Below are 144,179 nucleotides of genomic sequence, written 5' to 3'. Positions count from 1 at the left end.
ATTATTAGCAGCTATAAATCAACAGGTCAAAACACTGAATATGATACATTTCATAATAGCCAAATGTATGTCACTTATTAACATACTCTGGTACATCATGTATGCAAATAACTTTCAAAATTACATCACATTTAGATTGGTAATGATTATATCATGGTGATAATACAGTAAATGATAAATTGAATAAAAAATAAGTAAAATAAGTACTATAATTTATTCAAATGTTGTCTTTTTCAAGGTACAAGGAACTCAGCTGGGTTCTTGAATGGTCCAAGTTGTATACACTATGTGTCGATTACATGAATACGAAGGACATAAGAAGAGAGAAGAATACTGATCTCAAATTTCTTAAGATGGACTACCCTTTGTACAGGTGTCTTCGAGAAGACAAAAAAATAGTTGCAGTCAAAAGAAAGAAAAGTGATGAACAGTGTACTGACTCAGATAATGAAAGCGTGAAATATAGGTGTGATCAAGAAAGAAAGAAGATGAATATCAGCACGTACTGTTTCTATAAAACAAGAATAGATGTTATAGATGACATTCTTTCCAGCAACAATATAACACCATTTTCTTCAGAAGTGTGTGACATGTTTGACGTAGAAGATACAGCTACTGGCTTTGCAAGGCTGTGCAAAATTCGCAGAGCAATGGTAAACCTATATGAAAAAAATCCAGAAGACATATTCTCTTATTTTAAAACAAAAATAAAATATTTGAGAGAAAAATATGAAATCGATGTCCAGGATTTTGTAGCGTGATAATGTTATCTTGTCTTTGTTACACTTTTACAGAATGATAAGAATGTGCTTGTGTTTTGTGCCAAGTAAGATTTAAGATTGTCATGTCATATCATCTGTAAAGTTTCATTTACATTTTTATACTTTCTGGCAAATCAGTAATGATATTTTTGACATATATAACACAGTTGTATGTCAGCAGTATTACTAATAACTCAAGAATCCAGGCTAGTCCTCTCATGTTTCTTTAATTTCTGCTGTAGAGGTTTAGAGTGATAACTTTGCTAAACACTCAACAAAGGTTTGAGATTACGTCCAGGTGTCATTTACTTCCAAGCACCTGCATTTTACCTTCAGATGAGTTGACTCATCTGCTCAGAAGTAGATGATGGCTTCCGACAATTCTGAAACTTGATGAATTTTTGGCATTGCACTATTTAATATAAGTAGAAAACTTAAAAGATCTATAATTGTGCCAAAGTAGTCATATCTATATTTTGCATATTATCTTGCAGTTCATTATAATGTAGAATTTGTAATACAATATTTATTTACTTTTACAATTATATTTCACTCATAATATTGTTACAATTCCATCCTGGATTTTCCATTGTTTGATTCACTTTACTTACAATTGTTTTACACATATATGTCCTGAAAGTATGGTATAATTGTTTGTTGTTACATGAGTAAGTGTTAATGAAAAAGCAATGGAAATAAGGAGTAGATAATATGGGATGAAGGATTGAGAGGGACAGACTAGGGGCAAGAAAGACATTGTTCAAACATCGAAAATGGTGCTGAGTGAGATTCAGAAATGGGTGAATGTATTGACGTAGTTGGTGAAAGGTGATCATAAATGCATACGGAGAGCAGAAGTGACAGAAAAAGATAAGAGAGAATAGTTAAATACGCTTCTTCATTTTAATCTTAAGTATTTGCTCTGCTCCTTTACAGAATCACATCCAGCATATCTGGAAACTAGTTTCTGTTTTCTTTGACTCTTACTACCTTATAACTATTGCACATTGCATCTGTGTGAGTTAGAATGAAATTGTATGTCTCTTGTTAGTTGTTTCTTCATTCACATATCATTTTACAATGATAGTAGACGTGTCATCATAGTGCAACAATAAATCATAAATAAAAATCAGCATAGTCATACATGCAAACACACAGTTTCTGACAGGTCTAGTTTTTGCAAGTATTTATACATTATGTTCAATTCCCTTTTATACATATTCAAAGCTGTTTTAAAGATCAGGTGACAGCAGCCACTGCTTGGAATGCCAAGTTGAGAGGAGCACAGATGCACCACAGTTGCAAGATTTCTATACAGAAGCATCAGTAGTGTCTGCTTGGGGTGCCAAGCTGCGAGGGGCATCCAGGTTTAAGAGCTGTATACTGTGCCTGCCACAGTTAGCAGCAAAAATTGTCTGTGATGGAAAAGGAGTGGGGTAGGTGGCAAATGATAAGTTGCTTATGTGGAAAAAGGTGGTTGAATCAGTCTTGTATATACTTTATCATCACTAGCTACTTCACACCTAATGCTGGATAAAGGTTTCCTCTAGATTCTTGTATGCTTTACAGTCTTGAGATATGCACATCCAAGGTACTCATATATGCCTTCTTACGTTATCTACCCTCCTTCCTTTTCATTCTGATGTTATCTACCCTCCTTCCTTTTTATTGTCTTCTCAGTTTATTCCTATATCTTGGAATGTAGCAAAGAACTGAAGATATGATTATGTATGCAGTACTTATATAGAGTCATATTTCCCAAAATACAGTGTCCAGTCACAGTAATGTGACCCGTGTGAAAAGCCTGAATAATCACCTTTTGCAATGTGGACCACTGTGAGATGTGCAGGAAGAGAGTCAGTGAGATTTTGGAAGGCACCAACAGGGTTGTCGAGCCATGCCCATACCAGTGTCATGGCCAGCTGTGTTAAGTTTCTTAGTTGAGGATCCACTGCATAAACAGCCTGATCGAGATAGTCCCACAGATTTGAATGGGTTTAAATCCAGGGAGTCTGGTGGCCATGGAAGCATGAGAAACTCATCCTGGTGCTCTTAAAACCACACACATACACTGCCGGTTGTGTGACATGTTGCATTGTCCTGCTGGTAGATGCCACTGTGTCAAGCAAAAAACAAACTGCATGTAGGGGTGGACATCATCCCCAAGGATAGATCCATACTTGTGTTGATTCATTGTGCCTTCCAGAATGAAGAGACGACCTGGGAATGCCACGAAAACATTCCCCAGCCCCTAACACATGCATTCATCTGAAAAGGTCATCTATCACTGTTCAGTTGACATCCAGTTTCAGTATTGGCATGCAAATTCCAGCCTTTATCGCCAATGAATTGCAGTCAGCAAGGCATACAAATGAGGTGCCTACTGCAGAGGCCTCCTGCGACAACATTTGCTGAACAGTCTTTGAGGAGACATTTTGGTAACTCCTCAGTTCATCTGGGTGATCAGTTGCTCAACAGTTGTATGTCTGTTTGCCTTTACACATCTCTGTAGCCATCATTCATCCCTATCATTAATGGCTCATGGTGCACCACAGTTGAATCTGCTCTGTGTGGATAGTGCCATTTTGTCATGCACAATACACTTTAACCATGCAGCACACAAACAGTTTACAAACTTAGCCATTTTGCGGTTGGTTCCAGCCTTGGCCTTGAAAGCCAATGATCGTACCATTTTGGCCATTGGATAAATAGTCCCTGTTTCTGCATTATGATGATAGCTGTACTGTTTTCTGCATCTCCTCGACATACTTTATATTCTCTCCACTGCTACTGCTTCCATTTCCTGTCTGTAAGTGATTGTCCCACATTGACATCAAACATATGCTGTGGGCACATCAATGTGACTGGACCTTGTATATGCACATCCATGGTGCCGCTGTATGCCTTCTGATGTTGTCTACTCTCCTTCCATTTGGTTGTCTTCTGCTGAAATGTGACGAAGAACTCAAGATCTGCCAACATATGCAGTTCTTATATAGACTCAAATTTCCCAAAAGTTTCTGTTGTGTCATATGCTCATCATTTTTCATTGAAGTGCAGATGCAGAGTTTAAATTTAATCACTAAAACACAACTTGAGGTACAGTTCTGGATAATATATTCACTGTAGCTATTGATATTGGACTTCTTTGGTGCAGATACGTTGAAAATGATGTAGCTTTTCCACCTGCTGCAACTTGGCTTCTGTGGCCCTTAGATTTGTTAACCTTAAAACAGTGATTTTACACAGAGTTTTTTTAGAGCAGTTATCTTTATGGTTGGTAGAATAGATGCATCTCCATATTTTGAAATCATTTTTATTTGACTTCAACCATCTGAGTTGGGGTACTTAGTGAAGATGTGATCCTGTGTCTGCTGCCATGGTCTTAAAGCAGCCTGCCCCTCCACTGTACCCTTTTCCACCGCCCTTCTCAATTACCTCTCCAATATACGAGTATAGATTTTGTAGAGTACTGATGATAGACAGTCCTGTGGTTATCGCCATCATTACTGTTCCCCTTCACATGCAGTTGTATGTTCTTCTCCCATCCCTATGTTACACTATTCTCCTCCGACACCCTCTGGAACAGCTTGGTATGTTCCCTTTACCACCTCTGCTCCACCATATTTTATTACTTCTGGAACTATCATGCCCCACAGCATTCCCTATGCTAATGTGATCAACTGTCATTTTTACATCCAGTTCTTTTATCTCTCCTTCAGTTTCTCGATCGGTCTTGCTTGATTTCATATTGTCTGACAACAATTCCTTCTTCATGATTTTTTTTTTTTTTTTTCCCCCCACATCTTTAGTTGTCTTTGTTTCCTTCCCATATTTCCCCCTCAGTGCTTTTATGGTTTTCCAGAAGCTCCTTGTGTTGTTTTCTCTTGCCCTGTCCCCAAACATGTTCCCAAATTCCTACCAAGATTTCCTTGTAGTTTCCTTCAGTATTCATTTCACTTCATTTCTTTGTTCCCTATACTCCAGCTTATAACAAGTATTTGAAATGAACTTGCAGAGAGGAGCTGAATAAGAAAGACCCCACATCACATGGGAGGACGGGGTCGATAAATTGAGACAAAGGCATGGAAAAACAGTCACGGGAATAAAGAGACTGTGCGGGGGGGAAAAAAAAAGAAAATAAAGAAAAAATGGTACAGCAAGGCTACTCCAACACATAAGGGAATTGAAGAAGAAGAAGAAGAGCTGAGGCACTTTGAAATGTACTGCATGCTGAATTATTCTGTGGTGCGTTTGGTATTAGATGGAAAGAATGTCAGTGCAAGAGTGGTTACTCATTGAAATCCTCTGGGGCATGTAAGTCCAGGAAACTGTCCATTTACTGGGTGGTTAAACTATCCAGTTCCAAATTCAGCCTTGTAATATGATTTGGCATCACTTAGATCATAATTTCTGATGGAAGATGACTGAATAGTGTGAGTCTGAAATACAATTTGAAATGTTGCGCTACCACGCCAACTTGCTTGCTGGATGTGTAGCTGTAGAACTCTCCTGTTCCACTGAGTTACCGAGTGAGGTGGCGCAGTGCTTAGACACTGGACTCGCATTCGGGAGGACGACAGTTCAATCCCGCGTCCGGCCATCCTGATTAGGTTTTCCGTGATTTCCCTAAATCACTCCAGGCCAATGCCGGGATGGTTCCTCTGAAAGGGCACGGCCGACTTCCTTCCCCATCCTTCCCTAATCCAATGAGACCGACGACCACGCTGTCTGGTCTCCTTCCCCAAACCAACCAACCAACCACTGTGTTACATTCGATAGAATTTGAAGTGATGCCTACTCGTGAAATAAAAATGTTTTTCACTCTTGAAATTTCACACTTTTGTAAAATAGCTCCTCTCCTCCTCCGACCTGCACATTTGGGTCCACGGGTGAGCACACCAACAATATGAAATGGCACTGCTCTTCAGAATCTGCTAAAATCACTCTGCCACGTAAATTTAGTCCCACCAAACATTTTTGTGCGCATATGGAGAAAAGGTGAACTACCTCCTTCTTTGTCTTTTTCCTGTTCCTTCTGCTGGGTCAGCATTGCTGTAAGGGTTGAGGCAGCGTCAGTGACAGTTGGTGGCCAGTTGCCCTTCAGTGCTCTCCGCACTCAAGCGAACACAAACGAATGCACATTTGCAAGCAATACATAGTGCGGTTGCCTGTGCACACCAATATTGACTTGTACCCGCGAATAGGCAATTAGCACTGGTGTGGATGGAAGAGGTGGTTTGTGTTTTGTTTCTTGGTGCTACAACATTGTCGTGGTAAAGTTTCTTAGCTTATGTTCCATACTGCGTGATGGAGAATGGAAACATACAATTTGATGTATTTTGTAAGGCAAGCATTATGTTGGTCATTTAAAGCATAATGACATATACATGGAAAAATGTAGATGTCTGAATTTTCGTGCAGGTGTGAAAGAAGTGGTGGTTTGTCTCTTATTATTTGCAGCTGCAGCTACCATTTTCTTTTTTTCTGGAACTTCACCTGCATGTCAATAGATAATTTTCACCTTACTCTATCTGCAGCTAAACTGAATAATTTAGAGCAAAGCACAAATTATTGGTGAGCCATGTCAGCAGAAGACAGGCTAGCACTAACACTGCAGTTTTTAGCACAGGCAACAGTTACTCAAGTTGCAAATATCTATTTTGTCTTTCAACTGCATCTGTTTCCAAAATAATTCCTGAAGTATGTGGCATTATGTGTGAAACACCTGTTGATTTTGCCAAGCTAAATGAGATGGATATGCTGCCAATCATAATGTGTAATGCAATGTTAAAATACGTTAAAGACCAACCTTTTAAGGCAATTTCATGACTTGTGTTTTACTTTACTTTACTATTAGACGGAAAACAATAAGCTCTTATTCTGTTTCTGTATTTAAATTTAGCAAAATGGTAGCAAAACTGTGACAATGACACAGATGTCTTGAATGTAAGCCATGAGAATGATCAGGTCTTTCATATAATTTTAATTCACATTTCATTTACATTACCTGTTTATTTTAGTGACATTTATTTTTTTAATAGCAAGTACACTAAGCAAATCAAGAGTAAAAGGAGAAAGGGGTAAAGAACAAAACAAAAGGAAACCAGAAAGATTGTGCATCAAATTATCTATGAGTTATGCAGTACCTTTAGATGTAATAGAGGAAGAGGGCTATATTATGTTCCTAGACAGGACTTCTTCAGAAGGGGGTTGAAATTTCCCAGGTCTGCCAGGAACACGATTTTTGTCAATTTATGTTGCACTATATTCTCGCTGTGGTTGCTACAGTTTTTCATTTTTGATGCAACATACTCGCCAAAGTTGTCAAATGCTGACTTTGTTTCTTGTTTCCTGCTCTGTGTGATTTTGCCATTTTCTTGTTTTCTGCTATCTGTTATGTTGCCAGTAATATGTCTGATGATCTGTTTAGCATCATAAAATTTACTTTCCATTTGTTATAATTTTTTCCCTTTGTAATGCCTTATATTCTTCTGCTAGCCCCTTTCTGTGTGTCTCTTCCGATGTAGTTTTAGGCACAAATATAACATCACTTAATCCTCCATCTTCCACCATTCTGGAACTGATGCAGCTTCCATCACTTCTTCATCTGTGTGAATGGATTCCTGAAAGACAATAATATGTCTTAATTTAATACATTTTCAGGGACAGTTGATGAAGAAATTGAAGACGGATGTCAGGTTCCAGGCAGCTGGCAGCAAGGAAAAGAAAGTGACAGGTCTTTCTTGCTAATTTGATATGTCCCACACAAATCTTTTCTCTCTTTGTTACGCAAATCTTTTCTCTCTGAATAAGTGCTCTTCCTCACTTTGTAGTTTGAAGAAGGAATGACAGTGATTTGAAGGCAAACCATTTGGAATTATACTTTTCCACTGCACCTATTCCTGAGGATGAATGTTCTGAACACCTTTCTTGCCTAAAAGAAAATAGTAAGGAGTTGATTTTTCTTCTCACTTCCTATGTTGGCATTAAGCATTTTTTTAAGTATTTTATGCTGTGGGTCTCTAGGATCCTACAAACACACTAATACTAGTGTCAAAGAGGATACGACGTGAACTTCGTTTGATGGTTTGCTCTAAAAACTGACACCCAGCGGATCACAAGTGAACACCTGTGTGTGCGACCACACATGGCAGTTTATGACGTGCCTAGCATTTTATGCCAGGGAGAATTCTCATTCACCTGCGGTTGCTTCAGTGAAAAGGGGATTTTACTGACATCACCACTTTTCCCAGAATGAAATCCTACTATTGTGACTAGCTGATGCAGCATGGAGAGAGAGAAAGAGAGAGAGAGAGAGAGAGAGAGAGAGAGAGTAGTCTTACGGGAGTTGATGGCAGATGTTGGAAGGAAGTAGAAGATTACAGTTTAACATCCCAACGATATCAAGGTCATGAGAAACTCAGCACAAGCCCCGAACATTTCAAGGATGGGGAAGGAAACAGATTTCCTTCCGGAGGAGTCATCCAGCCATTTGCCTGGAGTGTTAAAGGGAAATCACAGGAAAACTAAATCTAGATGGCCGAACTTGGATTTGAGCCATCAGCCTACCAAATGTGAATCTAGTGTGCTAAACACTGTGCCATCTCAGTCAGTGGCAGATGATGGCCAGGTAGATTACTGTCAGCTTTATGTTGCACAGATGAGTGGGAAGTTTGTTCTGGGAATTTACAACGAGCACCATAATGTTAGACTGATAATTTTCTGCTGTTCAGTAAGAACAGTGTGAAGAAGTAATACAGGAAAGATATGGGGGCTACTATTTTGGCACTGTTGTGTAAAGTTCTCTTCAGCCTGTGACCGCTCACTGTCATTCAATACGATCACGACGACACCCCTCGATGGACGTTAGCACTCGTGGTGTCACCCGCCTTCATACATTGCAGTGGACGTTTGAAAATTCGTGACACTAGCTCAGTGGCCGTCAATTGATTTAAATGTTATTCCCGGCTGACTCTTAATTCAATTACTGCCACGGGGGTGAGGAGAAAGAACTCGTCCTGGTGATACCAGCATTATGCGTATTTAGATGTTCGATTAATCTGAATGGTTTGCAATGTTCCAGCGATTCTATTCGAACTCTATGCTGATGTACCGACAAGGACCATTTTCGCAGATAAACATGCAAGTACGTAATGGATGTTCAGTTTCTCAGTATAGTTCGTCGCACTCACACGTTATACATCCGCTGTAAGAACAATTTCATGCATTTACATTTTTGATGTCCCACAATATTGGTTGGCTAAATATTATGATGATACGTTGTATACAACATCCACAGATATTGTTTATCATGTAGTCAAGACTACGTAATCAAGCCAAAATCGTGGATAAAATTGAAATGTAGTTTGTCTATTAACATTTTTCTTTTCACTAACTCTTCGCTCTCGAAATATTCGATGTGATGGTCTTTCACATGCAGGGTTCAATTTAATGGTGTAGGCACTGTTTTTAGTATTTTAGGTCCCCGTTAATTAATATCTCGTAGTTAATAAGTGAACTATTTTTATGTTGGTGTGTTGTTTGTATCAGTTACCCCCGCAACCGTCCAAGGATAAGATTCTCTTAATGTTCCGTGCACACGTGTTTCACAACTTTATAAAATGCAGACTTGCGTAAACTATAGCTTTCCGTTGCATACAACTTTGCGGTTTCCACAACCATAATAGTTTCCCAAGAGTATTTTTCCCAGCTAACACAAAGTTCGAATTATGTTGTCAGAATCATTTTCACTTCACCCGACAATAAACATCTCTGATCACTTCGTCACACATAATGTATTTTAAACATGCTTGAAGAGTCTTCAAATAATCTCCTTAACAATTTTCGCAATCACGTACCACTTTTTCATCGACTAGCCCGATCACAATAACTGAAGGTAGAGAGCTCAATAATGTGTTACATGTTCTTTTATATGTATTAAAAAACAAACGTGCCCTTATGTCTTTCTGTCCCGCTTGGTCTTTGCTTTTTTATTACTTATCATTATATTGCTTCTTAATAATACTGTGCAGTTATTAAAGTTTTGTATTACTTTCCCCTTTTTAATTCTTCCAAAATAAAGTCTATTTATTCCCTATTGTAATTAATATGATGCTAATTGACACACCTGGCTGGAAAGTACTGTTATACCGCCCCCCTAGAATGTTGGCAGATTTCTTGTGTAGACAATGTGGCAACATTCTACCTTACTATTGACTTAGTCCGCCCCAGTAGCTGAGTGGTCAGCGTGACGGATTGCCGTCCTCTGGGCCCGGGTTCGATTCCCGGCTGGGTCGGAGATTTTCTCCGCTCAGGGACTGGGTGTTGTGTTGTGTTCATCATCATTTCATCCCCATCCGGCGTGCAGGTCGCCCAATGTGGCGCCGAATGTAATAAGACCTGCGCTCTGGCGGCCGGACCTGCCCCGCGAGGGGCCTCCCGGCCAATGACGCCAAACGCTCATTTCCACTATTGACTTGTTCTTGCTTTAGGGCTGTTAAGTTGGTATAACATTGTTCTTTGGTGATGTGACTTGGATCTTTCTTTTCCTTTTATTTTTGGGTTTGGGCTTGCCTTCTTAGACATAGATTTTTCATTGGGGAATGAGGCAGGGACAACATCATACTTGGTGCTTAGTTTTCCTTTTCTTTGGGCGAGAGGTTTCTTTTTTCATTGGGGTTTGTTGTGACCTGCGAGGCGGGAGCAGCCTCTTATATTTTGCTTGGTTGGCACCGAAGTGCTGACCAACGATGTTGGTTGAATGTGATTGATGGAATGATACATCGGGTTATACATCGAATAATACATGTCTCAATATCATTTCAGTTCTCAACACAGTACTTCTTCGGTTCAAATTAGATTAGTAATTAAATATTTCATTTTTAGTCTACTTTGCAGAATAAGTCCACTTATCATAGTAAGATGTCAATTTTACGAACCACCGAGATAATCAGTCCCAAACGTATCCAGAGAATGTTATTCGAACATGACGATAAGATCTCTGGCAACTTCTGCTCTCTCCGAAATGTCCGCCTGGTGGGCGCGGTTCACCATACTGCCAGATGTTGATTTCCGACCACTGGATTGGTAGGCTCCAGGCGTCAAAGATGTCTGTGCTGCTATAAGTGATGCCGCTCGCCCCATCGGGTAGGTTATGCCGCAACAGCATGATCCAGCATCACGTGGCAAGTGGCGGTTCATACCACTCAGCAACACAGCACATGAAACAAAAATTAGAGCATCGGTTTCTGCAAGACATGTACATTGTTTCGCCACTCCTCTTCTGAAATATTGGTCACCTCCCACCTGCTACGAAACTTGTACAGTACTCTGTTCATCATCCGTCCCGTATTGGTTGCAAAAATGTATCAATAATCCCTTCCTCCACTTTCCTTACACTATATACATCATTAAAATATTCATTTATTATCGGTAGCATTGTCATCATACTAGTTCAAAACATTTTTCGCGTAACTGTTCTCCTCTTTTTTTTTTTTTTTTTTTTTTTTTTTTTTTTTTTTTTTTTTTTTTTTTTTTTTTTTTGCCCCATCGGGGGATATAAAAAAGGGGGGAACATCATGGAAGGCAATAGACAAAAAAAGGGGCGACTGTAAAATGGAGATAAAAAAACTGTTTAAAAGTAGCGCACACAAAAAGCCACACACTGCGACAATTAAAAGAACACAAGGCACAGTATGACTGGAGCATAAAAAGTATCGACAGATGGCGTAGCACATAACAAACACTGACGTCGAACCTCAAGGCAGTACACAATTAAAATCACACCTCTTGACGCACAGGAGAAACAGCACTAAACACAACACTGACGATGGTCAAAACGGAGGATCTGCCAGGTGCAAGGAGATGAGGGAGACCGGAAGAAAGGAGGGAGGGAGGGAGGGAGTGTGTTTTTTTTTTTTTTTTTTTTTTTTTTTTTTTTTTTTTTTTTTCCAAAACACCTTATACAAGGCGGGCTGTCAGCAGCACAATACACCGCTCTTCAGCCTTGAGTTTGACAACAAGTAACAAGTAGTACATAAAGGTGGCACAGAGTAGACTGTAAAGAGTGTTCTCAGTCTGTTATAGTCTTTAATATGACACCCATTACGCATGTCCATGGGAGCATAACCTTTTGTAACCATACTTTCCCCACAAGAAACGTACCATATAGTATATAATTAACAACACATATAGGAAACTCTACTCTATGTCCTTAACTAGCTCCATATTACACACGTTATAAATTTGTTATCAGTCACACGTAACCTCAGTCTCAGATTCTGTCCGTATTCAGTTCCTCGACCACAATGCACTCTCTGATTTGCCGTTCCAACTACTAGCAACAAGTCTATACGTCAGTTACCCTTTATCTTTGACCACCATCATGAACATCTCTGCTTTTCATGCAACATCGGTATTATTCGTGCCGTGTTACAGCATATGTCAACCTTTACACATCACATGTTTGGTATTTCACTCACTGTACTGCACACATGTAATCATAGCATTTTATACGTTTTTTGATTACGGAAGGATAGGAAGAAACTAACTTTTTGTAGTTGCATCAACCTCGTGACATTAAATCCCAGACACATGCTTCCTGATAATCATTGTACTTTTACGTAAAACATGCACTCATCGGTACATGAAAACATACATATTTATTCATACATATACATATATACAGCCTCATATTGACTTTTACAAAGAGGCATAAACTTTATTAACTATTTTTTTCAAAAACCTAATACTATGATGAAATCTTCTGTTGCTCATAACGATGACTATCAGGAACACATCATATACTACTCTAACACAATAACAAAGAAGCATTATACATACCTTGAACTTTTTCATTTTGTTCATTGGCGTTATACGTAGAAATTAGAAATCCTTATATACTACATTGTATTGTACTAATACTAAATAACGTCATTCACTTTTCTCAATTCCACAATTAGGCTCACTCATAAAATCTCTTAAAGTCTTTATGCGGATACAATCCACCCGTTTTATAGTCTCCACTTACATCTCGTAACACATAACTCCCGGCATGTGGAATGTCGATTATTTGGAATGGACCCGCGTACAAATGTTGCCACTTTTGTTAATCTTCATTACAGATACAACTTAATATGCTTCTTCAATGGGACCTTATCGTAAATTTTATAAACACATACTCTAGATAACTTCTTATCATATTTTCGTTTTCTTAACTCTGCTTTTTTATTTAAAGCCCCTTGGACATGTTCAGTGACATCTGCATAGTCCATCTTATTATCTAAGACACGTAGTAAACCTTTAATCCAGTTACAACTAGGTTCTCGATGAAACATAACTTAAAATGGAGAGAAACCAGGCGAGGAATGAGGTATTTCATTATGTATCATTTCAAAAACTTTCACATAATTAATCCAATTACAATGGTTCTTTTCTTCGAGATTTTCTGGTTTGGTTCGTACTGGCTTAATGATTTTATTAATCTCTCGTGCATCGAGCACCAATCTCAAACTACCGTCAGCCTTACCCACAACAACTAACGGACTACTATAGGGTGAAGTCGAGGGTTCAATTATGCCCCAATTTAACATTTTACTTATTTCCGTGGCCATCCTCTCCTTCTGGGCCCATGCTATGGAATAAGCTGCCTTACAGTAAGTTTGGTGGGGGTATACTTCCATGTGATATACATAATCCTTGATAACACCGGGCTTAACATCAAACACTTGCACAAATTCATTTAGTTCAGATTCTAATTCCCTTTTCTGTTCTTCCAGCAAATACTCAGACTCGTTAGTCTTGGTTGAAATTAATTCTCGCATCTCGAACACAGCATTACAATCTAAAGAGTACAAACAGCTATTTTGACAAATACAAAACTTTTGCTTTCGATTTAATAAAACTTACTTTGCTATTAAGGTTCAGCTGATATTCTACCTTCCAGATTAACAGTATGGTAATTGTCTTTCCACGTCGCACTCACACATTATACATCCGCTGTAAGAACAATTTCATGCATTTACATTTTTGGTGTCCCACAATATTAGTTGTCTACATATTATGACGATACATTGCATACAACTTCCACAGATATTGTTTATCATGTAGTCAAGACTACGTAATGAAGCCAAAATTGTGGATAAAAATGAAATGTAGTTTGTTTATTAACACTTTTCTTTTCACTAACTAAATATGAACCGGAATTGGAGGTGATTATACTATCCTTCTTTTCAGTATTACAATGGTCGATATCGTGCTCTGAATATCCCGAGGACATGCAGCTTTACTGTATGATTAAATGATGATGGCGTCCTCTTGGGTAAAATATTCCGGAGGTAAAATAGTCCCCCATTCGGATCTCCGGGCGGGGACTACTCAAGGGGACGTTGTTATCAGGAGAAAGAAAACTGGTGTTCTACGGATCAGAGCATGGAATGTCAGATCCCTTAATCGGGCAGGTAGTTTAGAAAATTTAAAAAGGAAAATGGATAAGTTAAAGTTAGATATAGTGGGAATTAGTGAAGTTCGGTGGCAGGAGGAACAAGACTTCTGGTCAGGTGACTACAGGGTTATAAACACAAAATCAAATAGGGGTAATGCAGGAGCAGGTTTAATAATGAATAGGAAAATAGGAATGCGGGTAAGCTACTACAAATAGCATAGTGAACGCATTATTGTGGCCAAGATAGACACGATGCCCATGCCTACTACAGTAGTACAAGTTTATATGCCAACTAGCTCTGCAGATGACGAAGAAATTGATGAAATGTATGACGAGATAAAAGAAATTATTCAGGTAGTGAAGGGAGACGAAAATTTCATAGTCATGGGTGACTGGAATTCGTCAGTAGGAAAAGGGAGAGAAGGAAACATTGTAGGTGAATATGGATTGGGGGGAAGAAATGAAAGAGGAAGCCGCCTTGTAGAATTTTGCACAGAGCATAACTTAATCATAGCTAACACTTGTTTCAAGAATCATAAAAGAAGGTTGTGTACCTGGAAGAATCCTGGAGATACTAAAAGGTATCAGATAGATTATATAATGGTAAGACAGAGATTTAGGAACCAGGTTTTAAATTGTAAGACATTTCCAGGGGCAGATGTGGATTCTGACCACAATCTATTGGCTATGAACTGCAGATTGAAACTGAAGAAACTGCAAAAAGGTGGGAATTTAAGGAGATGGGACCTGGATAAACTGAAAGAACCAGATGTTGTAGAGAGTTTCAGGGAGAGCATAAGGGAACAATTGACAGGAATGGGGGAAAGAAATACAGTAGAAGAAGAAAGCTCTGAGGGATGAAGTAGTGAAGGCAGCAGAGGATCAAGTAGGTAAAAAGACGAGGGCTAATAGAAATCCTTGGGTAACAGAAGAAATATTGAATTTAATTGATGAAAGGTGAAAATATAAAAATGCAGTGAATGAAGCAGGCAAAAAGGAATACAAACGTCTCAAAAATGAGATCAACAGGAAGTGCAAAATGGCTAAGCAGGGATGGCTAGAGGACCAATGTAAGGATGTAGAGGCTTGTCTCACTAGGGGTAAGATAGAAACTGCCTACAGGAAAATTAAAGAGACCTTTGGAGAGAAGAGAACCACTTGTATGAATATCAAGAGCTCAGATGGCAACCCAATTCTAAGCAAAGAAGGGAAGGCAGAAAGGTGGAAGGAGTATATAGAGGGTTTATACAAGGGCGATGTACTTGAGGACAATATTATGGAAATGGAAGAGGATGTAGACGAAGACGAAATGGGAGATAAGATACTGCGTGAAGAGTTTGACATAGCACTGAAAGACCTGAGTCGAAACAAGGCCCCGGGAGTAGACAACATTCCATCAGAACTACTGATGGCCTTGGCAGAGCCAGTCATGAGAAAACTCTACCATCTGGTGAGCAAGATGTATGAGACAGGCGAAATACCCTCAGACTTCAAGAAGAATGGACAGTGTCTTGAAAGGAGGATATAAGATGAACATCAGCAAAAGCAAAACGAGGATAATGGAATGTAGTCAAATTAAATCGGGTGATGCTGAGGGAATTAGATTAGGAAATGAGACAAAGTAGTAAAGGAGTTTTGCTATTTAGGGAGTAAAATAACTGATGATGGTCGAAGTAGAGAGGATATAAAATGTAGACTGGCAATGGCAAGGAAATCGTTTCTGAAGAAAAGAAATTTGTTAACATCGAGTATAGATTTAAGTGTCAGGAAGTCCTTTCTGAAAGTATTTGTACGGAGTGTAGCCATGTATGGAAGTGGAACATGGACGATAACTAGTTTGGACAAGAAGAGAATAGAAGCTTTCGAAATGTGGTGCTACAGAAGAATGTTGAAGATAAGGTGGGTAGATCACGTAACTAATGAGGAGGTATTGAATAGGATTGGGGAGAAGAGAAGTTTGTGGCACAACTTGACTAGAAGAAGGGATCGGTTGATAGGGCATGTTTTGAGGCATCAAGGGATCACAAATTTAGCATTGGAGGGCAGCGTGGAGGGTAAGAATCATAGAGGGAGACCAAGAGATGAATGCACTAAGCAGATTCAGAAGGATGTAGGTTGCAGTAGGTACTGGGAGATGAAGAAGCTAACACCTGGTTCAAGAATCATAAAAGAATGTTGTATACATGGAAGAAGCCTGGAGATACTGACAGGTTTCAGATAGATTATATAATGGTAAGACAGAGATTTAGGAACCAGGTCTTAAATTGTGAGACATTTCCAGGGGCAGATGTGGACTCTGATCACAATCTATTGGTTATGAACTGTAGATTAGAACTGAAGAAACTACAAAAAGGTGGTAATTTAAGCAGATGGTACCTGGATAAACTGACTAAACCAGAGGTTGTACAGTGTTTCAGGGGGACCATAAGGGAACAATTGACAAGAATGGGGGAAATAAGTACAGTAGAAGAAGAATGGATAGCTTTGAGGGATGAAGTAGTGAAGGCAGCAAAGGATCAAGTAGGTAAAAAGACGAGGGCTAGTAGAAATCCTTGGGTAACAGAAGAAATATTGAACTTGATGAAAGGAGAAAATATAAAAATGCAGTAAGTGAAGCAGCCAAAAAGGAATACAGACGTCTCAAAAATGAGATCGACAAGAAGTGCAAAATGGAGAAAAGAGAACCACTTGTATGAATATCAAGAGCTCAGATGGAAACCCTGTTCTAAGCAAAGAAGAGAAAGCAGAAAGGTGGAAGGAGTACATAGAGGATCTATACAAGGGCGATGTACTTGAGGACAATATTATGGAAATGGAAGAGGATGTAGGTGAGTATGAAATGGGATATATGATACTGCGTGAAGAGTCTGACAGAGCACTGAAAGACCTGAGTTGAGACAAGGCCCTGGGAGTAGACAACATTCCATTAGAACTACTGAAAGCCTTGGGAGAGCCAGTCCTGACAAAACTCTACCATCTGGTGAGCAAGATGTATGAGGCAGGCGAAATACCCTCAGACTTCAAGAAGAATATAATAATTCCAATCCCAAAGAAAGCAGGTGTTGACAGATGTGAAAATTACCGAACTATCAGTTTAATAAGTCACAGCTGTAAAATACTAATGCGAATTCTTTACAGACGAATGGAAAAACTAGTAGAAGCCAACCTCGGGGAAGATAAGTTTGAATTCCTTAGAAATATCAGAATACGTGAGGCAATACTGACCCTACGACTTATCTTAGAAGCTAGATTAAGGAAAGACAAACCTACGTTTCTAGCATTTGTACTTAGAGAAAGCTTTTGACAATGTTAACTGGAATACTCTCTTTCAAATTCTGAAGGTGGCAGGGGTAAAATACAGAGACCGAAAAGCTATTTACAATTTGTACAGAAACCAGATGGCAGTTATAAGAGTCGAGGGACATCAAAGGGAAGCAGTGGTTGGGAAGGGAGTGAGACAGGGTTGTAGCCTCTCCCCAATGTTATTCAATCTCTATATTGAGCAAGCAGTGGAGGAAACAAAAGAAAAATTCAGAGTAGGTATTAAAATCCATGGAGAAGAGATAAAAACTCTGAGGCTCGCTGATGACATTATAATTCTGTCAGAGACAGCTAAGGACTTGCAAGAGCAGTTGAACGGAATGGACAGTGTCTTGAAATGAGGATGTAAGATGAACATCAACAAAAGCAAAACGAGGATAATGGAATGTAGTCGAATAACATCGGGTGAGGCTGAGGGAATTAGATTAGGAAATGAGACACTTAAAGTAGTAAAGGAGTTTTGCTATTTGAGGAGCAAAATACCTGATGATGGTCGAAGTAGAGAGGATATAAAATGTAGACTGGCAATGGCAAGGAAAGCATTTCTGAAGAGGGAAATTTGTTAACATCGAGTATAGATTTAAGTGTCAGGAAGTCATTTCTGAAAGTATTTGTATGGAGTGTAGTCATGTATGGAAGTGAAACATGGACGATAAATAGTTTGGTCAAGAAGAGAATAGAAGCTTTCGAAATGTGGTGCTACAGAAGAATGTTGAAGATTAGATGGGTAGATCACATAACTAATGAGGAAGTATTGAACAGGATTGGGGAGAAGAGAAGTTTGTGGCACAACTTGACTAGAAGAAGGGATCGGTTGGTAGGACATGTTCTGAGGCATCAAGGGATCACCAGTTTAGTAGTGGAGGGTAAAAATCGTTGAGGGAGACCAAGAGATGACTACACTAAGCATATTCAGAAGGATGTAGGTTGCAGTAGGTACTGAGAGATGAAGAAGCTTGCACAGGATAGAGTAGCATGGAGAGCTGCATCAAACCAGTCTCAGGACTGAAGACCACAACAACAATAACATAACACCTATCAAAATACACGCTGCTGAAGGAGTTGTACTGCAGCTACTTCTGATGCATATGTTGCAGGCTGTGGCCGGTTCTGGTAGTAGAATTACGTACACAGGGAGCTGTGTGCAGACTCTTCAGTACGGTGGTGAGTGCGGAGTCAAGAATGCTTACTCAGCAGGAACATTCTCTATTATTCAATGCCTTTGGTGCAATATTTTGATGTCAGCAGGCCAGCAGCCAATCATCGCCAGTGGGCAGCTCATGACATCCACAACAATACGCTGAGAGAGCAGCAGATGGGCAGCGACATTGCTGATGGTAATCATGTTGTCAGCTTGGTACCTTAAGGCCAAGCCAGCTGGTACCTCTGGCAGTAAGTGCACAGGTCCCATGTCAAACGTGAGGCCCTCTGAGACTGGATGGTGTCAGGTGATGGCACCCACTGGGCAACTTTGCTTTAGAAGATACATTTCAAAGCCTGGAAGCGTCAGAGTTAGCTGACAGCTCATAGTCAGTCATTGTTTATGTTGCTCGATGGTATTAGATGTATATTTGATGGATGACTCATGTAGAAACTTCACCAGTCGAAAGCAAGACACTGAAGGAATGCTACAACCAGCTGAGCTGGCAGCATTTATGCTTCCTCTGGCCAGGTAGGTTCTCAACATGTAGTCAGCTGTGGAAACACTGCAATATGCTATGCCATGTGGCAGTTCAGTCAACTACTGATGGCAGAATGCTGCACTGGAAGTGGATGCATCAACACCCAGCTGCAGAATTACATAAAGCAGGTGTTCTGCATATCCCTGGACTGGTAGTTTAGGCCTGCCTGAAGCTTATGCCACAATAAAACAGAAAATTAAAAACAAAGTGCAAATGCCAAGCTCTTCACCAATGGCAACAGGGTAAAAAAGAAATGGTGGGGTGGGAGCAAGGGCTGCCCCTGCCAGGCAATAGAGTGACTGAACATTTAAGAAAGAAAGTTATAAATGAAGATAATGTATGCTTAAAACTAGGAACTTCATCACTTACACCAACACAAACAACTGGAACATAGCATAGTGAAATAAAACACAGTGTTGGCTGCTGAGTAGTGTTGTCAGCAACCAGACACACTACCATGGCCTCCAAGTATTCAAACATATACTAATTTAGAACTGTGGAGCCCAAATGTAAAATAAAGAAAGAGATACAGAGGCAGTAATAATCATGCAGTCTAAAATCCCTAAAGACAAAAGGGATACAATACAATGTAGTGCTGTATTAACTTTTTAATCAATATTAATTTTTATAAAAGGGTCAATCTTTATACAAAAGTGAACTTTTATAGTAGAAAAACAATTTCCACCATTCCTTGTTTTTTGTGATATTATTAACTTTGCCAATTACAGAATGAAGCAAAACCTTATAATAACAACCAAAAGTGTCAACAGTGTAGTGCAAATCTTATTAGACTGCCAAAATTTCTATAACATGAGCTATACATTGAAAAATATGCATACTACATTGTAACCTGGCTGAGGTAGTTACACTTGAAGGCATCACTTCCTATGTAATGGCCTGAGAGAGGTATGGGTACCATATTCCAAAATTATGAAGCTGTAAGCAGTGAGTGGAATACACTGAAGAAAGGTGGATGTTATTTGGTATAAGTAATACTGGTAAACGAGTGTTTCCAAAAGTAGGGCCTGTGGCAAGAGAAACATAAATACTATTGCATAATTGTGAAATAGCTAAGTGCTTTATCTTTCTGGACTATAAAATGGCTTTTGAGCAATTGGTATTACTCATTGCATCACCATATGACATAGGTAATGAACTTATATTCAGATTGATATTTTAATTCTCATTCACATCAATTAAAACATGCAGTACACAAAAAATAATTTAACTTGAAGTATAATTGATGTTTGGTCTTGAAAATTAAATCTAACTGACATAACGTTAGGACTATTTTTGAACAACACAAGGAGATAAAGAAGATGGAGTATTGTAACTTTCCATCTGTTGCTTATGTTTTATACTATCTGAAAATTTGTAAATGGTTTAGCAACAACATTTACAGAAGCCACTTATTTTTGGAAGTCTACAGAAATGTCTTATCCTACAGTGGAAGCATGATAATAAATTGAGCAAAAAGGTCCAGGCCACCTATATTAAAAATTCCTCTTTTTTCTCTATTTTTAAAAAAGCCACTGCAGGTTAGTCTAAAACTCTATAATACTCATGTAGACATCTTTTTTCCTAAAGTATTAGAAGGAGAATTTTGAATTACTTGTCAAGGTTTTCATGCAGAAGATTTAGAAAATTTACAAAAAAATTAGCATACAAGATGAATGAAGAATCGATGTCGGTGTCTTCAGTACTGACAAATCATTGTGAGAAACATGCAATCAAAAGATAAGGCTAACAACTATGACAAGGTTCAGAAGACATTTTTTCATGATGCAGGCATATAGAGTTAGGTAATAAACTTCGTATTATGAATTTCTGTTTTGTTTATGTATTTTTTTATGCTAGCCATGAAGTCAGCTAATGTAGGTTCCTGGTGCCATGTGCTTGATTGTGTCCCACCATTTCATAACAGCACTGTGAGAGTGGTGATGGAGAAGGGGAAGGGGGGATAAAGTGGTGTAGGTACTCTGAAAATAGGTATATAAAAGTGACAGTGCAAGGGATAGTTTGAAAGTGCCTGTGTACTATTTACATTAATGAAGTTGGATACTGTTTTCATTAACAAAGGTGGCAGCTATGTGCCATGAAATTCAAGTAGAGAATATGGAAATGCTGTGTGGGCAAAAACAGTGCATAATGCGCTATGCCATTGGCATCAGTCTGTGTTCCTATGTACCATGAAGTATAAGTAAGCTGTATACCTACTCCCTCTGTCAGTATAAATTTCACTGTTGAACAGTGCATACAGAGATTCATAAAGACACAGTAGCAAATTTAACTTACTAATTAAAACTAAAGTGGGGTGTCCCATGATTGCTACAGTAATTGTGAAGACTAAGCCTTGAAAAGTGCCAGTAAACCAGGACTCTGGTGAAGTTATGATAGACATGGCAAATCCAGGGGATAAATAAATGAAATTTTTGAAAATTTCATCAGTACTTTATATGTTAGAAAGAGAGAGGCACAATTACACAGGGTACTGCATAAGTTCCACTTAATCAATCTGGTCTTTAGAAAGACGACGCAGAAATTAATGTAGTTTGCAATCTGAAAGATTCAATGTATGAACTTTGAGAGGAGAAGTGGAAGGACATGACATTGTAGAGAGAGAAAAAGTGGATGTATTGCAGATGGCAGAAACAAGGTGGAGAGAAGAAGGATGATGTGAATTGAGAAACAGGTTTAGGCTGTATTGGAACTGCAGTGAGGACATCAAAAATGGAGTGAGAATAGTTTAGACAAATGGACTGAAAGAGTAAGTAACTGGAATAAATGAGGGAGAATATCATCAAAAGGAAAAACAGTAATGATATCATAAGTGTACGCCCCTCAGACAAGATGTGCTTGAAGAGTTTGAAAAATAATTACAAAAGCTGATGACAGGATAGTGTGTGTCTTCAGTGTGTGCAGTGATATTGTAGAAAGCTCCAAAGAATAAGTCATACATTTTATTTTACAATATAATTGTGTAGATAAAAAATTTACTCGCCAAGTGACAGCAGGAGAAAACTCGTAGAAAATTCATGGAGACGTGCAAGTTTTTGGAGCCAGAGGTTCCTCCTTACAGAAAGAAAACGTTAAGGATGAAGGAAAAGAACTAGCAAGGTGTTGGAAATGGGGAGCGTTACGGAAAAGTTGCCCAGAACTCTGGGTCAGGGGAAACTTACCGTACAGAACGAGAAGGAAAAACTTTCTCATCCACATTTCTTATGACCACTTAGTGAGCAAATCTTTTATCCATCCAATTATATTTTCAAAAACTGAATGATGCAGCACAACTGTTATGAGTCTGACATCACATTTGGAAGAATGGAGTTTCCTTTCTCTGGTCATCTCGATTTAGTTGTTCCATGGTTTTCCTAAATAATTCCAGGCAAATGTTGGGATAGAACCTTCAACAAGGCCATGGCAGACCACCTGGCATATCCTGGTAAAAACTTCCTTATATATTCTGTGTCTATATACTTGCGAGCTCTTCATTGTGTTTTGATGACAAATGTTACATCACTGTGTGATGAATCCAGAATGAATATATAAATAATACATAATTGTAATGGGAGACATGAAGATATATGTTAGTGTGCAGAGACATGGGTATGAAAATGTACTTGTAGCAAATCGCTGGGAAAGCAGAAACAGTAGAGGTGAAAAATTATTATAAGATTTTTATGAAAGGAATGTACATATTGAGATTCGTGGTTTGATAAGGGAGAAAACCATAGGGTAATGTAGTACAGCAGTGATTGTATAAAAAGCAGTAATTGATTATGTATTAGTAGACGAAATGGCAAGAAACGTAGCAGAATAAAGGCAGAGCTATCGGAGGCCGTGATAGTGATCATAATCTCTTAGCAATGAACATCAGAGAAAAGAATCAGAAAACCAAGAAAGGCAATAAAAAAGAGTATGAAAGCTGAAAGAAGCAAAGTTGAAGCAACAAAAGCAAAGAAAAATTAAAAATAAAATCCCACTGTGTGAGATTCAGAGTGGAGAAGAGTAATGGGGAAGTTTTAAGAGCACACTGGTAGAAGCAGAAGGGGAGGTGTGTAATAACCAGCAACAGAACCTGATGCAAAGAGACACTTCAATGGAAATATAAAGTTAGGAAGCAGTTTAACAGAAGAGTAAGGTGTTTTAGATACATCTTCTGTGTTGATGGGCACTGCAGTTCCATCTATTCAATTTGATGATTGTAAATGTGCACTTACTGTTGCACCGGATCTTCCTTCTGCCATGGATTCCCCTACATTATTTTGTAGTTTATGACAAGGGTGTTTCCTGCCACTGACCCCATACTATACGCTCTCTAACCATGTGACATACATTATTGGAATTAATAAATAATTACATAATAGCAACAGAGACTGGGAGTTTTTACTCGTTTACATCAGGAATCTGAAAGTATGTAAAAAATATGGAGGCACTACCCTTACATGCCAACATTCAAACATTTCTGAGAGGGTTTTGAATAAATGAATCATAGAACAGCAGAAAAACAGCTGAAAGGAACAATGTGGCTTCAGGCCAGGAAGGTTCATAGCAGATATTTTCAGCAAGAAAGCTGCAGGAACATCACTGTGGATATGGGAAAGATGTACTGATAGTTTTCCTGGGCTTGGAGAAAGCATACAACCCAATCCAGAAGTATGGTATGGGAGTCACAGAGAAGGAAAGGGGTAGAAAAACTGTCTGTGCTGAGGATAAAAAGTGGGTAGGTGTCACAATGGGAAGAGAAATAAAATGATGGCTGACACACAGAATAGTCTGAAAAAAAGAAGTCATTTGTTACTTTTTATAGTGGTGATGGGTGACATGACACAAGTGGCAAGAGTGACAGAATGAGAAAGATACCGTTTGCCAGTGATTGTGTGGACGAACTATAACAAGGGATTAGTGAAGTAATTAAATATTTACAAAGAAGTTTTGCAAGAGTATGGCCTAAAATTTATTGCAAAGAAGTGTAAGCTAGTGGTTACAAAAGCTTTAGTCAACACGTCACTGAGTGGGGAGCATATAGCGTCCCCACTGCCAAATTTTTATCATGTAGCCGTAAAATAATAATTTCTCTGTGTAGGTTTAGATTGCAAAGAAATAATTTATGACAGAATGATCTAAAGAGACGACAAGTTACACTCTTTTGTTAATTTTTTAGTCGACTTCACTTCTTCTTTTGTCTTGAATGTGTCTAGAGGGAATCTTGCGTGTGCTGAGAAATGTAAGCATATTTGTATGAGTTAAGCATATAATATACCGATTTAATATTATTGTGTACTTTTAATTTTTAAGAGGTGATCCCGATTTCATGTCCGCCTTCCTTGAATTAATCTGCATTCAAGTAAATTACAGCTCAACAATCGCAGCGGCCGATGCAGCCAACGACGCCATTACGTGGCGAATTTAACTTATGAAAAATTAGCGGAAGCGGAGAACTCGCCCGCTATTAGCATAATATTAATTTTTCTCCACAGCCGCACGAAGTTGCAGAAATACTTAGCTTTAAGATTCTTATTTTCAGTACCATAGCTGAGAGCCAGAGCCAGGACTCCGACTACAATACAATGGTCAACGGAGGTAAGAAAAATACTCTCGCGCGTGTGTGGGCCGCAATTTTAATTAATAACTAAAGATTTCTTGCTTTAAAGTGAACTGACTAGCCGAGTTTATTACATTGTTCAACTTAAATATCATTTTTATTAAGGCCCACCACGTAAGTCGGCAACAATCAAATAATAATAATAATAACATATATATTAAATTACGACGGCCGACGGATGCGAGAAGCAGCTGAGAATGGTGGCAAGTTTCAAGCACTGGGTGAGCACAATATAGGAGAAATGATGAAGAGATTAGTGATTGTGCAATGTTAGGTGACAGCTTTGTGAGAGGACTGATGTAGAAGAAAGAAGTTCCCCAGAAAAGTAAGATGGCATATACCAAATGTATTAGGTATCAATTCTTTTGTGCACAGTATAAACCTTGGTCATAAAGAAAAGAAAAAAAAGTGAGGTTCATGCATTTGAAATGAAATTTTATAAAAGTCAATTAAGTATAACAAGAATGTAGAAGATGAGAAATGAATGTCTTGAGGAGACAACACGTGAGGAACTTGCTAGAAGAAAAGATTCAAGAAAAAATTAAAATGGTATGGGCATATGAAGAGAATGAAGGGGGAGTAGGATGCCAAGGAAAGTGTGTGTGATAAAGATTGGGGGAGGGGCAAAAGAGCAAGGCCAAGAGAGAAGTGGCTAAAAGGAGTAGAAGAAAGTATTCAGAATATTGGACCAGAGAAGTGGTGAGAAGATGGACAGCTTTTTGATCACACAGATTCTGCCAGTGGCAGGAAACTGTACAAGATGATGGTTATTTAGATATTGTCTGTACCTAGTCCATACTGCTCAGAAAAATATAAGAGTTTTTGAAACCACCACACCTAGTTTCGGATTTAAAATAAATCTAGATATGATAATATGCATAGAAGAGTATAGGTATCTTCTACTTTTCGTTAGGCAAGTATCCATGATTTGACAGGGTGGATGATGTGCCAGCATATAATCAGGGCTTAATCATTCAAAGATATACAAAAATTTCTCTAAGACCAGTGGGTAATAGGTGCAATTTCACCTAGTGGAAGGTTACCCACTACACATGACACTGAACATAAATGTATATCAGGTTTCTTGTTAAATCACTACATGTGATAAATTAAGGCAACCCACCGTATTTTTCTGCCTGTATGTGAAGGCTAATGTCAGGAACTACAATACGGATTTTGATATAGTTTCCGCTAATAGACAAATTCATTCCAAAGGAAGGTTTGTTTATATAATTTACTACATCAGAGGAGTCATCTGGCCATAGGTAACTAGTGCTAGTTATGTGAAGCCAGAGGGGTCACTAGTAAAATATAAAAAGTACTGCTACTAGTATTCACTGTTCTTTGCAGATTTTTCAGTGGTATGAGGATGTGGAAAATAGTGAGAATCACTTTAAGGACACAAAAAGTTTACTCATAGGATACACAGTCTTCTAAAATTTTTTCATGGTGCACAATTCCCGTCCAAAATTAAAGTAAACTAGTTCCACTGTTCAGATCTGTGGGTGCCAACTGCCTGGGAGGATATTGTCAGGAATAAGATGGATAAAGTCAACATTCTGAGTATTGAAGTACTGGAATATTCAAAGAATGAATGAATATTTTAGGGAAATTGGAGAATCTGAAAATAGTGTGAGCAGGTTAGACTTAGACATGATGGAAGTAGTGGACTGAAATGGAAAGGGACAGGGATTTCTCAACAGACAATTAACAATGGCATTAGAGAATAGTGTGAGAGGTTTCGGTATAATTATAAATAGGAATATACACTCCTGGAAATTGAAATAAGAACACCGTGAATTCATTGTCCCAGGAAGGGGAAACTTTATTGACACATTCCTGGGGTCAGATACATCACATGATCACACTGACAGAACCACAGGCACATAGACACAGGCAACAGAGCATGCACAATGTTGGCACTAGTATAGCGTATATCCACCTTTCACAGCAATGCAGGCTGCTATTGTCCCATGGAGACGATCGTAGAGATGCTGGATGTAGTCCTGTGGAACGGCTTGCCATGCCATTTCCACCTGGCGCCTCAGTTGGACCAGCGTTCGTGCTGGACGTGCAGACCGCGTGAGACGACGCTTCATCCAGTCCCAAACATGCTCAATGGGGGACAGATCCGGAGATCTTGCTGGCCAGGGTAGTTGACTTACACCTTCTAGAGCACGTTGGGTGGCACGGGATACATGCGGACGTGCATTGTCCTGTTGGAACAGCAAGTTCCCTTGCCGGTCTAGGAATGGTAGAACGATGGGTTCGATGACGGTTTGGATGTACCGTGCACTATTCAGTGTCCCCTCGACGATCACCAGTGGTGTACGGCCAGTGTAGGAGATCGCTCCCCACACCATGATGCCGGGTGTTGGCCCTGTGTGCCTCGGTCATATGCAGTCCTGATTGTGGCGCTCACCTGCACGGCGCCAAACACGCATACGACCATCATTGGCACCAAGGCAGAAGCGACTCTCATCGCTGAAGACGACACGTCTCCATTCGTCCCTCCATTCACGCCTGTCGCAACACCACTGGAGGTCGGGCTGCACGATGTTGGGGCGTGAGCGGAAGACGGCCTAACGGTGTGCGGGACCGTAGCCCAGCTTCATGGAGACGGTTGCGAATGGTCCTCGCCGATACCCCAGGAGCAACAGTGTCCCTAATTTGCTGGGAAGTGGCGGTGCGGTCCCCTACGGCACTGCGTAGGATCCTATGGTCTTGGCGTGCATCCGTGCGTCGCTGCGGTCCGGTCCCAGGTCGATGGGCACGTGCACCTTCCGCCGACCACTGGCGACAACATCGATGTACTGTAGAGACCTCACGCCCCACGTGTTGAGCAATTCGGCGGTACGTCCACCCGGCCTCCCGCATGCCCACTATACGCCCTCGCTCAAAGTCCGTCAACTGCACATACGGTTCACGTCCACGCTGTCGCGGCATGCTACCAGTGTTAAAGACTGCGATGGAGCTCCGTATGCCACGGCAAACTGGCTGACACTGACGGCGGCGGTGCACAAATGCTGCGCAGCTAGCGCCATTCGACGGCCAACACCGCGGTTCCTGGTGTGTCCGCTGTGCTGTGCGTGTGATCATTGCTTGTACAGCCCTCTCGCAGTGTCCGGAGCAAGTATGGTGGGTCTGACACACCGGTGTCAATGTGTTCTTTTTTCCATTTCCAGGAGTGTAGATAACTGCAGAATATTTATGAGTATCATAGTGACTGAATTACTATTCGCCGAGCATCATGTACCAAAAAAGAAAATGTTTAAGGCAGAGCAGGACATCATACTTACAGCAGCAACAGGGTTACAAGAGCCACAGATAACTGAAGAAGTCCTCCAACTTATCAACAAAAAAAGAAAATACAAGAATGCTAAGAGCAATATAAGAAATTAGCTATACAACAGCATTAAACTAGCTACACAGGTTGCATAGAAGTGAAACTAACAGAAAATGCCAGCAGGCTAAGCCAGTATAGATGAGAAAGAAAGAGATAGTCATACAATAAATCAAAGTGATGCACAGGATGATTAAATGTAACTCCATAGAATTGTAAGAGAGCGTGCAGCTGAAAATCTTCTGTTAAGGCTAGATGATTGTGAATACTGCATCAAAGGCCTGTTATGATACAGAGCAACTATCCCAAAGAATGACAGAAGAGGGGGAGGAATTTAATTTGGTAGAAAAAAGTGATCAAAGTTTTCGACAGCTGTGCATATCTGAGTCCAAACAAGTCAACAGGAGTCAAATATATGTATTTGAAGCCAATGGAATCTATGCTATGCATAGCAAATAGAAGGTAATTTTCACTGCTGTGCACACTAACTTCAGAGCCACTAAATACTGCCATAAGTATATGAAATAGAAGGTAATTTAAACTGCTATAAAAATGTAAGAAATATGTGGCTTACACTCAGATTTCTGTAAGAGAGTTTCCATCACAAAACTTAACATAGTGTGGGAACTCCACAACTACAAAGAACATCACTGGTAATCACTGGGGACCACACATGCAGTCTTTGACAGTTGTATGCTTTCTGAATGAACAGATGTATCACTATTGGAACAATGTAGTATTAAATGAAAGTGCGTGTGCTCAGTTATGGGCTGTGTTACTACACATCCTACATCACACCTGTAGTGGAGCACTACATTGATGACCTATGAGAACAGTGTTCACATTTTATTCAAGAAATTTGTGGTTATCGCGCAACTACAATGCTGCTGAAGTATCCCCATTGTGCTGCACAATTGATGTTTCCAGGCAGCAGTTTTCATGCTATGGTGCCCGGGATAATGGACAATATCCTCCATGCACCTCACGTTATCAAAAGTGATAGTGAAACTCTACATGACAATGCTCAGACAGTGAATAGTGGTACTGAACAATGGACTGCATTGGACAGCTTACTCTGCGATTTCTCAGTGGACTCCACTTCGCTCCCAAACTGTGCTACTTTCCAGGCACATTGATCCAGTTGATTGGATACATGTTTGCATGCTTTGACTGAAGTGTCATCCATGCAAACTCATTTTCTGTGGGCTTCATGCAACCAGCTGCATTATCTTCTGACTTTCCTAATGAGCACCAAATCGTGCCATGCACAGAGCCAAATAACACAGCAGTTCTTTCTGTACAGATGCCACTATGACAACCTACTGGACTGGGGCTTATCTTAAGTTGTCATCTTTTTGGCCATATCAATGCAGCATGTGCTCTGTCATTATGGACAACATTTTTGCTTTGAGCAATATTATGAGTGACAGCACAAAATTTGTCACACTGATTAGTTACTTGAATGAACACACGGATACAGTCAATGATATCATCCTTGCCCCACCCTCAGGCAATAAATACAAATTAACTAAAACAACACTCCTTAGCTGCTTCTCCTGCTACCCAATTATTACACCACATCATCTATGACGAAGATTTAAAGGTCAGGACTCCATCGTGACTATGGCGTTGGTTACACACTCAAATCAGATTACGCTTCATGCTTGATCATTTTGTATGGACACACTAATGCAACTGGCCATGTTTGCCCACAAGCAAGAGCCATTACATGTGCAACCTAAACTTGTGGACAGGATATTTTACATAATGCAACACTGACAATTTATTAACAATGCCGTCAACAATAGTGTCAAACATGACTTGCAAGTACAGTAGGAGCTGAGCCATCCCCCCACCTACCAAGAGCAGAGCCAAACTCGCTCAGTCCCTGTCAACCCTGATGTCACTGTGCCCAGCTGGAGCAAAGACCTTTGTGCCACTACAACAAACCCACTACAATCACCTGCCATGTTGTGTGTGCACAGAACATCCCCGTTCATGTCATGTCCATGTCTACACAGAACTGCATCTGCTGGTACCACACACAATTTGGTAAATCTGCACACAAGTGCAGTCTCTGTGTGACTTCTCAGATGCAGTGCACAGTTTGTGGGAGGCACATCAGACCGTGCAGGATAACTAAGTCACCTAGACACTCTGAATGGCAATGCCAGCTCTCTACCATCTCCCTCTCATCACTAACAACAGACTCTTCATTCATGAACGCATCAGTGGTCAACAATTCCTAGTAGACTCAAGCTTGGAAGTGAGTGCTTTGGCAGTGCCAGCAGCCAACACTTCCTAGTAGACTCCAGCTTGGAAGTAAGTACTTCGCCACCCTCTTCTTCATTCCTGATGCCTGCATCCTCAGCCATCCAACCACATGCAGCAAACGACTCAACAGCCCAAGTTTGTGGATCTCAACCCTGCATTCTGGACCTTAGTTTTGATGACTTTTTGCCTGGAAATTCATTGTCTCCAATGTTGGCGAGCCAGCGCTCGGCACAGACTTCCTTCAAGACTTTCATTTGCTTCTTGATCTGCATGACAGCATTTTGGCTCACACTGCTAGCAGCCAACCTGTCACAGGTATCATTAACCATGCCCCCTCAGCAGCTCGATACAATGGAGCCACCCACTTTATACGTCATCTTCCACCACCCATGGCAATGCTTGATGGTCATCAGTACTTTCAGGACTGCTTTCACCGTGGACCGTATCAGCAAGTACAACAGCTCTCCTTCAACACATGTGATGAATATCCACCTGCAGCATGACATCACACTATTCAGTGCAGAATTCATGACACTGAGCAATAACTCCACATGGTATCTTGAGCAGCTATGTTTACTGCCTCTGTTCAATTCTGGTGACACATTGGCCTTGATGCACCATCATAACCTCCAAGGTTCTTTCGTCAGTTGCAGCAACAGCCACAACACTGATCTACTGACCCCCCCCCCCCCCCCCCTCAGCATGTCTCCATGCCCTTCCCTGCAAGACTAGCCTGTGCAGTGAACCATTAAAAATGGAACAGTTTACAAGATTATCACAACACCACCAACCATATAGACTGCTGACAGATTTACTCCAGATTGCCAAAGCAGCAGTAGATGAACTCCTACAAGTGGGCATTACACGATCTCCAACAGTTCCTGGGTTTCACCCATGAAATCAGTTTCCAAAAAAGATGGATCTATGGTTGTGTGGTGACTGAAGAGTTCCCAACACTCGGACTATACTGGACAACTACCCAGTTCTGAATATCCAGGATTTCACTCATTATTTGGTAAACACCTCTGCATTTAATGTCATTGACTGCAAAACAGCATACCTGGAAATCCCTGTGTGCCCAGATAATAATCACAAAATTGCTATTATTTATTATGTCTTTTAGCTTGTTTGAGTTTATGTCATATGGACTTAACAAAAGTGCTCTCAAATATGGAAGCACTCTATTGATGACATACTATCAAGTTTCTGTTCTGTTCTGTTATGCCTGTCTGGAGGATATCCTAATTTTCACTCCAGATGATGGCTCCCATAACTTGCATCTCACACAATTTCTCAACATGCTTCCTGTCGGCAGAGTTGTGATCAAAAAGGATAAATGCCAACTCTGACAAAAGGAAGTCATTTTCCTTGGTCAGGCAGTAAGCGCTCCTGGACTTCACTGTACACCACAGCACATAGACCGTACAACAACTACCATTGCCACAGGACTACAAGAACTATGCCAGTGTTTAGGCTTGGTAAATTTTTGTCAGAGGCAACACTCACTCAATCCCTCACCAGCAAGAACACTTCTGGGAAATGCAAACTCACATGGATGACAGAGATGCAGTATGTTTTCAAGCACATTAAAGACTGTTTTGTCCCAGCCATTACCATACATTGGTGCACACCCTCCCTGACTCTCAGCTCATCACAACTGCTGACACAAGTGGTTCTGTTATTGGCACTGTCCTGCAACAAGAAGTTGAGATTTTCTTGTGCAAGTTCTCATCTTTGCTGTGCAAGTGGTAAGCGTACAGTTGAGAGCTACTAGCAGTCTACGAAACAGTACGTCACTTCTGGCAAGACATCAAAGAATGTCCTCTGATTTTTTATACAGACCACCATCTGCTTGCTGACTTCCTGAAACATGCCAAAGGACCCTTACACCTGACACTTTCGGCACTTGGATTACATTGTACAGTTCACCACCGACATACGTCAACTAAAAGGTGTGGAAAATGTTGTGGCAGATTACTTCTTGAGCATCAATGCCAAGTCATTCCAGTTTGACTACAAACAGTTTGCCAAAATGCAGCAGCAAGATCAGCAATTACAAGCTCTTCTCCATGACCCCTCCACTAACCTACGATCAAACGATTTATCCCAGGTGACACCTGTTCAGTCCTCTGCGACATTTTGCAAAAATGGTCACAACTTCTTATTTCCCATCTGTTCTGCCACATCATCTTTGACTAGTTAAATAGTGTGGCATACCCTGGTGTATGTCCAAATACATGCCTAATAGCAGACCATCTCATATGGCCTAGTGCGGAGGAGGACTGCAAGATTTGATCTCATGTCTGCGTCCCATGCCAAAAGACCAAAGCGTCACGTGAAGCACAACAAGCTCACTGATGCTTTGAAACCCCAAAAGGAAGTTTTCAACATGTGCATGTTGACTTTTTGGCATCCCTACCCATCTTCAATGACCATCACTATATTCTATTCGTATTGACTACATCACGCAGCGATGAGAAGCAGTAGGACTTAAGGATACAACAGCTGAGTCCACCACCAAAGCCTTTATTGACGTGTGGATTTCACACTTTGATTGTCCCATGTCTATCGCAACTGAGCAGAGTCAGTAGTTTGAATCCACCCTCTTCCTTAAACTGTGCAACATGGTAAGCCCCCAGCAATTTAGAATGACTGTATATCACCCACAGAGCAATGGACTCACTAAGAGGTGGGAACACACATTAAAGGCTGCTCTCATGTGCCACTGTGGACTATGGACACAGGCATTACCTTGCACACTTTTGGGAGCCCATATGGCGCACAAACACATTTGGGAGCCTCGCTTGCTGAAATTCTATGCTGTGAAGCCCTACCCCTGCATGCAGAATTGTGCCCAAAGAATCTGTCTGAACTAGTCTCACGAGCTAAGCAAGACACCGCTCACCTTCGAATACCTCCCCCTGTTCTGCACTTAACGTATGAAGTTTTCATTCATAAAGGTCCCAAAGATTGTGATGTTATGTGACAACACATTATGAGCAGCATTGCACCTCACAATGTAATTCAAAGGGACAATTGTACCTTTGAGATACTGCTATACAGGAAACCCATGATAGCGTCCATTAACCATCTTACGCTGGTGTGGACACTGCAAAAAGTTTTATCAATTGAGGATTCCTGCCAAGCTCGCCCCACTACTTCATCCAACAACCCTCCCACTGCTGCCGATGTACCTCCAACCTGATTTGATGTCCACGGCTTTCTCCCTGAAGACCTCAACATCAAGTTGATTGGCAATGACCTTTCCATTGATGAACAACATTCAGACCTCGGACGGCTTTACCACCTGTCATTTCCACAAAGCAGTTATGTTACCACAAGGCACTGAAAGCATTTCTCTCTCCTCCTGCTTTTCTCCTGATGGTATTATCACCACTAAGGCCCCACATCTACACCCTCTAGACATGTATCATCAGTGGCACCACCCGCCTCTGGCGATGACCCAGTACAACCTCTGATGCCACCATACATTTACACTTCAGTTGCCCCTTCCACATGCTGGCAGATCTTCATGAGTATCAGCTGCATGCCATCTCCTCTCAGTGTCAACAACACATCCACTGTCTTCACACAGAGGTACATGGACAACCATTCCGTCTCCATGTTACCTCCACCAATAATCCACGCACCTTCCCACGTCGCTGCCGATTGACCTAGACTACTTGCACAATCTTTCACCTTTGGATTGTCAAATGGGTTTTGAATCCAAAGATGTACTCCTATTGTAATGGCTTTGTATTAAATAACAGTGTGCTTTCTTTGTTATGAGTATGAGAATCTTTAGTGTAATCCTGTGTTAGAAATGAATAACGACAGAAGCTTTATACAATGTTTGTTTGTTTTCCACTTTTTAGTGTAACTGAAATCTCATGCAATGTACCTATAAATTACATAATTTTTAACATTTTTATGCAGCGACAGCAACTGATATTATTTATATAAGAAAATACAGCCTACAGTTGCAGGTTAACTTTATCGTTTACCAGGTTTTAACGTTAGTAATAACGTCTTCTTCAGAACCTGCAAAAAGTTAATATTATAATGTGCTAGTAAATTATATTAGATATGGTCATCCTACAGGATGCAAAGTGTAGACCTTACATAAAATATTATTTAAATGTTTGCCACGTCCTAAGTTAACTTTATAAAACTTGATGCATAACCATAAGGTTTTGTCACTTCTATTAAACAAGCTGTAGCAAATTCACTTTAAGCCCGTTGTATGGGCCTCTTCGTGTGACTAGAGACTGCGGACCGCGAGGGTTTCGTGGTCTGCCTCACAGAGGGCGGTGCGCATGCGCGAGACATATAGAATCAAACTCTTATTACGCACGTGTCAGATAACATTTTTGCTATGAATTAATTTTACACTTTACTATTGTAAGTTAATTACAGTATCCAGCATGACTATGTTTTACATTCTACTACAGAGCCTTATAAACTGACCAACAAATCTCGTATGAACATCTGCAGGAAAGGTTCTATTATTACAGAAACTGCAATGGTCACATGCATTATGAATCATTGTAAACCTAATATAGGCTGGAAGCCTTCGAAGTATGCCCTATCTTTTAGATACAGTTGATCGTTCAGTAAATTGTCTCTATCTGTAATTAATTGTGCATAAATTTGTAGTTCCTCAAGCTTTTCAAGCCCATAACTTCATGATGAAGTAGCTCTATGTCACGTAAAGGTTTAGGTGAATGAGCCATTTGCACCAGATGTTCCGCAAAGGCTGACCCCCGTGTTCCTACGCCCTTTATTGGAAGATGTTCCTTAAATGTTACTGCTATAGCTCTGCCCGTTTGACCTATGTAATAACATGGGAAATCATCACAACTATAGACCTTAATAATTTTATAACTGTACTACATAGTATGAGAGGTGTTCAATAATTAATAAAGCACATTTTTTTCTGAAAGCAGGTTCGTTTTGTTGAGGATTCCGATACACCATACTATTTCCCACCCTTTTGGCTAAAAAACGTATTTTTTCAACATAATCTCCATTCAATGGAAGGGTCTTTCACCACCTTACTGGGACGGCCTGTATGCCCACACGGTACCACTCTACTGTTGGACGTCGGAGCCAATGTGTTGGTACATCAATAACTTCCTCATCATCTGCATACGGCTTCCCGGGAAGCGTGCCCTTCATTGGGACAAACGGATGGAAATCAGATGGTGCAAGATCTGGCCTGGAAGGTGGATGAGGAAGTACAGCCCAGTGAAGTTTCGTGAGCTCCTCTTGAGTGTGCAGACTTGCTTAAGGCCTTGCATTGTCATTGTGAAGGAGAAGTTTGTTTGCATTTTTGTAGTGACGAACACACTGAAGTCGTTTCTTTATTTCCTCAGGGTAGCACAATACACTTCAGTCGATCATTGTACCAGGAGGAAGAAGAGTCCCAGAAGACCGTCATCGTGCCCTTTATCAGCAGAGGGTATGGCTTTGAACATTTTCTTCAGAGGAGGGGTGGTGTGGCGTTACTCCATGGATTAACATTTTGTTTCCAGTTCAAAGTGATGAACCCGTGTTTCATAGTTTGTGATGATGATCGACAAAAAAATGTGAAGATCAGTCTCAAAATGCACATGCAACTCCACACAGATAGTCCTTCCTTATTCTTTATGGTCTTCTGTTAGGCAGCAAGGAACCCAGTGGGCAAACACCTTTGAGTATCCCACCTGGTGGAGGAGTGTGTCAGCATTACCAACACACACTTCCATTTGAGCTGTGAGGTGTTTGTGATCCATTGATCACCTCGAATGAGAGTGTTCACATGTTCCAACATTGCAGGAGTCACAACTGTGCAAATGGGAGATTGTACAGTTTTTGTGCGGCCTTGTTGCGATGGTGACAGACGCCTCATCCAATGACTCACCGTCCTTCTGTTTGCTATCAGGTCTCCACAGACATTCAGCAAATGCCTATGAATATACGGAGCAAGGTGGCGCAGTGGTTAGCACACTGGACTCGCATTCGGGAGGACGACGGTTCAATCCCGTCTCCAGCCATCCTGATTTAGGTTTTCCGTGATTTCCCTAAATCGTTTCAGGCAAATGCCGGGATGGTTCCTTTGAAAGGGCACGGCCGATTTCCTTCCCCATCCTTCCCTAACCCGAGCTTGCGCTCCGTCTCTAATGACCTCGTTGTCGACGGGACGTTAAACAACACTAACCTAATCTAACCTATGAATATCTACAAGGCCCTGGTTTTCTGCCAAAAGAAACTCAATGATTGCTCTCTGCTTTGAACGCTATGCCATTACAGATGCCATTTTGAAGGCCACATATAGGGCTGCCACCTATTGCTACTTCATGGAACCGTAGGGGCTCAAGTGGGAATATTCTAGGATGTCCCACAACGAATTTCACAATTGGTTCAACCAAAATTAACTGAGAAAAAAAGGTGTTGTATTTCTTATTGGTGGCCATGGTTTCAGGTGCTTCAGTCCGGAACCGCGCGACTCCTACGGTCGCAGGTTCGAATCCTGTCTCGGGCATGGATGTGTGTGATGTCCTTAGGTTAGTTAGGTTTAAGTAGTTCTAAGTTCTAGTGGACTGATGACCTCAGATGTTAAGACCAATAGTGCTCAGAGCCATATGAACCATTTCTTATTGAATATCCCTCATGATGTGAATTCTATACGCCAGTAAAGTTTGGCAGTTTATTTATGTACTTCTACCCATTTATATAATTTGACACATATGAACAACAAATTAGAGTAATGGTTAACACCATATCGTTTCATTTACATTTTTTTGGGATGCTTCGCTCGTCGATTGCAATTTACTGAAAGCACCAGGCTTTCGATTTGTATTTTAAAAAAGTAAAAATTTTATTACAAATGTTTTACTGAATTTGGAGTCTTCCCAGTATTCGATAATTTTTGTTCATAATTTTAAGTTCTTCGCCCGTTTTTTGTCACTGCAGTACGGTACCACTTAGGTTGTATAGTTGTAATGTGCCCATTATACACTAACAGTGCGTAAAAAAATTTTATTGGTGAAAAAAGGCTGACTAAAAACATAGTTTGGTCGACTAAGAACCCTAGTGATGCCCCAAGAATCTTTACCATGTCTTCATTAGTCATTTAAAACTACATTTACGCCTACATATTTTATGTGTGTAAGGACAGTAGCTTTGAACCTCTGGATCACAGTAACGGATTACGATATTGCAAAAAGTTTGGAGGTTTGCGGAGAACATCATCTCAAGACCATATGGTAAAAATTTCGACGATTTGCCATGAGTAGAAATGACAGAAGGGGCCATGTGCACAGAAGGTACTTTTCATAACCAAAAATCAAGAGTTTTCCGAGCAACCACCCATGAACAAAATATTATTTTATATGCCATCTAAAGCCCATCCTGGACCGCACCAAATCTAAAAGAACCAAACGATTTGCTCAATTTTCCTGGCCTACTGTAAGATAGCTACGCTATGCCCCCATAAGTATACAAAGGGCTATCCATACACTTGACCCTTTATCTTTCTGAGTATCAATAGAACCAGAGATATGACCGCCTGAAAAATCGTGCCTTCGTGCACGGCATATTGGAACATATTGTTACCATGCACGATACTGGTACCATCATGTTTCGTTGTGCACGGTACCTGCATGTGCCAAAAAGCTGCCGCGCAAAAATGTGATTTTTCATGGGTTCCTATCTTGGATTCTATTGGAGGCCTAGACCAAACAACAGGTAGAAAATGGAGATGCTGGATGAAGAAAATCTGACTTGACCTTGTTAATAGAAAAAAAATCAGGATAGCTTTATAGTACTGGTTTGTGGATCTTTTTGTAGATCTACAACAAAAGAAAATTTTGTAAGGGAATTAAAAGTGCATAGAAATAGACACGAATGATAAGTGTAGCGGACGTCATTGCCTTATAGACGTAATTTAAGACGAGGTCAGATGGACAGTTACATACTTTAGACAAAACACATGCTGAAATCAATCGAAGGTAATCCTGAGCAGTAGAACATTAAAGCTGACAATGACAAAGAAGAAGTTAAAGAATCCTGAAATCTAAAAAGTAAAACACGTGATGATCAAAGACAGGAAGAGCTGAGGGAAACAAGGAAGCCATGTTGTATCAAATATTTATATAGAATTGAGAAACCAGTTTCTGAAAGAGTGCATTTAGAGCACGACACTGTGTGGAAATTAAACCTGTATTGTGGAAACACAGGTAAGAAAAAATTACAATACCTTAACTTTATTTATTTCTCTTTATTCAGCCAAGGATTATCTCACAATTTTATGGGGATTGGCAAGGTAACACAACGCTGATCAATAGCTCAAAATATAAAACACACAAAATAAATTCAAGTGAAACACTTTCTGAGGATGGGGCAGGTGGTCTATGAGAACAGGATAGTGGTCTATGAGAATACGACAGGTGATCGACCGTGGCCTTCATGAAAGAACCATCCTGTCATTTGCCTAAGTGAGTCACGAAAATCTGAATCAGGATTGCTGGACGGAACAACGTCGTCCCGAATATGAGGTCGGTATCGTAACAGCTGCTCTGTCTCATATGGTTGGTCGCCGTTCTACAATGTTATTTGGTTTACACGCAATTTGTTCAGGTAACTTGTAGTATAAAAATTAGTTTAAAGTCAATGTTATCACAAGTTAAAGAACTACTGGTCAAGTGACGGATGCGATGAGTAGTACTAAAAACAATAGGTGAGAAAGAAGTCTAGGGAAAATCGTTGCAAGAAGGCTAGGATAAAAGGAAACATAGTTTATTATAGCTGTAAATTTATCATATATTTGGTGTGCTATTGGCCAGTTTCGACTTGGGCGCCATTAAAACCTCATTTGCAGTAACTTATGCACCCTGTTGCATGTGCTGTTACGTGCAGACCAATTTGTCTCCACACCATGTGGAGACGCAAATCAGTATTAGCATGCTCTGTGTCGAATATTATCGAAAAGATAGCAAAATATGTGGAAGATCCATGTATAGTATAACTTTTGAGCGAAGTGACATCCCTTCCCGGCAGATCCACATAATATGTGCGAAGTGCAAATAATACGTTGGTTATATCAACATACAGATTTTAGTGGGACTTGACATTCGAGAATAGTTAACTTCACGCTGGCTGTAACGATAACATTCTAAACAACATTGCACATATTCAACTATATTAAATAAATCGACCTTAACGGTCACTGTAGCTTTGATATATGTTGTGTCATATCTTTGAAACTTCTTTAAATCTCTCTGACAGATAGCTACTACTTACAGCCGTGATCTCTGACTTACAGGCATACAGGTGTAGAATCTATGAGATTGTTGACAGTGAGTACTTGAGTAGTGTTGTTGGGGTTATTTGTGTATTGTAGGTCACGGAGAAAAACATGGAAACCAAACCACAGAAAATGCCCAAAGTGGCAAAAGTGAGTGTTTTCGATCTGTTTTTGACTTACTTGAAAATAAATTTGAGAAACTGCACATTTACCGTCTGGTATTTAAGTTGTTTAACCAATGTTTACATACTTGTTTTATGTACAGCATGCGTTTTGTTGTTTCAGGTAAAAAATAAAGCACCAGCAGAAATCCAGATTACAGCAGAACAACTTCTGCGTGAAGCGAAGGAAAGGGATCTTGAGATACTACCGCCGGTACGTCGACAGCGAAATTTGAATTATGACAAATGGTATTCTCTACTGTGTGCGTATTAATAACAAACCATTAATTTCTTTCCTTAGCCTCCAAAACAAAAAATCTCTGATCCGGAAGAATTAGCTGATTACCAGCATAGGAAACGAAGAGGTTTTGAAGACAGCCTAAGAAAGAACAGGACAGTTATCAGCAACTGGATAAAATACGCACAATGGGAAGAAAGTCAGAAGGAAATCCAAAGGTACCAATGTCGTGAGTTATCTTCAGGAAACAACCTGTTTGTTGCATGTGTTAGGGAAATGTGACACAGGACATTCTTTACAGAGAACAGTGTAAAAAAAATACCTTCTGTTTCCTGCCCTCAACAGCTTCTTTCCAACGTGTATGTTTTGTGCCTTTAATTTAGGTGCTAATTTACAGCATTCAAGTGAATTACATCATTGTTGCAAGAAATAGTTTTCATTAGTAGGTATCAATTTTGAATACCTATGAACATGTCTGTAGAAATATGTATTGTAATGTGAGTTTTATATTAGCCTACTTTACACTTCTCCGAAGTAGTTATTCTAAGACTTTGAATATACTTGTTCTCTCATATCCTGATAGACACATGTTTCACATAAATGTTTGTTTTCAGAGCACGCTCCATTTACGAACGTGCATTGGATGTAGATCATCGCAACATTACCCTTTGGTTGAAGTATACCGAAATGGAAATGCGGAACAGACAAGTAAACCATGCGCGCAATCTCTGGGACAGAGCAGTCACTATACTACCTCGTGCCAATCAGTTTTGGTACAAATACACATATATGGAAGAAATGCTGGGGAACATTGCGGGTACGTGTGTGTGCATGTTTTAGAGATCTATGAGAACGGCTTTTTTTTCTAGTCATGAAAACATGGCAGTATACTACTGTCTTCATAGAATTTTGTGTTTGTTAGTTAAGAGTTCATAAAGCAATTGTTGTAGTAGCTGCAATATATGCGAAGTTGTGATGGAGTGTACTTTTCACATCAGCATGCCTCCAGTGTTGTAAAGTACCATAAATGCCTGTTCATAAGAGAAGAATGGCAACGTCATAGTCTCATTCCTGGACAGCATTGCTGCTTTCAATTTTTGCTGCAAGTAGAGAGAAATAACATGGAAAATTCCAAATAAAAGCTCGATATCCAAGCAGCTCACAATTTGTATAGCACATGTCAACAGTAAATGGAAAAGTCAGTTTGCTTGAATCAATTTTGCACTAAAGAACGATGACTGAAATAAAGTCTGTCTTAATCACTTTCGCTGCCGACTGAGGTCTCGCTGCTGCTATTGCAGTCATCTACTCATCTACATGGATCAGCTATGTTTCTATTGCTGTGTCAAGATGGTGGGCTCTTTCTAGATAATTGTTTTTGTGTTTGTGTACGTGACTCGCAGAGTTCCTTCAGGCACTTTGGGAAACACATTCCAAAGCAAAGTGACACAACTGTAAAGTACCATTTATTTTAAAATTCTTGTTCTCCTTTGCTACTTTGTTTTTGACAGATGCCGATATAAGTTCAATGGCGTTCAGTTCGCAGTGCCCTACAGGCAACCACAGAAGTTTAATTTCCTTGTCCACTGATCACAATATGCTTTCCAAAAGGTATTCCTGCACCCTGAAGTGCAGTTGCGTATGTTCCAGTTGGTCAGCTTTAGTAAATTCCTCATATGATATGGCATTAGATGGAAGCTCTATATTACTGCTTTCCAGCAATTCAATAATAGATCCTTCCTCCATTTTGTAGATGGATTTTGTGATGTAGAATTTATCATTGTGTGATATGGAGCCTGATATAAAACAATCACAGATCTGTTCGGTAATTTTTCGACAGCACTCCTAAACCACTCTTTGTTGTTGTGGCATTCATTTCAGTGTGATACTGTGCACCTCCTTTTGACGAGTAAAATATAAGCCAGCATTTTGCTTGAACCGATCTTCATTCCCAATGTGGGCCCATTATAATCCTTTTTCCAGAACCAAGCGGTGTTTGAATTTTTCCTTCCCGGCCATTCCACTTTTGAACAGTTGGTCTGTGAAAATCATATCCATTTTCTGATGCATAAGGCATTTTTTATTCCTGCCAACCAAACATTCTGGAATGATTCATACCACACCACCTCTCATCAGTGTAATAAATAGGCCATTCAGTGTTGTGGACATGTCTTATTTTCCACAAAAATTCTTCTCTTTTTCTTACTACCTGATTATTTTTCATCAGTACAGGTTTTTCATTGAAAATTTTGTATCTGCAACCCAATTTTCAAATAGCATGCCAAATGGTTGTTTCACTCATATTGGGAAAATCATCCACTTCAACCTTCAACTTTTCCTTCACAGCTGTCACTATTGGAAACTGCTTTTCCACATAAAAGTCATGAATTTTTCTTCTTGTGACTCCCTGTATAAACTCGTCCAAACTTCTGTCGCCTGCCAGAACTCTCTCTCTGTCTCTCTCCTTTTTTTCTTTAATTAATAAGACATGAAGTTTTTCTATATTCTCTTGAAATTTGCTTCACTGTAATTTTGCTTCACTCTACTTTGTACTTCACTAATATAGAGTTCAGAAGTTCTTTTTACTGGCTGTGATACGGAACTAATTGCACATTGTTCTTTTTTGGCCTCGAAGTAAGCATGCACACTGATCACAGTAGAGTTTTCCCAACTCTGTAAATGATGCATGGTTTCATACAAGTACAAGTACAAGATGACAAATCATGTTACACAAAAACGAGCATGGTTGTTTCCTGTCTGACAGGAAGCCGCGATGTAAACACTGCAGCAATGAGCAGTAAAGTGGAAGTACTGTACAGAGGTCTGGCAACATAAAACACACGAGCATACAGCGCAGAGAAATGGCAAAGCAAATAAATTAAAGATGTAGATTTAAGTGCACAAAAACATCATAGCTGTGAAAGGCAGCAATAGAGCTTGCATTCATGCTTTTTGTCTTGTAAAAAAGTTTCACCATTAGGCAGATTGCAGCAATCTTCGCTTCCTGAATCCCTACTTGTTATTGTACGCCAACATCGCTCATGCCCATGGCCTTGACACTATCGAATGACACCTCTCCCAACATTCGTCAGACCCCAAACCCACTACCTCATTCCTTATACATTTTACCAACTATATCCTGACCCACTGCCAAACAGTGTATGGCGTATTTAGGGGAAACCTTCTTAGACTCCCAAAACTACCAATGCCAGCTCTGGTTCAGGTTCATTGATAATATCTTTGTGATCTGGACTCAGAACCAAGATACTGTATTCCTTCACAACCTCAACACCTCATCTTCCATCATCTTCACCTGGTCCTCTGCTACCTAATGTGCCACCTTCCTTAACACTAATTTCAATCTCTCTGATGGTTCTATCCACACCTCTGACCACATTAAACCAAGTAACTACCAGCAGTACTTGCATTTCGACAGCTGCCATCCCTTCCACACCAAAAAATGCTTACCATACAGCCTAGCCACCCATGGAAGATGTATTTGCAGTGACGAGAACTCCCTTGCCCAGTACGCTGAAGGCCTCAGGGGCCTTCACCAACAGGCAATAACTTCCGAACCTAGTCCACAAATTGATTTCCTGTGCCATATCCTCACATACCCCCAGTCCTCACACTACCCCAAGAATCAGCTACAAAGGAACACCCTCACGTCACCCAGTAACACCCTGGACTGGAACAACTGAATTATATCCTTTGCTGTGGATTTGATTCTCTCTCTCCTGCCTCGAAATGAGGGTCATCCTATCTGAGATCCTTCCCACCTGTCTGTGTTGTTCTGTCGCCCACCCGGCCTCCACAATATCGTAGTCCATCTGTATGTCACTCTCACTCCCACACCATCACTACAGGGATCCCTGTGACAGATAAAGGTGCAAGACCTGCCCACTCCATTCATCTAGCACTCTGTACTCTAATTTTGTCACAGGTCTGTGAAAGCAACCATGTCATATACCAACCATATTCCAAACACTGCAATCAGCTGTCCACCTGCGGATGAGGAGCCACCACCAAACTGTTGTTAAGAACAAAGCTGACCACCCAGTGAATCAACATGAAGCTGTACACAATTTGCTTCACATTCAGAACCTTTTATCCCACACTAGCTTCTCCGAAGGATGCAGATTGGAGTTATCCTTTCAACACATCCTCCGCTCCCATTATCTTCTCCCCCTGGGGGTTAGAATAGGCCCTAGCTATCCCTCCCTGTCATAAAAGGCAACTAAAAGGAGTCTCACAATTTTCGGCCCTATAAGTTCAGATCCCATTTTATGGTTTGACCTGCCACTTTCCAAATTCTACAGAAGTGCTGGCCATATGGGAAAGGATGCCTTACATGGTGCATGAGTTATTCATAGTACCCTTAAAATTGATTTGTTGAACCTCTTGTCCACCTGCAATTCATCTATTTGGGCGAGGACACTTTTTCGGGGTATATCATCTTGTTCCATTGTCTCCCGTCCTCTTTTGCCCCCATGATAGTATTGGATTTCTCTGTGGCCAATATCCAGCATGGTAGCCAGCCCATTGTGGTGGGGCCATCATGTACCCATTTGGTGGTAGCCCCCTGACAACACAGGGATCACACTGCTGATGCCTGAGATGTAAACTCCCCATGTATGGCAAGGAGTAGATGCCTGTCTTCCTGGGGTGTCAGGACTCCCGGCAACAGCCATCATGCCAGGTGGCCTGTGCTGTGGCTGGGAGGCGCCCATGGGGAGAGCCCCTAGGGGTGGTTGGCATCAGGGCAGATGACCCGCAATGAAGGGGACTAAGTCATCTCTTTTTGGTGACCGTACGGTGCCAGCAGTCTCTAAGAAGGTCAAGATTGAGTATAGTGCTGACAGGTACGACCCTAAATCGTTTCCCTCCCTCGCTACACCATGGGAGGAACACAGGACTACAGAAAGAAGAGAGCCATATTCGCCTCGGTATTTAGTCTGTAGCAGAATGGACGGGGACTCCTTTCTACCTGTGAAGCCTCAATTTTTTGTTGAACATCTTGAGGATAAGGTCGGAGAAGTGACAGCGCTGTCCAAGATGAGAAGTGGTGCAGTCTTGATTCAGACAGCATCTCCAGCCCAATCCCGGGTGCTATTCCTGTTTCCGTACTCCCCATAAAAGCCTCAGCATGGTCCAGGGGATTATTTTTCATCATGCCCTCCTCTTGCAGTCTGACGACGAGCTCCACACCAATCTAAAACTGTGGGGGTGTTCATTTCATCCGTCGCGTTTACAAGGGACCCAAAGACAACAGGGTTGCTAACGGTGCCTTCATCATGGCCTTTAAGGGTGATTCATTGCCTGAAAAAGTCAAGGTGGTGGTTTACCGCTGTGACGTTAAACCATATGTCCCTCCCTCTATGTGGCATTTTAAGTGCTGTCCAATCGGGCACGTCTTCCCGCTGCACTTCCAACGCCACATGTCGAGACTGCGGACATCCACTGCATCTAGATACTCCCTGTGCGCCTCCTCCCAATTATATCAACTGTGGAGAGCAGCAGTCCCCCTGCTTGCCAGACTGCACAGTACTCCAAAAGGAGTGGAAAATCGTGGAGTGCAAGACTCTGGACCGTTTGACTTACCTAGAGGCTATCGTAAATTTGAATGATTAGACGCCCCGTTTGGTTGATGTCCACATACGCTACAGCTACATTACCACTGCCATCACAAGTACCAGTCGTACCACACACTGTGCCGTGAACAGTGGCCCCTCCGGGCTTACAGAATACATCTGCCCCCTTGGTGGTAGAGCGAAAATCTCCTTCCGTTGCCCTCAAAGTACCTACTTTGGGAACAAGCCCCCCCCCCCCCCCCCCCCCCCAGAAAAAAAATAATGCAGGGGACATTGGTCCCCTCCCTCTAGCTGGAGAAGCAACAGGCTCCTCTCATGTGGAAAGGGTCCCTTTGGACCCTCTCTCCCAAGGTCTCCACTAATGCCGCAGCAGACTCTCGCCAGTGGCTAAAGGAGCCAAAAGTTGCTGGACGAAGAGCTTCCCGGTCCTCTCTGGTGGTGCCAACACCACTATTCCCTACCAATTCAGCACCTGCAGGTGAGGTGGAGATCTCAGCGTCCCCGGAGGACATGGATCTCACTAAAGCCTCATCCACAATGGGATGCAGTGAACCTTTGCCCCTTCAAACCCCTCTTGAAGCTGTGGCTGTCAGGATAAGGGCGATGCAGGAAATAACTGTCTGCAACATATATCTTCCTGCAAATGGTGCAGTACCCCTGAACGCATTGCCTGCACTGAATCAACTTCCTAAACCTTTCCTACTTTTGGGAGATTTTAACACCCATAACCCCTTGTGGGGTGGTACTGCGCTTACTGACCGAGGTAGAAATGCTGAAACATTCCTGTCTCAACTCGACCTCTGCCTCTTAAATACTGGGGCCCCCATACATTTCAGTGTGGCTCATGGCACTTACTCGGCCATTGATTTATCACTCTGCAGCCCAGGACTGGAGAGCCACTGTCCACTGGAGAGCCCACAATGACTTGTGTGGTAGTGACCACTTTCCCATCTTCCTGTCACTCCCCCAGTGCCATTCCCCCAGACGTCTACCAAGATGGGCTTTAAACAAGGCAGACTGGGAAGCTTTCACCTCTGCTGTCACCGTTGAATCTTCCACTCATGGTAACATCTATGTGCTAGTTGAGAAGGTCCCTAGAATGATTGTTTCTGCGGCAGGAAACACCTTGTAGTTTAGGGTGCCCCCGGTGAAAGTCAGTACCTTGGTGGTTGCTGAAATTGCTGAGGTCATTAAAGAGCATTGGCGAGCTCTACAGTGACATAAGCGGCACCCTTCCCTAGAGCAGCTAATAGCTTTTAAACTGCTCCATGCCCACATTCGAGTGCTTATAAAAGGACGGAAACAGGCATGTTGCCATACGTCACTTTCCCAAGCATGGACGAACATCAGACATGTTTGTGGGTACCAGACCCCGACAGGTGTTACTGGCATTAACATCAGTGGTGTGTTATCTGCTGACACAAATGGAATTGCCAAGCACTTTGCTGAGCCTCCATGTCAGAGAATTATCCCCCAGCATTTCACACCCTCAAATGGCAGGTGGAAAGGAAAGCTCTTTTGTTCACTGAATGTCACAGTGAACCCTATAATGCTCCATTTACAGAGTGGTAGCTCCTCAGTGTCTTTCATTGCTCCGACACAGCACCTGGGCGAGATTGGATCCACAGTCAGACAATCAAACATTTCTCACCCAACTACAAGTGACATCTCCTCATCATCTTCAACCAGATTTGGTGCAATGGTGCCTTTCCATTGCAGTGGCGAGAGAGACCCTTCATTCCAGTGCTCAAACCCAGTAGAAACCTGCTTGATGTGGATAGCTATCGACCCATCAGCCTCACCAACATTCTTTGTAAGCTATTAGAATGTATGGTAACTCGGCGATTGTGTTGGGTCCTGGAGTCACGTGGCCTACTGGCTCCATGCCAGGGCGGCTTCTGCCAGGGTCGCTCTACCATTTATAATCTAGCTTCCCTCGAGTCTGCCATTCAAACATGCTTTTCCAGACGCCAACACCTGGTTGCCATCTTTTTTGATTTACGAAAAGCTTACGACACGACCTGGCGACAGTGTATCCTTGCCACATTATATTATTGGGGTCTCCAGGGCCCGCTCCCAATTTTTATCCAAAATTTCCTCTCACTCTGTACTTTCCATGTCCAAGTTGGTGCCTCCCATAGTTCATCCCATCTCCAGGAGAACGGGGTCCCGCAGGGCTCTGTATTGAGTGTATCTCTATTTTTAGTGGCTATTAACGGTCTAGCAGCAGCTGTCGGACCTTCGGTCTCACCTTCTCTGTATGCAGATGACTTCTGCAGTTCCTACTGCTCCTCCAGTACTGGTGTAGCCAAATGGCACCTACAGGGAGCCATCCCCAAGGTGCAGTCGTGGGCTCTAGCCCATGGTCTCCAGTTTTCAACTGCGAAGTCGTGAGTCATGCACTTATCTTGGTGTCGTACCAATCATCTGGAACCAGGACTTTACCTTAATGACAATCCACTCACTGTAGTGGAGACATCTCGATTCTCCCCCCTGCGGGTCCGGGGATTAGAATAGGCCCGAGGTATTCCTGCCTGTCGTAAGAGGCGACTAAAAGGAGTCCATCCCCCTCACGGGGGTAGTTAGCGCCTGCGTCCGGAGACGGACGGTTTCACGACCTATAATCGTGGTCTTTTTGGTTTTTCACTTCTCGTTTCTTCCTTCCTTTTGTTTGTTCCTTTCTTTGCTCTTCTCCACTTCACTGTCTTCCATACTCTTTCCCTTGACTTCTCCTTGCCTTCTCATTGCCTCCTTCTCCTTGCTTTCTCATTGCCTTCTTCCCCTTGCCTTCTCTGGTCTCCGCCTCGGCGTTTGAGACAGTCTGTCCTCTTTCTCCCTCTCTCTTCTTTTTCCTCTTCTTCCTTCCTCCCTGTGCGTGTCTGAAGGCCGACCCACGCGTTCGCACGCGTAGCCGGTGACGGGGTAACGCGTAAGTCCCCGCCCTGGGTAGACATGTAAGGCACGCGCGTACCCCCTGGTAAAGGCCAGGCCCGGGGAGGGGTGATTGCCTGAGCTGATACCTTCTGACCATGCCGATTGGTCCCTCCGTCTGTTTCTCGGGAGGTGTGACCTGAGGTGTAAACATTCACCTAAGGCGGGAGTGCCCTCTGAGAGGGTCCCCACAAGGAAGGAGCGCGCCATCGGAGACGCTGGCAATCATGGGGGATTCCTCCGCAATGGATTCTACTCCATCGCTTTCGACTTCGACCCACAAACGGAAACGTGACCAGCCAACAGTGACAAAAGTACTACCGCCTGCCCCACAGTTCCTCGTCGTTTCTCGATCTGAGGACGGAAAGGATTTTTCCTCTGTCAACCCTTTCGTTATTCAGAAGGGCGTAGATGCCATAGCCGGATCTGTCAAATCTTGTACCAGGTTGCGTAACAGTACCTTATTACTAGAAACTGAGAGTGCCTTTCAGGCACAAAAACTGCTTCGGGCCACACTCTTGTACACGTTCCCTGTCCGGGTGGAGGCCCACCGCACTTTGAATTCGTCTCGTGGTGTAGTCTATAGTAGCTCTCTCGACGGATTGACTGACGAGGAGCTTCAATCTTTCCTCGCTGAGCAGGGCGTGACAGCTGTCCATCGGGTCATGAAAAAGGTCAATAATGACCTTGTACCGACCCGGACACTTTTCTTAACCTTCGATAGTGTTAAGCTGCCATCGCGCATCAAGGCGGGCTACGAGGTTATTTCTGTTCGCCCCTATGTCCCGACACCTACGCGCTGCTACCAGTGTCAGCGTTTCAATCACACTCGACAGTCTTGCTCCAATGCGGCTAAATGTGTCACTTGTGGCAGGGATGCCCATGAGGGTGACTGTCCACCTCCGTCTCCTCGTTGTGTGAACTGTCAGGGTGACCATGCCGCATCCTCCCGCGACTGTCCTGTCTATAAGGAAGAACGCTGTATCCAGGAAATTCGAGTCAAAGAGAAAGTGTCCACCTCGGCTGCTTGCAAGCTATTGGCTAGTAGGAAGCCCACGCTGCTCCCAGCGGGGAAATACAGCACTGTCCTCGCCTCTCCTCGGACTACCCGGGAGGTAGCAACCCAGACATGCGATCTGACCTTCAGCACCACGGTCGTCCGTTCGGCCAGTGCTAAGATCGCACGGTCGACGTCTCCTCTTCCTCCCATCACCCCACAGACACCAGCCACTTCCTCAGCTTCTGCTCAGTCGAAGACCCCGAAGTCAGATGCACGGGCCTTCAAGAAGGAACCATCCCGTGCAGACTTCCTCCGTCCCTCGACCTCCCAGCCTTCGACCGGTACTTCCACCAAACGTCCTTCTAAAAAGGCGCATAGGAAGCACAGTTCTCCTTCTCCGCCGCGGCGCCTTTCTTCTCCTGCGCCACCCAGCGGTTGCCGCCCCAGGCCGTCATCCGTTTCGCCTGGCCGCACCGCTGGTAGCCGAACATCTGGCCGTTCACCGGCGGAGGAAGCTCCCCCTCCCGGCCATCCTCCCGAGATGGCCGATGACCCTATAGACCCCATGGACGATGACTGTCCGCCTCCTGCTAGCGGCGGCAGTGCTCGCTCGAAGCCAGGCCCTAAGCGGCCTTCGAGGTGACCCCTTCTCTCATCTTCCTTTTCTTACGATGGCACTTATTAACTGGAATATTCGCAGCATTCGCTCCAACCGAGAGGACTTGAAGTTGCTGCTCCGCTTGCATCGTCCGCTCGTCGTAGCCCTCCAGGAAATGAAGCTACGCCCATGCGATCAAATTGCCTTGGCACACTACACCTCTGTGCGTTTTGACCTACCCCCTGTGGTAGGTATCCCCGCTCATGGAGGGGTTATGTTGCTGGTCCGGGATGATATTTACTACGATCCCATCACGTTGCACACCGGCCTGCAGGCAGTTGTCATCCGCATTACTCTCCCCACTTTTACGTTTTCCTTTTGTACCGTTTACGCTCCATCGTCATCTGCCGTTACCAGGGCAGACATGACGCAACTTATTGCTCAGCTACCTGCACCATTTTTGTTAACTGGAGACTTCAATGCCCACCATCCTCTTTGGGGCTCTCCAGCATCCTGCCCGAGGGGCTCCTTGTTAGCAGACCTTTTCAACCAGCTCAATCTTGTCTGCCTCAATACTGGCGCCCCTACTTTTCTTTCGGACACATCTCATACCTATTCCCATTTAGACCTCTCTATATGTACTCCCCAACTTGCACGCCGGTTTGAGTGGTATGCACTTGCTGATACATATTCGAGCGACCACTTCCCGTGTGTTATCCATCTCCTGCAGCATACTCCCTCTCCGTGCTCCTCTCGTTGGACCATCTCCAAGGCAGACTGGGGGCTCTTCTCTTCCAGGGCGACCTTTCAGGATCAAACCTTCACAAGCTGCGATCGTCAGGTCGCACACCTCACGGAAGTCATTCTCGCTGCTGCTGAATATTCCATCCCTCACCCTACTTCTTCTCCACGTCGCGTACCGGTCCCCTGGTGGACCGCAGCATGTAGAGACGCTTTACGTGCTCGTCGACGTGCTTTACGCACCTTTAAACGCCACCCTACAGTGGCGAATTGTATTAATTATAAACGATTACGTGCTCAGTGTCGTCGTATTATTAAAGAAAGCAAGAAAGCCAGCTGGGCTGCTTTCACAAGCACCTTCAACAGTTCTACTCCTTCTTCTGTTGTCTGGGGTAGCCTGCGCCGGCTATCTGGCACTAAGGTCCACTCCCCAGTTTCTGGCTTGAAGGTCGCGAATGAAGTCCTTGTGGCCCCTGAGGCTGTCTCCAATGCCTTCGGCCGCTTTTTCGCCGAGGTTTCGAGCTCCGCTCATTACCACCCTGCCTTCCTCCCCCGCAAACAGGCAGAGGAGGCTAGGCCACCTGACTTCCGCTCCTCGAATTGTGAAAGTTATAATGCCCCATTCACCATGCGGGAACTCGAAACCGCACTTGGCCGATCACGGTCCTCCGCTCCAGGGCCTGATTCTATTCATATTCAGATGCTGAAGAACCTTTCTCCTGCGGGTAAAGGTTTTCTTCTTCGTACATACAATCGCATCTGGATTGAGGGACATGCTCCCGCATGCTGGCGCGAGTCTATTGTTGTCCCGATTCCTAAGCCGGGGAAGGACAAGCACTTGCCTTCCAGTTATCGACCCATCTCGCTTACCAGCTGTGTCTGTAAAGTGATGGAGCGAATGGTTAACTCTAGATTGGTTTGGCTGCTCGAGTCTCGACGCCTACTTACCAATGTACAATGTGGATTTCGTAGGCGCCGCTCTGCTGTTGACCATCTGGTTACCTTGTCGACCTTCATTATGAATAACTTCTTGCGGAAGCGCCCGACCGCGGCTGTGTTCTTTGATTTGGAGAAGGCTTACGACACCTGTTGGAGGGCGGGCATTCTCCGCACCATGCATACATGGGGCTTTCGCGGTCGCCTCCCTCTTTTTATTCGTTCCTTTTTAATGGATCGACAGTTCAGGGTACGTGTGGGTTCTGTCCTGTCCGACACCTTTCGCCAGGAGAATGGGGTGCCACAGGGCTCAGTTTTGAGCGTCGCTCTCTTCGCCATCGCGATCAATCCAATAATGGATTGCCTCCCAGCTGATGTATCAGGCTCCCTTTTCGTGGACGATTTTACCATCTATTGCAGCGCGCAGTGTACACGTGTCCTGGAGCGCTGTCTTCAGCGTTCTCTTGACCGTCTTTACTCCTGGAGTGTCGCCAATGGCTTCCGTTTTTCTGCCGAGAAGACGGTCTGTATTAACTTCTGGCGCTACAAAGAGTTTCTTCCACCGTCCTTACGACTCGGTCTCGTTGCTCTCCCAATCGTGGAGACAACAAAATTTTTAGGCCTTACATTTGACAGGAAACTTAGCTGGTCTCCACATGTGTCATATTTGGCCGCCCGTTGTACCCGTTCTTTAAATGTCCTCCGTGTTCTCAGTGGTATGTCGTGGGGAGCGGATCGAACCGTCCTACTTCGTCTATATCGGTCGATCGTCCGCTCCAAGCTGGATTATGGGAGCTTCGTATACTCCTCTGCACGGCCATCCATCTTACGCCGCCTCAACTCCATACAACATCGGGGTTTACGACTTGCGATCGGAGCATTTTATACCAGTCCCGTAGAGAGTCTTCATGCTGACGCTGGCGAATTGCCACTCACCTACCGGCGCGATATACTGCTTTGTCGGTATGCCTGTCGGCTACTGTCAATGCCCGACCATCCGTCTTATCGTTCCTTTTTTGACGACTCTCTTGACCTTCAATACGGGTTGTATGTCTCTGTCTTGCTACCCCCTGGAGTTCGCTTTCGTCGCCTCCTTCAACACCTTCATTTTTCACTCCCTGCAACCTTTCAAGTGGGCGAGAGCCGCACGCCACCTTGGCTCCAGGCTCAGGTCCGCGTTCACCTCGACCTCAGCTCGCTCCCAAAAGAGGTCACCCCCGGTTCGGTCTACCACTCCCGTTTTTTGGAACTTCGTTCGAAGTTCAACAACATGACTTTCATTTATACAGATGGCTCTAAGACCAATGACGGGGTCGGGTGTTCCTTTATTGTCGGGGCACAAAGTTTCCAATACCGGCTCCATGGCCATTGTTCGGTCTTCACAGCTGAGCTCTTTGCCCTCTACCAGGCTGTTCTTTACATCTGCCGCCACCGACATTCTGCTTATGTCATCTGCTCAGATTCCCTGAGCGCCATCCAGAGCCTCAGTGATCTGTACCCGGTTCACCCTTTCGTACACCGGATCCAACGCTCTCTTCAGCAGCTGGTGGACGTCGGTACGCCGATTAGCTTTATGTGGGTTCCTGGCCATGTCGGTATCCCTGGGAACGAAGCTGCAGATGCCGCGGCCAAGGCTGCGGTCCTCCAGCCTCGGACAGCTTCTTGTTGTGTCCCTTCGTCCGATTTTAGCAGGGTCATTTGTCGGCGCGTTGTGTCGCTGTGGCATGCCGATTGGGCTGCACTTACCGACAACAAGCTTCGGGCCTTAAAACCTCTTTCCGTGGCTTGGACGTCCTCCTCACGCCCTTCTCGGCGGGAGGAGGTCGTTTTAGCAAGGTTAAGAATTGGACACTGCCGGTTCAGCCATCGCCATCTGCTGACGGCTGAGCCGGCGCCGTTCTGCCCATGTGGGCACTTGCTGACGGTTAGACACATTTTAATGTCCTGTCCAGATCTTAACACACTGCGCCTCGATCTTAACCTGCCTAATACTTCAGATGCCATTTTAGCGGATGACCCACGAGCAGCTGCTCGTGTTCTTTGTTTTATCAATTTGACAAACCTCGCTAAGGATATTTGATGATGTTTTTTAATCCTATGCCTGTCAGTCTGTCTTTTATTGTGTTTTCCCTTTTAGTTGTTGTTGTCAACTTGTGCCTCGCGGTGCATTCTTAGAGTAGTCAGGGCGCTAATGACCATTGAAGTTGTGCGCCCGAAAACCACAAAAAAAAAAAAAAAATCTCGATTCTTAGGACTGGTTTTAGATGCCGGATTGACATGGCTTCCTAATCTTCATCAGCTGAAGCGGAAATGCTGGTAGCACCTCAATGCCCTACGCTGCCTGAGCAACAAAAACTGGGTTGCAGATCGCTCTACGCTGCTGCAGTTCTACAGAGCTTTGACTATGGGAGTGTGGTTTATGGTTCGGCGGCACCCTCAGTGTTGTGTTCACTTGACCCGGTGCACCACTGTGGTGTTTGACAGGCAACAGGAGCTTTTAGGACGGGTGGTGACCAGCATCCTGATGGACACTGGAGTCCCTCCATTGAGCCCCCTGCGGGTCCGGGGATTAGAATAGGCCCGCGGTATTCTTGCCTGTCGTACGAGGCAACTAAAAGGAGTTTCAACTGTTTTGGCCTTCCATGTGATGGTCCCCCTTGGGGTTTGACCTCCATTTTTCAAACTTCTACAGAAGTACGAGCCTTTTGGGGAAGGACACCTTACATGGTGTACCACTGGTCCTAAGTGCACTAAGACCTTGGCACTCAGCATTGCACTGGCGTTGTAACCATACCCTCTATTCCTCAAATTGGGCCTCGACACGTGATGGGTTGTCGAAGTTACGCACATAGTGCATCTCCATCTGCACCAGCGATCATGATGGACTTTCCATGGCACCAGAAATCCAGCACGGTAGCCAGCCCGTTGTGGTGGGGTCGTCATGTACCCTCTACGTTGTAGCCCCCTGACAACACAGGGATCGTACTGCCGATACCTGAGCTGCACCCTCCCCACGTTGGCCAAGGAGTAGATGCCCGTCTCCTTGGGGCATCAGGACTCCCGGCAATGGTCATCCTGCCAGGTGGCCCTTGCTGCGGCTGGGTGGCGCCCGTGGGGAGAGCCCCTGGACGGAGTGGGTGGTATCGGGGCGGACGTTTCGCAGATGAAACGTCAACATGTATCAGGTCGCTCTGCGGCCGAGTCTTTCAAAAGAAAAGGTACCGTTTCTAGTTCTGGTTCTCCTGCCCTTTCCCCCTTGGCCACTCCCTGGGAGGAGGGACAGGCCCGCCGGCTTGGGGCGAAGTACTTCCCCCGCTATTTGGTCTGTTCTCGAACTGATGGGGGGACGTTCGCCACCTCCACGCCCATGTTCTTTGTTCAGCACATTGAGGACGTCTTCGGGGAAATCGAGGCTCTCAGCAAGATGCGTTCAGGGTCCGTTCTTATCAAGACCACCTCCGCCACACAGTCGGCGGCGCTCCAGGCATGCGACCGCCTAGGGGACATCCCAGTGTCCATTGTCCCACATCTGGCACTAAATTGGACGCAGGGGGTTATATTTCATCGTGACCTCCTGCTACAATCTGATGAGGAGCTCAGGGCCAACCTGGAGCGCCGAGGCGTGCATTTCGTCCGGCGAGTCCAGCGCGGCCCCAAAGACCGTCGCATGGACACCGGGGCCTTTATCCTCGCCTTCGAGGGGGACGTTCTCCCGGAGAAGGTAAAGGTGATGTGCTACCGGTGTGACGTGCGACCTTACGTACCGCCTCCTATGCGCTGTTTTAGGTGTTTGCGCTTTGGGCACATGTCATCACGGTGTGAGGCTGAGCCCCTTTGTGGCGATTGTGGACGTCCTCTTCGTGAGGAACATACATGCACCCCACCACCTCGGTGCGTTAATTGTCCTGGCGTCCACTCGCCTAGATCCTCAGACTGCCCCGCATATCAGAAGGAGAAGAAGATACAAGAAATCAAAACTTTGGATCGGATCTCTTATTCTGAGGCCCGGAAGAAGTACGACCGCCTCCGTCCCGTGTCATTGACCACTTCGTTCGCCTCAGTCGTGTCCACTCCTTCCGCAGTATCCTCACCCCTATCCTATCCCCTCTCCACCTCCTCCGCCCATCAGGGGGCTCTGCCTCGGCCTCCCAAATCCCTCCCTTCCAAATCCTCCTCCCCCGTGGCCCCCACCCCCTCTACCCCAGGGGCCACCCTTCCTCCTCCTCCTCCTCCCCCCACGCCACCTGAGAAGCGATCCTATTCTCAGGCGTCCATCGGGGAAACGTTCCGGACCCCAGCTTCCGAGGTCCGGCGCTCCAAAACGGACCCCGCGTGTGAGGACCTTCTTCGGGTCCAGCCCACCATCCCTGTGCCTCCTCGGCCTTCCAAGAAGGCCTCCAAGAAGAAGTCTCTATCCCCCTCTCCACCCCGGCGCGTTTCGTCTGACGCTCCGTCCGTGAGTCGCTGCTCCCGGCCGTCCTCAGTTTCGCCGGGACGCTCTGCTGCCAGGCGCTCCGCCGGCCTTTCGTCGGCAAATGATGCGGCCCCTCCTACACAACCAGGGACAGCGGCCGCGGCTGGCGACGAGTCGATGGAACCGGATCCGCCTCCCGTCGGTTGTAGCGTTGTTCCCTCGCAACCTGGCCCTCCGCGGCCGTCGAGGTGACCAGCTCTTCCCCCGTCTCGTTCCCCCAACCTTTTGACTAGCGATGGCGTTGTTTCATTGGAACATACGAGGTATTCGATCTAATCGGGAGGAATTACAACTGCTCCTCCGCCTGCACTGTCCGCTCGTCCTTGGTCTCCAGGAAACCAAGTTGCGCCCGACTGACCGTATTGCCTTTACCCACTATACCTCGGAGCGGTATGACCTCACCCCTGTGGACGGTATCCCAGCTCATGGTGGGGTCATGTTGCTCGTTCGGGACGATGTTTATTACCATCCCATCCCATTGACCACCCCACTCCAAGCAATAGCTGTCCGCATTACTCTTTCTGCTTTTACTTTTTCAGTTTGTACCATCTACACTCCACCGTCATCTGCTGTTAGTCGGGCTGACATGATGCACCTGATCGTTCAGCTTCCCCCGCCGTTCTTATTGTTTGGCGACTTCAATGCCCATCATCCCCTTTGGGGCTCTCCTGCATCCTGTCCAAGAGGCTCACTCTTGGCGGATATCTTCAACCATCTCAATCTTGTCTGCCTCAATACCGGCGCCCCGACTTTCCTCTCGGACTCTACTCATACTTACTCCCACTTGGACCTCTCGATCTGTTCTACCACTCTTGCCCGTCGGTTCGAGTGGTATGTCCTTTCAGACACCTATTCGAGCGACCACTTCCCCTGTGTCGTTCGTCTCCTGCACCACACCCCATCCCCACGTCCTTCGAGCTGGAACATACTGAAAGCTGACTGGGGACTTTACTCCTCCCTGGCGACCTTTCCGGACCACGATTTTCCCAGTTGTGACAGTCAGGTCGAATACCTCACGGCTGTTATCATCAATGCTGCCGAACGTTCCATTCCTCGTACTACTTCTTCACGTCGCGTTTCCGTCCCCTGGTGGAACGAGGCTTGTAGGGACGCTATCCGTGCTTGACGACGTGCTTTACGCACCTTTCGCCGCCATCCTATGTTGGCGAATTGTATTGAATACAAACGACTCCGAGCGCAATGCCGTAGAGTCATCAAAGACAGCAAAAAAGCTTGTTGGGCCTCTTTCACCAGCTCCTTTAACACTTTTACTCCCTCTTCCGTCGTTTGGGGTAGCCTGCGCCGGCTGTCGGGCATTAAGGCCCACTCCTCAGTACCTGGCCTGACCTCAGGTAATTAGGTCCTTGTTGATCCTGTGGCTGTCTCCAACGCCTTTGGCCGCTTTTTCGCGGAGGTTTAAAGCTCCGCCCATTACCATCCTGCCTTCCTTCCCAGGAAAGAGGCAGAAGAGGCTCGGCGACCTTCCTTCCACTCGCTGAATCTGGAAACTTATAATGCCCCCTTTACTATGCGGGAACTCGAACGTGCGCTTGCACTGTCCCGGTCCTCTGCTCCGGGGCCAGATGCCATTCACGTTCAGATGCTGGCACACCTTTCTCCGGCGGGCAAAAGCTTCCTCCTTCGTACCTACAACCGCGTCTGGACCGAAGGTCAAGTCCCCATGCGTTGGCGTGACGCCGTTGTTGTTCCTATACCCAAACCCGGGAAGGATAGACACCGTCCTTCTATTTACCGCCCCATTTCTCTTACAAGCTGTGTCTGTAAGGTGATGGAGCGCATGGTTAATGCTCGGTTAGTCTGGATTCTTGAATCTCGACGACTACTTACTAATGTCCAATGCGGCTTTCGTCGCTGCCGCTCCGCTGTTGACCACCTTGTGACCTTGTTGACATTCATCATGAACAACTTTTTGCGAAGGCGCCAAACGGTAGCCGTGTTCTTCGACCTGGAGAAGGCTTATGATACCTGTTGGAGAGGAGGTATCCTCCGCACTATGCACAGGTGGGGCCTACGCGGTCGCCTGCCCCTTTTTATTGATTCCTTTTTAACGGATTGAAAGTTTAGGGTATGTGTGGGTTCCGTATTGTCCGACGTCTTCCTCCAGGAGAACGGAGTGCCTCAGGGCTCCGTCTTGAGTGTAGCCCTTTTTGCCATCGCGATCAATCCAATTATGGATTGCATTCCACCTAATGTCTCGGGCTCTCTCTTCGTCGATGACTTCGCGATCTACTGCAGTGCCCAGAGAACATGCCTCCTGGAGCGCTGCCTTCAGCGTTGTCTAGACAGCCTCTACTCATGGAGTGTGGCAAATGGCTTCCGGTTCTCTGAAGAGAAGACGGTTTGTATCAACTTTTGGCGATATAAAGCGTTCCTTCCGCCATCCTTACATCTCGGTCCCGTTGTTCTCCCATTCGTGGACACAACTAAGTTTCTAGGGCTCACGTTGGACAGGAAACTGTGTTGGTCTCCACATGTCTCTTATTTGGCGGCCCGTTGTACACGTTCCCTTAATGTCCTCAGAGTTCTTAGCGGTTCATCTTGGGGAGCGGATCGCACTGTCCTGCTTTGCTTGTATCGGTCCATAGTCCGATCGAAGCTGGATTATGGGAGCTTCGTCTACTCGTCCGCTCGGCCATCCCTCTTACGCCGGCTCAACTCCATCCACCATCGGGGGATACGTCTTGCGACCGGAGCCTTCTACACTAGTCCTGTCGAGAGTCTTTATGCTGAAGCTGCCGAGTTACCATTGACCTACCGGTGCGACGTACTGCTGTGTCGGTATGCCTGCCGGCTGTTGTCTATGCCCGACCACCCCTCTTACGAGTCCTTCTTCGCCGATTCTCTCGACCGTCAGTACGGGTTGTATGTGTCTGCCCTGCTGCCCCCCGGAGTCCGCTTCCGTCGCCTGCTTCGACAATTGGATTTTGCCCTCCCTACCACCTTCAGAGAGGGTGAGAGCCCGACACCACCTTGGCTCCAGGCTCCGGTCCCTATTTATCTCGACCTCAGCTCACTACCGAAGGAGGGTACTCCGGCTGCAGTGTATTGCTCACGGTTTGTCGAACTTCGTGCTCGACTTGCCGGTCACACCTTTATTTACACCGATGGCTCCAAAACTGACGACGGTGTCGGCTGTGCCTTTGTCGTCGGGGCCACCACCTTTAAATACCGGCTCCTCGACCAATGTTCCAGCTTTACGGCCAAGCTTTTTGTTCTCCATCAGGCCGTTCAGTATGCCCGCCGCCACCGCCATTCATCGTATGTACTCTGCTCTGACTCACTCAGTGCTCTTCAGAGCCTTGTAGTTCCCTATCCGGTCCATCCCTTAATTCAACGGATACAGCAGTCCCTCCATTCTTTCGCTGATAATGGTGGTTCTGTCAGCTTTCTGTGGGTTCCCGGACATGTAGGAGTGCCTGGGAATGAGGCTGCGGATGCTGCAGCCAAGGCTGCAGTCCTCCTGCCTCGGCCAGCCTCCCATTGTGTCCCGTCATCTGACGTTCGTGGGGATGTATGTAAGAGGCTTGTGTCGTTGTGGTGGGATGCTTGGTCATCCCTCCAAGGAAACAAGCTCCGGGCAGTAAAACCGCTCCCAACTGCTTGGACAACATCCTCCCGATCGTCTCGGTGCGAGGAGGTCCTTCTGACCAGGTTGCGGATTGGGCATTGCCGGTTTAGCCACCGCTACCTGCTCTCCGGTGACCCAGCCCCGCAGTGCCCTTGTGGTCAGGCATTAACAGTGCGCCATGTTTTATTGTCGTGTCCCCGTTTTAGTCAATTTCGTGTTATCCTGTCCCTGCCATCTACTTTACCGGATGTTTTAGCTGATGACACTCGAGCAGCTGCTCGTATTCTGCGTTTTATAACTTTAACTGGCTTGTCCAAAGACATTTAACCTTTTTACTTATTTTATCTGCATCTTTGTCAGGTCCTTCTGATGTCCCCCCATCCCCTTGAGTTTTAGCAGATTCCATGTGCTCTAACACCAGTGACTGGGCGCTAATGACCTCAGCAGTTGAGCGCCCTTAAACCCTAAAAAAAAAAAAAAAAAAAAAAATCCCTCCATTGAAGGTTAGGTATACACAACTGCTCGCCAGCTACAATGCACCCATTCATAGTTCTCATGAGCATCCAGATTACCACCTCCTTTTACCATCCATGGCTGTTCATCTCCCACATTGGAGGCCCAGGTCAGGGTTTAAGATTGTGGTTCACGTCCGATCTCTTCTGTCTGAAGTGGAGTCCTTGCCTTTACCAGCTATACTCTAGTCCATTCATGTATACCTCCATGGTGTACACCTTGGCCGAAGCTCTGCTTGGACCTTTCACGTAGTCCTAAGGACTTAGTTAACCCCGCAGCTCTCTGCTGTCACTTCCTCTCGATTCGTGACATGTGCCGAGACCATGAAGTGAAGGGGTTTACACTGACGGCTTGATGGCTGATGGTCACGGTAGCTTAACATATGTTCATGGAAGACTTATTGAACAGATGGCTGCAGTGTTTTCACTGCAGAGCTGGTGGCCATATCTCGTGCTCTCGAGCGCATCCGTTCATGCCCTGGTCAGTCGTTTCTTCTCTGTACTGACTCCTTGAGCAGCCTACAAGCTATCGACCAATGCTACCCCCGCCATCCGTTGGTAGCGACAATCCAGGAGTCCATCTATGCCCTGGAATGGTCCAGTCGTTCCGTGGTATTTGTGTGGACCCCAGGCCACTTCGGAATCCCAGGAAATGAACTTGCCGACAGGCTGGCCAAACAGGCTACACGGAAACCACTTCTGGAGATCGGCATCCCTGTAACTGACCTGCGATCATTATTACGGCGCAAGGTTTTTCAGCTTTGAGAGAAAAAATGGCATAATCTCAGTATGCCCAAAAAACTGCATCCCCTTAAGGAGACTATGAATGTGTGGAAGACCTCCATGTGGGCATCTTGCAGGGACTCTGTGGTTCTCTGCCAGCTCCTCATTGGCCATGCGTGGCTAACACATGGCTACTTCATCCATTGTGATGACCCACCTTGGTGTCACTGAGGCTCACGTATGACTGTCGTTCACATCTTGCTGGACTGCCCACTTTTAGCCACTCTGCGGCAGACTTTTAACCTTTCCAGCACCCTGCCTTTGGTGTTGGGCGACAGTGCCTCAACAGCAGATTTAGTTTTACGTTTTGTTCATGAGGGGAGTTTTTATCATACCATCTAAGGGTGGGCATTTAGCCTTCTCTCTGAGGTTGTCACCCTCGGTCCATTTTAACTCTATCGCGCTTTCTTTGCAAAATAGAACTATCAGAAAAAGATTTTGAAAGATTTATTTTCTAAAATTTGAATGAGTTTTTGAGTGATGATATTTCCTGAATTTTAAAATTTAGAAATAACATAAAAAATATTCTTTGCATTGAAGAGAATCTGGACTTTCAAATGACATATGCCAATCCTAAAACAAATACTTATTAGCAGGATTAAATTTTCTTGCTCACATGTTTTTTGAACATTAAAAATTTTGAATATTACCTTAAATACATTCTTTTTACACAATCTACTAATATCATTGTTGTTCGGCAAGTGTCTGTTGCATTCTGAACAATAAAGATTTTAATATTGAAGTTCATGGGAGAATTTGTTGGAATCTTGTACACGGGTGTACCTGCCTTATATACTAAAGATTTGCTTGTTTCAGTACTGTAATGAAATAATTACAGTCAACAAAGATCAATCAGATCACACACATCCTATATAATATATACAGCTTTATTTATGTATAAACCTTTTACTACTTTAATCATAAAGACGTTATCACATTGTAACCAACATGATACAATGGATCAAACTCGTGTGTGTATGTGTGTGAGTAATGCAGTTTTCTTTTTGACTACAGGTGCAAGACTTGTATTCGAAAGGTGGATGGAATGGGAACCTGATGAACAGGCGTGGCTCACTTATATAAAGTTTGAACTGCGGTACAAGGAGATAGATCGCGCAAGGGGGATATATGAGCGATTTGTCTATGTGCATGCAGAAATCAGAAACTGGATTAAATATGCGAGGTAAGAAGAGACAGCTAGGCTGAATTTCTTGGAGAGTATGAAATTTTACCTCTGTGATTAACAATGGAAGCATAGCACAGTATCTACTAGAATTCCTTAGGTGTAGCATTTCTTAAAAAGATGTTATTAGAAACTGAAAATTGAATAAAAGTGATTTCAGAGCAGTTGTGTCAACCCACAATTACTCAGTTAAAGAGAGTGCTGCTTGTTAGATACACACTTTTCTCTTCAAGCTAGAAATACTACATAAATACGAGCTGCTTTTGTATAATTTAATTTTTGGTCACAATATTAAGACCTTTTGTGTGGTGGCTGTCAGGAATGGCAGAAAGCGTGCCTTGTCCCTGCATTAGGACTGCCACGGGGGAAGGAGTTTAAGCGGAGGGTAACACAGACTCCTTCCCTCAGTGCTGACCTCGTCACCCATGTTCCGTGTTTATACGAAAGCAGAGGTGACACTCGTGGAAATCTTGACAGTACTGAGAGACAAATAAATACAGTGTATTCTTGTTAACACCAGTTTTCTCTGCAACTGACAGCACCAGTAAGAACAGTTTTCTTATCGTGAACAAATAGTAATTTGTCGACTGGAGTTGGAATGCATTTCTGTCCATTCTGCATGCTGGACTTGTTGACTAAAACTTACTAAAATTTTTAGAAACTGCCAATAGTAAGAATTTATTAAGATGAAGGTGTATCTGTTCATCTGAAATACACTTCTTCCATATTGCAGCTTTGTTTCTGAGGCATTTAATTGGTTTATCAAGTTCTCATCATCTCTAGCTGTTTTTTCCCTGAGTGAGGAAATATGCAGAATCTTTTTCTTTTCTAATAGTACCCTCATACTAAAACTGACCGAAAGAGGTGTCACTGTTGAGCACACTGGACTCGCATACCGGAGGATGACATTTCAAATACCTGTCCTGCAATCCAGATTTAGGTTTTCCGTGTTCCCTAAATAGCTCCAGGCAAGTGCTGTTTCTTTGAAAAGGCCACAGCTGATTTCCTTCCCAATACCTTTGTAACCCGAGCTTGTGATCCTTGTCTACTGACCGCATTGTCGACAGGATGTTAAACTCTAAAGTTATTTCCCTCCTAAAAAACTGGAAAGTAGACAAGTAATAGTAATATGACTTACACTTCACTACTTACCACGCTGTGGATTACAGAATAAAACAAGTTTTAAAAATGTGAACTCTATCGTCAGAAAAGGCACACATTAACTATTGATTGTCATAGTAGTTGTTGATTGAGTGTGTATTTAGTACCATGAGAGAAAGTTCTTTCTATTGAACAATGCAACAGAACTCATGAGTAAAGTGTAGTATCGGATGCTTTGTTAGACGTTAAATGCAAACAGACTATTTACCTGGTGTCCAAATTTACACCTTTTTTGCACATTCTCATGAAATTTAAACATTGAATATTGACACTAGTTTACTGTTCAGCTGGTTAAATAAAACATGCAGCATTCCTTCTTGATTTTGCTATAGAGACAGCTATGCACATAATAATTTTATGTTTAGGTTTGAAGAACAGCATGGATTTATTAGTGGAGCGAGAAAAGTATATGAAAGAGCAGTGGAATTCTACGGTGAAGAAATGATGGATGAGAAATTGTACATTGCATTTGCCAAATTCGAGGAAGGCCAGAAAGAAGTAAGTATAGCTTTAACATTCAAATTTACATTTTGTCATCAGTAATTGGTACTAAGGAATGTAACACTTAGCCGTGCCTCTATAATTGCCGATATTAATATCGTTGTTACAAGTAAAGTGTGTTTCACAAAGAGCCCACTAACATTGAGATAAAAGAACTTGGCAACAGTGAATGATGTGGTGTTCCAACAAGTGGTGTTTCTGTTGAGAACACCATATGAGGTGGATACACAGTTTGCAGAGTCAGTTCCAGATATCGTCAGCAGGTGGCAACAGTTGCTGCAGTCACCACACAGTGCCTGCCACATAAAAGTCCCCACTGCATCACCAAATGAGCATCAACGGAGTTCCCTGGTGCAGTGTAATGGACAGTTTGTATCTTCCGAAAAAAGTAGATGACACAATCTGTTTCATGGAACAGTGTGTGTTACTGGTGCTTGAAAATCACTGAACAATTCTCAGTCCTATGATAACAAATCTTTGTTTCCAAGATTGCTTTCACTCTGGAAAAGACACGGACATGACTTTTTACTACAGATGTCATTGCTCTGGCAACATGGTGTAAGCATTAGTCGGGAATGTTGGATTCGCACGAGCTGTATTTACACCAGACAATATCACGTCAGTTACTGCAGTTATTCCTAGTTGCCAAAAGAGGTCCATGATGAGAGCTGCAGCCGTGTCCCAGTTAACACCATTCAGTACACATTAAATTCAACAGAACACTTTGCACTTGCTTCTGCACAAGATCTATGAGCACCAGACCATACCCACCAATGATACGAGGAAGGCACTGGAAATTTTTAGAATGCCATGATTCTTAAAACCAGTGAAATTCATTTGTATTTCACAGCTACTGTCGAATATTTTATGAGTTGATTGCCATATAGTTTGTTCAGTAGTTCCTTAATTATCATCTTTTAAAGATTTTGTGTGTACCAAAAAATGAACATGACTGGAGAACACTTGCGGGCTATTATTTTTTACAATTTCAAATCGTGAGTAACTCGACTGCATACGTCCATTCCATACCTGACCTTAATGACAACTCTTTTGCCTCAGATAAAGGCATGTGAGCAGTAGTGGTTAGACATTGTTGAACAAAACAATAGGTCAGTGCCATCTGCCAGAAAAGACATACTTAGCTCCAAATGTTCCAGAGGACCAGTGATGCATAAGGGGAACGAGCGACCGTCTCATCTCACTATTGATAATAAGTACCCCTCACACCTATTACTGACATGACAGGTGGTATTCTTACACTATGTAAAAAAATTCAAACTGCATTATCATTGGAATACCAATAATGACCATTTGTCAGTGTCAACATGATGTAGGTCACTTGAGATCTCATAGACATTTTCACATGAAAATATGTTCATCTCGGTTTAATTGAGAATAAATTTGAATGCCTAACAGTTTCGCTTTATGTGTCTGTAATTTATGTTACAATGAGCTTTCATGTGTTACTAGCATTATAAATAAGTTTAAGAAATTATGAGACAGAATTACTCCCCAGTACTCACTTCAGGAGGTGATGTGTTTAGTGTTGTTGAGAGACACACATACAAGGAAAAGTGTCAACACTATCCTAGCCTTTGGAACTATTAGTTCTTGGTGATAGTGCTTGTTAGGAGAGAACTCGCTACAGGTTGAATGGGTCCTCTCATTTTGTGTGAGAGTGAGCTGCTGGTCCTTTTCAGTCTTCTGCGACCTAATCATCTCCTCCTCAAGAAAGGCACTAATTGTTCTGAAAGCTAGAATATTGTTGCCACCATTGCTTTCGTAAGTGTGTATAGGAAGATAGTAATATTTACAATTTGAAAGAACTGCCAGTTTGAATACTACTGAACCATCCGTTAATAAGTCATATTTGCAGAATACACACAGTTTATTTATTGAAGAATGGAAAATAGGTAGAAGGAGAATATCCTAGAAGATAGATTGTAGAAAGGCAAACCTATCTTGATAGCATTTGTAGACTTAGAAAAAACTTTTGACAATGTTGACTGGAATACACTCTTTAAAGTTCTGAAGGTAGCAGGGGTAAAATACAGAGAGGGAAATGTTATTTACAGCTAGTACACAAACCAGATTGTGTTTTGTGAGTTGAAGAGCATGAGAAGGAAGGTGTAGTTGAGAAGGGAGTGAGACAGGGTTATAACCTATGCCCAAAGTTATTCAGTCTGTCCATTGAGCAATCAGTAAAAGAAACCAATGAGAAATTTGGGAATGGAGTCGGAAGTTCTTGGAGAAGAAGTAAAAACTTTAAAGCTTGCCAATGACACTGTAATTCTGTTCACAGACAGCAACGAATTTAGAAGAACAGTTAAACAGAATGGATAATGTCTTGAAAGGAGGATGTAAGAACAACATTATCAAAAGTTAAACAGTGGAGTGTAATCAAATTAAATATGGCAGTGCTGAGTAAGTTAGACAAGGAAATGAGACATTAAAAGTAATGGATGAGTTTTCATTTTTGGGCAGTAAAATAACTGCCGAAGGCTGTAGTACAGAGGATATAATACACAGACTGGCAGTAGGAAGGAATACATTGAAGGAATACATTTCTGAAATGGGAAAATTTGTTAACCTCTAATATAAATTTAAATGTAGTGAAGTCTTTTTCTCAAGGTATTTACCTGGAGTGTAGCCTTGTATGGAAATGAAACATGGACGATAAACAATTTAGACGATAAGAGAATGTAGACAAATGCCAAAGATTATATGGGTACGTTGAATAACAAATGAAGAGGTACTGTTTCAGATTGGCAGAAGAAGAAATTTATGGCCCAACTTGACTAAAAGAAGGGATCAGTGTATTGGGCGGGGGATGTAGAGCGAGACCAAAGCTTGGATACTGCTACAGGTCCAAATGTACGTAAGTTGTGGCATTTATGCAGAGATGAGGAAGCTTGCATAGCACAGACTAGTGTGGACAGCTGTGTCAAACCACTCTTTGGAATGAAGACAAAAACAACAACAATAATAGGTGTCTATCAGCAGTATTAATATGGTGTACTTCTGACTGTGCATCTGAGTTGTTTTCATGGAAACAGCTTGGCTGTATGAGAAGTGGCTATAAAATAACAGGACTGATCCTGTCACAGAGTAAGGATGCATGTGCCAAAGGTGAATGAATGCCCAATAGCTGTGAACGATGAAGCATTCTCAATCAAATGCAGCATCTCTTGTGTCTGTAGACAAGCCTGTAGCCATGGCCTTCATTTGTGTAAGCGCTGCTGTTTTGTTTCGCCAGAAAAATTGTAAGTGTAATAACAGAGCAAGAATTATTGTGAAGTTTCAAATGAAACTTGGAAAAGGTGCCACTGAGATCTCTCTTTTACTCAGAGAAGTGTATGGTAAAGACTGTTTATTACATAAGTGAGTTTTTGAGTGGGTCAAATGTTTCCAAGATGACCGAGAAGACGTTGAAGATGACTCACCCCCAGGATGCCCTTCAGCATCAAAAATGGAAGAAAATATCGAAGAAGTAGGTAATATGATTTGATCTGACCATGGGTTGAGTATCTGATCGAATGCTGAAACTGTAGGAATTGAAAAATAATCCATAATACAGTTTTTGCATAACCAGTTTAAGAAGAGAAAAGTGTGTGCAAAACTGGTGCCAAAAGTTCTCACGATCAAACAAAAAGGAGGTCATGATAATGTTTGTAGTGATATTTTCAGTATCACTGAAAATGATCCTAATTTCTAGGGAAGAGTGATAATATGTGATGAATCCTGGTTTTTAACTTGTGATCCAGAGAGACCATGCACTGAAAAGGTCGCACTTCACCAAGAGTGAAAAAAGCTCAAATGAACAAATAAAATATTCAAAGCAATGACTGTTTTTTTTTTTTTTTTATACACATGGAATTGTGTATTTTCGCTGGGTTCCTGAAGGTCAAACTACAAATCAACTCCGTGAGAAAATAAGAAAAAAAGACTCGAACTGTCGAAAAACAGATTATGGGCTCTGCATCAAAACTACACACCGTCTCTTAGTGCATTGTCTTTTAAGGGGTTTCTAGCGAAGTGCAGCATCACAATGTCAAATCACCCATCTTATTCACTTGACCTAGCACCTATGTTCCTCAAGGTTGTATCTGTGTTAAAAGGAACAAGATTTCAGTCCCCTGAAGCAGTGAAAGAAAAAGTGACAAGCATCATCAAGGTATTCACCAAGGAAGACATCCAGCACTGTTTCCATCAGTGGATAATTTGCATGTAGCATTGTAGGGACGGAAGAGGGGAGTATATTGACGGTGACAATAACTAAAGGCTATACCCGAAAGTACAGCATTAAGCAATCATGCTGAAAACAATAAACATTTCACCTTGTGAAGTTAAGTGCTATTTAGCAATTCTCTCTAATAATTTACTAGTCTTCTCATTTGCATGTTGCTCTGATGAAATTGCATAGGAGTGTGTTATTGAAAACAAGTTGAGTCACGAATCTAGTCTGTCTGCCATTACATTTTATTATGGAACAGTAATTAGTGTGTGTGTGTGTGTGTGTGTGTGTGTGTGTGTGTGTGTGTGTGTGTGTTTTTATGATCGTGTACTTGTCTGTCTTTTCTGTGTATGTGCTTGTTTGCTTAGGGTGGTGAATTTGTCTCTTCTTAGACTGATGCAATTGTGAACCTAGTTTCAACAGAACATGCAGTGTGGTTGATATCAGTTTTTTTTTTTTTTGTTGCCAGCATGACAGAGCTCGTGTAATCTACAAGTACGCACTGGAGCACATACCAAAAGACCGTGCTCAGGAGCTGTACAAAGCATACACCATCCACGAAAAGAAGTACGGCGACAGGACGGGCATCGAGGATGTGATTGTGAGCAAACGCAAGTTCCAGTATGAGGAGGTGAGGGCATAGTTCCGTGATCTCTTGGGTTTTGTGTGTTCCTCATGCTACATTTAAAAGCTGTACTTTTCCACTTATAGTTGCTAATTATAATCAAACTTGAATTAAATTAGCAGCTTTGAGTGGAAAATTAGGAGCTTTAAAATGTATTTTTAGGCTAATAACCATTCATATAAGAAAATAAATGTAGTAGGCAACAAAATAATACCCCTGACCGAAGGAAACCTACATCTACACGCAAACTCCACGAGGCACCACATGGTGCATGGCGGAGGATACCGCGTACTACTAATAGTCATTTCCTTTCCTGTTCCACTTGCAAACATAGCAAGGGAAAAATGACTGTCCATAAGTATGTGTACGAGCCCTAATTTATCTTATCTTATGCAAAATGTATGTTGGTGGCAAAAGAGCTGTTTTGCAGTGAGCCTCGAATGCTGGTTCTCTAAATTTCCTCTATGGAGCAACCTCCATAGTGTGTATGTGCTGATTGAACCTGCTGATAAAAAATCTAGCAGCAAACCTCTGAATCATGTCAATGTCTTCCTTTAATCCAACCTGGTGGGGATTGCGAACTCTTTACCAGTACTCAAGAATAGGTCATACTAGTGTTCTATATGATGACTCCTTTAGAGGTGAGCCGCGAGTTACCAAAATTCTCCCAATAAAACAAAGTCAATCATTCGCCTTCCCTACTACTAATCTGATGTGCTCATTCTATTTTATATTGCTTTGCAATTTTGTGCTTCGATATTTAATCAATATGACTCTATTGTTTTTCCTACGCAACCACATTAACTTACATGTCTATACATTTAAAGCTTGCTGCCATTCACCACACCAATTAGAAATTCTGTCTTTAGTTGTCCTGCATCCTATAGTCATTAAAGGATGACACCTTCTCATACACCACAGTGTCGTCAGGAGTGTTGCCAATAGCTTCCGGTTTTCTGCTGAGAAGACGGTCTGTATTAACTTCTGGTGCTACAAAGAGTTTCTTCCACCGACCTTACATCTCAGTCCCGTTGCTCTCCCATTCGTGGAGACAACAAATTTTTTAGGTCTTACATTTGACAGGAAACTTAGGTGGTCTCCACATCTGTCATATTTGGCTGCCCGTTGTACCCGTTCTCTAAATGTCCTCCGTGTTCTCAGCAGGAAGTTGTGGGGAGCAGATCGAACCGTCCTCCTTCGCCTATATCGGTCGATCGTCCGCTTAAAGCTGGATTATGGGAGCTTTGTATACTCCTCTGCACGGCCGTCCATCTTACGCCGCCTCAACTCAATACAGCATCGGGGTTACGTCTTGCGATCGGAGTCCCGTCGAGAGTCTTCATGCTGAAGCCGGTGAATTGCCTCTAACCTACCGGCGCGATGTACTGCTTTGTCGGTATGCCTGTCGGCTATTGTCAATGCCCGACCACCCGTCTTATCGTTTCTTTTTTGACGACTGTCTCAACTGTCAATACGGGTTGTATGTATCTGCCCTGCTACCCCCTGGAGTTCGCTTTTGTCGCCACCTTCAGCACCTTGATTTTTCACTCCCTGCAACCTTTTGAGTGGGCGAGAGCCAAACGCCACCTTGGCTCCAGGTTCAGGGTCGCGTTCATCTTGACCTCATCTCGCTCCAAAAGGAGGTTACCCCAGCTTCGGTATACCGCTTCGTGTTTGTCGAACTTCGTTCGAAGTTCATTAATATGATTTTCATTTATACAGATGGCTCTAAGACCAATGACGGTTTCGGGTGTTCTTTTATTGTTGGGGCACACAGTTTCAAATACCGACTCCATGGCCATTGTTCGGTCTTCACAGCTGAGCTATTTGCCCTCTACCAGGCTATTCTTTACATCCGCTGCCACCGACATTCTGCTTATGTCATCTGCTCTGATTCCCTGAGCGCGATCCAGAGCCTCAGTGATCCGTATCCGGTTCACCCTTTCGTGCACCGAATCCAACGCTCTCTTCAGCAGCTGGCGGACGACAGTTCTCCGCTTACCTTTATGTGGGTTCCTGGCCATGTCGGTATCTCTGGGAATGAAACTGCAGATGCCGCAGCCAAGGCTGCAGTCCTCCAACCTCGGACAGCTTCTTGTTGTGTGCTTTCATCTGATTTTAGCAGGGTCATTTGTCAGCGCATTTTATTGCTGTGGCATGCCGATTGGTCTACACTTACTGAAAACGAGCTTCGGGCCTTGAAACCTCTCCCCACGACTCTGACGACCTCTTCACACTCTTCTCGGCTGGAGGAGGTCATTTTGGCCCCGTTACGAATTGGACACTGCCGGTTCAGCCACCGCCATCTGCTGACGGCTGCGCCGGCTCCGTTCTGCCCATGTGGGCAATTGCTGACGGTACACCACATTTTGACGTCCTGTCTGAATTTTAATACACTGCGCATTGATCTTGGCCTGCCGTGTACTCTGGATGCCATTTTAGCGGATGACCCAGGAGCAGCTGCTTGCGTTCTTCATTTTATCCACTTGACAAACCTGTGTAAGGACATTTGATTATGCTGTTTTCTTTTAATCCCTTGCCTGTTAATGTGCCTTTTATAGTGTTGTCCTTTGTAGTTGCTGTTTTAACCTTGTGCCTTGCAGTGCATTCATAACTTAGTCTGGGCGCTAATGACCACCGTAGTTGTGCACCCTAAAAAAAGAAAGAAAGAAAGAAAGAAAAAAAAGTCGTCAGCTAACATACATAAATTTCTGCTCACTCTGTCCATCAGATCATTTGTTTGTAGAGAGAATAAGAGTGGTCCTATTGCAGTTCCCTGGGGCACTCCTGGTGGTACCCTTGTTTCTCATGGACATTTGCAATTGATGACAGTGTACTGTGTACTATTACTTAAGAAGTCTTTGAGCCATTTACGTATCTGGGAACCTTAAATCTATTGTATAAATTAATATCATAAAACAGTGCTAATAATTTACCTGCCTGGATAGTTGAGCTTGTTTAAAGCACAAGCTTGTGAGATAAGGGGAGGTGAACTGGCCCAGGATTGAATGTGGCCTACAAATTAACTACGGGAGCTGGTGTGCCGGCCAGAATGGATGTGGTTTTTTTTGTGGTTTTCGACATTCACCTAAATAAATGTAGGGCTAGTTCTGCATCCCACCTCAGATAGGCAATTTGCGTATGTTTTGAAAAACAATGCGACACTTACCTGTCTGATTACACCAGACACAGACGGGAGGGATACATGGATTCCTCCCTTGAGAGTTGCTGGCAGTAGCTTTAAACTGCTGACGGGAAAGGTGACTCCATTGTAATTAGAACCTGTATAAATGCTAATGAAATTAGAGAAGAACCATATACCAGTTTGAATCTGGTGTTGGCTGGATAAAGTATAATGGAAAGGAGGAGGAAAGCAGTGCTAATAATGTATGTTATCTATGAATCATTTATTTATTATACCTTTTATGAGCATCTATACTTGTAGTTCACAGAACAAGAAAGCATTGCTTCCCCCTGTGAAACTGTGCACACGTTTGTGATGAACTGGTTGGAACTGACCTAACATCTTTGAACAGCTAATTTACGTTATTGTCTTTTGACTTTAATTGAATAAATTTGATTTTTAATGCTTAAAAACTTTCATTTCATTTATTGTGCCATCAATGAAAATTTGTATTCTTTATACAGATCAGATTTATGGCCTTTTCAGTTCTGTCAGTTATGTTAAGATAGTTATTTATATCAGTGAACAGGCAGCCTATTTCTTTTTTTTTTGTATGTAGTTAGTGAGGTTTAGTGTAGTTCAATATAAAATACATAGTTCAAGTGACAATATTATGAAAAGAATAGATTGTTACTCACCATATAGTGGAGATGTTGAGTTGCAGACAGGCACAACATTAAGACTGCTAAACAAGTGAGTTTTCTACCAAAAGGCCTTCTTTTAAAGTAGACAAAACACACACACACACACACACACACACACACACACACACACACACGACTGTTGTCTCTGGCCGCAGAGACAGTCTGGCCTTGGTGGCCAGAGACAATGGTCATATGTGTGTGAGTTGTGCTTGCATGAATGTCTGTGTGTTGTCTACTTCCCTGATAAGGGAATGTTATCCATGTGAAAATATATCCTCTATATACTGTTCAGTGAGCACTACACTTCATTTCAAACAAGACAATGTTAATAACTGCAAATCCCCATGTCCACTGGGATGACAGTATTCAAATTTAAAGGCAAGTGAACAGCGACCTGCATGAAGCTTGTACACTGTTCTGAGATGACTCTGCTGGGCTAAGAATATTTTTCATGAATGTGTGGGTATCCAGCAGTAAATAAGCCAAATTTAAGAGCTGTCAAATTGAAGTTTTATTGACTGCTGAAACGGCTGCAATACTTAGTTTCTAAATACCGTATTTACTCGAATCTAAGCCGCACTCAAATCTAAGCCACACCTGAAAAATGACACTCGAAATCAAGGGAAAAAAAAATTTCCCGAATCTAAGCCGCTCCTGAAATTTGAGACTCCAAATTCAAGGTGAGAGAAAAGTTTTAGACCGTCCCTTCCCTCCAAATCGAAACAAAGTTGGTCCATTGTAACGTGAAACACAATTGAGGTTGAATGGATGAAGATACAGCTGCAGTAGTTTGGTTCAAATCGTAAGCTTAACAGTTAAGCTTTACCAAGTAGCCATTGCTACGTGCCAGGCGCTCCATCCGTATTTATACAGGTACTCTTCCTTTTTCGCATGCTTCATCTGGTTTGAATCGATTGCTTATTTTGCTTTGATCTGATAAGTGCCGTTCTCTTTGTTATAGGGGTTTACGTCACTCTAAACTGAAAATGCATTATTGAACTGTGTCACGCATTGTTTGTCGCATTCTGATGATGAGTGTTTATGACCTGTCGTTGCTCGCGGGATGGCTTGCTTTTGTGCGCGCGCTACCGCGGCTTACAATAACAACAAAAAGAGAAGAATTGTGTCATAAGCGAAACAATGGCAAGAGACTGCTATTTGTTGTTACTTACACTGCTGCTTTCTTTGATAATGATCAGCAAGAACCAAATAATAGACTGCGTATGATAGATGATGTTCTGAACGAGAGTTTAGTGAAAATTTTTCTCCGTTTGAAAATCTTTGCAGACGCCTCTTTGGTACATTACATTCTCCCCCCTGCGGGTTCAGGGGTAAGAATAGGCCCGCAGTATTCCTACCTGTTGTAAGAGGCGACTAAAAGGAGTCTCAACTGTTTCGGCCTTTAATGTTATGATCCCCTGAGGGGTTTGACCACTCTATTTCCAAATTTTTCCGTTAGTGCGTACCATTTGGGGAAGGACACCTTACGTGGTGCATCTTAAATCCATCTTGCCCTACGATCTGGCACGCCTGATATTTTCATGGGGTTGGACTTACATCGAGCTTCCGGCCACATCCGCTGCAGTGTGTTCCGGATAGCATCCCTTCTCTCCATTGTGCACTTCCGTCTTTGCCCTCGTGATGTACATGGATATTTTGACACCTGACATCCAGCATGGTAGACAGTCCGTTGTGGTGGGGTCGTCATGTACCCTCTTGGTGGTAGCCCCCTGACTACACAGGGATTGCACTGCTGATGTCTGAGCTGCTACCTCCCCACGTATGCCGAGGAGTAGATGCCTATCCCTTTGGGGCATCGGGACTCCCGGCAAAGGCCATCCTGCCAGATGGTCTTTGCTGCGGCTGGGTGGCGCCCGTGGGGAGAGCCCGTGGTCGGAGTGGGTGGCATCCGGGCGTATGATCCGCAATGAAGCGTGGTACATCATCCTTCGCTGGTGGGCCTCCACCAGCAGTCTCTAAGCGATCGTGGTCTAACCTCAATGGAAAGAAATTTGATCAGAGATCGTTTCCCTCCCTGGCCACTCCATGGGAGGAACGTTTGTCCAAAGAAGGCAGTGGAGATTATTCACCCCGGTACCTCGTGTGTACGCGAGTAGATGGGGAATCGTTTATGTCGACCAAGCCCCATTTTTTTGTGGAGCATTTAGAGGACAAGTTCGGGGAGGTGGAGGGCTTGTCCAAAATGCGCTATGGGTCAGTTCTCATCAAAACAGCATCCTCTGCCCAGTCATGGAGGTTGCTCACTTGCGACAGGTTGGGGGATGTTTCCGTCACCATCACTCCCCATAAGAGTTTAAACATGGTCCAGGGTATTATATTCCACAGGGATCTTCTTTTGCAGTCCGACGATGACCCTACGCGCCAATCTAGAACGACGAGGTGTTCACTTCGTCCAGTGCGTCCATCAGGGTCCGAGGGATAATCAGGTAGCCACCGGTGCCTTCATCTTCGCCTTCGAAGGTGATGTTTTACCCGAAAAGGTCAAGGTGATGTTTTACCGCTGTGATGTGAAGCCATATATCCCTCCTCCGATGCGGTGTTTTAAATGCTGGAAGTTTGGGCACATGTCATCTCGCTGTACTTCCGGCATCACATGTCGAGATTGTGGACGTCCTTCGCATCCCAATACTCCATGTGCTCCGCCTCCCATCTGTGTTAACTGCGGAGAACACCATTCCCCCTGCTCGCCGGACTGTAGGATATTCCAGAAGGAACGAGAGATAATGGAATATAAGACCCTGGACTGCCTGACCTACACCGAGGCTAAACGGAAGTATGAGCGGCTCATCCTGTGGCAATGACATCGACCTACGCCGCTGCTGCAACAATGGTTCTCCCATCGTCACTTATCGTTGGCTCTAAGATCTGTCAGAATCCACCGGCCCCCTTGGTTGTGGGGGGGCACTTCACTCCCTTTTGCTCCTGCTCCATCTTCTTCAGGAGCAACACCCCTCCAACCATCGGGGACATAAGTTCCCCCTTCCCAGCCGGAGAAGAGTAAGACTTCTTCGGCTACTCTCGCCAGGAAGGGGTCCCTTGGGGATCTACCTTCGCAAGTTCTGACCAGTGGAAAAGCGGACACCCGCAAGTGGCTGAAACAACCATCAGTCCCTGGTCGTAGGGCCTCACGGTTGTCGTCCGTCCCTGAGACTGACCCAGTGAAGCACTCCAAGCCTGAACCACTGAAGGCACAGCGAGAGAAACAGAAGAAGAAGAAAGTCCCCAAGGCTAACGACATTACGGTGGCACCCATCCCACCGCTTCCTACAAACACTGCATCTGAGGACGAGGTGGAGATTCTGGCGTCTGCTGAGGACCTCGATCTCGCCAGTCCCTCAGACGCCATGGAAAGCACTAGCACAGGTGCTCATTCGGAGGCAGCAGGTGACCCAGTGGGGTAATCTGCCTTCCCAGTCCCGTCACGCCTTTCTCAGACATGGACAATACCATACTCCAGTGGAACTGCAGCGGTTTCTTCCACCATCTAGCTGAGCTCCGCCAACTTATCAGCCTTCACCCTTTCTTCTGCATTGCACTTCAGGAAACTTGGTTTCCAGCAATGCGAACCCCCGCCCTCCGTGGCTGTCGGGGTTATTATAAGAACCGGGCAGCTTACGAAAGCGTGTCGGGTGGTGTCTGCATATATGTCCTTAACTCTCTTCACAGCGAGTCTGTCCCTCTACATACAGCTTTAGAGGTTGTCGCTGTTCGGGTGTGGACGCCACAGGCTGTTACTGTCTGCAGTCTTTACCTTCCACCGGATGGTGATGTCGCGCAGCATGTCCTGGCTGCTCTGATAGCCCAATTGCTGCCACCTTTCTTGTTACTCGGTGACTTTAACGCCCATAACCCCCTTTGGGGTGGGTCAGTGGCAACAGGTCGAGGCGCCACCATTGAGCATTTATTGGCGCAGCTCGATCTCTCGGTTTTAAATGATGGTGCCTCCACACACTTTAGTGTGGCGCATGGCACATACTCCGCCATTGACCTATTGATCTGTAGCCCTAGCCTCTAACCGTCTGTCCAATGGAGTGTGCATGACGACCTGTGTGGTAGTGACCATTTTCCAATCTTTTGTCACTGCCACGGCGTCACTCTTCTGGGCACCCCAGCAGATGGGCTATGAATAAGGCTGACTGGGTCTTGTTCTCCTCCATTGCCGCTATTGAGCCTCTCTCTAGTGACGACATTGATGCGGTGGTTCACTCAGTCACCACCAGCATCGTTACTGCCGCAGAATCTGCCATTCCCAGTTCTTCTGGGTCCTCTCGGCGGCGGACTGTGCCTTGGTGGGCGCCTGAGATCACTGAGGCGATTAAAGATCGCCGGCGGGCGCTACAGCGTCACAAGCGACATCCCTGCATTGAACACCTCATCACCTTCAAACGGCTGCGTGCGCGGGCCCGCCGCCTTATCCGCCAAAGCAAGCAGGAGTGCTGGGAGCGGTATGTGTCCACCATTGGCCTCCATGTCTCTCCATCGCAGGTCTGGGCCAAGATCCGACACCTCTATGGCTATCGGACCCCTTCAGCATCCCTGCGCTCTCACTGAATGGAGCAGTTTGTACAGACTCCGACGAAATTGCCAGCAGCGTGGCAGAGCATTTTGCTCTTAGTTCCACTTCTTCCAATTACCCACTGGCCTTCCGCTCCATTAAAGAGCGGATGGAACGTTGGAGCCTTTCTTTTCGCACCCACCATTCTGAATCCTATAATGCTCCATTCAGTGAGTGGGAATTTCACAGCGCCCTTGCCGCTTGCCCTGATACCGCTCCTGGGCCAGATCGCATTCACTGTCAGATGCTGAAACGCCTTTCAGTGGACTGCAAGCGACGCCTCCTCGACCTTTACAACCGTCTCTGGGTCGCGGGTGAGTTTACGTCGCAATGGCGGAAAAGCATTGTCATCCCCATTTTGAAACCGGGCAAGAGCCCTTTGGAGGTGGACAGCTACCGCCCCATTAGCCTCAGCAGAATCTGCCATTCCCAGTTCTTCTGGGTCCTCTCGGCGGCGGACTGTGCCTTGGTGGGCGCCTGAGATCACTGAGGCGATTAAAGATCGCCGGCGGGCGCTACAGCGTCACAAGCGACATCCCTGCATTGAACACCTCATCACCTTCAAACGGCTGCGTGCGCGGGCCCGCCGCCTTATCCGCCAAAGCAAGCAGGAGTGCTGGGAGCGGTATGTGTCCACCATTGGCCTCCATGTCTCTCCATCGCAGGTCTGGGCCAAGATCCGACACCTCTATGGCTATCGGACCCCTTCAGCATCCCTGCGCTCTCACTGAATGGAGCAGTTTGTACAGACTCCGACGAAATTGCCAGCAGCGTGGCAGAGCATTTTGCTCTTAGTTCCACTTCTTCCAATTACCCACTGGCCTTCCGCTCCATTAAAGAGCGGATGGAACGTTGGAGCCTTTCTTTTCGCACCCACCATTCTGAATCCTATAATGCTCCATTCAGTGAGTGGGAATTTCACAGCGCCCTTGCCGCTTGCCCTGATACCGCTCCTGGGCCAGATCGCATTCACTGTCAGATGCTGAAACGCCTTTCAGTGGACTGCAAGCGACGCCTCCTCGACCTTTACAACCGTCTCTGGGTCGCGGGTGAGTTTACGTCGCAATGGCGGAAAAGCATTGTCATCCCCATTTTGAAACCGGGCAAGAGCCCTTTGGAGGTGGACAGCTACCGCCCCATTAGCCTCACCAATATTCTTTGCAAGCTTCTCGAATGGATGGTGAGCCGGCGCTTGAATTGGGTACTGGAGTCTCGGGGCCTTCTGGCTCCGTCTCAGGGTGGATTCCGTAAAGGCCGCTCCACCACCGACAATCTGGTGAGTCTGGAGTCGGCCGTCTGTACTGCCTTTGCCCGCCGTCAGCACCTGGTCGCTGTCTTTTTCGACATGCGGAAGGCGTATGATACGACATGGCGTCATCACATACTTTCTGTGCTTCATGGATGGGGTCTTCGGGGCCCTCTTCCACTCTTTATCCGAAATTTTCTGTCGTATCGTACCTTCCGCGTGCAAGTCGCGGCCTCTCATAGTTCCTCCCGAGTCCAGGAGAATGGGGTACCACAGGGATCTGTCCTCAGTGTCTGCCTGTTTTTAATCTCAATAAACGGGCTCGCTGCAGCGGTGGGAAATTCTGTCTCCGCTTCCCTGTATGCTGACGACTTCTGCCTTTACTACAGCTCTACTGGCATTGCAGCTGTTGAACGTCAGCTACAGGGCGCTATCCGCAAGGCGCAGTCTTGGGCTGTAGCGCATGGTTTTCAGTTTTCGGCTACCAAGACCCGCGTTATGCATTTCTGCTGCCGGCACCGAACGGTCCATCCTAAGCCGCGGCTTTATCTTGCCGACGAACTCCTTGCTGTCGTGGAGACCCACAGGTTTTTGGGTGTAGTTTTTGATGCCCGGCTGACTTGGCTGCCTCATATTCGGCAGCTTAAACAGGCGTGTTGGTGGCATCTAAATGCTCTGAGATGCTTGAGCCACACCTGCTGGGGCACCGACCGATCTACCCTGTTACGGCTCTACCAGGTGTTAATCCAGTCCCGTCTGGATTATGGGAGCCTGGCTTATGGCTCAGCGTCCCCATCTGCGTTGCAGGTGCTGGACCCAATCCTCCACAGCGGGATACGCCTTGCCACTGGTGCTTTCCGTACCAGCCCTGTGGACAGCATACTAGTGGAGGCAGGTGTCCCTCCACTGCGGTTACGGCGCCAACGTTTGCTAGCCGCTTATGCTGCCCATGTTTTCAGCTTGCCCGGGCATCCTAACTATCGGCTACTATTCCCAGAGTCGCACGTCCGTCTTCCAGAACGTCGACCCAGGGCTGGCAGTACGATCGCGGTCCGCGTCCGAGAGCTTCTCTCCGGGCTTGGGGCCTTACTTCTTCCGCCTCCTTTCAGGGCACCTCTGCGTACGCCCCCATGGTGTGTGCCTCGCCCTCTCCTTCAGCTGGAATTGGTACAGGGCCCGAAGGACTCAGTCCCTCCGGAGGCCTTCCGCCACCGCTTTCTTTCCCACCTTGCAATGTATCAGGGCTCTGTCATTGCGTACGCTGACGGCTTGATGGTTGCTGGTCGTGCCGGTTATGCACTTACTCTAGGGGACCATTCCAAACAACGTTCATTGCCGGCTGGCTGCAGCGATTACACTGGTGAACTGGTCGCCATCTTTCGTGCCCTAGAGTATATCCGCTCCTGCTCAGGTGAGTCCTTCGTGTTCTGTTGCGATTCCCTGAGCGGTTTACGAGCTCTCGACCAGTGTTTCCCTCGTTCTCGTCTGGTGATGGCTATCCAGGAGTCCCTGCATACTCTTGCCTGTTGCAGCCGCTCTGTGGTCTTTGTGTGGACCCCCGGTCATGTCGGTATCCCGGGCAATGAATATGTTGACCGCCTGGCGAAAGAGGCCATCAGTAAACCATCTATGGACATTGGCCTCACAGAGACTGATTTGCGAGCAGTCCTCCGCCGAAAAGTTTTTGCCCTTTGGGTTGCTGATTGACGCGATCGGATCACGTCCAATAAACTCTGTGCCATTAAGGAGACAACAACTGTGTGGCGGTCATCCGTGCGAGCCAACCGCAGGGACTCAGTCGTCCTTTGTCGGCTCCGCATTGGCCACTCTTGGCTGACACACAGTTACTTACTGCGTCGGGAGGACCCTCCTCTGTGTCGCTGCGGGGCGGCTTTGACAGTGGCCCACATTTTGTTGGCCTGCCCCCTTTTAGCTGTGGTCAGGCAGACATTTGCGCTGCCTGATACGCTCCCTGCCCTTTTATCTGATGACCCTGCTATGGCTGGCTTAGTTTTACGTTTTATTCGGGCAGGGGGTTTTTATCATTTAATTTGAGTGTTTGTTTTATTTTATTGTTTTGTGTTGATTCTGGCCTTTGGCCTACGGTTTTAAACTGAGTTTTTAATGTGTTCTCGGTGGTTGGCTTTTCCTTTTTTATTCTATGTTCGGCCAACCACCGCCACACTCCGTGTGATTTTAATTTGTCATGTCTGTTCTTTGTCTGAGTTTTTCTTGTCCTGCGTTGTCTGTTGTCTCTATTATCCGTTTTTTTACTCTGTGTGGTAGTTTTTAAGTTTTGGAACAAGGGGCCAATGACCATTGCAGTCTGGTCCCTTTAATCCCACAAACCAACCTACATTACATTCTGCATAGAAATTAAAGTCATCTTAGATTTAAAAATCTAGTCAGTTGCCATGCTTCATTTCTGACTGTATCACTATTCAGCATAAGAATAATATGAATATAAACATGACATGATATGTATATTCTTCCGCGTTTGCTGTTGTCTCACTCTAGTTTTGTAGTTTATTAAGCAGATAGGATTTAAATGAGATAGCAGCAAACACGAAAGAATACATGGCATAATGTTTACATTTTTCTACCTTTTCTTTTAATTTATTTACTGATGCAGAGGTTTTGGCGCCAGTATTTATCTTTATGCCTGCAAAGAATACCTGTGTTGCACTACATGTATTTGACGGCAGAAGTTAGTTGTGGCGACACCCACCAGCATTTTTCAGAACTTCCGCTAGTCCTTGCTGGCTCTTTGATCATCTTGTGATAATAAAAGGGAGCTTTTACAAGACTTGTGGGTTACTTTGTTGCTTGGTACTTAGGGATGATTGTGTCTTTTCCAGAGATTTCAGTGTCTTTCATGTTTCAGTCTTTTACAATGATATCAAAAAATTATATTTTGCCATCCTTCTCAAATTTTACAATTGCTTTGATGTCTGTACAGTTGTATGCAAACAGCTCCACCACTTGTGGAAACAGAGAGTGATCAGCATATTAATTTTTTATTCATGGAGGTGATATATCTGAATACGCGTTCAGCTAATGATGATTGTGTATGTCCATGGGTTTCTCCATGCTATGCTTGCTCAGAAGAATAATTCTGGAACGTTTTCGCATTTGCTACTCAGCCTCTCTGAAATGACAAAACCCTTGCATGCATTGTTCACTGTCAAAGCAAAAATTTGCTATCTTCTTTAGTATTTTTGGTGTGTATGACTCTCAAGTCACTCGTAGACCACACACTATTTTAGCAGGTGGATTTGCTGTTATGTTCACATAGCCAAAAGTATTGCAATAAGTGCTGTTGAAATATTATGGAGGTAAGACTGCGTTATCAAGAACTAACAGTTGTCTCACTTGCAAAGCTGCACTTACACAAATTTTACAGTGTTATATAGTCTATATGATTAAATATGATTTTTTGGACTTTGTTTTTACATTTGAATAGTGTATTATTGTATTCATTTTATGTAGCAGCTGAATTATAGTTTTTAAAAAAATGACTTATAGCACTTTGTCATAGTTTTATGAATAAATGCTGTAAAGGACATGTTATATTGTCGATCTCATTGCCCTGAACATTTTTGGACAGCAAGCATTCTGTAACCGTGAATAAGTGAAATGATTGTCTGACATGTTTATTTTCAGGAGGTGAAAGCCAATCCAACTAACTATGATGCATGGTTTGATTACTTGCGACTAGTTGAGAGTGAAGGAAATTTAGATGTTATTCGGGATACGTATGAGAGAGCCATAGCAAATGTTCCACCTACAAAGGTTAGTATAATGATATATTTTACTGACTGATTTCAGTTACAATTACAGTTCAGTAGAACTGATGCACCAACCCTTTGACTGCTGGAGGTGCACCATCTGCTTGGCGTGCTGAGGCACCGTGGCCTGTGGCATAATCTGACTAAATGCACTAAATGCCCGTCCTTCGGAGTCACCGCCGGGACCGGAACAACCTATGCTGCCCAATCCACCCTGTGGCTGGATACTTCTGGGCTTATTACGATCCGCCCAAAGCCAGTTTGAATTTTTGGCAACTTTGAGCTGTAGTATCTCGGGCAGTAGTTTTGCATAGAAATCAAATATAGCCAAATTTTACAACTTTATGCGTTCTCTTAAGAATAATAATAATGAAAAGAATTTTACGAGCTGTATTGAGTCTGAAAATTGTAGGTAAAATTGGCCATAACATAAGGACCCAAAAAAATTTCGAAGTTCGGCTTCTTGTATCCCCTGGACTAATGCTATGACGAACGTGAAACTTGACATGTAGTAATCTAACAACACAGTTTTCTTAAATATAAAGTTCATTTCTGTAGCACTTTCCAGTACTGAATGAATTAAATGCAAAATTGCAGATTTTGTAGAAACATAAAAAAATGTGGTATTTTCATTCTGATTTTGCTAAAAAAAACTACGCTCTATAAAAAAATGCCTAGCTGTACAATTGGAATGAAAGTTGGGCGCAAAAATCATGCCCGAAAACAATGTAAACTTCAGATTTGCGTATCTCGAACACATGATGAAAATGAAATTTAGGTGGAATAGATTGATATCACAATTATATGGATTAAAAATTTTTATTCTCCTACTGTTTTCCAATAATCTACAAATTAGTCAAAATGATATTGCTTTTTATGAGAAGATAAAATCAGGGTATTTGATACTACTTTTACAAGTACTATTTTCTGTCAGTGCTTCAAAGCCAGTCTCATTCGAACAAACAATTTTAATCCCCCCACCCTGTTCTGAACAGTGAGTCGAATGTCATCCATATTTGTACTACTAAGGATAAAAGAATATAACTGTCTATGTTACATGTTAATAATTTCAATGTATCGTATGTAGATTAATATATGGGGTTTGCTATACTGGTGCAACATACTCGGTGTAATTACATTTGCCACGGTACAGCTATTGTGCCATCTCAATCACCAAGACCATTCACTTGCCTGTGAACTGCTACATATGAAGCAGTCAGGCATTGTTTGAATGAATTTACACATGTTGCGTCTATTTCCCATCCTTCTTTTCGATCTGGGCTTTGGACCAGCACTGGCGAAGTTAAAAATAAATTTATATATTTTTTACATTTTTGCCTTTTCTTTTATTTGTAATTCATTCAAAAGTGTCAATAAATTTTCTCAGATTTAGTTCTCAGTGATTAGTAATGCTTCTTTGTAAGATAAGTCTCAAAGCAGGGTACAACACATAATGGAACATTGCATGTTTTGCATTGGTATCTAGTTTCCTGGTGCACTTTCTGTTTCATGCAAACCACGCATCTGCACATTAACATACTTTTCTGCGAATGTTCACTCACGATAACAGCCAGAAAATGTCTCCCTGTGAGTATTTTTCTACAGTCTCCCTTATGAGAGAAAGATGAAACTCTGTGAGTGCCATTTTTCGCCGTGTTACCAAACGGTGGAGAGCATGAACATTATAATGTACAAATCCAGAATGTGAAAAAAAAAATTTCGTGTACCATTTCACAGTAGTACACACTGATCCCACTGAGCTCAGTAACATGTCACAATGGTCAATTGCACCCATACTCGAAATGCAATCTACAATACATTGTGTTTTCTTTTATTTTTTTGCCAGTATTTCTGTCAGTCTTCTCTGTTTGTGTTGTGTGGCTTGTGGTCAACATGCACATCTGTCTCATATCGCACCACTTGATAGCAAGGGTCATGTCAGTGGACTTAAACTCAGTTTCTCCTCATTATAATTTCTTCTGCAGTTTTGGTATGTTGCGCCTGTTCTTACGAACGGTGTCACATGCAGCTGTTCCATGGTTGTGCAGCAAGAGGAACAGGTCTGGGCTGGAGTAGCAATTATCAATATATAGAATATTATCCTATTCCAAATACAGTCCCATAAAAGTTGCCACTACTTTGCCACTTTTTTCTAAATTGTGGAACCCAATTTCTGTTGTGCCTGTACGTACAATAAAATCCAAAATATACCCACTCTTACAGTCACACAGAACAAATGTCTTTATTCCAAATCTACTTTGCTAGGTTGGGTAAAGTGCTTAAAAGATAATCATCCTTTGAACAGCAAGAGACTTTCATCTATACAAAGCTTATGATGTGGATGAAATTAATTACGAAATGTCTTGTGAGCCTTGTCAACAATCGTCCCAATTTTAAATAGACTGTTGCCTCCAGTGCTCACACAGTTATCACTGAAGTGTAACATTCTCAGAAGTAGACAAAAACGGTCTCGGGACATAATTTCCCTGAAAACAGGTGTGTTCAAAAGTGTATCTCTGGACCAATAATCACTTCATTTTAACTTCTTAACTTGCGCCATTAGAAGGCAAATAGCAACAAAAAAATACATTTCCTCAAATCCAGTGTCTTTCCACTTTGACAGTCGAGAATTCAAAGATTCTGTAGTATTTTGTCTGGTGTAAACGTAAAAATGATTTGTTTTGTCTGCAATAAATTGCAACTGTTCTTCAGACTAAATATTGCAAAAAATGAAAGAATGCTTGGGTCAGTATCTAATTTGCATTTGTGTCCTGAACTCGAGTCAGCAGAGTAATGATTTAAAGGTGAAATCGGTTTCTTTCCAGTCAAATGTGTCACTTAAGCGCACTATTTTCTGAACCGTTTCACTTTCACTTTCTGATTTCTCGGATTCAGAAGAACTGCTGACTGTAATTCTTGCTCTCCCCTCTGATATAAAAGGCTGAAGATTAAAGCTTTGAGATTCTGTTGAAGACTCATAACTGCTAGCAACATCAGATAATTCATACTCACTGTCACTCCTAGTGAGCATATCCAGGATCTATTAATCTGTGCAACAACAGTGATGTGGCATCTCTCCTTTAGAACACAAGAAAATTGATGAAAACACGGGAAGCGAAGTCGAATTCTGCAAAGAGGCAATAGAGCAACAGACATACATGCACTCTCGAACAATACAGTCAGACCACTGAACAGCTACTGGAAGAGCAAGGCAAAAAGACAGTTCTGCATGTTTACACATCTGTCGTTCTCAGGTAGCTGTGACTTAGCACACTTAAACTTGTCCCTAGCAATGGAAAGGCCGGTGGTATGGTACGCGTCAACGTGTCCTTAGCGCTGTAGGGAAGACCAAGGGTTGCACTTAAACACATTGGGTGCGCCAGGGGAACGGCGAGGCATGACGAGTTAACATATCTCCAGCAGTCAAAGGGTTAATGCATGTATTTCTTGGTTTTAATTGACTTCTGTTCTTCCAGTCCATGGTTTAGAACTGTTAACCATTTAACATCATTATAGTCACTAGAGTGTAATTTGGGCTAGCAGTTAATGATAGACATAAGAATTAAAAAGTGTAAATTGCATTTTTTCACATGGAATAGGTTCTCTAACATTCCTTGATTAGCCTTCATGGTCTTGCATTGTGGTATATTCCAGGAGAAGCAATTTTGGCGGAGATATATTTATCTCTGGATCAACTACGCCCTGTTTGAAGAGCTGGAAGCAGAAGATGAAGAACGGACGAGGCAGGTCTACAGGGCATGTCTTCAGTTGCTGCCTCATAAGATATTTACCTTTTCGAAGATATGGTTGCTTTATGCCCAGTTTGAAGTTAGGTGCAAGAATCTGCAGGTGGCGAGGAAAACATTGGTGAGTTCTGACATATTCTCCAGTCACACATTTAAATAACTGGTATGTGATGTATAATGATTATTAAATTTTAATATAGCTTTCAAGCTGTTATCCCAGTTTCTATTTTTAAAAATATTGAGGATTTATTGAATTTGTGCATTGAATGACTTCGGTGCATAAATTCACACGAGTCCGAAAACTGTGGCAAGTCATTGATACATGAGAAGAATTAAAAAAATAACTGGAATTTTTGTGTTTTGGAAAAGAATTTTAGTTATTCACATGTATCAATGTTAACTTCTTGAAAATAATACCCTTTACCTGTTGTACACATTATTTATTTCAAGTTTCTCCTACCAGTCAATTTTATTTTATTTTATGCTTAATCTAACATAATGCAACGCATTTCGAACATATTCTGTTCATTTTCAAGCGTTAATACATACATACATATACATACATAGAGAAATGTTACTTAAAAATAAACAGTTTAAACTAGAATACTTTCTCCATTGTTTTTTAATTTTTTAATGTAGCTGCTGGTGTGGCATTTGGGGGGAAGGAGGGGGCAGTGTATATCTAGAAATCGCAATCAGTGATGTCTTGCTGGTTTTCTTCTTTGTTGTTGACTATGTATATTACAGCCTGTATCGGATGTAGATAGATTTGCTTCAGTTATGTGTTATGAAAATAGTGTGAAAGGTTTTTTATATGACAGTTGATCACTTACAATTTCATCCTCTTGCTTCTTCACTTGCATCATTGGTGTAATGGCGGAGCTGTTGTTTGTTATTACACTATTGCACATTATATTTTGTCACTGATTGCCACTGCACAAATTGCTTTGATGTTATACACACAACACAAGATGGCGGACTGTAACATGTGAGTCTGTATCGATTATCAAGGTTTTGTATCGATATTCTTGGTTCTAGTCAATTATTTACGTTGACATTTCTTGAATCTATTGAGTTAGAACTGGCTGAAGACTGTTGAAGAATTTTGAGTTTTTGAATACGGTTATTTCATTAAGAATGTTATCTCCATTCTTTGTGTTATGTATGAAAATTTTCATTTCTTCCATGATATCCATTCTTTTACTTTTTCCTATTTTATGTAAAATTTTGAGGTTGTCTTCGATTTTCAAAGGGTGGCCTGTGTCTTTAATGTGTGTTGCTACTGCTGATTTGTTACATTTATCAGGGCTGTAGCAGTCTAAATGTTCTTTGAATCCGGTTCTGAAATTTCTGCCTGTTTGGCGAATATAATATTTATTACATTGGCTGCAGGTAATTTTGTAGCTGCCATACGCATCAATACTTGTATCTGGTGGTTTTATGTTGTGAATAAGCTTCCTACTTAGGTTGTTGTTGGTGCTGAAGCTAATTTTTACTTCTGTATTTTTGAATGGTCTCGCTAATTTGTCAGATACTATTCCAAGGTATGGCATTTTTACATATTTGACTGCTGGAGCACTGTCAGTTGTTAGTGTAATTTGATGTTGTTTGTTCAGTTTATTTTTTATCTGTTGTGACATGGTATTAATTAGAGAAGGGTCATATCCATTGTTTATTGCAGTATATGTTATGGTTTCTATTTCTTGTTGGAGTTATGTATGTTGAAGTGGAAATTTGTGTGCTCTGTACAGCATTGATCTATAAGCAGCTTTTTTGTGGGAGGAGGGATGTGTTGAGGAGTTTGGTATAGTGTTGTCAGTGCCAGTAGGTTTTCTGTAAACATTGAAAGCTACCTTTTGGTTCTATTTTGATATTTTTATGTAGTCTATTGAATTTATGAAAGAGGTTTGTCACTTCATCTTCTGTACCATCAAATAGAATGAGGGTGTCATCTACATATCTCTTATAGAATTTAACTTTACAGAATTTAATTTTCTATATGGTTGATAAATATTTCAGCTAATAGGCCACTGAGAGGGCTTCCCATTACATAGTCCTTGGTCCTGCTTGTAAATTTTATTGTTAAAAGAGAAGTCATTATGTGAAAGCACTAGATTAAGTACATCTACAAGTTCTATGATTTCTGGTTTGCTCATTGTCATGTTTCTCAATAGGTTCATTCTTATTATCTAAACTGTTTCATCTACAGTTATACTGCTGTGAAGGTTAACAATATCTAGGGATAGAAGCTTGGCTTGAGATGGTACCGTCAAATCTTTCAAACTGTTGATAAGTTCATAACTGTTCTTTATGGAATATGATTTTTCAAATGTGTATTTTTTTACAAGTATGTCATTTAGTTCTCTCATTAATTTGTAGGCTGGGCTATTAATTGAGTTCACAATAGGCCTGATAGGTGTGTTGGTTTTATGTACTTTTGGTTGTGCTCTGAGTTTGGGGGCTGTTGGGTTCATCACAATAAGGTCTCATACTTCATTCTTAGTGAAAAGGAAGTTACTGTTGCTGAGGCATTTTCTTATTTTAGCTTGAAACTTTGATGTGGGGTCAACTTGGACTTCCAGCATATGGTTGTTTGCAAAGAATTTGAGTGTTTTGTGTATATAATCATCCTTAAACATAACAGAAAATAAAGATGATGTGACTTACCGAACGAAAGCTCTGGCAGGTCGATAGACACATAAACAAACACACACACACAAAATTCAAGCTTTCGCAACAAACTGTTGCCTCATCAGGAAAGAGGGAAGGAGAGGGAAAGACGAAAGGATGTGGGTTTTAAGGGAGAGGGTAAGGAGTCATTCCAATCCCGGGAGCGGAAAGACTTACCTTAGGGGGTAAAAAGGACAGGTATACACTCACGCACACACACACATATCCATCCACACATATACAGACACAAGCAGACATATTTAAAGACAAAGAGTTTGGGCAGAGATGTCAGTCAAGGCAGAAGTGAAGAGTCATTACCAACAAACACTGTCTGCCTGTGTCCATTCATGCGAATGGACAGTTTGTTGCTGGTCATTCCCACATAGAATGCGTCACAGTGTAGGCAGGTCAGTTGGTAAATCACGTGGGTGCTTTCACATGTAGCTCTGCCTTTGATCATGTACACCTTCCGGGTTACAGGACTGGAGTAGGTGGTGGTGGGAGGGTGCATGGGACAGGTTTTACACCAGGGGCGGTTACAAGGATAGGAGCCAGAGGGTAGGGAAGGTGGTTTGGGGATTTCATAGGGATGAACTAAGAGGTTACGAAGGTTAGGTGGCCGGCGGAAAGACACTCTTTGTGGAGTGGGGAGGATTTCATGAAGGATGGATCTCATTTCAAAGCAGGATTTGAGGAAGTCGTATCCCTCCTGAAGAGCCACATTCAGAGTCTGGTCCAGTCCCGGAAAGTATCCTGTCACAAGTGGGGCACTTTTGTGGTTCTTCTGTGGGGGATTCTGGGTTTGAGGGGATGAGGAAGTGGCTCTGGTTATTTGCTTCTGTACCAGGTCGGGAGGGTAGTTGTGAGATGCGAAAGCTGTTGTCAGGTTGTTGGTGTAATGGTTCAGGGATTCCGGACTGGAGCAGATTCGTTTGCCACGAATACCTAGGCTGTAGGGAAGGGACCGTTTGATGTGGAATGGGTGGCAGCTGTCATAATGGAGGTACTGTTGCTTGTTGGTGGGTTTGATGTGGACGGACGTGTGAAGCTGGCCATTGGACAGATGGAGGTCAACGTCAAGGAAAGTGGCTTGGGATTTGGAGTAGGACCAGGTGAATCTGATGGTACCAAAGGAGTTGAGGTTGGAGAGGAAATTCTGGAGTTCTTCTTCACTGTGAGTCCAGATCATGAAGATGTCATCAATAAATCTGTACCAAACTTTGGGTTGGCAGGCCTGGGTAAGCAAGAAGGCTTCCTCTAAGCGACCCATGAATAGGTTGGCGTACGAGGGGGCCATCCTGGTACCCATGGCTGTTCCCTTTATTTGTTGGTATGTCTGGCCTTCAAAAGTGAAGAAGTTGTGGGTCAGGATGAAGCTGGCTAAGGTGATGGGGAAAGAGGTTTTAGGTAGGGTGGCAGGTGATCGGCGTGAAAGGAAGTGCTCCATCGCAGCGAGGCCCTGGACGTGCGGAATATTTGTGTATAAGGTCCACTTGTGTATAAGGTCTACTTGTACAAATTTAATGGTGCCTTGTTTCTGGAATGCCACTAAATAATATGAAGGTCTTTTCTGATTTCGTACTTTCTTGTGTTGCATCTCTATGCATTGAGTCTGTGAGATCATACCCATAATATTTGTAACTGATGAAGGCCAGTCCTCTTTGCTGATACACTACTCGTGCTCAATTTGTAATCTGTAAGTTTTGTAACTTAACAAAGCAGTAATTAAGAATGCAACATTTTTTTATGATCCCAATCATGCAGCCAAAGCAAATATCTCTGTAATCATCTGCAGCAATTATGTGTGCAGGTATCTGTAACAAATGACTCTAGCCACAGTACCTGTGTTATGTAGATTCTGTCATGGCAGCTGTCTCTTTTTAAATTATCTGTTTGTACCATTCACTAAAAAGGTTCCATATCCAAAAACCAATGTGATTACTGAATATGTAATAGCTCAATCACGGCAAAGTCTCTGGAGTTATGGCAAGACAACTTGTTGCTGTGGTTAGGGAATCGGTTCGTTTTAGGCCACGATATGCCAGCATCAAGCATGCACTAGTACATTGCTTACCGTAATCCAAAGCTAAGCATCTCGACAAGTTGTGTACCGAAAAGCTCCTTGTGGTATCTGGGGTGGGGCGTTGAATAGACCCAAGGTGTAGCTCCATAAGACACAATGGAAAGGAGTCATATCAGTCAAAGTTTCGCATTGAGGACTAGGGTATTATCAGCACAACTGTCAGTTTTAGCTTACATCACTTGTTGGGTGTAGTGACCTCCACATTTCTGAAATTCACAGAAGTGTGAGGCATTTTGGGGAGAAAACTGTATGTCATGCACAATCTATCGACCGCACATTGTGATTCTCTGCACATAATATTTGAGTGGATTTATGTTCACTTCTGAAATAGTATGCAGTAGCTAATCCATTGTGGGAAAGTGGGCCATCATGTTTCCTAATGGTGGTTTGAGCCCTCTGACAGCACAGGTATCACGCTGCCGATGCCTGGCTGAGCTTCGAACTTCTCATGTATCCAGGATGCCAGGAATTGCTAATATGGTGCGCTTCCATGGATGGACAGAGCCTCTTATTGGAGCGAGTGGCATGAAGGTGAACGATCCCCAGTGAAAGGATCAAACTTGCCCATACAGATAGCCATGTCAACACAATCATGTCAGCAGATAGAAAACAAGATATCTACACAGAGACTTAAAATGCCACAGTGTTCCCATCAATGACCATGCCATGGGATGAGAGTTGGGTAGGGAAAATTGAAAGTAGACAGTTCACCCAGTTCATGGTATGCTCCAGAATGGATGGAGAATCTTTTGCAACAATGAAGCTACCGTTTTCCTTGCAATGCCTTGAAAATATTGAGGATAGGTTTGGAGACATTGCTGAAATAGAGAAAATGAGAACTGGATCTCTGCTGATGAAAATTTGAAATTCTAACCAAACGCAGGCACTTCACACCTGTAAAGAACTTGTTGGTATACTCTTCTTATAAAAGACTTAACAGGATTCACAGTGTCATCTTCCATTGGGACCTAATGCCACAAAGAAATGAAGAAACGCGCGCTAATTTAGAGCAGCATGGAGCACTTTCTGTTCATTGGATTCCGAGAGGACTGATGAATAATAGGGTAGGCACCAGAGCTTTCAACATAGTCTTCGATTGAGTTGTTTTAACTGAGAAAGTTAAGATTATGGTGTATAAGTGTGGTGTGAAGCTGTATTTTCCTCCACCTGTGACACGCATTAGGTGCCAGAGGTTTGACCGCATGTTCTGTCTCTGTACTAATGAGTCTGCTTGTGGGGCATGTGATTAGGATAACACCTGAAGGCAGACCTTGCGTACATCCCCTGATTGGGTAAACTGCCCAGAACACCACCCTCTCATTTGCTGGCAGGTTTTCTTTTCAAAAGGGAGAATAAAATCCAGGAATATAAAATGTTTGACAGTTTCTCATATCAAAATGCTAATAAAAAGTTTGAATGGCTGCAGCCAATCAACATATCGTCAGCTGTTACAAACATTGTGATAAAATCTGCACCTAGCCTAATGATGACAAAGTCTCAGACACCAACTGCTGGCACTACCTATGTCAAAGCCTGTTTTTCATTCAAAGGACAGGACATCAGCCCCATGGACCCTCAAATCCACAGCACCGGTAGTAACCACCCCACCAGTGCAGCCGGAGATGCCTTGTTCTTCTTTGGCATTGTTTTCCCAATTAATGTTCTTTTAATGGAATTGTAATGGCTTTCATTGCCACCCGACCAAACTCCATTAGCTGATTGCTACTTACTCTGTAGTTGGTGTGGCAATTCTTGAGACATGGTTCTACCTCCTTATGCTAAAAATTATGAATCCTACTGTAAAAACTGCATTAACATTCACAGGGCATTTGGAAGAGTCTGTCCACTTGTACATTTGAGTACTTTCATTGTGCAGGTGTGTCTAAACTTCAGATTAAGAGCTGGGGCAGTCAGAGTCTGCATATCTGCTAAGTAACAATACGTAATTTCTGTGAACGCCCCCCCCCCCCCCATAAAGATCTATGCCATAACACAAGCTCATGAGCTGGTGGAGCTAGTGGAACAGCTGCCTGCACCATTTCTCCTACTGTGGACCAGCTGTTCACAGTAGTTCCTGGCTGCTTCCTCACTGGTGACATCTGTACTGATCCCATGGTCATTTCTGAATGTTTCAGAAATTTGTCTGTGTGCAGTAACTACTACCCTAATTCTCTGATCTAGAAATGCCTGGCGAGTGAAACTACTTATCCTTCCATGCACAAGGCTTTGAATTATACAGTGTTCCATTTAGTGAAAGGGACTTTCACTCAGACTTTCATATCCCTCCGACAGTTCCAGGTTTTGGTAAGTTCAGCCCTTAGGAACCAATATGTACATGGCAATAGGACCTCTCAGGGATCAGTTTTGAGCATAATCCCCTTTGTCATTGCAGTCAGTGGTTGTCCACATACGTGACAGTATTGCAGGACTCGTGGCCTCACTGTCACTGTATGTGGACGACCTTTGCCTGTGTTATTGTTCTCCATCATTGTGCACGAAGAGCACCAGCTTCAGGGAGCCATAAACAAATACAAAACTGGGCACCGTCATACTTCCCCCCCCTCCCCCCCCCCACCCCCACCCCCCCATCATCACACGGAACTTTACTTGAGGTAACTAATTACTTGAAGTTTCTAAAAAAATTTAAATTTTTAGGCCTTTTGTTTGGCAATAAGTATCGGCTAAAGGGAAATTTTATGAGGAAAGTTAATACCCTCAGATTCCTCACACATTTCTACTGTGATTCTACAAATCTTTGATTTCATTCTTCTAGGACAATGGATTTGTTGCTTACTTATCGAAACCACTGTCAGTACTGAGCTTACTAGACTCCGTCCACCACAATGGTGTGTGGTTGGCAACTGGAGCCCTCTGTACAAGCCTCATAGACAGCCTCCTGCTGGAAGCCCATGTACCACCACTGAGCGTTAGACACCAGCAACTCCTGGAAAACTATGCAATGACAGCCTGACTGGTCCATAACCATCCTTGTGAATCAACTGTGTTTCACAGCGAACAGTGTAAACTTCATGAATCACCAAAAACTAGATAGACCAGCTGAGTACAATTAGAGGCTCTGCGCAAGGACCTCCAACTGTCCTTTTTTGCCTGTGTACATGACATTCCCCCTCTGTGTCCCCTGTGATGTATACCTTGTCTTGTGATTCATAGGGACCTCTTCTGTGGCCCTAAGGAAAATGCAGAACCCACACACTACGAGATGTGTATTCCATTAAGTTTTCCACAACTACTCCAATTTGAAATACATCCACATGAATAGATCGAAAGCCAATGACAGAGTTGGTTATGCTTTTGCATACAAAGGGGGACACGAGAAGCATTCTCTGTCAAGTACTTGCAATGTATACACTGCAGAATTTTTTGCCATATCCTGAGCATAGTAATACATCAAAACTCTTTTGTGGTTTGTTGTGACTCCATGACAATCTTACAAGAAACATCTTAGTGTTATCCCAGAAGCCTTTCAGTAGCTACCATTTAAGGCCTCTTAGTTTACCTCCACTACTCTGGAACCACTCTGACAGTCACCTGGATATCAAACCATGTGGGCGTACCAGAAAATGAACTCACTGAAAAATTAGCTGAAAAAGCAGCCTCGAGGTAGACACTTGAAATCAGAGTACTAGGCACAGATTTACAATTGAAACTGAGATGTCAAATTTTGGAAACCTGGAATATGGCATGGGAAGCTACAACAATCAATGCTCAATAAGCTGAATAAGCTGAGGGCCTTCTAAGAGACCACCAAGGCATTTTGCACTTCGCTTCAAGATTCTTGGAAAGATGCAGTCATACTGTGCTGACTACACAGTGTCCACACCCGCCTTAATCACAAGTTCCTTTTCATCAGGAGGACTCACCATCCCATCCCCTCCCCCAATGCAATTGTGGTAGTCCTCTCATGGTAGCCCTACTTCCAGTGTGTGCTCTGCTCATTGATTTGAGACAAGCTTTGAACTTGTCTTACCTCTCTACCTTCGATATTTGTGAACCTTGGGATAGCAACTAATGAGGTCCTATGTTTCCTGAGGGTCTTGACCCCCTGTATAAGTCTTCATTTTCTACCTAATTTTATTCATTCTGATTCTGATGACCCTTCTAGGTGTATCAGTGATGTTGTATGGGACAAGTGTGGATGGTACGCTTCCTGCCAAAGATACCTGCCATGGGGAGCCTTCAGCTGAGGCTGCTTCCCTACTGACATCCATTCCCTATGGCCGGCTACTGTTTCTCGCTGCCTGGGTCTTAGGTCACTTTAACTGATGCTGTAACACAAGCTTGCACACCGTCATGCTTCCTGGATAGTTTATGACCTGTGGCAGGCAGAGCAGTAAGTGATGACACCTTCTGAAACCATTGGGCACTGTGCTTGCCTCAGAGTGGCAACTTGTCTTGAAAACCTGACAAAGGAAACTGAATTTGATGGAAAAGTCAGGAGAACCTAAGATGATTGTGAAAGACTTGGAAAATTCCGAGAGAGACTGGCCAAAGCAAGAATGCAAGTATGGGCACTCACTGTGACTTGGAACAGTTGCCAGCAACTCACCCCCCCCCTCCCCCCACCCCCTCCCCATGCTACTATCCCACTTCCCGACCCCCCCATCCCCCACCCCAACCCAGCCCACTCCACTCTGCCAGTTATTGAGTTCCTCCTCCACCTGCCTAACCCTTCTAGTACAGTAATATATCCATCTAAATGTTTGTTCAAAGTCCCTTCTTCCAGATTTTTCCAGTTATAATCAGACTAAAATTTGGAAAGTTCACACTTGGACTTCCTGAAGTTGTTTAGCCACAACAAATATTTTCTCTTGAAACCAAAAACATAACTTGGTAATTTTACTTGTAATTGGGAGTGATTTGAAAATTACATGAAATGCTATAAATATGCTTGACAACGATGCTTGGTTGAAATTACCCAATCTTATGTTTAAATAAACATTATTACAGTGTACTATGGACCATGTTTACTTTATTAGGCCTGGAGGCTGTGGATCCCCACAAATACAAAATTTTTGTTAATTATGTTTGCCCTGCAAAGATGTTTTATGAGATATAGGTGTTTTGTTAGGTCAGTTAGGATGGCAAAATCTAATATCCACTGAGTCGTCAAACTGTTGTACTGGGTTTCCTTTCATATTCCCAAACAGCAGTATGTCTTTAAGCAAACTGAAAAAAACATCCAAAAACATCTCTACTCAACCATCTCTGCTCAACCATTGTACTTAAAAAAAATAAGCAAGGCACATTGCCACATACACAGTGGACTTGTGCTTGAAAAGCTGTGAACTATCGATGCCCCAAATCGTGCAATCTGAATGTTTTAATTGTCTTTACAATTACACCCACAACACAATGTGTTTTAATGCATTTTTCCAACAGATGAATGTGATGACACTGTACTGTTGCTATTTCCTGGTGGATTTTTTTCTCACCAAAATAAGATACAGATCTAGCTCATGTTTCTGAATTTCTTTTCTAAGCAAGAATATATATTGTCCGCTGTAGTTACAAAATGAATTGGGACAAAATGAAGGCATTCCTCCATGATGTTGAATGCAACAGCAAGTTGAGCATGTCAGTTGCATCAGTGGTTTCATTCAAAACCAAAGACAAGAAAACAAATCTTTATTCCCATCTTGCAACTGGGCTGCTACATTGTGTCTCCATTTCCTCAATATAACTGAAAACTGTTCTCCATAAAAGTCAGTCTTTTTTGAGAAGAGGAACGTCACCCAGACAGAAAATGCTCCATGACTTCAAGGACACACTTTTTTCTTTGTTTTAAAAGCTGTGTGACAGCTGAGTTTCATGGCAGCATGATTAAGAATAGTGTGATTTTCTTCCTGTAAATATCGTACAAGGACAGAGTAAAATCAAATGCAAAATCACACAAATCATTATCAATATTAGTAACAATTCAAAAAAAATGACATATTTTGATGCACAAGAATACTTGCATCTTTCTCTCAGTTCTGTCTCAGCTCAAGGTGGTTGGTTTGCTTCCTTCAGTATTCTATCTGATGACTAATTTCTCCTGAAATGATTGTAAATGTCACTTCAGATTACATTTCTTTGCCTCCAATAATTTTATATTACAAAACACACACAGTGGGCTCCTTTGTGTTCCAATAAACAAGTAAATTTCTTCCCACTGTGGATTGAATGGCAAAGATTCATTAGATTTTTGTTTTTCAGACCATGAATCCTCCTCAGATGTTTCATTCTCAAAAATATGGCTTTTTAGCAAAAATGTAACCTTGACTTGGACAATGCTAATGGCACAAGGTCAACAGATCATTATGCCCTTGAAACTACTGTTTATGTAAGTGCTTTCCAAACGTTCCTGATTATAATGGAAAAAATCTAGAAGAAGGGAGAACTTTGAACAAACATTTAAATGTACATATTACTGTATTACAAACTTACAAGCTCTGAGAGAGAGCTTTGACAATATATTTAGTAATTTGTATCAATTTTAATTGGATTTTGATATTTCAGCAACTCTTTTTGCAGTGTACATTGAAGAGTTGCTTCCTGAAATACTACTTGACCTCCAGCATAACTGTATGGAAAAAGAGAGATTTTACAGTGCAGAATATTTAGAAATAAGTTTCCTCGTGAACAGTACCCTCAGTTGTTTAAAATAGCTGCTCAAGTCTGCAGTATGTTCAGAACCATATACTTGTGTGAAAGTGCTTTTTCAGTAATTAAATCAAGACATAGGAGTAGCTGATGGTCACTTGACTGGAGCCAGTCATATAATGAGCATATGTTTCACTCCAAACATTGAGGCATTAACTTTTTAATATATGCACAAGTGTGACAACACCACTAAACAACAACTGTAAGCACAAGGCACTGTATGGGCCGATGGTGGTCCCACAGGAGGAAATGAAAACTCATAATACGTTTCAATCTTAAGCGGAAGCAGAAAGTCCTAAACGGCATAGAGACATACATGGGGGTGAATGTGACACACGACAAGTGAGGGTGCCTGGTGCCCAAGCACACGGAAATAGGAAACCCAAAGGTAAACTGTTCTGTCAGTAGGCCTGCCCATAGCAGTTGTCTGCACTGGTCCACTGTGCTACCGACACAACCTCTATCATGATGTCTGCTGGCAGGGATTCTAATTAACCAAAAGACATTTCAAGAAATTGTTGAGCCTTTTTCAGAAACTGTAGGCCTGCTGTGATCTTCAGTTTCAGTAAAAGATTAAATAAAATATGTGAATAGATGCTTAAGAAGTAGCATGTGATCTTACCATGTGCTTTGTGTGTGTGTTCGGTTCGTCACCACGAAATTAAAAATGTATTTTAACATTTTGAAAGTGAGGGGACTAAAACTAGGAGCTGAAATAGGTATGTGTGTTGTAGTTCTGAAGAGCAGGACAGCCTTAGCTGTTACAAAACCGTTCCCATAGGCAAAATGTGTGTGTGTGTGTGTGTGTGTGTGTGTGTGTGTGTGTGTGTGTGTGTGTGTCTCATGTTCTCATGCCAGCTTGCCTGTTCCAAGTGCCTGCAAGCCACCAGGTGAACATTCCTGTTCTTGGGGTAACTGAACTGTTTGTTGACAGAAAGAAATGTTTTGAGTACTTCTGTCTGAAGTCACCTGGAGATTCTGTTTTGGAAACAATTGGTTGTGAAATAGTTTAAGGAAACTGTTTACTGCTTGATTACAGCTGCCTCCATCACACTTGCTGGCCTTGGGAAGCTTCATTATTGCCCGTGGGTTCACAGTCTAGTTCCCTGACCCGTTCCACTATTGTGTGATGGAGTCTAACCCGTGTGTGACACTATGTCATGTAGTTGTTAATTTGTCATCAACACAAAAGCAGAGGTCGGTGTTTAATACTATTAAAAAAATAATGTTCCATATTTGAATATGCTTGTTTTGTAGATGAGTATTAGTTCCTTTCTTACCTATTTCAGTGCAAAGTAGCACTGTGCCAACTTTCTCACAATCTCATGCTTGAAGCTTACAATGACCAAAGTGTGGAGGAAGTTTGGTTTGGAATGTGATCCATTGTTGCTGTCTGTGGATATTATATTGCAGTAAAAGCAAATTATAAGCATATTCTTAAATAAATGAGAAATAGTTTGTAGGGAAAAAGTCTCACACTGACAGGTAGTAGTGAATACCATTATCTCTGATGACTGTTTTATTGAACATGACTTCATTTAGACTATAGTGTAAATATTGTGGTTACATGAAGAATTACGCATAAAGTTAATCAAAGGAAACATTATTGCTTTGTCTCTAGTGAGATACACATGGTCTCAGGTTACTTCTCTTTTCTTTTCTTAATTCCAGTGATTACAGAAAAAGTAATTGAAGCATTTACATTATATCTTTTTAATTATAGGGCATGGCTCTTGGAATGTGTCCCAAGGACAAGCTCTTCCGGGGCTACATCGATCTCGAAATCCAGCTCCGAGAATTTGACCGTTGTCGCATTTTGTACCAGAAGTTCTTAGAATTTGGACCTGAAAACTGTGTCACGTGGATGAAGGTAAAGATTTATATCTACAAAAAATGATTGTTAAACAATGGAAAATCCAGGATGATATTAATAACATATGAAAAAAATAGTTGCTTCTCATCATATAGCAGAGATGCTGAGTCGCAGAAAGGCACAACAGTGTATGGCCACCGACAAACTGTGGCCAAGAAACAACGGGACCACCCTTTTGCTGAGCAAGCCTCCCAACATTATGTCCTTCATTTCAATGACTGTTTGACAGCCTGTGCCATCTGGATGCCTCCCATCAACATCAGCTTTTCTGTATTGTGCAGGTGGGAACTCTTCCTGCAATGTATCCTATGTTCCCATAACCCTCCTAATCTCAACCTTCATTAGTCATTGTCCTTACCCAACTAGCCCCTTCCCTGTTCCCATTCCAGCACTACACAGCCCTCTATTCCACCAATGCACCCAGTCTTTTTACTTCTCTCCTTATCCGCTAACACCCCTCTCCCCTCCCCTCCCCTCTGTCTAAACTCCCGACTGCACATAGCTGTCCCGCTCTCCACCGTGTCCCTGTGTTCTCCCAGGAGCACTTTACCATCTCCCACCCCTATCCTGCTATCCCTCTCCCTTCTCACCCCAGTCTCCTCCTTACCCCCACCCAGTTGCCTCTCACATAATGCACTGCTGCTCGCAGTCTGACTCCAGCTGCCAGAACTGTGGTCTTGTGTGTGAGTTGTGTTTGTGTGAATGTGGCATATGTGTATGTTGTCCAATTTTGACAAAGGCCTTATTGCCCGACAGCTAAGCTTTTTGTTGTGCCTTTCTGCGACTCAGCATCTCTGCTATATAGTGAGTAACAACTATCCTTTTCGTTAGATAACTACTGATTTTTGTTTGATAACATTTTGTTTGAAAACTGACAATCCAGAACTGGGTTGGGGTATCTGGATAAATGCATTATTTATGGTAATGGCTTTTCTAGGATGGGGACAGCGTGCAAAACAAAATGTCGGGCAATTTATCACCTGTTGATGAATTGTGACTGACACCAAGGCACACTTAAAAGACCAGGTGATCACAGTAGCTTCATAGTTTGCTCATGTATGAACAAAAGATAGACATAGAACAGCCAAAGTTACTGTCAGTACCCAATCTGTAAGTGGGCCTAGTCAATAGCTATCGTTTGACTGCAGGGGATTGACAGCTATAATAAATTTTTGTAGATGTTGGATTATAGTTCCTCACATTCAACAACCATTCATAAAGATAGTTGTGCCATTGATTTGAGGAACTATTTGTGGACATGAATTAAGTTTTCTTCTTTTGTTCAATTATAGCTTGTCTTTCTCTTGCTGATTTCCTATCTCTCTCTGCTCTACGAGTAATTCCAGCTTTCCATTTATTTAATTTTTTTGCTGTCAACTTTCTCTTATTCTTGGTATATTATCTGTTTCATCTTCCACCATTCAACACTGGCAGACTGTAATAACTTCTTGGAGACACTTAGATTCATTTTTATAAATAGCTACTTGGGGTCATAACCATCATTGAGAATAGACTGACGAAGGAAGTATAATACTAATATTAACAAATTAAATCTCAGGTGTAGTGTATGTTGTAGGTGACCAAGTGGTGCAGTATTTCAGTGATTAGTTGTGTCAGAACTATCAAGTGTGTGGATGAAGTGACAGTCTGGTGCCTAAGGGACTGCTTGTACCTCCTCACCCCCCCCCCCTCCCTCCCGCCCCTTCTTCCCAGCCAGTGTTCCATATGATCCTAATTACATCAGATGTGGGGTTCCAAGCTTTGCTGAGGTTGTAGCCAGCATTGCAGTTAATTAGTTGATCCTTGGTCAACTCTCAATAGGTTTCTTGGTGATGCTGTCTCAAGAATGTGGTGTCAGAGCCAGGACTCTAGTGTTTTCACACTGCATACTATGTGTTTCCAAAAGGCAGTGTTCCGTAGCAGCTGACTTGGACTGCATTAAACAAGTATAATGTCGATGTTTTTGGTAGCAGTTTTCGACTGGGAGTATAGACCATATTGACAAAGGATTTTAGGTAACGTACTTCAACCTTGCAAAATATAAGGTTATCGTTTACACTTCCCAGTAACACTTGTGGCGTAGGGGTTGTGCAGAACAAAATCTTAAAGTTGTGTTTTGGGATGATGATTCCTATTTTCCCCAAAAACAGCCTTAGTGTATGATAAAAATGCAGTGGCAGTGCTCTGTTCCTGTTCCTCCATTCTTTTTAAGAAGAATGCTTTAGATGTAGTTTGTAGTGCCCATCAGGTTCCACCCCTCTGTTGAATCATACTGGAGATTGTCGAGAACAGTCTGACACTTCACAAGGCTAGTGTGTACCATATCTCCTCCAATTATGCCAAATCATACATCAAACAAACTGTATGAGGTGGTACTTGAAAGAAACTGAACTTTTTTTTTTTAGCACAAACCTTCAATCCCCTTCAACGTACTATCCACTTGCACTAATACACTTGTGTAATCTTTTAGTCAATTTTTTCAAAACTTTGTTTGTGATATTTGACAGCACCTCCATTGTTTTTTTTCTTCACCTGAGCAACATCAGGTAAACAGTTTTCTTTCACATCTCTTTTCATTCTAGGAAACAAAAAAAAGTCACACAGGGCAAGGTCGGATGAGTATGGGGGGGTTGAGGAACAGGGGTCATACCATTTTTGGATAAGAATTGTACAGGCAGGGCCGTGTGAGCAGGAACATCGTCATAATGGAAAAGTCATCCAACTGCCACAAATCAGGCCATTTCTGCTGCACACTGTTGTGCAATCTTTTGAAAACTTCCAAGTAGAAAGTCTGGTTAACTGTCTGACGCTGGAGAACAAACTCTGAATGGACGGCTGCTCTCAAATTAATTGAGAATCAGAATTGTTTTAATGTTTCATTTAACCTGATGAGCTTTCGTGAGGTGAGGCGAACTTGAAGTCTTCCACTGGCTTGATTGTTGCTTTGATTCAGGATTGTATGCATAGCACCAAATTTTGTAACCTGTGATGATTTTTGAAAAAAAAGTTTGGATCATTTTGGGACTATTCTTTCAAAGGACAGCATGCTTCCATGCGACCTTGTTTTTCTTCAGCAGTCAGCAGTTGAGGCATGACTTTGGCAGCCACCCTTTTCATTCCCAAATCTTCTGTCACAATTCGCTGCACTGAACTCGAAGTCACTCACGACAGCTCTCCAGTGTCTTCAGTAGTCTGTTGTAGATTTTCATTGATGATTGCATGAATGTTTTCAACATTTTTGTGTGTCTGAGTTGTGGAAGGATGATGAGTATTGGGTTTGTCATCAAGGACAGTCCCAAGGAACCATTCACAGAGTTTATATTGGACAGATGTATTACAAATAAAGGAAAGTCCAGGTTGGAAGAACAACAATAATATGAAAATGATAAGATTGCTGCTCACGACATACAAGAGGGTGAGTTGCGGACAGGTACAATGAAAAAAGCTTTCAGTCAAAAGGCCTTCTTTTGAAATAGAAAGTGCAAGTTCGCACACACCAACACACGCGCGTGCACACACACTTGTCTGCAGCTCAATGCCCGCTCTATATGGTGAGCAGCAGTCTATTCTACATCTACATCTATACTCCGCGAGCCACCTTACGGTGTGTGGCGGAGGGTACTTATTGTACCACTATCTGATCCCCCCTTCCCTGTTCCATTCACGAATTGTGTGTGGGAAGAACGACTGCTTGTAAGTCTCCGTATTTGCTCTAATTTCTCAGATCTTTTCGTTGTGATCATTACGCGAGATATATGTGGGCGGTAGTAATATGTTGCCCATCTCTTCCCGGAATGTGCTCTCTCGTAATTTCGATAATAAACCTCTCCGTATTGCGTAACGCCTTTCTTGAAGTGTCCGCCACTGGAGCTTGTTCAGCATCTCCGTAACGCTCTCGCGCTGACTAAATGTCCCCATGACGAATCGCGCTGCTTTTCGCTGGATCATGTCTATCTCTTCTATTAATCCAACCTGGTAAGGGTCCCATACTGATGAGCAATACTCAAGAATCGGACGAACAAGCGTTTTGTAAGCTACTTCTTTCGTCGATGAGTCACATTTTCTTAGAATTCTTCCTATGAATCTCAACCTGGCACCTGCTTTTCCCACTATTTGCTTTATGTGATCATTCCACTTCAGATCGCTCCGGATAGTAACTCCTAAGTATTTTACGGTCGTTACCGCTTCCAATGATTTACCACCTATGGCATAATCGTACTGGAATGGATTTCTGCCCCTATGTATGCGCATTATATTACATTTATCTACGTTTAGGGAAAGCTGCCAGCTGTCGCACCATGCATTAATCCTCTGCAGGTCCTCCTGGAGTACGTACGAGTCTTCTGATGTTGCTACTTTCTTGTAGACAACCGTGTCATCTGCAAATAGCCTCACGGAGCTACCGATGTTGTTAACGCTCTCGCGCTGACTAAATGTCCCCATGACGAATCGCGCTGCTTTTCGCTGGATCATGTCTATCTCTTCTATTAATCCAACCTGGTAAGGGTCCCATACTGATGAGCAATACTCAAGAATCGGACGAACAAGCGTTTTGTAAGCTACTTCTTTCGTCGATGAGTCACATTTTCTTAGAATTCTTCCTATGAATCTCAACCTGGCACCTGCTTTTCCCACTATTTGCTTTATGTGATCATTCCACTTCAGATCGCTCCGGATAGTAACTCCTAAGTATTTTACGGTCGTTACCGCTTCCAATGATTTACCACCTATGGCATAATCGTACTGGAATGGATTTCTGCCCCTATGTATGCGCATTATATTACATTTATCTACGTTTAGGGAAAGCTGCCAGCTGTCGCACCATGCATTAATCCTCTGCAGGTCCTCCTGGAGTACGTACGAGTCTTCTGATGTTGCTACTTTCTTGTAGACAACCGTGTCATCTGCAAATAGCCTCACGGAGCTACCGATGTTGTCAACTAAGTCATTTATGTATATTGTAAACAATAAAGGTCCTATCACGCTTCCCTGCGGTACTCCCGAAATTACCTCTACATCTGCAGATTTTGAACCGTTAAGAATGACATGTTGTGTTCTTTCTTCTAGGAAATCCTGAATCCAATCACAAACCTGGTCCGATATTCCGTAAGCTCGTATTTTTTTCACTAAACGTAAGTGCGGAACCGTATCAAATGCCTTCCTGAAGTCCAGGAATACGGCATCAATCTGCTCGCCAGTGTCTACGGCACTGTGAATTTCTTGGGCAAATAGGGCGAGCTGAGTTTCACATGATCTCTGTTTGCGGAATCCATGTTGGTTATGATGAAGGAGATTTGTATTATCTAAGAACGTCATAATACGAGAACACAAAACATGTTCCATTATTCTACAACAGATTGACGTAAGCGAAATAGGCCTATAATTGTTCGCATCTGATTTATGACCCTTCTTGAAAATGGGAACGACCTGCGCTTTCTTCCAGTCGCTAGGTACTTTACGTTCTTCCAGCGATCTACGATAAATTGCTGATAGAAAGGGGGCAAGTTCTTTAGCATAATCACTGTAGAATCTTAAGGGTATCTCGTCTGGTCCGGATGCTTTTCCGCTACTAAGTGATAGCAGTTGTTTTTCAATTCCGATATCGTTTATTTCAATATTTTCCATTTTGGCGTCCGTGCGACGGCTGAAGTCAGGGACCGTGTTACGATTTTCCGCAGTGAAACAGTTTCGGAACACTGAATTCAGTATTTCTGCCTTTCTTCGGTCGTCCTCTGTTTCGGTGCCATCGTGGTCAACGAGTGACTGAATAGGGGATTTAGATCCGCTTACCGATTTTACATATGACCAAAACTTTTTAGGGTTCTTGTTTAGATTGTTTGCCAATGTTTTATGTTCGAATTCGTTGAATGCTTCTCTCATTGCTCTCTTTATGCTCTTTTTCGCTTCGTTCAGCTTTTCCTTATCAGCTATGATTCGACTACTCTTAAACCTATGATGAAGCTTTCTTTGTTTCCGTAGTACCTTTCGTACATGATTGTTATACCACGGTGGATCTTTCCCCTCGCTTTGGACCTTAGTCGGTACGAACTTATCTAAGGCGTACTGGACGATGTTTCTGAATTTTTTCCATTTTTGTTCCACATCCTCTTCCTCAGAAATGAACGTTTGATGGTGGTCACTCAGATATTCTGCGATTTGTGCCCTATCACTCTTGTTAAGCAAATATATTTTCCTTCCTTTCTTGGCATTTCTTATTACACTTGTAGTCATTGATGCAACCACTGACTTATGATCACTGATACCCTCTTCTACATTCACGGAGTCGAAAAGTTCCGGTCTATTTGTTGCTATGAGGTCTAAAACGTTAGCTTCACGAGTTGGTTCTCTAACTATCTGCTCGAAGTAATTCTCGGACAAGGCAGTCAGGATAATGTCACAAGAGTCTCTGTCCCTGGCTCCAGTTCTGATTGTGTGACTATCCCATTCTATACCTGGTAGATTGAAGTCTCCCCCTATTACAATAGTATGATCACGAAACTTCTTCACGACGTTCTGCAGGTTCTCTCTGAGGCGCTCAACTACTACGGTTGCTGATGCAGGTGGTCTATAGAAGCATCCGACTATCATATCTGACCCACCTTTGATACTTAACTTAACCCAGATTATTTCACATTCGCATTCGCTAATAACTTCACTGGATATTATTGAATTCTTTACTGCTATAAATACTCCTCCACCATTGGCGTTTATCCTATCCTTGCGGTATATATTCCATTCTGTGTCTAGGATTTCGTTACTGTTCACTTCCGGTTTTAACCAACTTTCCGTTCCTAATACTACATGCGCACTATTTCCTTCAATAAGAGATACTAATTCAGGAACCTTGCCCTGGACACTCCTGCAGTTTACCAATATTACGTTAACTTTTCCTGTTTTTGGTCTCTGAGGACGGACGTTCCTTATCAACGATGATAATGTCCTCTCTGGTAAGCCGTCAGGTATTTTATCGTTTCGCCCAAGGGGGGGTCCCTCTAACCTAAAAAACCCCTGTGTGCACGCCACACGTACTCTGCTACCCTAGTAGCTGCTTCCGGTGTGTAGTGCACGCCTGACCTGTCTAGGGGGGCCCTACAGTTCTCCACCCAATAACGGAGGTCGATGAATTTGCAACCATTATAGTCGCAGAGTCGTCTGAGCCTCTGGTTTAGACCCTCCACACGGCTCCAAACCAGAGGACCGCGATCGACTCTGGGCACTATGCTGCAGATATTAAGCTCAGCTTGCACTCCGCGTGCGATGCTGGTTGTCTTCACCAAATCAGCCAGCCGCCGGAAGGAACCAAGGATGGCCTCAGAACCCAAGCGGCAGGCGTCATTCGTTCCGACATGTGCTACTATCTGCAGCCGGTCACACCCAGTGCGTTCAATAGCTGCCGGAAGGGCCTCCTCCACATTACGGACGAGACCCCCCGGCAAGCACACCGAGTGCACACTGGCATTCTTCCCCGACCTACCCGCTATTTTCCTGAGGGGCTCCATAACCCGCTTCACGTTGGAGCTCCCTATAACTAATAGGCCCGCCCTCTGTGACTGTCGGGACCTTGCCGGAGAATCGGCCACTGGCCCAACAGGCGAGGCATCCTGTGGTGGCTCGGAAACGATGTCATCACCACTAGGAAGCACCCCGTACCTGTTGGAAAGGGGTAAGGCAGCTGCCACGCGGCCAGATCCCACCTTCGCCTTTCGGCCAGGCACGCGCGAGCCCACCACTGTCCGCCATTCACCCTGGAGTGATGGCTGACCGGTAAGATGCTCACTGCCGGAAGACGCAGCGACATCAGGGGTTCCATGTGATTCCAAGGCCACCGAAGTAGGCATAGGTCTCACCACAGTTGCCCCAACGCCACTACGAGCCGACGCCTGCGCCTCGAGCTCGATGAGCCTAACAGACAAAGCCTCCACCTGCCCCCGAAGAGTGGCCAATTCTCCTTGCGTCCGCTCACAACAACCACAGTCCCTACACATGACTATGTTTACCCTACTCTATACGGTGACAAATTCCCAAGATAATCTTCTGATGAGCTACTCTGATAATCAAGAAACACTCACTGAAATACGACACGCGAAAACTACGCTAGGTTTTCCCAGAAAAACTATTTAAAAGCTAAGCGCAGCAAATAAGTACAAAAACGCTTTATACAAACAGTACTCGCTGCTGCTGGTGCTCTCGCTCTGGCTGTCACAAGACAACTGCTGATTCAAGTGACTAGTGGCTAACGGCCGCGAAACAAACAAAAGACGGTTTTAGGGCGCTTTCTGTTCTAAACGATCAAGAAAACACTAAGAAATCTAACACGAAAACTACGTAAAGTTTTATCAAGAACTGTTAGTTACTATGCAGAGCAGATAAACACAAATAGAATCCCTTCCTTAGTGGAAGGTCGTAAACAAAATGCAAAATAAACGCTTTATACAAACAGTACTCACTGCTGCTGGTGCTCTCGCTCTGGCTGTCACAAGACAAATTTCTTGTAGAATGTGAATACTCTGTATTGAAGGACATGGTCCTTTTCATATCACAGATGTATTGCAGCTATAAAGAAAATGTTGAAATATAATTACTTACTAAAGTTAAACAAATTATTTGTTTAAGTCCAGAATAAAATGGTTCTGACATTAGCTTACAGTTAATTTGCTTTATTTCATTGAGTTACTGAGGGATAGGTTTCTTTCGTAACTATGTATTACTCAGTCATAATTACTTAAATTCACATCTGACATGTACTATTTTAACTTGCTCATTAATCCATTAAATACCTCTGTTTTGTAAGCACATAACAGTCACTGTGGATTGCGGGGTCCCAGGTTCGATTCCCAGCCTGGTTGGGGATTTTCCTCTGCCCGTGGACTGGGTGTTAGTGTTGTCCTCATCATTTCACCACCACCATTATCATCACATCATCGTCATCATTTGTGACAGTGCCTAAATTGGTCTGTGAAAAAAAATTGGACTGTGTAAAAATTGGGACGTTGTACGGGCACTGATAAGTACATATTTGAGCGCCCCACAAACCAATCATCATCATCATCATATCACATCACAGTCATTGCAGTTGGAAACACAAATAGATAGTATGGCTTACATGTGTCGATCAGCAGTAAGAAAGAAATTTAGAAAGTTGCCTGTACATTCTGTGTATGTTTTAAAACCCAAATTTTGATTTCATTTTAATGTTGCACTCTTTGGGCTCTACTGTGATATCATGTTCCAATTTATGCTTCAGTTGTGTTAGTTCAGGCATATTTCTCTCTATTTTCATGTCTGTACTTTTGGTATCTTCCACTTCTGGCTCTATTCCTGTAGTTATGATCCAAGAAGTTCTACTCTCTATTATTTGAGTAGTAAAAAGTTTCCCATTTGGTTTTATGGTGTCATTAATTCGTGTAGGAAACTATAACCACAATTTATTTCCCAATACATGTGTACTGTAGGGTACAAATAACACATATGTTATTTGTTTATCCTTTAATCTCATGTGCCCCCCCCCCCCCCAAAAAAAAAAAAACTAAATCTCATATTGCTTCTTCAGAATGTGAAGTATTAATAGTATGATGGCTATTTTTTTTTCCAAGTTTCAGTCAGTTACAAAATTATAACCACAGGGAAAATCTGATGAAGCTTTGCACAGCATCTCTAGTACTCCTGTCGATCACATTGCATCACATAACATTTTTCGGTTCTGATGCATAGTGAGTGTATAAAGTTGTTTAGGACAATAGTGTTTCCAACCAAGTATGAAGTGCTTGCTGTCATTCAGTTTCTTCATGCTGAGGGGTACCACCTGTTATCATGCAGCCCCCATAACATAACTGTCATACATGACAGCAAAATGCTTCAGTGGTGCCAGGAACTTTAAAGCAGGATGTACAGACGTTCATGATGCAGGCGGTCAGGGAAGAAAGTAACTGGCAACTAATTATCTTGTTCAGTGAGTGGATCTGGCAATTTTATAAAATTGTCTGTGAAGAGCATTTCATAACAAGCGAAGATTAATGTTGTCATCTGGCATTGTTGTTCTTCATGACCTGCTTGGCCGCACGCTGCAGCTGAAACAAAAAGATCCTAGTGATTTTGGTGCGAAGTGTTTGATCACCTACCTTACAGCCAGGACTTGGCAGCACCTCTGATTTTCATCGATTTGCTAACATGAACCACTGGCTGTGAGGACAAGATTTTGGCACACACAATGAGCTACAGACCAGCATAGAGAATTGCACGAAAGAGAGGCAGCTGCCTTTTACAATGATGGTATTGGAAAGTTAGTTGCATTGGCAGCTATGTAAAGAAGTACTTGCAAGTTGTAGCTAAATGTTGCAAATAAAACAGTTTTGATCATCACTGTAGTTTCCATTTTGCGACTGATCACATTTTGGAAAACAAATAGCCCTCGCATATTTCAGTTACTGCATACATTCCACACCCCACCACCCCTCTCCCTCCATATCTCTCTCTCTCGTGTGTGTGTGTGTGTGTGTGTGTGTGTGTGTGTGTGTGTGTGTGTGTCTTGGAAGAGAAAGAGGAGGCATTATAGCCTTGTATAAGATACTGCCTTACATATGTATATGTGACTAGTGTGTAGTAATTGTCAGTTTGCAGAGCTGGAAACACTCCTCGGTGACATTGACCGTGCGCGGGCTATCTACGAGCTCGCCGTAAATCAGCCCCGTCTGGACATGCCTGAGATTCTGTGGAAGGCATACATTGACTTTGAGGTAGGCCAGGAGGAGATGGGCCGAGCTCGTGAACTGTACGAGCGCCTTCTGGAGAGGACGCTGCATGTGAAGGTCAGTCCAAAATGCTACCCATCAATTTGCAAGCATCCAGCTAGTGCACTTGCAAATCTTATATACTGGACATGAAAATTTGGTAAATCTTTAAGAAGGGCCATCTACACTCTTACTTGAAAGTGAATGTTTGTAACACCTGTCACGCAGTATCGAGGATAGTTAAGCTGATGGAACAGTTGACTTGTTTAGCCAAGGATGTAACTTCAGGCATGCTCCAGGGGAGTGTTCTAGGACCACTACCTTTTACAGTGTATGTTAATTACACAACAGATAACATCAGAAGTTCCCTAAGGCTTTTCGCAGAGACCATTGGTTTTCATAATACATATAAATGACATAATAAATAATATCAGAAGTCCCGTGAGGCTTTTCGCAGATTATGCTGCTGTATACAGAGATGTCATAACACTGGAAAGTCATAGCAAAATGTGAAAAGACATGCTGAGGATTCACACTGGGTGCAGAGTGGCAGTTGACCGTCAACGTAAACAGTGTAACATATTGGCAATACAGAAACTTTATTGAACTTTATTGTATGGTTACGCAATTGCATAACAATCACTGGAAGTAGTTACTTCCGTAAATATGTGTACAAGATGGTTTAAAGTGGAACAACCACATAAAATGAATCGTGGGTAAGGCAGATGCCATACCAAGATTCGTTGGAAGAATCCTCAAGAAATGTAGTCTGTCAGCAATGGAAGTAGTTTACAAAATACTTGTTTGAGCAACAATTGAATATTGCTCATCAGTCTGGGCTCCGTACCAGATAGGACTGATAGAGGAAATAGAGAAAATCCAAAGAAGAGCATCAGGTTTCATTACAGGTTCCTTTCGTAAATGTGCAAATGCATCACATAGGTGCTCAGCCAGTTTCAGTAGCAGTCTCTGCAACAGAGGCATTCTGCATCACAGTATGGTTTACTGTTCAAGTTACATGAGCATATGTTCGGAGAAGAGTCAGCCGATATATTGCTTCCTCCTATATAAATTTTGCAAAAAGACCATGAAGATCAAATTAGAGAGATTTGAGCACACACACAGGCTTACCAGCAATCATTCTTTCAGTGAACCATTTGCAACTGGAACAGGAAAAGGGGGAAGTGATACTAGTACACAAAGTACCCTCTGCCACACACTGTAAAGTGGCTTGAGGTGTGAAGAGGAGCTATGTTTTTGTTTCAGCTATCGTCAAATAAATAATAGTTTTTTACATGACAATAATCTTAATGTTGTAGGTACAAGACTGCAATCAGAGTTTTCCCAGAAAAAAAACACATATCAAATGCTGTAATAGTTAAGTTTTCATTAAAAGCAATGACATCTGGAACAAAAAATCAATTTTATTGAGGCATATAAATGGTAAGTGCAGATTTCATTGAATTTAAAAACAATCAAGTCTAATATTCCTTCTCAATTCTTTATTGACATTCAAGGCCTTCATCAGCTGCCAGTTGAAAGTAAACTGTCACCTTCCAATCTAGCCTAGTCCTTGGGCAAACCAGACACAACAGATCGGTCTGTCACCCATAATGAGATTCCATATTTGAGACGGATTTATTAATAACTGTTTCAGTATAAAGAATGCGTGAGTGCTGTATGTATCAGTGTGTGGCAAAAGCAGATTGTGGGGGCAGGACCATGCACACAGTGCAAATAATTCACAATTTCTGGCATAAAGATGGTTAACAGCTGATCATTGGCTGCCCCATACGATCCTGACATCTGTTAACTGTGTCAAACTGACCCGGTGATGTGTTGGTAACATCTGCTGTATGCCACACATGAAAGCACAACCAGCACAATTAAGACTCTCAAGTAATGTTGTTATGTTTCACGTTTCCTAATGTGCAGCTGAAGTGTTACAGTATGAAAATAGTGTACATGAATCAATAGCTTTGGTTCGAAAGAAATCCCTTTGACCAGCAGTGAAAGATTACTGTGATTTAATTCCAGTAATTACTGAATGTGATCAATAACACAGGTCTACTTATTTATACAGTGCAATTATTTCTTAATAACTGTAGGTGATTCTGATATGTTAAGGTATGAAGTGCTAACAGGGTTGCCACAAGTTCTGGAAATGAGGGAATTCCAAAGATGTCAAGAAAATTTAGGAAAAGAAAAGAAAAAAAAAACCACAGGAGAAATCTCGTTTTTGTCTCAGTAGATGAAATGGTTTGTTTCCTGGTCACCGGCTGGGTGCAGCTGAGTACGTGCGGCGCTTCCCTACTCCCTCGTTCTTACTGCTCCTCCACTTCCTGCCGTTCCCCTCAGCTTGCAGTCAGTGCTGCCACCACGTCTTGCCACTGGCCTAGCAGCTGCTGACAAGAGGTAGGGAGGTGTTAGGAGTGGTTTGTTTGCATCTGATTCTCAGAGATTGTTGATGCAGCAGCCAGAGATGGTGGTCATGTGGGCGTAGTTGTGCCTGAGTGACAGAATGTGTGTATGCTCTTGTTTTCTGACAAAGGCTGTGGCCAAAAATTTAGTTGTGAGAATGTGACTGTCTTTTCTACATGCCTGTCTGCGGCTTAGCGATCATCTTTACGGTGAATTGCTACCTATCCTCATCAGTATTGATTCTCAGAGTATTTTCACAAGTTATCTGTTGCATAGATTGATCACCTGGGTCTCATTTCATCAACATGGTGTCTGTGACACATGAATAGCTGGCCACATGAGTGGACTCCCATGATGTGTCAAGACTGCAGGCCATTTCTACAGGTGTCTATAACGAATCGGGCTTGCCAATCTGAAGCCCGCCATCATTTCCCACTAATGTGCAAGCTCTTCCCATTAGGTCTAGTCCCACTCACCTGTGTGCAGAAGTGGTCTGTTTGTGTGTGACACAATGCGGCGGATTTTCGTGGTGTATCGCAGGACCCAGGACTGCAGAGCTCCTCGGCTGGCCAGAGGCCACAGGCAGTGGATTTCAGGAATTGCGACTGCCTCACCAGAAGTACATTGTAGAGTGTGGTGTTTTATAGACATTTTATTTATTCTATCACAGTTTGGCACTTCAAAAATAATTTATATATGAGAAATTATGGATGATACGAAGAAGAAAATTGTGGTAGTCGCTGGCCGTTTGTACGCTATGTACTCATATATTTCTCAAAAGAAAAATCACACAATACCTGTAAAATAATAGTCATAACACAGTGACTAAGAATCGACAATAACAAACATAGTAGAACCAACATTTTATTGGTGGTCACCTATAGTGTTGGTTTATGCAACTCTTCCCTGCCTTATACACTTCTTTCAAGAGGCCTACTTTTGTCTGAGGTTATTTCTGAGATCAGTGAAGGTATTTTAAATCTGTCTTGCAATTCCAAGGAAATGTGTACTTTTGTCACCAAATGTGTTTTGTTTTATTGAAATAAAATAACAACAGTGATCTGAATGAAACCCATATACCATTTGGCGTGCTTTCTCCGCCTAACAACAGTTCATTGCAAAAGATGTCGTTAAGGTTTTTGCTCACATGGGGAGACATGCGGCAGTCCTTACATTTTTTTATTTATTTATTTATTTTTTTTTCAGTTTATGTCTTTACTTACCCTTGAGATCTCAAAATTTGTTAGGGAAAAATTCTAAAACTTATCTGGAATTCAGGGAATTTCACTTTGGGAAACTTGTGGCAACCATGGCTAAGGGTTTCCCTCTATCACATCAGATATAAAATAATGATGAAGATCCAGAAAATTCATACGAAACACATTCAGCCAAAATAGATCCTAACAGCTGTGGTAACTTAGTGGCCACGTACTTGAAAGTGTTACTGTCTTTTGGTAAGTCTTTAATAAAATGTTTCATAATGCAAAGTTTTATGTGAAGTGGAGGCAGAAGCTTTCCCTGGATACCCTAAAGTATTGATTACTACATTTTTCTAATGAGCCAAATTTTCTGAGACCATTGCCTCTTTTTTTGACTGCCCTATTTGCTCAGGGAGCATGGGTTCTTGGTGTAGCCACCCCATTGACCAAGGTCATGGAGAGTACCTTCAAATCCTCACATATGTCCCCCTGTATTCTTTGTAATTAGGCTTGTTCACAATAAAGGCTAAAGAATCATTCTTCTCTTTCAAATCTATTGAATATCTAACAGGTATGGAAACACATTTGTTCCCATAGTGGAGGAGGACAGCTGTGAGACTTCTATTTGGAGAATTAATTCTACCATTCTGCATTTTGCTAAGTTCCAAACACATGTATCAGATCAGGAACATCAGAGCAGTATAAAAGGTCATTGTGATGAGAAAAGAAAGGGAAGAATATTTTATTCTGTTTCTTATAACCAAGAGAGAGAAATTCCAGAGCCCAACAAGTTATTTTCATGCAGCCTAGAGATTAACAGCTGTGCAGCATCTTTTAGGAATGACAGGTCTTTAGCCAGATGTACAAACAATTGTGGCCAATGGCAGTCTTGACTTGCATAATCTTCATCAGAAAAGTGACATGTCATGTTCCCTAAAACTGTCAGGTGACAGAGGTACAGGTATCAAATCCATGAGACACAGGACACAATGAAGATCCGGTGTTTGGATAACAGATTTCCTTTTAAAGTTTTCTTTGTCTGTTACAAGAATGAAAGTATTTCATGATTAAACAATGGAAAATCCAGGATGGAATGTAACATCATTATCAAAAGGATAGTTGCTACTCACCATATAGCGAAGATGCTGAGTTGCAGGTAGGCTTAACGAAAAGACTGTCACAAAATAAACTTTCCGTCAATAAGGCCTTTGTCAAAAACAGACGAGACACACACACACACACACACACACACACACACACACACACACACACGACTGCAGTCTGGCAGCTGAAGCCACACTGTGTGTGTGTGTGTGTGTGTGTGCGTGCGTGCGTGCGTGCGTGTGCGCGCGCGCGCGCACATGCGCGAGTGAATGTTTTGTCTATTTTTGACAAAGGCCTTGCTGGCTGAAAGCTTATTTTGTGGCAGCCTTTTTGCTGCGCCTATCTGCGACTCAGCATCTCCGCTATATGCTGAGTGGCATCTTGCCTTTTCATAATATTGTTAATAATTCATGTTTGTGATTTCAAGATTTCCACCGTACCATTGGCACCTCAAAGTACAAAAATTTCAGCCGTTGCTTAGAGCACATGCACAGTCCTTTATCACAACTTGAAGACACTCGATGTTGGGCCCGTGACATGTTGTGACGACCAGTCTTTATGCCAAACTACACAAAACACACTTCAACAAAGTTTGAGATTGTCTGCTGCTGCTTTTTCATTGCAATTTTACTGCAGATGTAGCAGAAGTGCTCACGAGCATTAATATCATCTCTTGAAGCCATGAAATTTGCAAAAGCCGGTACCAGTCAGTTTATCATCAGTTGTTAAGATTTGCATGAGAAGTGGCCTGCAAAACAAATGTAAGGCTTTGAGATTACTATCTAATAGAATTACAGTGTATCCCTTTCAAATCCCTCACATTTCAAAGGCCCAGAAAAAAACCTACACTATTTATGATAATGAAATTGCATCATGTTTCAGCATCTCAGAAGAGTTCATTTAGTAACCATGTGTACACCTCTACATGTGAACCATATGTAATATGAAGCAGCATGGATTCAATTTGTTTCGTAGTTCATTATAGCATGTCCTCAGTCATTGTTGCAATTGCCTCAGTGATGCAACATTTTAACATAAGAATATCATTTGCTCTGGTCACATACACACGGTCTGTCACGAATGTCAGAAGAAATCCAGTGGGTAATGTTTGGTGTAATGTGGTAGCCATGCATTGCATCACCTGCGTCTGATCCAGCAGTTGGGAAATTTAATATCTGGGAACTTGCAAACAGCCATTAACCAGTGTGGTGGAGCTTTGTCTTGTTGAAAGATGATGATGGTTTGCAAGTCTTGTATCTGAGGGAATATAAGCTGCTCCAACATGTCCAGATGCACTGACTCATTAACTGTGTTTTCTATTAAGATGGACAGTCCAACAATCCTGTCATGTGTTCCTTAGCCCACACACCAGATGTTCAGTTTAGGCCTATCACAAACATGTTTAATGACAGCATCCGGGTGTAGTGAGCCCCAAATCCAAATATTATGCTGACCATTCCTGATACATGAAAAAAAGCATCTTTCCAGGAAGCTGGTATTTGTGTCAGTATTCGGCGGCATATCCATAGCAAATTGTTGTTGGCATGGCTTGTTGTTCGACATCAGATACTGCAGAATTTGCACTTTGTAGACATATATAAAGATGTTGATATACTACATAAAACAATGTTGCTCGGGATACCTTAAATTGCGGAGATGCCTAAACAGTTGACTTGCATGAACTTCTGAGAAATTGTTGTCTGATGTCCTCCACTGTCCCTTCCTAAACACTATGACATGCACCTAACTGTTTCCACATCAGGTGAATGACATCCATACAACCTACAATGATTTCTTTGCATAGTAATTGGTGATTTTGTTTCTGCTAACAATGCTACTGCGTGTACATGCCACTGTGGAGTTGCCATTTTCCCTTCATGTGATCATGCTGTGCTCTGGTGACAATAATTAGCGCATCTGACAAGGGAGTATAAATTCCTGAGATCCTCTAGCATATAGTGCATGCAGTGTCATTATCATATCTGTTGCAGTTTGTTCCCCTGGGACTTTGAAATGTGAGAGGTTTGAAGGCACATCCTGTATATGGGTGGCTCTGTAGTAGACTAGAAAATTATATATATATATATATATATATATATATATATATATATATATATATATATATATATAAGACAAAGATGATGTGACTTACCAAATGAAAGTGCTGGCAGGTCGACAGACACACAAACATACACACACAATTCAAGCTTTCGCAACAAACTGTTGCCTCATCAGGAAAGAGGGAAGGAGATGAAAGACGAAAGGAAGTGGGTTTTAAGGGAGAGGGTAAGGAGTCATTCCAATCCCGGGAGCGGAAAGACTTACCTTAGGGGGGAAAAAAGGACGGGTATACACTCGCGCGCGCACACACACACATATTGAAGATATGTGTGTGTGTGCGAGTGTATACCCTTATATATATATATATATATATCAAGTTACATTGCAAATGTTCATGAAACAATAATGGCTTTATTATAAAGATTAAATACCTACGTTTTGCACACTTCAAAGAACTTTTCAATTTATATAAATCTCCATGTGATTGAACTGGCACCCAAAAATACAGAAGGTAAATTCCTTACCTTTAAGAAAAGCGATTCATTGTCAACCACTATAAGTGTTGGAGTTAGCTTACATGCAACTGAATGTCAGTGTCAGATATTGTGTAGACAAAATGACACTGCTCACTGACATTGACAACGCAAAACACATTGAGCAACCTCACTGAAAATACATTTACATCAATGTTGCTTGTTACATGACTCTTCCACTCACATGAACTTGTTCTCAGCTACGCTAATTTAGTTAATCATTTGTTTAGATCACAATCCTACCACGATTTCTTGTGTGTGTGACCTCAACATCCTTACTTTTTTGTGAAACTTTGTTTCTTGTTACCTTTCTTGTCTCTTATTTATAGAAAAACAAATAGAAAGAAAGGAAAATTGGCTGTATAAAAGTAAAAACACAGTTGGGAATAAATAATACTAAAATCCAAAAAATATCACTGAAAGTGGTCATAAAATAAAAAAATTTATTCCTGTCTCTTCATGTGCATAACGTGTCCTAGTTTTTGTTACATGTTTTGGCACACAGTTATCAGTAATCCACTAGCTTTTAACTGAAATATTATTTTTTATCATGTATGAGACCTTCTGCATCATACAGTCTGCTTCCGGCCGTTATAGGTATGGATGAGCTATGCCCAATTTGAGATGTCGGCTGTCGGAGGTGAAGATCCAGAGGCAGCTGTAGCCCTTGCCCGCCGCGTGTTCGAGAGAGCAAACCAGGCACTGCGGAGTGCCCAGGACAAGGAGGAGAGGGTGATGTTGCTGGAGGCGTGGCGCGACTTTGAGAAGCATCATGGTGATGCAGACTCTGTAGCTGGGGTGCAGGCGCGCATGCCACGCAGGGTCAAGAAGCGGCAGCGTGTGCAGGCTGATGACGGGGTGAGCAGCGTCCTGTCCTTGTAGATACTTTGCTTTTTCATAATTGCATTAAGACCTGTCACACAAATCAATTTCTCTCTCTCTCTCTCTCTCTCTCTCTCTCTCTCTCTCTCTCTCTCTCACACACACACACACACACACACACACACACACAGAGAGAGAGAGAGAGAGAGAGAGAGAGAGAGAGAGAGAGATTGATGTTCAAAGTACAGGGAGTGGTGAAAATTATACTCCCACCAAGTATACTGTTGTGCAACTTTTCATAGTGTGGCTTGGTGGCTTAGTGCTTAAGTTTCTGATTATATACCCATAGGTAGCACTGAATCTCCCATCAGTTCTAGGACACTTTCTGTCACATATTACTTCTGGAGTTTGGAGTCCACATTAAACTGGCATGTTATTTTGTATATTCCAGAATTTGAATATGAGTCATTGTTACTCTTTATTTTATGTCAGGTTGTGTTGTAGTTTATTAGATGTAGAAAATCCCATTATTTCTTTGTGGTATTTGTGGACATTTTAAACCTTTTGTAATATATTGCCAGTGTACAGTATGTATGTACATTAATGTTTTGTTTTTATCTTCTTCTGTGGTGTGGTTGTGTGAGGGTCTTGTGTTTACTGTGCCTAGTAGTAAGTTAACCATGAAAGCTGTGTAGTCATTGGCAACTGTAATATTTCCACTTTTTTTATTTCCTGTTGCATGGTCATGTAAAAGATATTTTATTTACCTTGTGCAGCACTGACCTGTGTGCCACTTTTTTTATGAATATTCAGATGACATGAAGTTGCAGGGATTGTGGTGTTAGCCAGGAAAAATATATCTAAATAAAAAAAAAATCATGTAACTTACCAAACGAAAGCGTTGGTATGTTGATAGACACACAAATAAACACAAACACACACACAAAATTCAAGCTTTCGCAACAAACTGTTGCCTCATCAGGAAAGAGGGAAGGAGAGGGAAAGACGGAAGTATGTGGGTTTTAAGGGAGAGGGTAAGGAGTCATTCCAATCCCGGGAGCGGAAAGACTTACCTTAGGGGGAAAAAAGGACGGGTATACATTCGCACACACACACATATCCATCTACACATATACAGACACAAGCAGACATATTTAAAGACAAAGAGTTTGGGCAGAGATGTCAGTCGAGGCGGAAGTGCGGAGGCAAAGATGTTGTTGAATGACAGGTGAGGTATGAGTGGCGGCAACTTGAAATTAGCGGAGATTGAGGCCTGGTGGATAACGGGAAGAGAGGATATATTGAAGAGCAAGTTCCCATCTCCGGAGTACGGATAGGTTGATGTTAGTGGGAAGTATCCAGATAACCCGGATGGTGTAACACTGTGCCAAGATGTGCTGGCCGTGCACCAAGGCATGTTTAGCCACAGGGTGATCCTCATTACCAACAAAAACTGTCTGCCTGTGTCCATTCATGTGAATGGACAGTTTGTTGCTGGTCATTCCCACATAGAATGCGTCACAGTGTAGGCAGGTCAGTTGGTAGATCACGTGGGTGCTTTCACACGTGGCTCTGCCTTTGATCGTGTACACCTTCTGGGTTACAGGACTGGAGTAGGTGGTGGTGGGAGGGTGCATGGGACAGGTTTTACACTGGGGGCGGTTACAAGGGTAGGAGCCAGAGGGTAGGGAAGGTGGTTTGGGGATTTCATAGGGATGAACTAAGTGGTTACGAAGGTTAGGTGGCCTGCGGAAAGACACTCTTGGTGGAGTGGGGAAGATTACATGAAGGATGCATCTCATTTCAGGGCAGGATTTGAGGAAGTCATATGCCTGCTGGAGAGCCACATTCAGAGTCTGATCCAGTCCCGGAAAGTATCCTGTCACAAGTGGGGAACTTTTGTGGTTCTTCTGTGGGAGGTTCTGGGTTTGAGAGGATGAGGAAGTGGCTCTGGTTATTTGCTTCTGTACCAGGTCGGGAGGGTAGTTGCGGGATGCGAAAGCTGTTGTCAGGTTGTTGGTGTAATGGGTCAGGGATTCCGGACTGGAGCAGATTCGTTTGCCACGAAGACCTAGGCTGTAGGGAAGGGACCGTTTGATGTGGAATGGGTGGCAGCTGTCATAATGGAGGTACTGTTGCTTGTTGGTGGGTTTGATGTGGACGGACGTGTGAAGTTGGCCATTGGACAGGTGGAGGTCAACGTCAAGGAAAGTGGCATGGGATTTGGAGTAGGACCAGGTGAATCTGATGGAACCAAAGGATTTGAGGTTGGAGAGGAAATTCTGGAGTTCTTCTTCACTGTGAGTCCAGATCATGAAGATGTCATCAATAAATCTGTACCAAACTTTGGGTTGGCAGGCCTGGGTAACCAAGAAGGCTTCCTCTAAGCGACCCATGAATAGGTTGGCGTACGAAGGGGCCATCCTGGTACCCATGGCTGTTCCCTTTAATTGTTGGTATGTCTGGTCTTCAAAAGTGAAGAAGTTGTGGGTCAGGATGAAGCTGGCTAAGGTAATGAGGAAAGAGGTTTTAGGTAGGGTGGCAGGTGATTGGCGTGAAAGGGAGGGCTCCATCGCAGTGAGGCCCTGGACGTGCGGGATATTTGTGTATAACGAAGTGGCATTAATGGTTACAAGGATGGTTTCTGGGGGTAAGGGATTGGGTAAGGATTCCAGGCGTTCAAGGAAGTGGTTGGTGTATTTGATGAAGGATGGGAGACTGCATGTAATGGGTTGAAGGTGTTGATCTACGTAGGCAGAGATACGTTCTGTGGGGGCTTGGTAACCAGCTACAATGGGGCGGCCAGGATGATTGGGTTTGTGAATTTTAGGAAGAAGGTAGAAGGTAGGGGTGCGGGGTGTCGGTGGGGTCAGGAGGTTGATGGAGTCAGGTGAAAGGTTTTGTAGGGGGCCTAAGGTTCTGAGGATTCCTTGAAGCTCAGCCTGGACATCAGGAATGGGATTACCTAGGCAAACTTTGTATGTGGTGTTGTCTGAAAGCTGACGCAGTCCCTCAGCCACATCCTCCCAACGATCAAGTACCACAGTCGTGGAACCCTTGTCCGCCGGAAGAATGACGATGGACCGGTCAGCCTTCAGATGACGGATAGCCTGGGCTTCAGCAGTGGTGATGTTGGGAGTAGGATTAAGGTTTTTTAAGAAGGATTGAGAGGCAAGGCTGTAAGTCAGAAATTCCTGGAAGGTTGGGAGAGGGTGATTTTGAGGAAGAGGAGGTGGGTCCCACTGTGACAGAGGCCGGAACTGTTCCAGGCAGGGTTCAATTTGGATAGTGTCTTGGGGAGTTGGATCATTAGGGGTAGGATTAGGATCATTTTTCTTCGTGGCAAAGTGATACTTCCAGCAGAGAGTACGAGTGTAGGACAGTAAATCTTTGACGAGGGCTGTTTGGTTGAATCTGGGAGTGGGGCTGAAGGTGAGGCCTTTGGATAGGACAGAGGTTTCGGATTGGGAGAGAGGTTTGGAGGAAAGGTTAACTACTGAATTAGGGTGTTGTGGTTCCAGATTGTGTTGATCGGAATTTTGAGGTTTTGGAGGGAGTGGAGCTGGAAGTGGGAGATGGAGTAGATGGGAGAGACTGGGTTTGTGTGCAATGAGAGGAGGTTGAGGTTTGCTGGAAAGGTTGTGAAGGGTGAGTGAGTTGCCTTTCCGGAGGTGGGAAACCAGGAGATTGGATAGTTTTTTGAGGTGAACGGTGGCATGCTGTTCTAATTTGTGGTTGGCCTGTAGGAGGATGCTCTGAATAGCAGGTGTGGATGTGGGAGAGGAAAGATTGAGGACTTTTATTAAGGATAGGAGTTGACGGGTGTGTTCATTGGCTGAGTTGATGTGTAGGTGAAGGATTAGGTGGGTGAGGGCAATAGATTGTTCAGTTTGGAACTGGTATAGGGACTGATGGAAGGAAGGGTTGCAGCCAGAGATGGGAACTTTAAGTGTGAGGCCTTTGGGGGTAATGCCAAATGTCAGACAAGCATGAGAAAATAAAATATGGGAGCGTAATCTGGCTAGGGCGAAGCCATGTTTGCGGAGGGAATGTAAATAAAACTTAATGGGGTTGTTGTGGGGGTGTTGTGAGGGTGACATGGTATTAGAAGGTGGAAAGTGTAACATGAGGTTGAAATGAAAATGAAAATAACTGGAGAAAGTAACTGGAGATCTGTTGTGAAGAAAGGCGAAAAAGTGTTGGTTAAAGCTGGGCTATGTTGATCCTGTGGTGAACTTGGGTTGGTAGTCAACGATGTGCACAAAGGTTAGGTGGTTGTGTTGCCGCCAAAACACGTTAAAGGATGGAGAAAATCGGGAAAATTTCGAAAAAACTGCGTGTAAATGTATTAAAAGGAGTGGTTTTGTAGTGTCAGATTATGAAAATGAGGCTAACAATTGTCTGGCGAAGAAATAATGACGTTAAAACCCGTGGGAAGGGGCTAAAAATTATCAGTGATGTGCGGAAAAGGGAATGGAAATAAAGCGAAAGTTATCAGAACTAGACGAAATGGTTGTTTAATAGGTGAAAGGAAGTGTCTGTGGACTAGAAACGGAGGATTTTATAGCAGCGGTTGTGTTGAAAGCTGAAAAAAAATTTTTTTGGTTATGGTTTGGAAGTGGGTGACGTATTGTTGAGTATATATAGGGGGGATAAAATTGTATAGCAGATTACGGTAAAAAGGAGAAGGTGAATACAAAGTGAAACTACTGGCAAAAACAAAAAGAGAAAATAAGACGACAGAAAAGATTTCGAAATGCAACAGTGACAATAACAAACGTAATTGTTGGGTTGAAATTAATGATATGACTATAATAGATGGAAACATTCCACGTGGGAAAAAATATATCTAAAAACAAAGATGATGTGACTTACCAAACGAAAGCGCTGGCACATTGATAGACACACAAACATACACACAAAGTTCAAGCTTTCACAACAAACTGTTGCCTCATCAGGAAAGAGGGAAGGAGAGGGAAAGACGAAAGGAAGTGGGTTTTAAGGGAGAGGGTAAGGAGTCATTCCAATTCCGGGAGCGGAAAGACTTACCTTAGGGGGGAAAAAAGGACAGGTATACACTCGCGCGCGCACACACACACACACACACACACACACACACACACACACACACACACACATATATCCATCCACACATACAGACACAAGCAGACATATTTAAAGACAAAGAGTTTGGGCAGAGATGTCAGTCGAGGCAGAAGTGTAGAGGCAAAGAAGTTGTTGAATGACAGGTGAGGTATGAGTGGCGGCAACTTGAAATTAGCGGAGATTGAGGCCTGGCGGATAACGAGAAGAGAGGATATACTGAAGGACAAGTTCCCATCTCCGGAGTTCGGATAGGTTGGTGTTGGTGGGAGTATCCAGATAACCCGGACGGTGTAACACTGTGCCAAGATGTGCTGGCTGTGCACCAAGGCATGTTTAGCCACAGGGTGATCCTCATTACCAACAAACACTGTCTGCCTGTGTCCATTCATGCGAATGGACAGTTTGTTGCTGGTCATTCCCACATAGAATGCATCACAGTGTAGGCAGGTCAGTTGGTAAATCACGTGGGTGCTTTCACACGTGGCTCTGCCTTTGATCGTGTACACCTTCCGGGTTACAGGACTGGAGTAGGTGGTGGTGGGAGGGTGCATGGGACAGCTTTTGCACCGGGGGCGGTTACAAGGATAGGAGCCAGAGGGTAGGGAAGGTGGTTTGGGGATTTCATAGGGATGAACTAAGAGGTTACGAAGGTTAGGTGGCCGGCGGAAAGACACTCTTTGTGGAGTGGGGAGGATTTCATGAAGGATGGATCTCATTTCAGGGCAGGATTTGAGGAAGTCGTATCCCTGCTGGAGAGCCACATTCAGAGTCTGGTCCAGTCCCGGAAAGTATCCTGTCACAAGTGGGGCACTTTTGTGGTTCTTCTGTGGGGGATTCTGGGTTTGAGAGGATGAGGAAGTGGCTCTGGTTATTTGCTTCTGTACCAGGTCGGGAGGGTAGTTGCGGGATGCGAAAGCTGTTGTTAGGTTGTTGGTGTAATGATTCAGGGATTCCGGACTGGAGCAGATTCGTTTGCCACGAAGACCTAGGCTGTAGGGAAGGGACCGTTTGATGTGGAATGGGTGGCAGCTGTCATAATGGAGGTACTGTTGCTTGTTGGTGGGTTTGATGTGGACGGACGTGTGAAGTTGGCCATTGGACAGGTGGAGGTCAACGTCAAGGAAAGTGGCATGGGATTTGGAGTAGGACCAGGTGAATCTGATGGAACCAAAGGAGTTGAGGTTGGAGAGGAAATTCTGGAGTTCTTCTTCACTGGGAATTTGCCCTTCAGTATATCCTCTCTTCTCGTTATCCGCCAGGCCTCAATCTCCGCTAATTTCAAGTTTCTGCCACTCATACCTCACCTGTCTTTCATCAACTTCTTTGCCTCTACACTTCCGACTCGACTGACATCTCTGCCCAAACTCTCTGTCTTTAAATATGTCTGCTTGTGTCTGTATGTGTGGATGGATATGTGTGTGTGTGGGAGTGTATACCTGTCCTTTTTTCCCCCCTAAGGTAAGTCTTTCCGCTCCCGGGATTGGAATGACTCCTTACCCTCTCCCTTAAAACCCACTTCCTTTCGTCTTTCCCTCTCCTTCCCTCTTTCCTGATGAGGCAACAGTTTGTTGCGAAAGTTTGAATTTTGTGTGTATGTTTGTGTTTGTTTGTGTGTCTATCGACCTGCCAGCGCTTTCGTTCGGTAAGTCACCTCATCTTTGTTTTTATATATAATTTTTCCCACGTGGAATGTTTCCCCTATTATATTGATATCATTAATTTGAATCCAACAATTACGTTTGTTATTGTCACTGTTGCATTTCGAAATCTTTTCTGTCATCTTATTTTCCTCTTTCTGTTTTTGCCAGTAGTTTCACTTTGTATTCACCTTCTCCTTTTTACCGTAATCTGCTATACTATTTTATCCCGCCTATATATACTCAATAATACATAACCCACTTCCAGACCATAACCAAAAAAAAATTTTTGCTGCTTTTAGCACTACCGCCGCTATAATATCCACCGTTTCTAGTTCACAAACATTTCCTTTCACCTTTTAAACAACCATTTGGGCCAGTTCTAATGACTTTCGCTTTATTTCCATTTCCGTTTTTCCCACATCACTTACAATTTTTAGCCGCTTCCCACAGGTTTTAACGTTATTATTTCTTCGTCAGACAATTGTTAGCCTCATTTTCATAATCTGCCACCACAAAACCACTCCTTTTAATATACTACACGCAGTTTTTTCGAAATTTTCACGAATTTCTCCGTCCTTTAACGCGTTTTGCCGGCAACACAACCACCTAACCTTTATGCACATCGTTGTCTACCACCCCAAGTCCAACATAGCCCGCTGTAACCAACACCTTTTCACCTTTTTTCATTCCAGATCTCCAGTTACTTTCCGGTTCACCTTTATCTCTCCCCATATATTTTTATTTTCATTTTCATTTCACCTCATGTTACACTTTCCACCTTCTAATACCATGTCACCCTCACAACACCCCCACAACAACCCCATTAAGTTTTATTTACATTCCCTCCGCAAACATGCCTTCGCCCTAGCCAGATTACGCTCCCATATTCTATTTTCTCAGGCTTGTCTGACATTTGGCATTACCCCCAAAGGCCTCACACTTAAAGTTCCCATCTCTGGCTGCAACCCTTCCTTCTATCAGTCCCTATACCAGTTCCAAACTGAACAATCCATTGCCCTCACCCACCTAATCCTTCACCTCCACATCACCTCAGCCAATGAACGCACCCGTCAACTCCTATCCTTAATAAAAGTCCTCAATCTTTCCTCTCCCACATCCACACCGGCTATTCAGAGCATCCTCCTACAGGCCAACCACAAATTAGAACAGCATGCCACCGTTCACCTCAAAAAACTATCCAATCTCCTGGTTTCCCACCTCCGGAAAGGCAACTCACTCACCCTTCACAACCTTTCCAGCAAACCTCAACCTCCTCTCATTGCACACAAACCCAGTCTCTCCCATCTACTCCATCTCCCACTTCCAGCTCCACTCCCTCCAAAACCTCAAAATTCCGATCAACACAATCTGGAACCACAACACCCTAATTCAGTAGTTAACCTTTCCTCCAAACCTCTCTCCCAATCCGAAACCTCTGTCCTATCCAAAGGCCTCACCTTCAGCCCCACTCCCAGACTCAACTAAACAGCCCTCGTCAAAGATTTACTGTCCTACACTCGTACTCTCTGCTGGAAATATCACTTTGCCACGAAGAAAAATGATCCTCATCCTACTCCTAATGATCCAACTCCCCAAGACACCATCCAAATTAAACCCTGCCTGGAACAGTTCCGTCCTCCGTCACAGCGGGACCCACCTCCTCCTCCTCAAAATCACCCTCTCCAAACCTTCCAGGATTTTCTGACTTCCAGCCTTGCATCTCAATCCTTCTTAAAAAACCTTAATCCTACACCCAACATCACCACTGCTGAAGACCAGGCTATCCATGATCTGAAGGCTGACCGATCCATCGTCATTCTTCCGGCGGACAAGGGTTCCACGACCGTGGTACTTGATCGTCGGGAGTATGTGGCTGAGGGACTGCGTCAGCTTTCAGACAACACCACATACAAAGTTTGCCAAGGTAACCCCATTCCCGATGTCCAGGCTGAGCTTCAAGGAATCCTCAGAACCTTAGGCCCCCTGCAAAACCTTTCACCTGACTCCATCAACCTCCTGACCCCACCGACACCCCGCACCCCTACCTTCTACCTTCTTCCTAAAATCCACAAACCCAATCATCCCGGCTGCCCCATTGTAGCTGGTTACCAAGCCCCCACAGAACGTATCTCTGCCTACGTAGATCCAACACCTTCAACCCATTACATGCAGTCTCCCATCCTTCATCAAAGACACCAACCACTTCCTTGAATGCCTGGAATCCTTACCCAATCCCTTACCCCCGGAAACCATCCTTGTAACCATTGATGCCACTTCCTTATACACAAATATTCCGCACGTCCAGGGCCTCGCTGCGATGGAGCATTTCCTTTCACGCCAATCACCTGCCACCCTACCTAAAACCTCTTTCCTCATTACCTTAGCCAGCTTCATCCTGACCCACAACTTCTTCACTTTTGAAGGCCAAACATACCAACAATTAAAGGGAACAGCCATGGGTACCAGGATGGCCCCCTCGTACGCCAACCTATTCATGGGTCGCTTAGAGGAAGCCTTCTTGGTTACCCAGGTCAGCCAACCCAAAGTTTGGTACAGATTTATTGATGACATCTTCATGATCTGTAGTCACAGTGAAGAACAACTCCAGAATTTCCTTTCCAACCTCAACTCCTTTGGTTCCATCAGATTCACCTGGTCCTACTCCAAACCCCATGCCACATTCCTTGACGTTGACGTCCACCTGTCCAATGGCCAACTTCACACGTCCGTCCACATCAAACCCACCAACAAGCAACAGTACCTCCATTATGACAGCTGCCACCCATTCCACATCAAACGGTCCCTTCCCTACAGCCTAGGTTTTCGTGGCAAACGAATCTGCTCCAGTCCGGAATCCCTGAATCATTACACCAACAACCTGACAACAGCTTTCACATCCCGCAGCTACCCTCCCGACCTGGTACAGAAGCAAATAACCAGAGCCACTTCCTCATCCCCTCAAACCCAGAATCCCCCACAGAAGAACCACAAAAGTGCCCCACTTGTGACAGGATACTTTCCGGGACTGGACCAGACTCTGAATGTGGCTCTCCAGCAGGGATACGACTTCCTCAAATCCTGCCCTGAAATGAGATCCATCCTTCATGAAATCCTCCCCACTCCGCCAAGAGTGTCTTTCCGCCGTCCACCTAACCTTCGTAACCTGTTAGTTCATCCCTACGAAATCCCCAAACCACCTTCCCTACCCTCTGGCTCCTATCCTTGTAACCGCCCCCGGTGCAAAAGCTGTCCCATGCACCCTCCCACCACCACCTACTCCAGTCCTGTAACCCGGAAGGTGTACACGATCAAAGGCAGAGCCACGTGTGAAAGCACCCACGTGATTTACCAACTGACCTGCCTACACTGTGATGAATTCTATGTGGGAATGACCAGCAACAAACTGTCCATTCACATGAATGGACACAGGCAGACAGTGTTTATTGGTAATGAGGATCACCCTGTGGCTAAACATGCCTTGGTGCACAGCCAGCACATCTTGGCACAGTGTTACACCGTCCGGGTTATCTGGATACTTCCCACCAACACCAACCTATCCGAACTCCGGAGATGGGAACTTGCCCTTCAGTATATCCTCTCTTCTCGTTATCCGCCAGGCCTCAATCTCCGCTAATTTCAAGTTGCCGCCACTCATACCTCACCTGTCTTTCAACAACTTCTTTGCCTCTACACTTCTGCCTCGACTGACATCTCTGCCCAAACTCTTTGTCTTTAAATATGTCTGTATGTGTGGATGGATATGTGTGTGTGTGCGAGTGTATACCCGTCCTTTTTTCCCCCTAAGGTAAGTCTTTCCGCTCCCGGGATTGGAATGACTCCTTACCCTCTCCCTTAAAACCCACTTCTTTTCGTCTTTCCCTCTCCTTCCCTCTTTCCTGATGAGGCAACAGTTTGTTGCAAAAGCTTGAACTTTGTGTGTATGTTTGTGTTTTTTTGTGTGTCTATCGACCTGCCAGCGCTTTCGTTCGGTAAGTCACCTCATCTTTGTTTTTATATATAATTTTTCCCACGTGGAATGTTTCCCCTATTACACACACACACACACACACACACACACACACACGAGGTTTATCTCAAAAGTTCTGCACAGTGTAAGATAGAATTGAAGAGAATAATTTATTTTACAAAATCCTTTAGAGGCCTTCAATACAATCTCCATTCTTGCTTATGACAACTGCCCAACATTTTGACAACTTCTGTATTTCAGATAAGGGACATTCATTGTTGAGCTGTCACATTACTTGGGTCGACTCAGTGGAAGCCTCATCAGTTGTATCAAAATGTTTTTCATGGAGGTTTTAGTTCAGTTTGGGAAACAAATCAGTCTGGTGGGCTCATATCAGGACTGTATGGTGGATATGGAAGTATTTCTCACCTATATTCATCGAGCGTTTCTCTCACTGGGAGGGCAGTACGCGGTCATGCATTATCGTACAAAATGAGGACGTAAGCCACAAGTGTGTGTGGTCTTCTTTGAGAAAGTTTTGGGAGCAAAATATTTTGCAGAATCAGCTTGTAGTATGCACCTATTACAGATGTCCCCAGGGACACTCTAATTGTAGCCATGACTCCAATTGTGTCATACGCAAACATCATAATCACATCCTCTGGTGATGGATATATTTAGATTATTTTCCATTGTGCTGACTGAGACTTCAGTTCAGGCTCAAAATCTCGAATGCAGGTTTCATCAAGTGCCACAATCCTTTTCAGAAACTGTTCTTCTGTTTGATAACATTGAAGCAATTCTTTTGTGACCTACCATCTGCTCCAACTTTTCTTACTGACAGACAATCTGGCCTCATATTAAATTTCCTCTCACGTTTTTCGTCTGTCCTCTCTCAACAACAGTAATCTGAGAGGCATAGTCTTTTGCAATTGATGGCTTTCCAGTGCTGACATGACCTTCATGGAAACGAGCAGACCATATTGATAGTGTGCTATGATCCACTGCACTATTCCCACACACCTCTCTTAAAGTTTTGTAAATTTCTTGTGGGTTATTTCCATGTAGGGATTTGATTTTCATATAGGAATGCTGGTCACTGTGTGTAAGCAGTCTGACTCATTTCAGCTTGCATTTTAAAACTGAATTACTCATGATACAGCCACATGAACGAGCAAACACATATACAACCATCACACACAGACTCTCGTTCACAACTGAACATAAATTTCAGCTTTATCATGGCACTGTAACATTCGCATATGTGCATTGTGCAGGACTTTTGAAATGACCCTATTATGATACCATTGTTAGAACATTTGACTGCTTATAAATGTTACCATTAAATGTAAAATAGTTGCAACTTATGGTTGGCTGGAAGAGTTTCATGAATTCATCAGTCTGTGTGTATGTGAGTTCCACGTGTTTCTTTTGGATTACTGCTAGGATTTTCTATATCTTGTCAGTCAAAATGCTTTTGGGACTGGATAAAAAAAAAGAGAAAAGGTGAGGTGATGGTTTTAATGCCATGTTCTACATGGTCTTCTCCCACGTGAGCAATGCACAGAGCATTCATACACCAATGAGAAACTCTCAAAAAAGTGCTTCATGTTAATCTTGCACATCACATTCGCAACTTCTTTGGTCTTGGCGAACCATCAGGGACCCGTTCTGCTCTTTTTCATTTTGTGGTAGGCTTGTATTGATGATATTAACTTTTGTCACCTGTGGTGACATTTATCAGAAAAGAATTTTCCATATTTTTTAATTCAAGCAAGTTGTGACAAGTGTCTATATCCAATTGTTCGAGAGTTGAGGGTGTGTAGCATAAACCTCTCTCACAGTTTTCTCTTCTTTAAAATGTTCTGGAGAATGTCTTCAACACTTTATTTAGAGATGTTCAATTCATTGCTGATGTTCAATTCATTGCTCCATTGTGTTTTGTGACAGTGTTGACACACTGTGGCTGCATGTCCAGTGCTAGGTGTCCACAACTGACTCATTGAATGCATATCTGTTGTCTATGGTTGTTACAGTTGGAACAATTCTAGAAACATGTAACAGACTACCGAGAACAGAAGAGTACTTAGAATAGTTTTCATTTCCACTCTTCAATTAATTCGCAGGTCTGCTTTCAAACAGTACTGTTTAAGGTTGCCCATTTGTTGTTGAAGTTTATCTTTGCATCAAAAGTGCCAATGTCAGCAACTAAGTGAAATGGTTCTTTTTCTGATTTAAGGATCTGAAAACTTCCTCTAAGGCTGCTGAGAATATTTGGTGACATAGAATGGCTGACCCCTCTTTTAAGTCTTCAGAATCTGAATGAAGTCAAATGATAGCTGTAACAGTGATTAATATATTCTCCAGTATGCTAACATTGGATCAATCAAGCCTCATTTTTCTGTGGTTGTTAGGATGCATTTTGTGAAACAAAATGTGCCCAAAAATGTTGACATATTACATTGAAAGGGACCGTTTTTATCTTGTTTGTAGCAGTTTTGGAGAGGAAGATCTGATTTTCCCTTTTTTTCAGTCTGAGGAAGGTTGGGAGGAGTTCTTCGACTACATCTTCCCCGAAGATGAGGCAACGAAACCGAACCTTAAGCTGCTGGAGATGGCAAAGGCCTGGAAGAGGAAACAAGAACAGCAGCAGCAACAGGAGGAGGCCGAATCGGGAGCAGGGGAAGCAGGGCTTGATGATCCTAACCTGGATGCTGATGACAGCATCAGTGACAGTGACAGTGAAGAAGAGGAGGAACAGGAAGGCGACCAGGACAGCGATGGGCCACGAAATGAATCGTGAAAGTGTTTGCAGGTATGCAGCCATTGACACCTCACAGTGAATGTGAACTTTGCTAGATGATGATGAACATATGCTAATTCGTTATACCTTTCCTTCTTTTTAATTTTGTCTGCCACATTTACTTTGTAAGTGTTCTCTTTGTAGGTGCCACTGAAGGCACTTCTTGGTCTTAGTTTCCCAGAATATTGCCTAGTCATAAGATGTTGAACAAACAATGGTTTAGCTTCATCTGTGTTTATGTGAAACTACCGAAAAGAGTTTTGGGGCGACCTCTTGGCTTGCATAGTTTGCAATGTTTTGATAAAGTACAAAACTACACTGGCTGAAAATGACTTAAAAGTTCGTGGTGCCCTCCATCGGTAATGCTAGAATTCAGTATGGTGTCGGTCCACCCTTAGCCTTGATGACAGCTTCCACTCCCACAGGCATACCTTCAGTCACGTGTTCGAAGGTTTCTTGGGGAATGGCAGCCCATTCTTCAAGGTGTGCTGTACTGAGGAGAGGTATCAATGTCGGTCAGTGAGGCCTGGCACGAAGTCAGCGTTCTAAAACATCCCAAAGGTGTTCTGTAGGATTCAGGTCAGGACTCTGAGCAGGCCAGCCCATTACAGGGATGTCATTGTCGTGTAACCACCGCCACAGGTTGTGCACTATGAACAGATGCTTGATCGTGTTGAAAGATGCAATTGCCATCCCTGAATTGCTCTTCAACAGTGGGAAGCAAGAAGGTGCGTAAAACATCAATCTAAGCCTGTGCTATGAAAGTGCCATGCAAAACAAGGGGTGCAAGCCCCCTCCATGAAAAACACCATAACACCACTGCCTCCAAATTTTACTGTTGGCACTACACCCACTGGCAGATGACCTTCACCAGGCTTTCGCCATACGTACATGCTGCCATCGGATCGCCACATTGTGTACCGTGATTCGTCACTCCATACAATGTTTTTCCTTTGTTCAATTGTGCAATGTTTACGTTCCTTACACCAAGTGTGGCTTCGTTTGGCATTTACTGGCATGATGTGTGGCTTATGAGCAGCTGCTCAACCATGAAATCCAAATTTTCTTACCTCCCGCCTAACTGTTGTAGTACTTGCATTGAATCCTGGTGCAGTTTGGAATTCCTGTTTGATTGTCTGGATAGATGTGTACCTATTACACAACAGTCGGCGGCCTCTGTCAGTCAACAGACGAGGTCGCCCTGTACGCTTTTGTGCTGTATGTATCCCTTCATGTTTCCACTTCACTATCAGATTGGAAACAGTGGAGATGGAGATTTAGGAGTGTGGATATCTCGCATACAGACATAAGAGACAGGTGACTCTCAATCACCTGACCACGTTCGAAGTCCGTGAGTTCCACAGAGTACCCCATTTTGCTCTTTCACTATGTCTATGACTACTGAGATTGCTGATATGGAGTACCTGGCAGTAGGTGGCTGGCAGCACAATGCACCTAATATGAAAAATGTATTTTTTGGGGGTGTCCGGATACTTTTGTTGATCACGTAGTGTATTTCCTTCTTGCTGTGTTACAGTGTGATTGGTAAACACACACCACTGAATTATGTACTAGGGAAAGTATAATGAAATATAAGACCTAATGATAATTTTTTATTAAAGATGCTGGTATATTGACATGTTCCTTGATAACACACTTTCAGTGATTACTTTCTCACAGTGGCAGCAGATATTGCACCCTCTAATAAGCAATCCAATTCAGATGAATCTGATTTACTTATGCAGATACTGCAAGCATCACCAACAGACACTGGTTTCAAAGCTACAACCCCTAAGGGGGTTCAGAATCCACCATATCATGGAACTCTAGGAATTCTGATTGCTACAATGGTGTTTCTAAAGAGTATTAAAAAGATTGTGCGGACTAGATATGATTACCCTTAAGCTACCAAACATGACAGAAAGCACAGGACATCATTGACAACCTGTGTCACAGACATAAAACTAACCTCACAATGGAGAAATGTAAAATGTGGGGATTCCATAAGGATCAGTATGTGCCCCCTTTTGTCTGTAATGTACACAAATGATATTCAAGAAATTTTGAAGGTTGTTTAAAAAACTGTTTTCCTTGTACCAATCAAGGATCCAAACTCAGCCTTAGCAGACATAGCTCAGATAATGGCTAAAAAGGGGTATAAGTGGATCACCAGCCTTAGCAGACATAGCTCAGATAATGGCTGAAAAGGGGTATAAGTGGATCACAGCTAACAGTTAAAGGATTAATCTCACAAAGACTCGGTTCTAAACAGGTAATTTTGACCTTTTAGAACAAGAAGTTTAGTCGTACACTAAAAGAAACATTGTGCGTAAAATTCATTATTGTCCAGCTGGATAACAGGCTAGAGTGGAGTCAACACATGGACAAACTAATCAAGATGCTAAAGTTAATTGTGTTTTGCCCTTACAAGCATCTCTCATTGTGTGGACTTAAAGGCAAGAATTTTACATATTTCCACTCCCTGGTGTTGTATGGAATTATCTTGCGGAGCAGTGCACCTAAAGAAAAGTGTTCATTCTGCAGAAGAGAGCAGCAGTGTGTAAAGTAGATAATACCACATCTTGCAGAAGCCTTTTTTAAGGATTCTGGAATTATTGCAGCCACTCCTGAATGGGTTTTGTTGCTGACACAATTAGTTTAATTTGAAATGTGATGTACACAATCAAAATACAAGACACAAAAGTAATTCTCATGTAGTCTTTGCCTCTTTGTCTAGGGTTCAGAGTGGAGTTATGTGCTCTAATGAGAAGATATTCAGCAAGTTTCTGTTTAACACAGAGCAGGACATTGCGAAGCCACACCAACTGAAAAGATGTTATAAACATCCCTCATAAGCCAGTCTGTCTACAAATTATAGATTGAGGCCAAGTTAGTGACATGGCAAGTAGCAGTGTTTGTTCCAAAGCTGCATGAAAATTAGGAATGCACTGTAAATAGAATTCAGTATTATTTACAGTTATTAAATAGCCGATTTGAAAAATACCATTGTAATCAAGTAACTATTAAGCTACCAACAGTAACTATCTAGTATAAGTGAAAAATAAAAAGGTTGCTACCTCCTCAAAGTATCAGCCTCTTTTCTGATTTACTTGATTAAATTGAACTGAAATAAACATGAACCTTGACTCAGTATGCACCCCTGAAGTTTCTTCTTTTTCTTGATGGGATTGATGGAATGTATGAAAAAGTGTATGCACTGTCTTTAACAGATTTGTTCCATCTTCCCCACAACTCTTTCTATGTGATGCATCCAATTTCAGTTGTTCATAATTTTAGCCGCTAGGTATTTAGTTGAACTAACAACTTTTTTTTTTTAATCGATATATTTTGCATTTCTTTTTGGTGGATTTAGGTGTTACGGTATTCAGGATTGTTTGCCACTAAAAGGTCTAGCATATTATCACAACCATTTACACTTTGTGTGGAGTCCTGGACTAACTCCTCAATAATTCTGGAGAAAACATTTTGTAAAATTTAAAATGATGTTTTATGCCTACCATCGACTTAGAACTTGTATTCTCACTCACTGTGAGGTTAGATTGAAGTCACCACCAACTATTTTTATATGAGATGGCTACATAGTTGAAATGAGTTTTAAATTTTCCTGGAACCTTTCTGCAACTATATCACCCGAGTCAGGGGTCAGTAAAAGAAATCAGTTGATAATTTTTTCCAGTTGTCAAGTACAACCTCTGTCCATACTAACCCACACAACTCTCTGCGTACTTCAGTTTCACCAGTAGCAAAAAAGTGCCACAACCAGTTGAAATTAAATCTTCAAATAGAACTGGTTGCTTACGGCCTAATCATGTCAGCTTTGTGTTCACTTTGCTGTATGTATTTTTCAGTTAACTGTCATACACATCCAGTTTCTGTCTTGCATTCTCTTTTACTTATAATCTGAGGCTGTGTGTTGTCCTGATTTTGCATCAGCATCACAATTTTTATTTTTATTTTTTTTCCGAAATAGTGGTGAGAAGTAATATGTCATTGATCACCAGGCAACAGCGCTTCTCAGATTTGCTTAGTGATATGAGTTTGTTTCTGTCAACTATATATGGGAGCACTGTCATGGCATTCAATTTGTCAGTGTTACCAGTCTCTTCAAATTGCATACTGATATCTTCTGCCAGAATATGAGAACTTGACATTTTTGACTTGAAGATTTCTTCAGTAACCAGCATTCCACACATCCAGATGCTTCATGGTTCTTTTCCTCTTATGATTCACACATTGGTCTTAGTTTATCCCTTTTGTGTAGTTCCTTCCCCCCTCCCCCTCTCCTATATTTAAAACATAGTGTTCACATTCAGCATGACTGTTTTGGCCACGTTGGGTAAAGTAACATTTTGTGACTCAGAGTAAAACATTCTCCATCTTGCACTTGGTAAATAAATCTGAGAGTAACCTAAGTACTCCTCTCACAACAACAAATAATACTCAAGAATTTGTAGAACCAATGTTTTTAAGTGACCACCTTCATGAATAATTTACCCATCCTTAGAACTTTATCAATAAATCTCAGTATGGATCATCCTTCCACATTACTAAATTTATGAGATCATTCCACTTCACATCATCTGATCATCTCTTAGAAAGCTGATGATTATGATTAGAAATTGTGTGTCTCTACTTCACAAAAACTGATCCTTTACCATTATATGCAGTCTCACAACTTATGCCAAACTAAATAAATATTAATGACAGAAGCATGCCTGCCTCACAGATGCTTAAAAGGAAAAAATGTGGATATAAATTAAGAGGACCGAATCTCCAATTTAAAGAATTTTGTCAGATTCTCATGGATAAATAGAATTGTCCAATTTGACATCACTTTTTCCTCTCCCAATAGAGGAATGTAAGAGAAGAAATCGGAAGCCCCCCCCCCCTTATTTTCTAAATATGTATCAATCTGCATTATTAGTTCAGAATTCAAGATTTTTTTTTATTTTTCTAGGCACTGAAGAATCGAAGAAAAACTCGACTATAAAGAAAGGCCATGCTGACCTCTTCGGCAGAGTCTTCATGTAATGGAGACCATTGTGCACTGATTGCACGAATTGATGTACAAATTTTATAATGCAGTAAATTTAATGTTATTTATGAACTGAAAAGAAAAGTGTACTGTAAATAAAATTTTATATTTATAGAGTGAAGTGAGACCACATTCATGTAAGGGGCAGCGATAATCCTATTTGTAGTACCTCAAAATCAAAATTTGTCGTAATACCAAAAAAAAAAAGAAAGTGTATGTACAAGGTATGATTCTGAAGTTCCAAGACTGATTCGTTTCGGAGTAGGGGAGCACATGCGGACCAGTTCCGATGGGTGGGGGAAGTAGTGGGGGGTCTCAGGGAATGAACTGACGCTGCAGCAGTTGCCCCCGGAACCCTCGAGAGTGTGCACCGCTTGCAGCTTGAGTGCGTTTCATTGACCTCAGTCGAAAAGTGGGACAGGCGGAAATGGAGCAGCGTTATGTGATTTAGTTTTGTGTGCAACTGAACAAAACTGCCACAGAGACACACTGTATGATTCAAGAGGCCTTTAAGGCAGAAGTCATGTCCCATGCAATGGTTTTCATGTGGCACAAATGTTTCAAAGATCGCCATGGAAATGTTGAAGACGACGACCGCTCTGGGGGGCAATCATCAAACCGAACGGATCAAAATGTGGAGAAAGTAAGGAACTTTTAAACAATGACCATTGTCTTAGTGTGAGTGCTCTGCTGCTTGAGGGATAGAGTTCGCTGTGTACACCCGGCGATAGAGGGCGATTGGATTCTCTGCCACGACAATGCGCCCATTCACATGTCGCGCGCCACCGCCGAAGTTTTGGTAAGGTTAACGTGACAACACTGCCGCAGCCACCCTACAGCCCTGACTTGGCTCCAAGTGACTTTTTCCTCTTCCCCCAAATCAAGACAGGCCTAAAAGGGAAGCTATTTGACTCCATCGACACCATCCAGCAGGCTTCGATGAGAGCTCTTGACAGCATGACACCCGAGGCTTTCCGGAAGGGCTACCAACAGTTGAAGGCGCGCTGGCAGCGCCGTGTTGATGCTAAAGGATTATATTTTGAAGAATTTTAGTCCACTGTACTTAAATGTCTAATAAATTTCTAGTTCTGAGTTAACCCTATCTAGCATGTCTGTTTGGTCTCTCAGAACAAGCATAATTGGTCCAAGGACATATGTATAAATCAGTTAATCTTAGGTTAGCAAAAGAAATTAACTCTTGAGTTGAATTCGTAAATATCTTTCATTCACCTCATTGTTTCACAGGGCAAGTTCAGTTGCAGTTGTCATTTTACATCCTAGTGACACCACAAAAGAATGGATTTTGTTTTGCACAAAATCAAGTTAAAAGAGAAATAATAAAGACATTAATGCTCCCATTCAGCTTAAGTTCAAAATAAATCTTTTATCTGTAAAGTTAGATTAATGTAAATAATCAGTGCATTAAGAATTCTTGGAGGCAGTCAGAAAGTTCAGACAAACACCTAGCAGCAGATCAAGAAAGAGAACTTTAAACTATCTGTAATTAACAGTTTGGTATATCTTCTTCAACAACCAAAAATAATTGAACATGTCTCATTAAAATACTCTCTGGCCTTTTATAAAATTAACCACACGGCTAGTATTAAATTTTTAACTACCCAATATGTGCCTAACCTGTAGTGTCCATAGGTATTATATAATAACATCTCCAGTTTATATTTTATTTATTTTTGCATTTTCTGAATGCTGGAGGCATCAGAGTAGACATTTGGTGCATTCTGTTTTGTCACTTGTTCAGACTTCTTTGTGATATCCCTAGGTGGCAGGAGCAGCTTGAAACTGAATGTTAGAAAGGCATGCAGCATGTCAGGACACATTTAGATTAGAAGCATATTTATATTTGCAAATGTTTCATTTACCATGTAAAGGTATCTCTACATAGGAACTGCCTTTATTGATCAAAATGATCACCTGGAGATGATATTCCTGATCTCAAGACCATTACTACAAATCTGTTATTGTTTACTTGGTTATAGTTGAGTTCTTCCCTCTTTGCTAAATGTTCTTTTGTGCGTTTTCATTTTTCTGTGTTACATTACATCGTTTCTTTACACATAAATGAATTACGCATTTATTTTATTACAATAACAAAAAAAAAAAATTAACGCAGTAACACCCCCCCCCCCCCCCCCCCCAGTTTTGTTTGCTGTAGTGCTAACTGATAAAGAAATAGTGGAACTATTGCCAGTGGAAGTTCCAAATATTTCTGAATTTGTGTTACCTGAAGAAGATGGGCTTGAGCAAGCTCTCAGATCACAAACATAAGATGCTGATGGGGTGCCTCTGACAGATCCAACACAGAGGTGCAAAATGGAGACAAGACAGAATAAGCAGTTGCTGGCAGCAAACTTGTGTGGCATATTTAAGAGATAGCTTACGTAGCTTTATTATATTTTACCTTTATTTTTAAGTTTAATCCTGAAGTACCAGAAACTGCAAGCCTGAGATTTAAACTGTGAAGTCACCACCTGAATATTTCACACAATATGTTGGCCAAACACTGATGATATGGCTTATTTTTATGAATTTACATTGTGTTACACTAACAATAACATCAATGGCTGGCAGTGGAGCAATATTAAGAAAATTTTGGGGGGTCAGTATGTTGATAGCCTTACTGGTATTCTGTAGACTGAGAACATGCTGGGAAAACTGAACACACTATCTATTGACTGCAGATACTATTAGCAGGGATTGTTTTACCTGTTACAAAATAGCCTAAAACTGGTTGACGCCAATGCTTTGAAAGAGAAAGCCAAATCAAGTGACAATTATTGGAAGGTATAGCCACTACTTGACAAAGTAGAAAATCATCCCCTACCAATTTGTTCATATATAGGTGAACAGATGATACCGTTTACAGGTAAAGGACTGATGAAAAATCAGCTCTAATGAAATTGTTTGATAATAAACCTATTTACACTGCATCTTCTGATTCCGGTGTTCATCCAACTACCCATATTCAACAAATGCAGTTACAAAGTATAACACACATGGGTGGACAATGTTTGATTGGGACATCTACAACTGAGCTTCATAAGAACGAGATAATTAACTGCTTCAGTTGCAAATAGCGTTATTGGTCGAAAATCATGACCTGTTTCGGGCAATTATAAGCCCAACTTTAGGTGCACAAGACTTCAAAAGGGGAAACAAGAAAACTGTAATATAAGGCTCATACTGAAAGTCTTGAGTTACCCATTCTTGGATTCAGATTCCAACAATGTAAGAAAATGACTGCAGGATCTTAATCTAAAGACTTTCCACCACAGACAGTACGTCCAAAATGGTGGACTTTGATGATTCATTTCGATAGTGCACTGTTATTGAATTCCATGTTAAAGAGGGAAAATCTGCTGCTGAAATTCACCTCAGACTTCAACTTGTCTATGGGGATGTCTGTCTGGATGTTAGCAGTTAGGAGATGGGTAAAGCATTTCAAAGATGGGAAAATGAATATCCTTGATGAGCCTCATAGTTATTGCCAGCTACATGTGTCCACAGAACGCAACAAGGAAAGAGTTGGTGAGCTCATTAGAGAAGATAAGAATGTCACAGTGAATGAAATCGCTGCTAAGCTTCCAGTAGGACACAATGCGGTGCAAGTAATGACAAAGTGGAAGTTATTGGAAAGTTTGTGCTCTTTAGGTCTCACATTTATTGACCGAGGACCACAAACTTAAGAGAAGAACCATTTGGCAAAATCTTCTTCAGAGATATCAAAATGAAGTTGATGATTTCTTGACAAGTAATGCGACAGATGATGGAAGCTGTGATGCCAACACTATGAGATGGTGGAGGATATTCAGATAGCAATGTGTCAGTGTTTATGTGCAGCTGGAATGAAGTTCCACTGTGAGTATATTTTCATAGTTACAGAACAATGGGAAAATAAGTGCAAAGAAATGGAGATTACTTTGAAAAGTGAGAAAGTTTGGATTACAATGACTTACTTGATTTCTCTAAAAAATAAATATGAAGAGATTTAAAAATTATTGTTCACTACTTTCAAGGATGACCCATGCAAGAGATTGTATAACACTTGTTTCTTATAACAATATGGGGATATAATGTCCAGCTATAAATATGAGGTTTTGAGTTAGAATGAGTACATGGGTGTTGCACGAGGTAGCCACAAAATAAAGTAAGAAAAGTGAGTGGTCAGAGGGAGAGAAATACTATGAGAACAGCATCGAACAATGTCAAATAACACACTGTGAGACACACTTGGCACGTGGTGGTAGACAGCACCCAAACACAAAACTAGCAACCATGGTATTACAAGGGAAAGTGAAGCAATCTAGTGGTGAATAGTGTAAGAGTTGCCTGACCATTTGAACATTAACAAATGGTGAATACAGATGAAAATTATGTATTTGAAGCCATTTTGACTATTTTTCGACCATGATTGTCCCAATAAATATGTAAAGGTTTTTAAAAATTACTGCTACCAGTCACAAACTTTTAACTATTGTATTACTTATTTATTTAGCGACATGTTTTGAGGGAATACATCATCTTCAGACTAAATGGCATTACAAAAGCAATTTTACAATAAGGTCATACTGATGTTACACTGTCTTTTCATAAATTTACGAAAAGACAATGTCGCAAATGGGTCACGGATGTGAGTCGATATGCATAAGATGAACATGTAGGAAAGCAACCTAACGTCAGCCAGGGCACTGGGAAGCAGGAGAGGTTTCGTTTTTGTGGCAAGGCGTGCTGGAGCTACATGACCAGCTATGACAGAATGTTCTGGAAGGACGACAGAAAACGGGAGACGTGTGTGATCGCGGGGGATTGCGTCAGACGAGCCTATATAAGCAGGGCCGCTGGTGCTGCTGGGAGATTCCTTTGACAGTTCCTTCAGATGCTGGGACTTGGTTTCTCATGGCACTTAACTGCACAGGGTACATGCAGGATTGCACAACTTATATTGAATGTGTTTGTGCTTCTTAGGGTCCGACAGTGGTCTTATCCTACCTTGTGTTTCGTCTCAGTTTTTTCATCAGAAGTATATGTCTCTTATCCCACCAAGTTCCCTTATCTGCAAAGAATTTCCAGCACCAGTATTTCGAGTTGGACGAGCCACCTCATTACTGGAATTAACATCTAGCTCCCATCCTGATCCGCTTTTGCAGGAAACTATAGACACGACAGACGATCCACACTTTTCGGTGCCAGGTGTGGGGTTGGCACAAATTGGGCATCCCTTCTAATGGGTGTTGACTTTTTGTGGAAGCCTTAGCCTTGCTGTTCTTACACACAGTACTGGGATTAACCAGGCCACGGATTTGAGGAATAGGTGTAGGACGATTTTAACTTTTGACAGTACTCAGCCCGAAGTCAAGAAAAGACTAATGGCTTTGAGCAATCAAACCGAGACGAGGTGCGTACTGAGGCGAAGAAAGAAGAAGACAACTTTGACAGGCTGGGAAGGTCCATCATGGCACTGGTTCGACATGCAGGAAGCTGTCAACAGCGAGGCGTAAACAAGAGGCAGCTCCAGAGAGGGAGGTGGCGTTATCGGTCCTCGGGAGGGCTGCTGGAAGTAGATAATGAGGCGCGTGGCTGCCGAGCCAACGCAAGCAACAAGAAGTGGTGCACAAATCAGCACAGACTACAAAGACACTTAATAACGTAAGACAAACCTTGTTTGTACAAAATGCCGCAGTCAGGGCAGGCAAAATCAACCAGTAATAATATTACACAATCATTACCAATCAGGCAACACGTTAGTTTTGAGTGATGCGTTTAAGTTGTTGCCTCAGCTTTTTGATGGTAATAAATTTCAGCTGAACGAATTTCTAGGCAACTGTGATAGTGCATTAGAGTTAGTGGCCCCTGAACAGCACGGTGTGTAACTGAAGTTTGTCAAGGCGCGCATAGTGGGTGCGGCTAGAAGTAAGTTATTAGTTAGAGACTTGACAACCACTTGGTCCAATGTATGTGCTATACTTGTTGAAAATTATGCTTGTAAACACACCGATTACTTTGCATGTAAACTGTTTGCAAGTCATCAGGAAAGAGGTGAAAGCATTGCACAGTGGGGTTCACGTATTGACGCATTACAGCGTCAGTTTAGAGAAGCCATCTGAGGTGTGATGGCAGAAGCTGAATTAGCTGGGAGTATTGTGCTAGTGTTGAAATTAGGAAGAGCCGTGTTCATACAGGGCCTCTATGACGACAGAATCAAAACAATAGTGAGGGCTAGAGGAGAGTCCATGACACACTCTGAAGCCATTGACATTGCTGCTATGGAGGGAAGCGCGATAGCATTGGCTAAAGAGAAGCCGACCGTGAGAAATATGGTTAGAACACCAAGGATGGACAAGACTAAAAGTCCATTGTGTTATAATTGTGGAAAGGGGCACATGGCAAAAGACTGTTGTGTGCACAGATGTGTATGAGTTTTCGAAAAAGACGCGGATAGAAAGCTTCGGGTAGAGAAAGAAAATACAGACAGGCTAGCGAACTTGGAACGGGAAAGGGCGGACAGGCTAGCAGAGATAAATAGAGAATTTAAGGGGCACTGTAGACAAATAGAAAGTTTGATACTGGTTAAGTGTACTCAGTATAATTTGTCAGGTCACAAAGCACCATGTACAGATTCAAGTGATGTAATATGTTTTAAATGCAGCCAGAGAGGCCATTACGCGAGACAGTGTAATGAATGCCCACGGTTGGTGAAACAAAAGAATAAGAGGCCGGTAAACTACAAGGAGGCGCAATAAGGCAGTCGCATTGCGCCACTTCCAGTAAGGTGTTTACAGTAGACTGCACAAATAGAAACAATTTTATAGAGTTAGGGTGCACAAAATGAAAAAGAAATTCAATGAAGTTTTTAATAGATAGTGGGGCACAAATAAGTTTAGTAAAAAAGGGAAGTTTATGGAACACTGGGAAATGTAATCCAAGAGACAGTATTAGGATAAGGGGAATCGCTAATACCGTAGCAAAGACTGAAGGTTCAGTAGAGTTGGCATTGGAGATTGCAAGGGATCTGCCTGTAAAACATGCAGTTCATGTTATAGGGACAGAGGTAGATCTGCCGTTTGAAGGTTTGCTAGGGAAAGATTTCCTAACAAGACAGGATTCCGTGATAGATTATGGAGCAAAATGTGTATGGATTAGTGGGAGGCGGAGTTAAGAACGGCATGGGAACGTCAGTCTACAGGGAGGGAATCCTGTAGAAACAGTTATAATGGTAGCACGGTAGGAGCTGCAGGAAAAGAGATGTACGTGTTCGGTTGCGGTTGGAGCCGCGAA

At 42.9% G+C, this 144,179-nt stretch overlaps 1 protein-coding gene across 1 annotated transcript; it reads left to right on the top strand.

The window, feature by feature from the left end:
* The first annotated feature begins 39,744 nt into the window (after window positions 1-39,744).
* Window positions 39,745-137,007, top strand: LOC124551012 (protein crooked neck). Its single transcript, XM_047125857.1, has 14 exons — window positions 39,745-39,866; window positions 40,002-40,091; window positions 40,179-40,333; window positions 40,730-40,932; window positions 62,285-62,453; window positions 63,980-64,112; window positions 68,819-68,980; window positions 82,288-82,416; window positions 86,067-86,279; window positions 99,298-99,444; window positions 110,058-110,252; window positions 118,090-118,350; window positions 131,561-131,842; window positions 136,809-137,007. The coding sequence occupies exons 1-13, from the start codon at window positions 39,828-39,830 to the stop codon at window positions 131,828-131,830; spliced, it is 2,166 nt and encodes a 721-aa protein (XP_046981813.1). The 5' UTR covers window positions 39,745-39,827; the 3' UTR covers window positions 131,831-131,842; window positions 136,809-137,007.
* Window positions 137,008-144,179: the final 7,172 nt, after the last annotated feature.

Source organism: Schistocerca americana, chromosome 9 (assembly GCF_021461395.2).
Source record: "Schistocerca americana isolate TAMUIC-IGC-003095 chromosome 9, iqSchAmer2.1, whole genome shotgun sequence".
NCBI classification, from domain to species: domain Eukaryota; kingdom Metazoa; phylum Arthropoda; class Insecta; order Orthoptera; family Acrididae; genus Schistocerca; species Schistocerca americana.
Note: the sequence above shows the minus strand (reverse complement) of the source record. Positions and strands in the feature narration are given on the sequence as shown.

Coding starts and splice junctions, on each gene's coding strand:
- LOC124551012 (XM_047125857.1), top strand. CDS start 39,828: ATGGAAACCAAACCACAGAAAATGCCCAAAGTGGCAAAA. Junction 40,933..62,284: donor AATGCTGGGGAACATTGCGG/GTACGTGTGTGT, acceptor TTTTGACTACAG/GTGCAAGACTTGTATTCGAA. Junction 64,113..68,818: donor TCGAGGAAGGCCAGAAAGAA/GTAAGTATAGCT, acceptor TTTTGTTGCCAG/CATGACAGAGCTCGTGTAAT.